Here is a 144,179-nt window from a genome sequence, read left to right as displayed (position 1 = left end):
CATAAATACGGTTGTCGCAGCTGGTGAATTGGATGCTGCAGTGTTCGACCATTGCCATCTGTAAGGAATTCTGCATGCTTTTCCTGCGTCAGGATGGATTTCCTTTGTGTAGTATGGTCTTGTTTATGTCAATGGCTACCCCAGGTGTGAGACTGATGATAAGTGAGTGATGCCCTGCTGGTGCTATGGCCAGCATGTATTCCACCTTTCCCCCATAGTTCCAAGTGTTGCTGGACCCACCATGACCCTGACCAGGATTAATTAATAAAGTATTTAAGATATACAATGTACAGCAGACAACACCTTTTTCCCACTTGCATCGTGCAATGTACTAAGCTACTTGTTATATGAGCTGTGCAGAGAGATTGACCGGGCAAGACCATAGTTGCGTTGCTTTATTGGATATCCCAGCTAACAGGGAACGTTCCCACAACTTTCACTAACGTTCTCCTAATGTTATGAGCAAACGTTATCACAATAACGTTAATAGAACGTTCTATAAATGTTATGTGACCTTGATAAATATTCTGTTCAATGTGTAATGTTATATGAACGTTCTTTTAACGTATTTGTATAAATATATAAATATATATATGGCATCAGGGAGCCGCTATGTACAGTGTATCACAAAAGTGAGTACACCCCTCACATTTCTGCAAATATTTTATTATATCTTTTCATGGGACAACACTATAGAAATAAAACTTGGATATAACTTAGAGTAGTCAGTGTACAGCCTGTATAGCAGTGTAGATTTTTGATTTGAGTTTTGATTTTGTTTTGGCTTACACCTGCCACGGTAAACAGACACAGTCTCAATGGTTTGTGACCTAAGGATTCCAGGTGACATGTCTATAGTGTTGTCCCATGAAAAGATATAATGAAATATTTGCAGAAATGTGAGGGGTGTACTCACTTTTGTGATACACTGTATATGGGGGAGACTCCCGGAACTTCTGGGAGACTTGGGATGTCTGGTGTTAGTTTTACACTTTAAGAAGTAATGTGTCATTTTTTCTACACAGCTACTGTGTCCTGCGGTCTGTAACACGCTTTGTGTCATTTCTGGCCCCTTTTTACACAGACACGTGTAAAGTAACTCCAATAGTTAGTTTACACATTTATGTGTACTGTAGAACTGTGAGAAAATACATTGTTTAAAAATATATATTTATTCAATTTTACTTAAATTTGTTGGATAAAATAATGGCATTTATGACTAAAAACATAGATTATTTCACATGTAAGATTAAAAATAAATTAATAAATAAAAATATGCGTTAACCAATCACATTTCTCCTATCAAGTATATCTCAGTGTTTCATGGTTGATTTATTATTCCAGGAAAATGGCCACATGTCAAGGATGGCTGCTGAGGTAGAGAGAGTCTCAGTGTATTTGCCTTCATTCACATCAGCACAAAAGGATGGGTTGCCCATATTCAAGTTTATAATAGTGGCAACAAGTTTGACATTTAGTACACTGCTCCACAACCAGATTCACAGAACGTCAATGTTTTTGTAGCCCATATCCAAAATCAATTAAAGTAAGTGCTAGTTGACTTTTTTATTAAAATATATTGTGTTGAAAATATATTTGTGTAAAAATATATTGTGGAACAACTCGCTTTTTTCAGTTCTGGTGCTGACAATATCTATTCATTCATCCACCTTTGTGCCCACTCGCCCACCTCTGTATACTTAAAGCCCTGACTGTTATCAAATTTTGTTGGGTGTGTTCACCTCAGCTACTTTGCAAAATAGATGTACTGCAGCATAAAATAAAGAAGTTAAAGAGAGTGAACATCTGTCTAAGGCAGTGCATCAGTGCAGGTGAAGGTAAGTCATGTTTTTCAGCAATAAATATTTTGTGCACCATAAAAATTTAACTTTAACTCCTGCTTAGGCTCAATCAATGTTGTGACCATAAAAGTATTTATTTTCTTTTTAAAGATCTTTTTTCAGTTGCTGCTACTATTAAAAAAAAACATTCATAGAGTTTAATACCATATTGCAGCCAAGAGAGTTGTACCAAGAGACGTAAGAAAAGTGCTCTTCCCAAGTGAAAGATTTAATCTGACCAGTCAAACCAGCTGCTGACTCACAATCAGAGCCATACATGAAGTTTGTAGTGCCTCACATTAGAATGTTTAAGCAATATGGCACAAGTGAGAGTGGTGATACATTCTTAATAATATGGGTGAGCAAGAACAACATCTGGTTATGTGGACTGTACTCTGCTAGATGTGAACATTTAAATGGAACAGTACAAAACAGATTTTTATTCATAACTTCAATAGCATGTAAAGTATTCAGCATATTAATAAATTCAATAGCTTTTAAAATATTCATCAAATTGCTCCAGAACAAGTTGTATTTTATCAAGTGTAACCCACATTACATACTGCAACTCTAACACTGACACTTTTACCCTGTATTACATATTAAAAAACAGATTTTTATTAATAACTTCAATAGCATGTAAAGTATTCAGCATATTAATAAATTCAATAGCTTTTAAAATATTCATCAGATTGCTCCAAATCAAGTTGTATTGTCTCAAGTGTAACCCACATTACATACTACAACCTTTTATTACATTATAAAAAACAGATTTTTATTCATAACTTCAATAGCATTTAAAGTATTCAGCATATTAATAACTTCAATAGCTTTTAAAATATTGATGAAATTGCTCCAAAACAAGTTGAATTTTATCAAGTGTAACATTACATACTACAACTCTTATACTGGCACTTTTACCCTGTATTTGTCATAATGAGCTCCTGTGTGCCACGCCCCCCTCTTCATGTGCACACTCTGTCTCCTGCCATGCCCCTTTTCTCATTGGTTCCCCTACTGATCAGCCCCAGCTGCTCCTCATTGGGGAACAGTTAAAAGGAGAGCTGGGAAACAGGCTGGTTGGAGACTATTTTCCCCGGTAATTCTGTCGGTGTGGTGGGGATTTACTCAGGTTTGACTTGAACTATCTAGTTTGTGTCTGTGTTGGTTTGTTTAGCGTTGTTTAGCGTTGTTTAGCGTTGTTTAGCGTTGTTTAGCGTTGTTTAGCGTTGTTTAGCCTTGTTTAGCCTTGTTTTTTCCTTTTCTTTGATATTAATAAACCTTAGTTTGATGCATCTCTGCGTGTGTCAGCCCCTCTTGTCTTGTCTAGCCCCTTCGTGACAGTATTACATTATAAAAAACAGATTTTTATTCATAACTTCAATAGCATGTAAAGTATTCAGCATATTAATAACTTCAATAGCTTTTAAAATATTGATGAAATTGCTCCAAAACAAGTTGTAATATCAAGTGTAACCCACATTACATACTACGACTCTTATACTGACACTTTTACCTTTTATTACATTATAAAAAACTGATTTTTATTCATAACTTCAATCGCATTTAATCAGCATATTAATAACTTCAATAGCTTTTAAAATATTGATGAAATTGCTCCAAAACAAGTTGTGTTTTATCAAGTGTAACCCACATTACATACTACTTTTATCCTGTATTTGTCATAATGAGCTCCTGTGTGCCACGCCCCCCTCTTCGTGTGCACACTCGGTCTCCTGCCATGCCCCTTTTCTCATTGGTTCCTCTACTGATCAGCCCCAGCTGCTCCTCATTGGGGAACAGTTAAAAGGAGAGCTGGGAAACAGGCTGGTTGGAGACTATTTTCCCCGGTAATTCTGTCGGTGTGGTGGGGATTTACTCAGGTTTGACTTGAACTCTCTAGCTTAGTTAGCCTTGTTAGCCTTGGTTAACCTTGTTTGCTTTGTTTTTTCCTTTTCTTTGATATTAATAAACCTTAGTTTGATGCATCTCTGTGTGTGTCAGCCCCTCTTGTCTTGTCTAGCCCCTTCGTGACAGTATTACATTATAAAAAACAGATTTTTATTCATAACTTTAATAGCATTTAAAGTATTCAGCATATTAATAACTTTAATAGCTTTTAATATATGCATCAAATTGCTCCAACACAAGTTGTATTTTATCAAGTGTAACCCACATTACATACTACAACTCTTATACTGACACTTTTACCCTGTATTACATAATAACAAAGACATTTTTATTCATAACTTTAATAGCATTTAGAGTGTTCAGCATATTAATAACTTCAATAGCTTTAAAAATATTGATGAAATTGCTCCAAAACAAGTTGTATTTTCTGAAGTGTAACCCACATTACATACTACAACTCTTATACTGACACTTTTACCCGGTGGACTATTCTCAGTGAAAAGAAGATTAATTAGAGAAAAAGTTTAACACTAAATGTTTTTTTCCTCCGTAGCTTTTTAATGTGACGCATGTCCTACATTTGTCTGAACAGTTTATAAGCCTAAACTAACGTGTATGCACAAAACAAATGCTTCAATTCACATGGTTGCAACTAATGATTATTTTCCTAATCAATCTGGTGATTATGTTTTTGATTAATTGCTTAGTTGGATTATTTAAAATACAAAAACAAACAATATTTAGAAAAAAAACAATATTTAAATAAATATTAAAACATCCCCAACACTAGTATGATTTCCTTTCTTAATTTTGTTTAATCAAGCTGGCTGTTTAATTATTTTATGGCATATTAAATACCGCCATGCTATTTCACGATTTTCACGGTAAAATCACACATACGAGTAATTCAACCATTAAAAAAGAGCCACAGGACACCTCTTGCACATTGAAGACTTAACTTAAATTAAAGACTGCAACATAACTTTAAGGAAGCTTTGTATTTTAGCTGCCCAGAATGACTTGGTTACAGTGTAAAATGTTTTACATGTACTGATAAATATGCAGAAATACGTAAAAAACCTATTTGTTTACTTTGCAGGTGGAGAATGCAGAGACGCCCTGAATTACTACCTAACTTTGTTTTTTTTCCCCATTTTCCATTTATTCATTTACATTAGAATGTATATCTATTTTTTCCATTGATTAATTTAAATTAATTGCTTGATAACAATAACATATAATAAATACAATATATTCTAACTGATTTTACTTCAGTTTATAATGGATAGAAAAATTGAGGGATTGTTCTTTTTTCATTTTTCCTTCATTCAATTGAATTTGATTGATGATAAAACATGTTTTAAAATAAATATGTTTGCATTGATTTTGCCTCCGTTTATGTCAGTATTATCACATGAATTGTTTGAATTGTCTGAGGGGGGTTCAAGACGTTAGAAGGTGGCAGTAAATACTTAATGACTATATAAGATAATGACGGTAGAATTACTAAGCAAATGCACATGTACCGGGTTGGAAGCATGAATGTGTGTATGTGTATGTTGCAAATAAATGTGCATAGTTAAACTGATTCTCTCTCTGCCTGCAATCTCCTTCATCCAATATATCACAAAGACAGGGGGATTAATATTGTCTTGGATTAACATTATCTGTAGTTATGTTAAAAGTATGTTAAAGTAACATTTAAAACATTTAAAAATGTTTTTGGGTATGTTCTTTAACTTGTATTAAATGTCTTGAGAATATTAAGAAAACTGACAAAAAAACGTTGAAGGAACGTTCTAATAAAACATTTATACAACCAAAATGGAACGTTTGGGGAACGTTCTCGGAACGTAATTTTGTTAGCTGGGATGTAGTTTGTGACGGTAATCTAGAACATGACCTGCTATGTCGTATCTTTCACAATAAAGTGCAGTATCTTAACACTTTCTATTTCAACACATATGATATAAGCTAATACATGAGCGTTCTAACCCATTAAATTAACCAGAAATGTAAATTAAACTCTTCACCCACGGGTCTTGGTTGCACGTAGACATGATGTGTCTCAAACTACGCACTATTTACTGTATAGTGCACTAGATTAGTAAGAAACCCAGCAAGTTAATAAAATCTACTCGCCAACTGTGAAATACCCAATATGCTTATGAAATCTTTCTACAGCCTGGAGTTTATACATCTCGAATAGGTTGTTTACGGCTTCACAGTACAAGTTGTACGGAGCAAGGAGTAGGCAGTAGGTCTGATTTGGGACACGACTTCTTTTTACAGGTAAGATCTGTCAATGTTTTACCTGCGTGACGTCTACACTTAGCGCTAGCAAAAGGAACAGATGAACACCAAACAGTTTTGTTAATCCTGTAAAATACATAAATATTAATGGAATTATTCTGTTTTTAGTTAATAATTAAGAAAGTTTTAGATACAATTCTGGTAAAACAGTTGTGTAGTTTTAAAAGAGTAGGTTTAACCATGTCTGCCTCAGCAGTGTTCGTACTGGATCTCAAAGGCAAGGTAAGAAACTCTAAATGTAGTACTTAGATAAACTAAAACCACTTCAAATATAGATATAAAAAATCTCTAAAATGTGTTAATCTATCTTATAGAATACTATTAACACTTTTTTATTTACTATTAAACTAACGTAGTTTATGTGAGGGTTAGCAAACATCCGGGAACTTCTGGTATCACGTCTACACTCCAGTATGGTACAAATGGAATGTGCAATTGTGTTGGGCCACACAACATTTTTTATCATAAGATTAACGTAAATAATACCGTTTACTGAACGTTATTGTACCATTCTGTAAATTCCAGAGACATAGAAATGCATAGAAATACCAGGAGCTTAGATGTTTCTTACACACTCAAACCTGCCTGTGTTGCATCAACAACCATGACATAGATAAAGTACCTGATATCCCATTTCCCCCTTATGTTTCTTCATTGACTAACGTTTTTACTGATGTCTAAGTGATTACATGGTGGCAGCTAGTAGAGTGGTTATGCCACAACAACAGTCCATCAGTCCTTGGGACCAAATAAAAAATTATTGCTCAGTTGGGTCCAGCAAACAAGTCTGCACTGGACCTGACACTTAGGGTGGCCACATTCATAGTCACAAAAAGGAGGACGTCATACCAGGAACAGGGGGACATGATACTGCAACACACAGAATGAAACCATAACTTATATAACAGAGTTTTTGACCAATTTAAGCAAGAATTCTATAACAAATTACTGTTTTACTCACCAAATGTTGTGTCCACTTTTGATATATTTGGCATTTTCACAGCTGAGCATGAGAGCTGACTAAACCAATGAAATACAAAGCATTTGTTTTGACATGTACCTGAGCCAATGACAGATAATATTGATCAAAAATGTAACCAGTTCACTCCAAAAGGAGGATTTTTAATTGTCCATCCTAGCGTTGCATGGGCGGAGGACTGGCAGCTGCATCACCTAAAGGGCCGGCACGGTGGCTAAGTGGGTAGCACTGTCGCCTCGCAGCAAGAAGGTCCTGGGTTTGATCCCCAGGTGGGGCGGTCCGGGTCCTTTCTGTGTGGAGTTTGTACGTTGTCCCCGTGTCTGCATGGGTTTACTCCGGGTGCTCCGGTTTGAAAACATGAAACATGATGTTAAAATCTTAATAAACAAACAGCATCACCTAAAGTGTCTGCTTACTAGTCCAGTACCTTAACCGCTAGGCTACAACTGCCTAGTATCTGCCACAATAACTTTGCTTTGGTTTGGTCTTTAACCATAAAGCAGTTTTGCAGTCCTGTAATCTCCCCCTTAAAATACCCCCCACCCCTATAGTCCACATACACATATACGCGTATACTGTACACAAATGCATGAAGCATGTGTCCATACCTATGTTGATCTCTACTTATTGCTAGCTCAGTTTTTATATGCCTTACTTGTTTTTAAACTACTATTAAATTATGAGAGTGTGTTTGCATCCTGAATCTTTCTGCTTTAAAACATTATTTGGAAATCTTTAGTACGTCCCCTGTTAATATCTAATCTTATAAGTGTGTAGAATGAACATTATTTTTTTACAGTTAATATTTTTTATCTCTTTAGTTGTGCAAAACTACATTGGAATGATAGCAAAGACGTAACAGGATTTTGTCTAATGCATTTTTTTCTGTGCATACATGCTTAAGCCTTCTTCTACAAGGCTGATTGAAATGGAACTACCCCTGTAAACAAATGAAATTTTGATGTGGCTCTATATTTTCTATAGTGTAACTTCTATTATTGCTGCCCTTATAAAACTGCACTGTCCAGCTACATGGCAAACTTCTGTTACTGTTTCTGGATTACTGTAGACATACTGTGTCCTTCACAAAGGTGATGACTTTTGTTTGACCTTACTTGGGAGCTGCATGTGGTTTAAGCCTGCATTGTGGTTGTATCCTGTATGTATGAAAAAGACTGGCAACATTAGCCTTATAGCTCAAGCCTGTGTTTGAGCGTCACTGAAAGCTAATCTCTGGGTTTGTAATGTGATACGACCTGGCTCTGTTTTCTTTACAATGTATGACAGTAAGTACTATTCAGTAAATACAATGACAGCAGGGAAAGAATAACTTTTATTATGAAATTACTTACAATTTATACTCACTGTTTCATTAACTTAAGGACCGGGGTGGGTGCAATGTGTGCAGTTAAAATAGCCCCGTTTTGTGGCCTGAAATGCATAAATACAACAACTTGCATACTATAAATTTGGTAATGACTTTGATTATGGCTAGGACTGGTGCGTTTTACTGTACCCATATAAATAGGTCTGCTGTTAATTAGAAGCTTTAAAACCTGGATAACACTATACACACTCAAGTAAGCTTGACATCTCAATTAGTTTAGAAGCTTCCATGCAAGAATGAAGCTGCTGCTCCAAAAGTAGTACCTTAAAGACAGAAGTCTGTTGCTTTGCCCATGGGCAAATGTAAAGCTGGAACTGGGGCTTCTTTCTTGTAGAGCAGCCTCTAAGCCCATGGTAAATATAAATCTTGCATGGCTGTGGGTAGCATCACTTGTGTCATAGTGGCTTCGATTTCATGACAGACATGTTTTTACTGGTTCTTGGATTTCATATGACTATGAGCTTGGCAAATAGATCATTGTTTCATGTACTTGGGGGCAGGGGTGGGTGCAATGTGTGCAGTTAAAATAGCCCTGTTTTTGTGGTCACAAGTCTATATCCAGAAACTAAAATTAATTCATTTTTATAAACAGATATTATTATTATTTTACAAAGAGGTGTGTTTCAGTTATTACATCAGAAAGAAAGAGCAGCAGAAATGATTCAAATCCAAAAACTGCTGTGACCCACAAGTCTCTTACAGGTGTTGAGTCCTGATAATGATCTTGTGTTGTAGGATATGGACATCGCTAATGATTTGAGTGTAAACATGTTTTTTATCTTCTTTTTCCCTCTTATGCCTCAGGTGCTGATCTTTCGCAACTACAAAGGCGATGTGGACATGTCAGAGGTTGACCACTTCATGCCTCTGCTGTTGCAACAGGAAGAAGAAGGATTAACGTGCCCTGTTATTACACATGGCACCGTCCATTTCATGTGGATCAAGCACAGCAATCTCTATTGTATCCTTGCATCAGTCGTTTTACTGGAAGACACTGACACAATTAAGTAACTGTCTAGAAGAGCTAATAATAACATGGACTAAAATATATATAATATAAACATATTAGCATTAATAATAATCATTTGTACTGGTCAGGGTGGCAGTGGGTTAAACACGTTCTGGAAACACTGGGCAAAAGGCGGAAATACATTATATGGCCAAACTTATTTAGAAACACTATTCATATGGTCGCCAGGAGACTTTACTGCACTTTAATAATAATAATAATGATAATATTAATAAAATGTAGACAGTGCACATGTGTTGGTTTCTGTACTCCAGGTTTTTTCAACTTCTCCAAACATGCTTGTAAATAAATAGTAGTACAACAGTACTGATGTGGTTTTAGTATAACAAATCTATCAACAGTTACAATAAAAGGTAATTTTATTGCCACATGTTTATCATTTATATATTTAATGTATGTATTATTGTGCAGTTTTAGGGTAATTGATCTAAATCGCTACATTTCTATTTTGCCTAAAGACCTTAACACAAGTCTATTACAGTGGTGGCCACTACCAATAAAAACTCTAATGCATCTCTGGTGTATTCATTCCTGTACAAAATGGTGGAGGTAAGCCAGTGCACATGTTCATTTACAGATTTAGCAGTGTAATAGGAGCCCAATCTTCACATTTGTGTTTAGTTTACCCACACTCACAAGGGACATGTCTTGAAAATGAATGATTTCTGCATAAGCATGATTCTCTGACTAAACAAAACTGTTTAATTCTCTTATATAATTTATTAGTTTTTTAAACGTTAATTTTAAGTTTTTGGAAAATTAGTCAAGATATTTTAGTCATCACCGTAGATTATGACATGTACATTACATATTTAGCAGATGCTTTATCCAAAGGGGCGACACGGTGGCTAAGTGAGTAGCACTGTCGCCTCACAGCAAGAAGGTCCTGGGTTCAATCCCCAGGTGGGGCGGTCCGGGTCCTTTCCGTGTGGAGTTTGCATGTTCTCCCCATGTCCGTGTGGGTTTCCTCCGGGTGCTCCGGTTTCCTCCCACAGTCCAAAGACATGCAAGTAAGATGAATTGGAGATACTAAATCATCCATGACTGTGTTTGATATAACCTTGTGAACTGATGAATCTTGTGTAATGAGTAACTACTGTTTCTGTCATGAATGTAACCAAAGCGTAAAACATGATGTTAAAATCCTAATAAATAAACAAACTTTATTGAAAGGGATTTACTATTGTTCGGACAGAATCCAAGCAGTTTTAGGGTTGGGGGCCATGCTCAGAAGCCCAACAGTGGCAACTTGCGTACTAATTATTATCAGTATTATTTATTAAATTATTCATTTGCTCAGTTTTCAGTTTTATAATGCAATGTAAACTTGGTATGCAATTTAAACAAAAATGGTATGTCCCTGACATGGCTGAAGTTGCTGATCATATAAAACAAGTGACTTATTTGACCACAGTGACCAGATTGTTAGAAATATATGTTATCCCAAAATTAATTTTTGGTCTCATAGACTAGCCCCAGTGCCAAACTGATCAGACATCAAACATGACTTTGATAATTGACTATGATCAGGGTTAGGTAGGATGTTTGGGAGACGAAGTTAGGGGAGGCAAGATGGAGATGGTTTGGACATGAGCATGGAAGGGATGAGAGTTATATTGGGGGAAGGGCGCTGAGGATGGAGTTGCCAGGCAGGGGGAGAGGAAGGGCAAAGAGGAGGTTTATGGATGTGGTGAGGGAGGACATGCAGGTGGTTGGTGTGACAGAGGAGAATGTACAGGACAGGCCAAGATAGAGACGAATAATACACTATGGCGGCCCCTAATAGAATGAGCCGAAAGAATCTCAGGTTATTTATCTTTGTTTTTCTGTGTGTGTGTGTGTGTGTGTGTTCAGGTGTTTACAGAGTACTTTAAGGAGTTGGAGGAGGAAAGCATTCAGGATAACTTTGTTGTGGTGTACGAGCTGCTGGATGAGCTCATGGACTTTGGCTTCCCACAGACTACAGATAGCAAGATCCTGCAGGAGTATGTACTGATGGCGCTTTGCCATTTCTATTCCAAAAATTTAAGGACGTTTTATTTCCTAATAATTACTTTATATTCATTTGGTAACTGAGAATTGTTTTGCAAGTTTTGCAATTGGCATTTTTGACCATTCTTGCTCACATACACATATACTTCTTGTACACAAGTGTAATCTAAAATATTGTAAAGATGTTGACTTGTTAGTACTTGTTAGTGACTTGTTACTCCAACAACTGCACATATACCTTTATTTTAAATGTATTTCCTAATACAGATTTCCAAATGTTAAATACGTATAATCTGTGTAAATCCTCTGTCATCTTGCATCAGTATATTTAAATCCTAAGTAATCCTGTGGAATGTGTGGAATGGTGTAATATAGTCACCCGTTCAAAGAGATTGCACCCTTTAAAGCAGTAAATTCACTGTGATTAATGTTAATTACTTTAATTTCTGATTGTTATATGTAGATACATAACACAAGAAGGCAACAAGCTGGAGGTTGCTAAGTGCAAAGTGCCCACGACAGTCACCAACGCTGTGTCCTGGAGATCAGAAGGCATTCGGTATAAGAAGAACGAGGTTTTTATAGACGTCATTGAGTCCATTAATGTCTTGGTGAGTGATGTGTTTTAACACGGTAATGTAAATGCTAATGGTAAGTTGCAAAAATGCAATTTGTCACTGAAATATTAGAATGTTGTTGGGATTTTATCACATTAGAAGCGGAAAAGTCCTAATCCCCAGCAACAGAATTACACTCTTATAGTGGCCTAGTCAAAGTTTGAACTTGAACCTAATATAGTTATATATATAAAATATCTGTGTCAAGACCCAAAATTATTAGATCAGTTCTGAAAATCTAGTTGTGTTTCCGTGTGAAGAGTCCTCCACAGCATTGTGAATGTTTGAAATAAATAAAAATATACCAGTTTCAGTTTCATAAAAATATATTTAGTTTCAGTGTTACTGCTTAAAGTTGTGCAACTGGATATTAAGTCGGTAGTTACTTTTTTCACAAGGTTTACTATGGTTATTTATTTTACAGATCATTTCACAGTGTCATGTTTTGTTTAATAATGTGAAACTGTACAGTGTGACAAATTTTCAATAACCATTGTATATATTGCTTTTTGGCTTGCAGGTGAATGCCAATGGCAGTGTGATGAGCAGTGATATTGTGGGCTGTATTAAACTGAAGACAATGCTGTCAGGAATGCCTGAACTCAGACTGGGACTCAACGACCGCGTTCTCTTCGCCCTCACTGGCAGTAAGCAACAATACTACCTAATTGTAGCTGATACAATAAATAGTAAAAGTGAAGCGTTTAGTTTCTAGTTCAAAACACAAGTTCTCACTCATTTATCTACTCAAATTTTACCTCTAAAAGTCTGCATCAGATTTTGTAAGAGTTGTGCATGGTCAGTTCTGATTTTACTGAGCTCATTAACTGGGCGTATGCACATTTTATCAGTTCATGTATGGGCTGTATACAGCCTGTGTAAATATAAACATAAGAGTTTATAATGACAAAAGCTTAAATTGTGGTTATATTATTAGAAGTTTTTTTTATATCACCGCTTTATCCTGGTCAGAGTCTAGGTAGGTCCGACTCCCCCACTGGGTGCAAAGCAGGAATACTCTGGACAATCCATTGTAGAGCTTTAGGCACCCTACTGAGCCAAAGGCAAATATGTCTTTGTTGACCCACAACTGGCAGATAACACTGCTGAGATTCGAATCAGGGTCTCAGGGCCGGTAAGCTAATTTTATATAACTCTGCACCACCTGAGTGCCATTTTGTAAACACATAAATTATAGATGAATAAGAAAATTCAGTTTGTGTCCTTTTTCTAAATGCCACTTCTGAGGCCATTAAAAGCGTCTTTGTTCAAACTTTTCTTAATTTGATTTCCATTCTACTATTTTGTTTTTCATATTCTTTCTGTTTACCTAGGCTGAGCATAACTAAGCCCAATACTTTACCACATCTGTGTAAATGACCTAATGCTAAATGTGGGTGTGATATGCAAACCATATTCAAATGAGAGTGGAGTGTGGAATGCACCTAAAATAATGTGTCAGTTGCATTAAATCACCACTTGTTTCATGACCTTTGTAATTTGTACGCTGTTCTGGGAGCTTTTATCTAAACTTGTCTATTTAGTTTGATAGCAGTCATAATCTGTCATAGCAGTCATAGCAGTTAGTTTGATAGCATAGTCATAGTGTGTATTTTCAAATGCACCAGAACATGTTAGTCTTTCTTTACTGGTTATTGGTTGGTAGCTTGGATGCAGCGTCTTGAACATGGCTAATTCAAAGCCTTTATGTCTGCAGGAGACAAGGGGAAGTCTGTAACAATGGAGGACGTGAAGTTCCATCAGTGTGTACGTCTCTCTCGTTTTGAAAGCGACAGAACCATCTCGTTCATCCCTCCCGATGGAGAGTCAGAGCTGATGTCGTATCGCATTAATACTCATGTAGGACTTCTCTTTAATGAATAGATTTTACCTGTTACATAATGAGCTTTAGCTAAACAACTTAATCTACACAAACACCTGAAAACATCAACCTATTGTTTTGGCAGGTGAAACCTCTGATCTGGATTGAGTCTGTTATTGAGAAGTTCTCTCACAGTCGAGTGGAAATCATGGTAAAGGTGCGTTAAAAACCAGGGTCTGAAGTGCTAAAGCTAAGCATCATCCTGCTAGTCTGATACACAACATAACATAATTTTTGTCTTTTAAAAAATTATTTAAGGGTTAAATTACTAATTTAAGTCAAGTAAAATTTATGGTCTAAAATGCTGGTTAAAATCAAGCCTGGTTATGTTCAGTTAGCTAAATTGGCTTACTATTTAAATGCATTTAATTAATTGATTGACAGTCATGGCATTGAAACTCCACTTACTGGCCGTTCGGGTGGCACAGCAGTCTAATGCGCTAGCATACCACTATGTAGTTCTTAAACTTGGAGTTCGTATCTCAGCAGGGCCAGAGACCTTGCCGCACACCCACTTACAATTGGCTGTGTTTGAGGGAGGCAAGGTCAGAAAGGGGGGAGTGTCACATGGAACCTAAAGTGACTCTCTGTACACAGCATGGCTCTGTATAGGAACCCAGCGTTGGCAGGTGATAAGAAGCGGCCACAGGTTGGACACTGGTTAAGGGGCCTGCAGTGATCCAGCTCTCTTTGAAGTTACTTTTTCACACCACTGTTTCTTGACCCTGATCTAATAGTCTGATTTATCAAAATGTCAGTACTTGATATGAGCCTGATTACATTACTTATTTTCATATTATACTTGGTCTCAAAGAGTTAGGTCATTCACTGGTCGAAGAATTTTAACATCAGCACAGTATGATTAGTTTATTTGTATATTTTGTGTTATTCTTTCCCTCTTTCTCCCTCCTCAGGCTAAAGGTCAGTTTAAGAAGCAATCTGTGGCCAATAACGTGGAGGTACGAGTCCCTGTCCCAAGTGATGCAGACTCCCCAAAGTTTAAAACCAGTACTGGTCATGCAAAGTATGTTCCTGAGAAGAACATAGTGGTGTGGACCATTAAATCATTTCCTGTAAGTAATATCTTTATCTACTTGACTTAATTACTTTGTTTACTTTAAGTAATATGACCATGTTAGAGCATGGACAGAATATTAGTGAATAACATAACCCTGAAAACATGAAATAAATTAAGTTATTTATATACAGTTGTTAAGTTGTTATATATATTTAGATAGACTTAAGACAAAAGGTCCTGGGAACATCTCTAGAATGCTAGAATTCCAAATTATTTCTGAGTCTGTGAGTTGGAAACACTCCCATGTTCCCCTGCCTTTCCATAATAACAGACCAGCTATCTAACATCTAATAATACATAATGGCTTTCATTTGTCACAGTTAAACATAAGTGGGATTTCACTGTGCGAGTTTTGATTTTAACTGTCATGCTCTTAGCAGATTGTGTCTGCTGACCCACAATAATCTTCAAAAAAAACCTTCACAAATTAAATTTTTTCCCTAACAAAGTATGCCAGTCATAGGGAAAGAATTCCCAAGACTTCAATGACATATAAGTGTCCGTAAAGTTTTGACCTTGGATTATAACCATGGGACCATGGAAGCATGGGATAGTTTTTCTTGTTTTTATGTTCAGGGAGAATTTACATCTTGATAACCATCTGTCTGAATTAGGTTATTTAACATATAGCTAAATATTGTGTGTGCATGTGAGCCTATGTTTATGTTGGTATGTTTTTGGTCATGCAGGGAGGAAAGGAGTTCTTAATGCGGGCCCACTTTGGCCTCCCAAGCGTGGAGAGAGACGAAATGGAGGGAAAACCACCCATTACTGTCAAATTCGAGATTCCCTACTTTACTGTGTCAGGAATACAGGTGTGTGTAATTCTGGTTATCTAACATTTTTCACAAGTCGTGTGACATTATCTTCTATGGTCAGCTGTCCAGGGTTGATTTGTGGCTCTAGAAATTGAACCAATTGCATGGATGTCTAAGGTAATTGCTATACATGCCGTGTGGAGTGTAAGCACGGCTTAAAACATCTAAATAACTGTAACTTTTGTTGTTTGGGTGTTTGGGTGGCGCAGTGTTAGCCCACCAGTGCTAGCCCACCAGTGCTGGCATCTGGAGCTCGTGAGTTTAAATCTCAGGTCTGCTAATGGCCGGCCGGGCACCTATACAGACAATAATTGGCTTGTCTAAGGGAGGAAGGGATGTAGGGTTCCTCATAACTGCTGCAATTACAACATCTGCAGGCTGACTGATCGGTGCGTGACTCCCCGTGCACGGTACGGATCTTCTTATGAACCTGCCTCATGCAGTTAAAAGGAAGCAGTTGGCTAGTACACACGTGTCAGGAGCTGGTGTGTGTTAGTTACTGTCTTTCGTGGTCAGAAATTGAGGTCTTAGGTACTTGGATGCGGCTAGATTGGGAGAAAATTGGGGATGGGTGGTGCATAAAAAATAATACAAAAAAACCCATTAAAAAAAGTGCCGTAATGCTTTTTCCCCCCACAGATTGTACATGTTCTAATCTATTTAACTTTGTTTTATTTCATAAGGTGCGATATATGAAGATCATCGAGAAAAGTGGCTACCAGGCATTACCCTGGGTTCGGTACATTACACAGAGTGGAGGTAAACCACCATATTTGCATGTTTGCACACAGTTGTTCAGTATCTGGGTCAAAGATTTGAATAAGATGACAATGAGGGTCAGAGAGCACATTGCTTCATTAAAATGCTTAAAGCAGTCAGGGCAGCTTTAATATGTGTTTTTTTTGTTTTTTTTCTCATGCAGATTACCAGCTCAGGACCAACTAGAGAGGCATTTGCATTTCCAGATGTTGCTGAACACCCACGCAAATCATCTAATCAGTGATAATTTGCATCAAAGGCTGTCTTAATATTCACTTCTTTTATGGAACAGAGAGGATGTAATGTTATTGAAAATTGTATTATGGCTAAAATGCTTTTACTTTTTTTAACTGACTTAGTTTATTGTCGTTGCACTAAATCATGGGTAAAATATATAATTGTTTCTTTGAAAATGTGTTTTAGATTTGTCTTTTTGGTCTTTTGCTGGGATTACCCTACCTAAAATTACATACCGCCTAGGTTAATTATAAACAGCTGTTTAAAAAAGCATAATATCCCTCTATCTGTGTAGGGTTTCATTTGTGAACAGGTTTCCCCTCCCACCTCCAAAAACTTAGATGTAAGTGAGTGTGAAATTGAAATTGCCCTTAAACCTGAGTAAATGAGTAAGAGAAAAGACGTTATGTGGTTAAATGAGTCATTGTTTACTTCATCTTAATATTTATTTAACTTTACACATTTCTGTCTGAATATATATCTGCTGCCAGCTGTTAAATACAGGGACTTGTACAATATGGACAGGCGTCTGATAAAAGATGTTTGGTGCAATGATTGCTTTACATGGTGGTAAACAACTCAACAAAGAAAAGGGATTTGTTCTGGATCAGGTGCACCTTTTAGTGCTCTCTTTCTATTGATGTTGAATACTGTAAATTGCCACTAGGTGTGAGTAAATGGGTGATTCAGTTATGCCCTGCAATAGATTGCTACCTTTTCTAGAGTGTATTCTTCTGGGTCCTGACATCCCATGGCCCAGATTAGCATAAAGTTACTACTATTTAGTTACTACTGTATTTTCTCCCATTTTTTCCCAATTTAGTGTAGTCAATTTGTCTTCTGCTGCTGGGGGACCCTGATTGCAGTCGAGGTGGGTATTTGCTGCTCACGCCTTCTCCAACCCACGTGCAGCCCTTTGCGGAACCCTTTTTTCACCTATGCACTCTGCACAGGCGTCTCTATCTGCCAATCAGGGTCCTTACACAGCTTTTGAAGACCCCACCCACATAGTCAGACCCCCACCCACACCTTTCTGTGTGGAGTTTGCATGTTCTCCCTGTGTCTGCGTTGGTTTCCTCCTGGAGCTCCGGTTTCCTCCCACAGTCCAAAGTCAGGCAAGTGAGGTGAATTGGAGATACAAAATTGTCCATGACTGTGTTTGACATTAAACTTGTGAACTGGTGAATCTTGTGTAATGAGTAACTACCATTTCTGTCATGAATGTAACCAAAGTGTAAAACATGACGTTAAAATCCTAATAAATAAATAACACTGTCCAAATTCAAGTCAGCTTTTCAGCTGCATGGACTTACAATGTGCCTTGCAAGAAAGACTTTAACTAAAGTTGTTTACATAGACCAAGCTTTATCAGAGGCTTACACAGCAGAATTAAATCCCATGGCGATGTTTATTAGGACCTTAACGTCATGCCCTACACCCTGGCAACATTCAGGACAGGAACGGCAGTTATTCACCACAGAAGGCCCATCAGTTCACAAGGTCATATCGAACACAGTCCCCTGGGGATCGAACCGAGGACCTTCTGTGAGGTGACAGTGCTACCCACTTAGCCACCGTGCCGCCCCCCATGGCGATGTAAAGCTCACTTGACTGTGGACAGTGTCAAATTTGTGGCTGTAATTACAGCAACAATGAAATAACACAAATAGCCCTTAGTTTTGCCTTCACTTGTATATAAATAATACAATTAAAAATAGAGCAGTGCACATTTGTTGCTTGTACAAATCTGACAAAAATCCGCGTTAACGCGCCTTTTTATTATTTTGATCTTTGAGGAGAAACGTGAATGAACGTACCGGCCGGCTGGAGTAGTATTACTCAAATCGCCCGCCTTCTGCGCTGTCGATTGTGATTGGCCAGTCTTGAAGTTACCATGGGGATACTGTAGCAACCGTATTCCCACTCCGCCCTTTTTACCAAATATGGTCGGATTCGAGCTTGTTTGTAGCTTGTGATTGGCGGAGGGCATTTGACGTTAGCGCTTGTGAAGTGGTGAGAGAAATTTGTCAGTGTTTTCCAAGCGCGCAAATTAAAGGTACTGCGACAGAAGAGACGCTCGCTGGTTGTTTGTTTTGATTTATTTGAATTCGGGTTGAATGTAAACATCATAAAAGAGGAGAAAAGCCGCTGTAACGGTCGCCACCAGGAGTAAAAGCTGTAGATAAGGTAAGGCGTCGCTCGCTGTGCTACCTTAAAGGTACTTTCATTTCCCTATTCTGACAAATTTGAAAGCGTACTTGGTTTATTAGAAATTGTTCACGGCTTTTATGTCATTTTATTATTATTAGTCTTTTATCTGGCTAAGAAACACAAATTGTTTATCACCCTGCTCTTCGGCTAATCCTGTTATAACCCAGCTACACCTCAATGTAAACAACTTCGCCTGTTAGCTTAGCATACAATACCCGCCGGTGTTGCATTGAATTCTGTAACTGTCGAATGTTGTGCCTCTAGTGGGTGTTGTTTCTGTGTGAAACTAGAGAGCTCAGCAAAACAGCGTCTACTTGAGTCACAAGCTTCGATGGGAACAGAATGTAGTGAAACACTGGCATTTAATTCGAGTCGCATCGGTCCCAACAAAGCGAGGTGCGTACAGGACAGTATCATTCATTTTCTTTTCTGATTATTAACATTATTGATTTGGCTGTTTTAGAATTTAAAAGGACACTGATTATAGAAGAACAATGGTGCTAAGTGAGAGCGACGCGGGGAAGAGTCTGAGTTCGGCGGCGGCTAAAGGAGACACGGCGGAGCTGCGCAGGCTGCTGGAGGAGAGCCGAGTACATCCAGATACCAGGAATGAGTTCGGAAAAACCGCACTACAGGTACAAGAACCGCAAAATCACATGTTTAAAACGACATCTATTTCATGTTTACATGTACATAAGTACACTAACACCTGAATCGTAATGTAAAGCTCAACGCCACATTCTTTTGTAAAAATGATTATTATTAATATACTTTCACATGTCTATAGAATGGCAATTAAACGTTCCAGTCTAGTCATGCCGGAATATATACATGCTTTTTAAAATAGATTTTATTAGTGATGAGAAAGCATGCAGTAGGTTCATTATTAATATTATTTTTATTATTATTATAGGTCATCCCAAAGTATCTGTAACGACAATGGTACAACAATGGTACAAGATCCAAAATACGTACATAATTACTGTACATATACGAATTTATATATTCAGACAAAAATATGAGCATTCAATTGTAATTCAAAGACAAAAAAAAATGTAACTTTGAATTACATATTTCTGTCTGAATATATACATTCGTATATGTACAGTGATAAAGCACAGTATTATGAATCTTGTACCATTTAGGGCTTTGGAATGTGATTTCATCCTGGGTGCTATATACCCAGGATGACCATCTGGCTAGCTACCCAAACCAGCAATTGAAAATGCAAAAAGTCTTCAGTGTTTCATTAAGAAAATATATTTATTTAAAGAAATAATTGTCAACTCTTACCTCAGTTGTACATATAAATGTTGTAGTACAAGAACTGACTGACAGTAACCGGTTAATTCGGTTTTACAGACTGTCAGAGATTGAAACTGGTATAAAACTTTACAAACAACATAGAAACTTGTTACTACTCACTTTAAAACATGCAGTCTACACTGACATAGCAAACACAAACATAGCAAATTCACACTATGACGTAACGTCCATTCCACAGTAATATTAGCAGAGGTATTTGTAAATTATACACTGTCCACACAAGTCAAATTTAAATTACATATAGTAATATGTATGTGTACAATTATAATGATATGTGATTGTGTGTGCAATTATAATATTTGAATCATATGTGTTAGTGAGATCTTTGTACATAAATGTATGGTGGTTGTGCGTCCTTAAGTTTTAGATTGTGTGATAGAGAATTTAAATAATTAATTTTGAATTCCTTAATAAAAATGTTTTCGTCTTAGATTGAAGTTATTTGCTCTTAATTAACTGCTGTTGTTTTGTTTTTACTGGCGTAACCCGGCAACATATCCCAAAGCAAATATTTTTCTGACATACACACAATTTGGTGTTAAGAATGGTCGCTAGGGTGTTCAAGTGGTGCAGCAATTTATTATGCTTGACCATCACCACTGAGATTCCAGTTCGAGTATCAGTTATGCCCCTGGTCTGGTCGAGTGCTCTGTTTGAATAATTCTGTTGTAGAAAAAAAAATTCTCTAGTATTTTGAGCTGTGAAAGGTGGTTACTTACATTTATCGAAATTAAAATAAATTTTGATGTAATTTTAGTTAACAATGATTCCATGATTTTTATTTCACCCCCAGTTGAGTACATGGAAACATTTAGCTGTGTAAATATCAGTAAATATTGAAAAATGTGAGTGTTACAAGGCGCTCCGGGATACTATATACAGGTCCTGGAGATCTGGTTTTAAAACTCGCCTTGGGTCATTTCCCCATGTCCCTCTTGGTTATATATGGTACTCTAGCTTTCTCCTATTTTCCTCTGTGTTAATTGAAATCCTTTCCAGGCTATATTCCTGCATCAAGCCAAGTATTTAGACAAATGATTAAGTAATGGAAATATGTACATAAGTATACAATCTTTGTATGTAGTCTTGCCTTGCTGCCAAACCCTACCTTTGTTCTTATCTAACACACCTTATCCAGTTCACCAGGACCATTGAGTTGCATCTTATTTGTACAGTCAGGTGTGTTGGAATTAAACCATGCAGGCTGGTAGATGCCTAGGAATGTGGTTGGGCATTCCTACCCTAAAGTCTTTTTATTTTCAGTTTTGAATGTTTATTATGTAACTTATTTGTTTAGCATATGCTGTATATGTGTCCTATTAGGATCCTGCTAGGCCAGTTATCCTTTGATGTGTTAGTGGCATGATGAATGCATTTCAGTGATTTTTATATCCAAAGTGTAAATGTGCATTATTGTTGAAATGTACAAATATTGTATGTTATTGACCTACATTGTATCCATTGGGGGTACAATGTATTTATTGTCTGTTTTACCACCGCTTTATCCTATTCAGGGTTGCGGTGGGTATGATTCACTAGACACACGTTCACACCTGGGGCAACTTTAGTAGCTTCAGTTACCCTGCTTGCATGTCTTTGAACTGTGAGAGTAAACCGGAGCATCCGGAGGAAACCCATACAGACACGGGGAAGGACCCAGGAATCAAACCCGTGCTAAATTGCTCACTGATTGGTAGAAAGATATTCGTCACCATACGTTTTTTATTTTCCTCAGGTTATGATGATGGGTAACACCAATGTGGCATGCTTGCTCCTGGAGAACGGTGCTGACCCAAACATTCAGGACCACTTTGGAATCACACCAGCTCATGATGCTTCCCGAACCGGCTTCCTGGACACGCTTCGCGTTTTGGTGGACTATGGTGCCTCTGTAAACATTCCCGACCTGTCCGGCGCTTTGCCCATTCATATCGCCATTCGAGAAGGCTACAAAGATGTGGTGGAGTTCCTGGCACCACGCTCGAATCTCGGGCACCAGGACACGAGAGGTGACACAGCGCTAGACATCGCAGAGGCAACATGTACACCAGACGTGGTGGACCTGCTAAAGCGCCAGTTAGAGTCCTCCCTGGCGTTTCAGTCATAGAAGCATCAATCAGACTTAATGATTCCAATCGTAAAATTGCAGAAGGGACTTGTACAGAACTAGCTTATATTACTACATTGTTCATTTTAGCTCGTTGCATTGTTCAGTTGGATCGTTAATACAAGATGAAGAATGTAGCAGCGGTTTTGCACAGAGCAAACTGCATACCAGAGTCGACAAAGAAGGATGTGTATCATCACCGCTGACTCTAACGTTTGCTATGCACATTGTAAAACAAGCTCTATTTTTCATCAGCCGAAGTTACATTTACATTTACTGCACGGGTCTTTGTAGGAAACTTGAACTGTTAACCGTTTTACAAAAAAAATCTGATATGTAATATGAAATTACTGTTGCCTGGTCTTACCTAGTGAGATTTTGCAGCGTGCACTGATGAACTTGCATGATTTTTTTGTGTTTTTGTGATAGTTTGTGTTTTTAATGTGTGTATGTATTATAATTTAGCGTTTTAATCTGTACATAACATTTTATGAGAATAATGACTTATTTATTAAGAGATTGTACATAGATTTATGTTTACTGTGGGATTTCTGATGTTATTTATAAAGGAATTCATTCGTACCTCTAAATGTCCTGACCCTGAAATTGAAACTGATCTATTGCTATTGTTATTTCATGAATTCTTGAAACACAATTAAATTTCTAAACATGTTGTAATTTATTTTCTGTTTGATTATTTAGTCTGCTTCAGAGCTCTTTCTTATTCATTTTTAAATTCTGTTTATGCATTTATTCCTTTCTCCTAATTTAGTATCCAACTGCCCAGTTGGATCTCGTGCTGCAGTCTCCCAGACCAAGGAGGGTCGTACCTAATGTGTGTAGTTGCCAAGCTTTCTCTCACCTGCACGAGGCAGGTTGACTCCTTTGACCATCCAGCAGAGGCCGCAGTCCTTTCAGTCGGCCCTCACCGGGACATAGCCAATCACGTTTGTGTAGACACATGGCTGGCTAATAGCAGAGCTTAGAATCCAGTTCTTAAGTGCCACAGGAGCACCACACTCCAAAGCCCTTTATCCTGGTCAAGTTTCCAGTGATCCAGGGCCTATCCAGAGAATGTTGGGTGCAAAGCAGAAATACACCATAGACAGTCATACCGGTCCACCATGCAAAAGCATCTCTCTCAGTTTAAATTCAGTTACACACTGACCCACACCTGGCTGGAAGTAATTTTGATTGGACTTATTTATTGCTTATCATGGTCAGGGTCGCAGTAATAATGCAGTTTGGACAGTGCAAGATCTTTGTAGGTCATCACTTAATCACTCTGACACACCTAGAGTAGACAGTTTATCTGCTGGCAAGTTTTGGGAGGTGAGAGGGAATCATGATATTTAAAGAAACTCTATGTACACAATAACTAAAATATAGGCTCAAATCTAGGGTCCTGGAGCTGTGCAGCACCAAAACTAGCTGTTTTTCATTCCCCTGACATCTCAGTGCGCCTCTTTAAGTGGTCAGGCGTATAAAAACTGGAAACTGTTGAAAAATGTTCTCTCGCCACAAGAGGGCTTCATTCACAACCTGACAACCTCACCCAAAACACTTGGGCTAAAAACCCTTTTTTTTTAAAAACCTGAAATGCATTGAGCCCACAGGGTTTTTCTTGTTAACTGTAATGCTTGAAATAGTCACATGGAGATAAGGTGTAGTTTTCCTTTTGAACTAACAGCACACAGATTATGTGCCATGTATCAAGGCAAATAGTTTTTTTAATATCTAAAAGCATCACAAAACAAATATAGATTGAGTGTAGAACAAAATGCTCTGTTCTAAAAATGTCATTTTAATGAAATAATTTTGCACGAAGAAACATTATTTAGACATTTAGAATGCCAAATGAGTGACCAAACTTCATGCCTAAATCCTCATACACTTGCCATGAACAGCATTCTTCTGTCATCTCAAATACACTTGCTTATGTGGACTCTATAAAATGGTCTTGTTTAAAAATGAGAAAGCAGTATTGTAATTGCTACTTTTTTTCTGTGACTGAATTAATTAAACACCTACCCCCTCTGGCCTGAAAAAAAAAAAACCTTCACAGATAAGCTAAACCTGCTGGGTCAAATGACACATCCAGCAGCTTAATTAATTTGGCGGTATAGAAACCTATATAATGTATTTTAACTTTGTGACCTGGCCTCCTGCTCAGGTGATGCAGAGGTCTATTACGCTAGCTCACCACAGCTGACACAATATACTGTATCTGAGGGGGTGACTGAAGCCCTGCAATGGAATGGGGCCCTGTCCAGGGTATTCCTACCTTGCACCCAGTGTTTCCAGGTGAACCGGACCCACTGCAACCCTGATCAGGATAAAAAGGTTGATAGAAATGGCTAAGTGGGTAGCACTGTCGCCTCATAGCAAGAGGGTCCTGGGTTCAGTCCCTAGATGGGGTGTTCTGGGTCCTTTCTGTGTGGAGTTTGCATGTTCTCCCCGTGTCCGTGTGGGTTTCCTCCCACAGTCCAAAGACATGCAAGTAAGATGAATTGGAGATACTAAATCGTCCATGACTGTCTTCGATATAACCTTGTCAACTGATGAATCTTGTGTAATGAGTAACTACCGTTCCTGTCATGAATGTAACCAAAGTGTAAAACATGACGTTAAAATCCTAATAAACAAACAAACAAACAAACAAACAAATGACCGTAACCTCGTAATGCCTCTTTCCTTATTATAGTTTGACTTTAGCTGGTATTTTCTCCCAAAAAAGGCTCAGTTGCGCAGGGAACAGTCGAATTTTGTCACTTTGTCACTGGTGTTGGAGCTTCTCTTGGTGCACAACTGAGAAATTTTACAATCTACAGACCATGACATTATCAAAAGATTAAAAAAAAAAGTTTGTGCCTGAAGGGCAAATCCAAAGGTGGTTTTTGAACACTCAGACAACACTGTATTAAAAAGCAACATGCTTCTGTTAGAAATATTACCACATGGGATAGAATATTAATAAAAAACCTTTGCATTTTAAAGCAACAAATGCTGGCATCTAGACCCAGTAGGTTTTAGTATATGTTTATATTCTAAAAATAAACCTAAATTAGTGAATGTTCGATTTGTATATGTCGGTATGTGTTTAAGTCCAAAAAATAAATCCCAAAACTCTCCCTTATATGTGATTGCTTACTGATTATATACTGATTTTCTTGGAGGCTAAATTCTGTGTATGGTGTCAAAATGCCAAATTTATACTGTATATTTGTAATGTATACTGATCAGCCATAACATTAAAACCACCTCCTTGTTTCTACACTCACTGTCCATTTTATCAGCTCCACTTACCATATAGAAGCACTTTGTAGTTTTACAATTACTGACTGTAGTCCATCTATTTCTCTGCATACTTTATTAGCCCCCTTTTATGCTGCTCTTCAATGGTCAGGACTCTCCCAGGACCACTACAGAGCAGGTATTATTTGGGTGGTGGATGATTCTCAGCACTGCAGTAACACTGACATAGTGGTGGTGTGTTAGTGTGTGTTGTGCTGGTATGAATAGAAAAGACACAGCAGTTCTGATGAAGTTTTTAAACACCTCACTGTCACTGCTGGACTAAGAATCGTCGACCAACCAAAAATATATCCAGCCAACAGCGCCCCGTGGACAGCGTCCTGTGACCACTGATGAAGGTCTAGAAGATGATCAACTCAAACAGCAGCAATAGATGAGCGATCGCCTCTGACTTTACATCTACAAGGTGAACCAACTAGGTAGGAGTGTCTAATAGAGTGGACAGTGAGTGGACACGGTATTTAAAACCTCCAGCAGCGCTGCTGTGTCTGATCCACTCATACCAGCACAACACACACTAACACACCACCACCATGTCAGTGTCACTGCAGTGCTGAGAATGATCCACCACCTAAATAATACCTGCTCTGTGGTGGTCCTGACCATTGAAGAACAGGGTGAAAGCAGACAAAAAAAAGCATGCAGAGAAACAGATGGACTACAGTCAGTAATTGTAGAACAACAAAGTGCTCCTCATTGGTAAGTGGAGCTGATAAAATGGGCAGTGAGTGTAGAAACAAGGAGGTGGTTTTAATGTTATGGCTGATCAGTGTATATCTACATTCATATTGTACTCCTTTACCACAGACACGGCCTCATACCACAAGAGACGTACCAATTTTTCTTCTTGAAGCACAAACTTCACTTTCCCATCTTTTATTAAATTTCCTCCTTCTGCTTCGATTTTGTCTTCTTGTACATTTTAGGATTATTTGTAAATATTTCTAGTGGCGGGATGCAGTTACTTTGCGTGTCACAAAATTGGCATGCATTGTGGGAGATGCAGTTTGTATACAATTTTACAGTGTATTTTAAGACAATCATACGTCTTTTAAGCTCTCGCGGGCCACATAAAATGACGTGGCGGGCTGGATTTGGCTCGTGGGCCTTGAGTTTGACACATGTGATGTAAACATTTTACTTTGTACATAAGACAAAATTAGGACTTTAAGAAACTCCTGCTATGTATGTAAATAATGGTCACCAAAACCTCAACCTGATTTTTCTACTGTACTCTATACTCTACTCCAAATAGTACCATGTCAACAAACTCTAAACACACTCTATATACATAATATTCATGTTTTATTATGAATATTAGGATGTTACTAGTCCAGAATGACTTATCTTCCTTCACAGGTAGCAATGGTATAGGTTTTTAGTTAAGCGTGAGGTTTGTGTGTCAGCAAGGTGACTCAGCAAGGGCGTTTATAATTACCTCTACTGGAATGTGCTTTACTGTACAGTACAGAGCTTGCCGTGCTGCCACTCAGATACACCACAAAGTAGGAATCCTGTTTGTCCGGGACTTTCTGTTTAAAGGACACCAACACAATAGACGGTTTTGTTGCCTCTTCCTGATTGAAATTCAAAAATACCAGACCGCTTTGTGTATTTTGTAACAAGATCTTTGATTATTTAAAAAATCTTTCAATCTAGGTGGACAAAAAGCTAAAGAATACATTTATACATTTTAAACCCCTATCTATGATAAATTGACTAATTTCAGCACATGTTCTTGTGTATAGAAAGGAACCGAAAACCTGTTTAATGCAAGTGAAGGACTGTTACAATGAGTTTTAAATATGGTGTATACATTGTTGTTTGGGTTGAGGTCAAGACTTAAATTTGGCCATTTTAAATTCAGTGTTGATGTGTGTTTCAGGTTACGTCCTGGTGAAACCCTCTACTGTAAACTGTGTCCAGGATGCAACACTTGAGTAATGGTTTAAGGTTGTGATTTATTTGTAATCTTCCTTTTTATTATTCTGTCCACTGGCAGTAAAACATGTCCAAAACATTTTACCACTATGCTTTTACATAGTGGTTCTGGTTATTGTGGCCAAATAACACAATGTTGTTTCATCTGACCATAAAACTTTTTTTTCTATTTTATTTATGCATTTTCTCCCAATTTAGCAATTTAGTCAGTTTGTCTTCCGCTGCTGGGGGAGTCCTGATTGCAGTCGAGGTGGATATATTGCTGCTCACGCCTCCTCCGACCCGCACACAGCCCTTAGTGGAACCCTTTTTCATCCATGCACTCTGCACAGGCACCTCTCTATCTGCTAATCAGGGTCCTTACACAGTGTTTGAAGACCCCACCCACATAGTCCGGTCATTCCCCCCTAGCAAAACGTGTCTGCTGCAGGCACTGCCAATTATGCCTGCTAGATGGCGCCCAGCTGACTGGTGGCATGCCGAGTTTCGAACCGAGGAGTTCCGAATTTGACCTTTTTTTTGCCCATGGGTTCAGCAACAAATTTTAAAAACTGTAGGATACCTATTTTGGAGCCGAGGTTACTGTCTTGCATGACAGCCTTTAAGTCCATGGCAATGTAATGCTTGCTTGGTTGTGGACAGTGCCACAGGCATTTCAGCAAAGACCTGACCTTTTGTGGTTCCATAGGAATTCCACATGAACTTTGAATTAATAGACTTATTAATTATTGCCAATTTATTTAAGATCAGAAGCACAAATGTTTCATATTAAAGGTACAACACTAGATGGTGTAAGTCAGAACGTTCTACTGCATTACTGCCTATCTGTTGCATTACTGAAACTAGTTTGAACTTGTGCTTCAGCTTCAACTTCAAATAATACTGAAATGGTAAGTAGGTGAGTCACAGTCAGTAATACCATGGCACAGTAAAAGAATAAAAGCTTATGCCACTGTTGGGAACATATACATGTGTACTTGATCTTTTTTACACTTTACTTCACATGAGGTCTCTTCATTTCTGTGATGTAAACAATGGCCTTGTATTATAGCCAGTATTTCTGACTGGTTTGAACAAAAAATGTGGGCTCAGCTTGTAGGTGTAAACGACCAGATTCTTGCATTTCATTTTCCTTTTCAAGCAGCAAGTCCATCTAGCACTTTGTACATTTCCCACAATACAATGCTGTAAAAAAGTGTTTACCCCCATCTATTTCTTTAAAGATTTTCATTTTACATTTACGGTATTTAGCAGACGCTTTTATACAAAGCGACTTACAGTACTGTGACAGTATATTGTCTAAGCAATTGAGGATTAAGGGACTTGCTCAAGGACCCAACAGTGGCAACCTGGCAGTGGTGGGGCTTGAACCAGCTTTGTAGAATTTCTTTAATTTGGCTGCATTAGAGGTTTTTGAGCATGAGTTTAAGGTCTTGCCACAGAACCAATATCTGCCAATCTACAGTTTTAACTAACAGGTGTGCAGTTTAGAACACTTACTGACTTTGGTTTGCTATGTTAGGCTGTAATTTAACTGAATTTACTAAATGGTTGCTTTACTGCATTGTATTACTCACTCAGTTTGGGTTAAATCTTTATTGAGCCCAACCCCTGCATTGAGGTGGGTCTGTTTAACAATAAGTATTTAATTGGGGTGGATTTAGAATTGTCTTAGATTTATAGATTATGATCTTCACTTAACTGGCTTTAACTGGTCTTTAACGTGTCTGGGCATGAAAAAGCATAGCCATACTTACCAGTAATCTATTGGAGTTTCAAATTAATCTTCGCAGCATCATATGTAATCTTCTCACATTATTTGCACAATATGCCTTAAGTGTTCATTTAATTTCTGATTATTTCTGTAGCAAAAGACATTTTGTTGCAGTGCATGTGTTACAATATTTACTTTGCTGAAGTAAATAGCAACTGCAACATTCACCTCACTGGCTCTGGTAAGTCTTTTCACTGATTATTTCATCAAGGTCAGCACCCGGAGTGCAAGGCAGAAGCACATGTTGGACACAAATCTATCACAGGGCATCACACAATCACTCACACAGAGAAGCAGTTTAAAATAGCCAACACAAAGTAGCCAATGTTGGAAACAAGCTGTGGATCAGCTTAGGTCCCTGAGACTTGTTACTTTCTTGCACTGACTGCACCAATGTGCTGTTGTACAAATGTATTACTTTACTTTTAATAACCACATTATTTTGCAGTTACACATATACTCAGCAGCTTTCACCAAGGTAGCAATTCAGAGTAGCCAATAAATAATATTTAGAATTTTGGGAGGTGGGAGATGTTCTAATATTCTGTCTGCTGGAGAGGGTTGGATAAATTTACAAAAAAATTAATAAAGTTTAATTTTAAAAAGCAAACAAACAGACAAACCATGGCAAAATAACCCTGTGGCTAAAGAACCACAAAATAAAGTAATTAATAAAATACAAAATGGCCAAACTATAAAACGGAGAGGTAGGGCAGGAAAGGGATACAGACAAAATAAAAATAAAAACTGGTTGTCACAAATGTGCCAGCTACTCAGTCCACCATTATGTGACACCCTGACTTTTCGAGAAAAAAATATAAACAGAGGGAACTTAGCAGCAACTGCAGCTATAAACAGGTTAGTGGAGTAGCTATTTCATCAATTGACGCAGCTTCCGTCCAGTATAGAATTATCTGCTGGGTTTGGTAATAGGGGTGCCTATTAGGCAAAATATACTGCAACACTGGCTGAATTAAGTGCTGACATACACATTTGGGGAAAACACACCAGCGCCGAAATTCTGATCCCCCCGGTTTGAATCTGAGTGCAGCAGCGGATTGGCTACGCTAAATTGGGAGAGAAAGGGGGAGAAAAGCATAAAAAAAGAGATAGTTCAAGCCAGGCAACACAGCCTCGGAGATAGAAGTGCAGGAACACAAAGAAATGACAGCAATGATTTGGTCTTGAGGGCATGATTATAAAGAGACTTCAGCTGCAAATAATGCTTAATAAGGCAGAGGCTGCCCATTTAAGCAACTAGCCCATCAGTCATCTGTGCCTCCATGCCCCACTACCAGGGCATGGCAGGTAGGCATAATAGTGTAATTCATGGCCCCATACTGATCTATATAACAGGTGGACCTGTTACACGTTACTTCTTGGTTTCTTTCTTTTTACTTTCTGGTTAAACTGCATTTTCCAGTCCACTGTTAGTCAGTTAGCTTTAAGCCCTATTAACGCACTGCATTTGTTCTGCTGGAGGCACATGAAATACAGGCTCTGATTGTACCATGGTATTAATGGTTTACACATCTGCTAGCTTTAATTTACACACATATTTTTGTGTAGAGCCAGCTGAACAAGTTTGACCGAGACAGAGATGCAACTAAGAACAAGGACAACATGAGTACTTTTTAAAATGCATGTATTATTATTTACAATGTTACATTTAAACAATCTGAAGATGTACCCCATGGTCATAACAATGTTACTGTGATTGAGAATGGTCAAACTACTGCCCTGCATCAAGCAAAGAAAATAACTAAGAAGATGCTAGAATGACTAGAATTGAAAATGACCAACGCATGATGGGAACCTGCACTGTAACGAATCTCAGCTCTGTCTTCTGACTGGGCTGGGCGGCAGCATGAACAACGATTGGCTGTTGTTCAGGGTTAGGGGTAAAAAGTCGGATCATAGGTCATCATAACTGGTGCAACTGCAGCCACTACTGGCTGACTGATGGCGCCTGCACAGGCGAATCAGTATAGAGGACGCAATCAGGGTAATTGGACACGACTAGATTAGGGGAGAAAATTAAGGGAAAAAAAGTGGAAAAAATGATAAAACTAAACACCAAACTTCAAATTTTCAAATAAAACAACATTTTAAAACTAAAATTCATATTTTAACTGTAAATATATGAAGATTATAAATTAATCTTCATTCAGTGGAAGGGGGCGGCATGATGGCTTGCACTGTCGCCTCACAGTAAGAAGGTCCTGAGTTCGATCCCCAGGTGGGGTCTGTGTCTGTGTGGGTTTCCTGCAGGAGCTCCGGTTTCCTCCCACAGTCCAAAGACATGCAAGTAAGGTGAATTGGAGATACAAACTTGTCCATGACTGTGTTTGACATTAAACCTGTGAACTGATGAATCTTGTGTAGCCAGTAACTACCTGTTCCGTCATGAATGTAATTAAAGTGTGTAAAACATGACGTTAAAATCCTAATAAATAAAAATAATAAATAAAATTAATTTGGTGGAAGGCTGGTGGAGGGGGTGCCTGGGGACATACAATCCTTGCCATCAGTCAATGTCTGAGGAGAATGTTTAAATGTTTCGGTTTCCCTCATCCTAAACATGCAGGTTGAGTGAGTGAGTGAATGGGTGAGTGTGTACGGTACCCTTGTATAACCCTGCCGTGTTCTCAGTGTTGCAGGTGGAGTCAGACTCATCAACCTGAATGAACAAAAATAAGAAATGAACAAAACCATAATAAAATCTATAAAAATGAAAAAACTGAAATCATAAGTAAAGCTAAAACGCTGATTAGGAGGCAATAAGCTGTACAATCAAAATAAACATTTTCAAACTTGTCGGTTGAAACTCAGCTCTGCCATCCGGCTGGGCTGGGCAGCTACATGACCAATGATTGGCTTGATGTTCATACAAGGTGGGAAGCAGGATAGGGACCTAATAACTGATGCAATTACGACCTCTGCTGGCTGACTGATGGCGTCTGCACAGTTGGGTAAATATGTTGTTGATCAGGGTGTGGTCCTCCGTACACAAAGCTGATCCGCATATAAACTCGCCTAGTGCAGGTGAAAAGATGCAGTCGGCTACTGCACATGTGTCGGAGGGGGCGTGTGACAGTATCGCTCTCCTCAATCAGCAGTGGAGATCAGCATCGGTAGAAAGGAAGAATAATGCAATCGGGTAATTGGATATGACTAAATTGGGAGGAAAATTGGAAAAAATGCAAAACAAATAAAAAAGAAACATTTTCATTTAAATAAGTATTTTATTTTTCAATTTTTTAAACTCTAAGGCACAAAAGGAATGCAGCAATTCAGATGATTATCATTCAAAAGTGAGATCACAACCAGGTATAATAAATAACAACATTAATGTTATTAAATAACATTAAATTAGCATGAATTAGCATCAGTAGTCTTGAGAAATGAGTTGGTTTGTATGGCAACACAACAACAAAGTGAATCCACTGATTTATTTAATAACTAGCAGTTAGCTACATCATATTTAAGGTTTTGGCTTGTTTTAAAATGCAGGGCACAACAGTGGTGCAGCAAATAGATCAAGTAGTAGGAGTTCCTGCGCCCTAATAGGGACTTGTGTTTGAACCTCACCTCTGGTCCTTCTCTGTGAAGAGTTTGGCATGTTTTTCCAGTGTCTGTGTGGGTTTTGTTAAAATGCTAGTAGATAAATAAAATACTCTAATTGCCACTTACTGTAAATGGGAGATGCCCTGTTCAAGATGTGTTCCTGCCTTGTACCTAACATTTTCTATATATATATACACATCATGTAAAGCCTTGCGTGTAAAAGAAATGTAGAGTAGCCAACCCAGCTGGCATGTTTTAAAAGCTGAGGATTAAAATTGCCACCAAACCAATACCAGAGAAAATAATAAAACCTGGGTTGCTTAGGCTGTAAGGCATCAACAATAATTGCTGATTTAACCGTATCCCTGCTGTTTTGTAATGTATAGACTTATATTAAGTAAAGTAAAATTCTACACCTTAATTCCATTAACTGTTAAAGTCATTTTAATTTTTGGTTGTGTGTCAGGCCCTTTAAAGGTTTGAATCTGGTACTCACAAGATCAATACTGATTTAAACAAACTGTACAAGTAGGACACAGGTACTAACAAAAATTTGAAGTGACTTGAACTACAGAGAATTTAAGACATTAGTGATTTTTCATCAAGTACAACACAAGTTAAACAATCATCTTTCAGTCATTCTGTCTTTAACATAAGAAGGCAGCGTATCAATTAAACTGTGCTCCACGATGAGCCCAGTCAGTTTCAGCTGGCTACAGTTAGATATCTCTATCGGCAAAGACTCCAACCGGTTACCTTTTAGTTCCAGACACACCAGATGGGCCAAGTTCCCAACCCTCTGCGACAGAAAAGTAATTCTGTTATTGCCAAGTTCCAGAGTCCTGAGCCTCTTACAGGAGAACAATTCCTCTGGCAGTGCTTCCAGATAATTATAAGCCACAGAAAGATGCCACAGACTCTGCAGGATGCCAATCTCAGGGGGCAGTGAGGTGATCTGATTGTGGGATAGGTCCAAGTGCCTGAGCTTGGTGCAGTAACAAAGGCGCAGTGGTAGCGTCTGGATTTTGTTCCAGCTCATGTCAAGCGTCTCAAGTGAGCGCAATTTGTTGATGTTCTCAGGAACATTGCAAAGGCGGTTGTGCCACAGTCTAAGTATGCTGAGACGCCGGCAGTGCTGTAGGCTCAATATCTCCTCCACAGTGGTGAGCCTGTTCTCCTTTAGGTCTAGCTGTTGCAAGTTGGTGAGACTAAAGATGGCACTCGGTAGGCGCTCCAGATCACAGCTAATTAGTTCCAAAATGGATAAATTGACAAGCTTCTTCAAGCTGCTAAAGGCATGCAGCTTACTGCCCTCATTGTAGACACACAGCCTTAGCAATTGAGCGCCCACGTCTACCACAGTGGAAGGGATCTTGGCAAGTTTGCTGCGCAGGGTCAGGACTCGTAGGTTCTTAAGCTCACGCAAGGTATCTAAAGTGTTGCCTCGAGATATATCATTTGTTAGTGGCCCACACAAGTGAAGCTCCTCTAGATTTTGTAAGGTGTACATCCACAAGGGGATCTGGTCTGGACTTTCAAAGGTAAGGCGCAAGACTTTTAGGTTGTCCCGAAGGTATGCAAGGGCATCTAGCTGAAGTCTGGCCGGACAGTGGATGAGACAGAGTTCCTGTAAAAAACCAAGTTGGGTTACTGTTCCAGAAATCGTCATGTTGCTTATTTGTTCAAGTTTCAGAGATTCCACTTCTGGAATGTCAAACACAGTATCCGGTAATCCTGGCAGCATGAACAAGTGCAGTTCTAAGCGATCACTGGAGTTCCTTGATAGACGAGTACGAAGTTTGTTGGGCGGCCATTCATGATTGAGGTTAACCTGACCCAACCTGCTCTCGCTGACTTCAGACAAGAAAACTGCAAAGCGTTTTGAGTAAAGAGGGTCATATTGGTCAGTAAGGTGCAGAAGGAAGGCAAAGTCGTTCTTGACGTCTGGGATGTCGTTGATCCCTGTCTCTAGGCGCACATGCTCAAAGGAGTATGCCTTCAGTGGTCGATGAAAAAGCCAGTACAAGGAGTAGAAGCACAGAAGTCCATAGACGCCAACAAACCCCATGTAACAGTAGGCCAGTTTTGAAAAGATGTGTGCTTTGTTGTTATTGCAGCAAAACAAACCAAAACCAGTCAGGTTTGGAGGGACTCTACAAGTTACCACAATCTGAATATTTGGGACAAGAATAATAGTGTAAACAGTGATTATGGAAAATTTAAGGACCTTGATAAGAGTCTGAAGCACGTACATGAAGTATACGAGGTCGGCCTCTTCCGCATGCGTCTGAAATTTTCTTACCTTCTCAAACAAAGCCTTGGCCTGCTCACCTTCCTTTTTATCCAGAACGGAAGTAGCATTCTCAGACTCAAAAGTATTCTTCTCCTGGTTAGATACAACAGACGTGGATCGAATAAAAACTGCAGATTTGTCATCCTCATCAGGGCTTTCTACTGCTGATGCCTTTGGCATGGCACCTTTTTTCCACTGGACCACGTCTGCTCTGTCCTCAGATACTTCACTGATTGCTCGGGTGGTCCAGGGAGAGTCGAAGCACTTTCCAAGGATGGATACGAACAGTTCAATCTTTGATGACGTTCCAGGGAACTTAAACCAAAAACTGCTGGCCATCATGAAGATCATGGTGTGTATGACCACCAGGTAAGGGAAGTACTTGCCGTACCAGTGCACTGCCCGCTCATAACAAAAACTGTTGATAAAGATGTACTGGTGAATGTCCAGGTCATTTTTTCTCCCAAATATCTCCACAACGTTTGGGGTGATTTGCTTTGTGATGGCATGTTCCCACAGACTAGCATTATCTCTGGGCTTCTGAAGGTAGCTGCAGTCCATTTCTTCATCTGGGGCTCCGATGAGGCGATCAGGGAGGCAAGCGATCTTTTCCTGGGTCAGCTATCAAATGTAAATGAGAGAGAAGATTGTCAGAAACAAAGGGTGTGTTCAAAAACCTAGGGAGCTCTCTACATAGACAGCATTTTACGTCATCCTACGCGCGCTCCAGAGAAGGAGGCTGTTCAAAATCCTAGATGCCCTAATGTCCTCACTAGTAAGGTATCTTAAAATTTCAGTGGTATTTTGACTCAAGAACGAGGGAGCATCGGATGCTGCCTTGGTGGTGGATGCAATCCCAGCATTCATTGTGGCACAACTTTTTTCACAGAAATATAAATAACATGGCTGACGGTGCGGAGAAACGAATTTTCAAATGTAAATAAATTACTATTGATTTTTAATTTGTATAAACTTGCACAAGTGTATTTATTTGTAAATTCGGGCTTGTCAGCAAATTTAACCGTTTTCGGTACACGAAGCAAGATGTTAGTTGACATGCTAGTGTGTTGTGCCACCCCATCCCATTGGTTTAAATGGCATAAGGCTAACTGTGTTAGCTTAGTTAGCGAAAACGGATGGAATCGGTGTCTAGGTAGCGCGTTCGAATAACCAGCCTTAGAAGTTATTGACTTGTTAGAATTCTCTCTACTTAGCCAGCTGCCTATGTAGGCAGTAAGACAGCAAGGCAGCTCACTAGGTTTTCGAGTTTTATTTATCACTGTGCATATTAGGGATGTCTCGATCCGATCTCAAAGATCGGGATCAGAGCTAGGGATGCACCGATCCAACTTTTTCAGTTCCGATACTGATCCGATACATATACTTTGCATATCGGCCGATACCCGATACCGATCCGATACCATTGTTGAATTAATAAACCGTATACTTTATCATGTGGGAAAGACTTAAGGCATCAGGATTGACTTAAACATTACTAAGTTTGCAAAACAAAATATAATTAACACAGATATAAATGTACTGAACTGCTATTTATTTGTCAATAAAATAATAAACAGGCATCTTAATATTTCAGTGTTATTTTCACTCAACGAGTAAGCATCCGACGCTGCCTTGGTGACAAATCAATCCCAGCATTCATTGCGGGTCGGGTGCGCTTTTCTTACAGAAAAATAAACACAGCTGATGGGGCGGAGAAACGAATGGAGTTATTATCAAACGTAAATAAAATATTACTGATTTTTAACTTGTATAAACTTATACCGAGTATTTTTATTTGCAAGTTCGAGCTTGTCAGGAAATTTAACTGTTATCGGTACATGAAGGGAAATGTTATATTGACGTTAGCGTTAGCGCTGTGCTACCTCAGTTCACTGTTTTTAATGGCAAGATGCTAAATGCTAAACCCGATGGAATCGCTGTGTAAGTAGCGCGTTCGAATAACCTGACTTATAAGTTGATGACTTATTACAATCCTCTGTACTGAGGCAGCCGCTTATGTAGACAGTAAGACAGCGAGGCAGCTCCTTAGGTTTTCGAACACACCCAAAATGTGGCTGCTGACAATGAGAAAAACAGTAGTAGCTTAAATAACTTTTCCAAATAAACTTATCCGTAAATATTTAGTGCAAACAGTAATTCAAAATAAAATATAGCAGCTAAACATGAGTAATAAACATGTTGCCATCGAACTTGTTAGCATAGCAAGCGTGAAATACCTCCATGCAGCTGACTCTTTGGCTCGCTCCATGTTGCTCTTTTCGTTTGTGTTATACGCCATACGTCAGCAGCGCGTCCTGTATGGGCTTAGCACGCATCGCAAACGAACTAAAGTGAACGTATCGGACCCATGGATCGGCCTGATTATCCGATCCATCTCATTTTGGTAATATCGGGACCGATATCCGATCTTAATATCGGATCGGTGCATCCCTAATCGGAGCCGATCAAGGCATTTTTTAATTGATCGGAATCGGCTTTACTAAACCCGATCTTAATCCCGATCTTTGTGTTATGTCAGCATGTCCGCTGTGTGGAAATACTTTAAATTGAAAAGTAAAACAAGTCCAACAGTGAAGTGTAACGTCTGCAGTGTGAGCGTTTCACGAGGCGGTGGGAGCAGAGCTGCGTTCATGTGTGAGAGTGTGTGTGAGTTAAGGATCACACCGGTTTACAAAACAACGTAGTGATGCACTCGTTTAATAAAGAAATAAATACACGGTATATTCACATATTGTCGGGAGCAGAACACTTTATTAACTTCTTCTGTTACGGTACCGAATAGCCGACAGTTGAGTCAAGCACGCTATTTCATGTTCTATGGAAGGCCTAAAGGGTCAAAACACACTCACTTTGTGTACAAACGTCCATCAAACCATTGTCACAATACAAGCACTTTACCTTCATAACAAAAGAGCCTTTCCATTTTATTTTGGTATTCAGGTTTTACTGTAATGCTTTTAAGTAACTTTTTTTCTTATATTCAAGTTAAGCTGCTACACAGATTTCTGTTCATTTTTAGTGTATCACTGCATTAAAAATTTTTTTTCTTTGAATGTAAAGTTTAAAGTAAAACTAATTATCTCACTCATTTTGATTGATTTTGTAAAAATACAAAAACATTAAGCAATAGTTTGGATGCAGCATTTTTCCCTTCAGCACTGCAGAGCTATTCAGTTATTAAACATATACATTGGATTAATTTGAATAACTGTTATGTACTTGAAGTGTGCACTGTGTGAACAGTATTATCTAGTTCTTATCTAGACAATATCTAGAAAATACAAGTATCGGTTTGAGAATCGGTATCGGATCAGGATCAAAATTAATAATCGGGATCGGTATCGGGAACAAAAAAACGTGATCGGGACATCCCTAATGCATATAGTGTTCTTGGAATCATTTGTGCATGTATGTATGTAAATCGTATCAAAAGTGTCCACATTTGTCTAAATGCTTGTGTGCACATGTACAAATGTACAACCAGAGATGATTACATGTCAGTTAACTGCTTTTGGTGCACAATGTAACTGTTGTTTCTTCTGCTTTTTTACTTCTGTTTTTGCTTTCCCCCCTATTTTCCTCCCAATCTTTTCATATCCAATTACCAGATTGTAATTTGTTTCTACTTTTGGAGACCTGTACTCATTACAGAGAAGAGTCTCAATTGTCACATGCCCCCTCTCACACATGTGCAGTACCGACCCATATTTTCACCTGCACGAGTCGAGCTCATATACAGTAGTCACGCACTGATCTCCATCATACCCCGGCTCACTGTGCATGCACCACCGATCAGCCTGTTGCAAAAAATAACTAGCAAATATTTGCTGACTGTTTTTGTTTACATTGTTTCTACTATCCCAACTGTTTTTAGAATTGGTTTTGTATCTTTACATCTCAGAACTCTATTGTCTCTATTATGTTGTGCTAGACCTACAGTATCTACACAACTGTAAGCAGCAGGCTTATAACGGCTAGTATCAGATTGTGTAAATGAAATATTAAGCCTTAGAGGGCATCTAATCCAATTTGATTTAAAACTGGGTCAGGGCAGAGCAAAAACAGGCATGGCTGTTACTCCCCTTTTCTTATTACAAGGTCATTCACACTGATAAGAACTCATAGCTAACACATTTCAATGCTGTGGGTAAAAATGAAGTGAATTTTCCCACAGATCACAAGTTATTCACTCTATAATTCTGTCATCTAATGTGGCTTGGTTTTATTTGTGTTTTCATGTAAATCTGAAAATAGCTAGAAATAAAAAGATCAAGATAAAAGAAGAGTATGAATATGTCTAAAGTAAATATAGAATAAAGTGGCAAAAACGGGCCAAGTCTTCCATATTTTTCCAAAACAAGACAATTTTTGATGACCAACATTGCCTTTTTTACTGTTGCACTTTTAATGTGTTTTAGGTATTTAATTCAAAATTTGTTTTGTTTTACAAAATTGAATCAAATTGGTCATCCAAAACATTAAAAAACCATTTCTGTGCACTTTTCAAGTTAAATACGGTTCAACAGAAAATAACAAATAACAGATTCTTATTTTTATTGCCCAAAATTTTCCCTGGGTATGGGTAAGTAGGTGAATCAGTGAGTGTGTTACAAGGTGGCATTGGGCCCCTCTATAACATTAATGGAAGTTACATTACTACGTGAAAAAAAAAACTACGCTCTCTTTCTCCTGTGGTGTCTGAAGTGGTGTAAGGCAGTGGTCCCAACCACCGGGCCGCAGACTGGTACCGAACCGTGGGTCATTTATTACCGAGCCGCACAGAAAGAATAAATAATTAGTGATTGCTACATCAGCAATAAAAACACTACTTTTTCACAGGTGTTATAGTCTCCAATCACCCCTAGATGGGAGCAGCGTCTCGTTGCAGCAAAAAAAGCTAATTTGTGAGCAGTACAGTTATTCTATTTTAAATCCCCTCACCCCTGCCGGTCCGTAAAATTATATCTTATATGAAACCGGTCTGTGGTGCAAAAAAGGTTGGGGACCGCTGGTGTAAGGCATACTATTACTGGACATTGAAGCAGCATATATGTAATCATGCTTCATCTTAATCTAAAAAAATATGAGTATTAATAGTACTAAGCAAACTCTACAGTTGGCCAACAAAATGCCTTAGGTTTGATAGTGAAGGAACCATGATCTAAGGCTGTTTTGGTGGTATGGGCTGGACCCCTTGATTCTGTTAATGGTAACATGGAACATACAGATATAGCATACAATACAACTAAGTGGATGCAACTAATACAACTAATGCACTGTGATGAGGAAACCAACTTAACATTAATAGTGTATGTACATAATGATTTTTGATAAGGAGATGATAGGGAGAGGATCTGAGTCTGATTTGTTTAGCATGTTCTCCCTGCAAGTGGGTGGGTTACCTACAGTTACTCTGTTATTTTCCCACCTAACATAAAAACATGCAAAGGAGTGCATTGGTTACTCTAAACAGGCCCAAAATGTGAGTGTGTGTTGGCCTACAATGGATTTACTGCCCCTTGTGCTTGCACCTTTCCAAGTGGCACCTGATTTATGTCACCAAATGTTGGATTTGAAAGCCTAGAAGCGTCCGTGGAAAACTAAAGAAGCAAATAAGCAAGTTAAGTACTATACACACAATATATGGCCAAAAGTATGTGGACACCTGAGCCTGAGCATGTTGGACATCTCATGTGTTTCGGGAAATGTGTGCCCATTAAGTTAAAGGAACATTTGTGATGTCAGGTGCAAGAATGAGAACGAGACAAGGACAAGAGGGCCTGGCTCACTATTGACATTCCAATTCATTCCAAGCACGTCCATTGCGGTCGAGTTCCTTCACACCAAACACATTAAGCACACATTATGTATTTACAGACCTCAGTAAATGCTGGAGCCAAAAACAAGTTGTCACAAATTTGGAAGCATTTAATTTACATAATATTTTTAATTTTGTACACCTGTTGGCAATGGGTGTGTCTAAACACCTGAACTCAATGATTATAAGTAATGCCCATATACTTTTGTCCACATAGTGTTTCTTGACTTACCAGATAAAGTTGTGGGTAACTGCGGAAACTAAACAGATTAAAATTATTTTACCAGTCACTAATGTTAAATTTGAAATGAATATCAAGTCATCTCATATTAGACGTTCTACTGATAACCAGGCATGGTGGTACCAGTCAGTTTAGAATTAAAAACAGAAGCTAATCTAAAGCTTTTGAATAAGTAAACACAGCACAGGTCACATGGTTCTCTCTTATCAGTATTAAAACAAAGGGGCAGTGTGGAGGCAGGTGACTGAAGGTGAAAGGTGGCATACCTGCATAGTGCACCCAAAGACACCAATCATCAGCATAACTATGCACAGGTACTCCGAGAAAACGTCCCACCATGGCTTCAGAACCCGGAACCGTGGGTTGTGTTCCGTGGCGATGTTCCGGAACTCATTAACCGGAATCATTCTGGAATCTAAAATCAGAAAAACAGACAGACTCTGAATGTGCCACGCAACTCAAGGTTCCTAGGAACCCTAATTTGATACTTGCATCTGATTACTGTTTGTGTAAAATTTGACTTGTTCTTATATATACACCAATCAGCCATAACATTAAAACCACCCCCTTGTTTCTACACTCACTGTCCATTTTATCATCTCCATTTACCATATACAACCCCTGGCAAAAATTATGGAATCACCACTCTTGGAAGATGTTCTGTCAATTGTTTAATTTTGTAGAAAAAAAATAAATCACAGACATGCCACAAAACTATCATTTTTCAAAATGTCAACCTTCTGGCATTAAGAAACAATAAAAAAAAGAAACAAATATAATAGTTGTGGTCAGTCACAATTGCTTTTTTTAGATCAAGTAGAGGAAAAAAAAATGGAATCACTCAAATCTGAGGAAAAAATTATGGAATCACTCTGTAATTTGCAGTTTAAAAACAAAACATCTGCAGCAGATTAGATTTGCTAATTATTCTTCAGTTTAAAAAGAGTGCTTACACCTCGGAGAGCTGTTGCACAAAGCAGATTCTCATGAATCATGGTTCCAACACAAGATATGTCAGTTGAAACAAATGAGAGGATTATAAAACTCCTTCAAGAAGATAAATCATTGTGGAATGTCGCAAAAGATGTTGGTTGTTCCCAGTAAGCTGTGTTTAAAATCTGGACCAAGTACAAACAAAATGGGAAGGTTGTAAAAGGGAAGCATACTGGTAGACCAAGTAAGACATCAAAGCATCAAGATAGAAAACTTAAAGCAATATGTCTTGAAAACAGAAAATGCACAACAAAACAAATGAGAAACAAGTGGCCGGAAAGTGGAGTCAATGTCTGTGACTGAACTGTAAGAAATCACCTAAAAGAAATGGGATTTACATACAGAAAAGCCAAACAAAAGCCATCATTAACACCTAAAAAGAAAAGAACAAGGTTAAAGTAGGCTAAAGAAAAGCAATCGTGGACTGTGGGTGACTGGATAAAAGTGATCTTCAGTGATGAATCGCGAATCTGCATTGGGCAAGGTGATGATGCTGGAACTTTTGTTTGGTGTCTTTCCAATGAAATTTATGAAGATAACTGCCTAAAGAAAACATGTTAATTTCCACAGTTGTTGATGATATGGGCCTGCATGTCGGGTAAAGGCACAGGGGAGATGGTCTTCAATAAATGCCAAAGTCCACATTGAAATTTTGGACGCTTTTCTTATTCCATCAGTTGAAAGGATGTTTGGTGATGATGACTTCATTTTTCAAGATGATAATGCATCTTGCCATAGGGCAAAGGACGTGAAAACTTTCCTTCAAGAAAACATATAATGTCAATGGCATGGCCTGCAAATAGTCCGGATCTCAATCCATTTGAAAATCTCTGGTGGAAATTGAAGAAAATGGTCAATGACAAGGTTCCAACCTGCAAAGCTGATCTGGCAACAGCAATAAGAGACAGTTGAAGGCAGATTGATGAAGAATACTGTTTGTCATTAGTTAACTCCAAGCCTCAGAGAGTTTAAACCATTATAAAAGCCAGAGGTGGTGCAACAAAGTAATAATGGTGCAGTGTTTTCTAATGATTCCATAATTTTTTCCTCAGATTTGAGTGATTCCATATTTTTTTCCTCTACTTGATCTAAAAAAAAGCAATTGTGACTGACCACAACTATTATATTTGTTTCTTTTTTTATTGTTTCTTAATGCCAGAGGGTTGACAGTTTGAGAAATGATAGTTTTGTGGCATGTCTGTGATTTTTTTTTTTTCTACAAAATTAAACAATTGAAAGAACATCTTCCAAGAGTGGTGATTCCATAATTTTTGCCAGGGGTTGTAGAAGCACTTTGAAGTTCTACAATTACTGACTGTAGTCCATCTGTTTCTCTGCATACTTTTTATTCTCCTTTTACTCTGTTCTTCAAAGGTCAGGACGCCCACAGGACCACTACAGAGTTGGTATTATTTAGGTGGTGGATAATTTGCTCTGCAGTGACACTGACATGGTGGTGGTGTGTTAGTGTGTGTTGTGCTGGTATGAGTGGATAAGACACAGCCATGCTGATGGAGTTTTAAAAACCTCACTGTCACTGCTGGACTGAGAATAGTCCACCAACCAAAAATATCCAGCCAACAGCACCCTGTGGGCAGCATCCTCTGACCACTGATGAAGGTCTAGAAGATAACCAACTCAAACAGCAGCAATAGATGAGCGACCGTCTCTGAGTTTACATCTACAAGGTGGACCAGCTAGGTAGGAGTGTCCAATAGAGTGGACAGTGAGTGGACACTGTATTTAAAAACTCCAGCAGCGCTGCTGTGTCTGATCCACTCATACCAGCACAACACACTCTAACCATACCACCACCATGTCATTGTCACTGCAGTGTAGACCCACTACATCCCAAATCAGGATAAAGCAGTTATTGAAGATGAATAAATAAAAAGCCATAATGTAGCTTTTCTAGCTGCACTAATTGAGAATAAGCACATAAATGAGTGAGTGTTAATTGATGCCCTGCTATAGACTGGCACATTCCCCAGGGTATCCCACATTGGACCTGATCAGGATAAACTGGTAGCTAAACTACTTATACTACTACAATATCTTAACTGAAAAGCTGACTTTCATTCATCTTTAGACATTGCTTTATACTGGTCAAGGTCACAGTTAATCAAAAGCATGATCTGAAAACACTGAGCCAATTTATTGCAAGCATAAAATAACTCACTCCTCCTACAGGCATCACACACTTGCCCATTTACAATCTCAATTTATCGTAGGCATTACACCTACAGATATGTTTTTGGAAGGCGGGAGGAAACCACACAAACCAAGCCCACATTTACACAGGGAAAACATTCCTATTATTCACACTGGTGATAAGTGACCAACAATAAGCAACAATGACAACAACATGGGTCACTAAGGTTATGCATTACCAATTGTACCTGTTGCACCAACCTGAAACAGTAAGTTAATTATTAATTCATGCATCTTTTATTCCTTTATTTGCATCTTTGGTAACCATTTTTCTGATCATGGTCATAGTAGATCCAAAGTATGGCTAAAAGGCAAGAAACCCCTCTTAAAGGGGTGCCAGTCTATTGCAAGGCACCACACACTCACTTTTTCACTTACACTCACTCACAAGTCATTCAACAGCACTAATTGTCTTATTTTTGTCAAGGTCACAGGATCCCAAGTCTATCACCGCATGCTGGGCAACAGGCAGAAAAAGGAATGGCTGGCAGTACATCAGGATAACACACACACATAAACTCTTACAACTTTTCAACTGGAGGCAATATAAAACAGCCAGTTTACGTACTGGCATGTTTCTGGGAGGTGGGAGCCAACTGGAGTACCTAATATATACCCACATGGGCACAGGGAGAACCAGCCAAACTCAGTAACTGTACACTTTCAGTAACTGTAGGTGAGGACCGAACTCAAATGCCTAAAGCTGTGTTTTATCAACACCTTCTATTACTTAAATATTTATACTGGTCCTATTTATTCACCTATTACTGAATTCATCCTGTCATTCATGCGTTTATTTTCACTAGTTTAACTTAATAGATTTTCAGATTTGATAGAGTCTGATAGATTCTGGGCTCCAATATTGCCATAGCTATATGCTTCAGAATGTTTCTGTATTTTGGTGCATTTATCCATCCTGTAATAATCAGTCTCCCTGTCTCTTCCACTGAAAAACACCCCCTCAGCATGATGCTACTACCGCCATGTTTCACAGTAGGTTTGGTATAAGCCAGTGATGTACAGTGTCTGTTTTTTGCCTGACATAGTGGTTGCTATTCTGCCCAAAGTATTTATATTTTCATCTAAACATGGTGGCTCAGTGGGCAGCACTGTCACCTCACAGCAAGAAGGTCCTAGGTTCGATTCCCTAGTGGAGCTGTCCGGGTCCTTTCTGTATGTCTGAGCTTGCATGTTCTTCCCGTGTCTGTGTGGGTTTCCTCCAGGAGCTCCGGTTTCCTCCCACAGTCCATGTCCAAGACATGCGAGTGAGGTGAATTGAAGATACAAAATTGTCCATGACTGTGTTTGACATTAAACTTGAACAGATGAATCTTGTGTAACCAGTAACTACCATTCCTGTCATGAATGTAAAGACAATGAGTGTGTAAGACATGACATTAAATCCTAATAAAAAAATAAAATAAATCTAAACAGATCAGAGAATCCTTTCATGTTTCCAGAGTCCACATGCCTTTTAGCAAACTCCAAGTGGGCTGTCATTGGTGTTTTAGACAACATATTCCTTTTACTCAACTCTGCCACAGGGTCTGATTTTTAGTTGGTCGTCCAACAGGTTCTCCCATGTCTGCACAATTAGTTGGAGTGACCACTGTTGTACCACTACCCACTAGGGACAGTGGTAGCCTAGTGGGTAGAGCTTTGGGCTATCAACCGGAAGATTGGCGGTTCAAATCCAGACTCTGCTTTGTTGCCACTGTTGGGTCCTTGAGCAAAGCCCTTAACCCTGTCTGCTCCAGGGGCGCCGTACGATAGCTGACCCTGCGCTCTGACCCCAGCTTCTAAAACTAGCTGGGATATTCGAAGCAAGAATTTCATTGTACTGTACATCTGTATATGTAAATATGACAAATAAAGGATATCTTCTTCTTATTCTATCTTCTTTCCTACCTTAAACTGAGATTTCAGTGTTTAATTTTAATTCATTTTCTACAACACATATTCACTTGGGTGAAAGTTGTAGATCTGGGTTTCTACTTGTAAATATACTATTATACTAAATATACAAAATCTTAATTGTAAGATGGTTGTTTTCTCTCTAAGAACCCTTTAAGCATCATGAAGGATTCAAAGAACCATCAGGAGAAAGCAGAAGAACTGTACATCTGGTCCAGAACGAGTTTATCCAAACATCTGTTGTAGAACCCGTTTTGTACCAGTGTAAAACAACTTGAATACAGTAGCTTCTGTTCATTTGTTAAATCGTATTTTTATTACGTTAATGTCTAAGTGTAAACAAGTAACTTAATAAAATAATATAAGAAACTCACCTGAGATTTCTCACGTGTTTACCATCTCTCCTCCACCCTTCATGTGGAAGTTCATGTCACTAATCCTAGCGCTCAGTCTACCGTACTGCGACCGCCAAAAGCGCCGCTGGAATCAGGGTTGCCAGATTGGGTATAATGCATGACACCTAAATGAATGCCCAAGTGACAAAGCAATAAGTAAATCAAAATGTTTCATTGCATTTTAATACATTAACTGGCCTTATTTAAAAAATGTTACTCAGTCAACCAAATATTGAACACTGTAAAGTTGCTAAAATGTCAAAAAGCACTCTATGTTGTGATTAAAAAAAATGTATATTATATTATATATTATATAACAGCAAAAACAGAAAACAAGGAATGTGGAAACTATGTTTACCTTATTAAGCTAGTTAAGAGAATGCCAAAATGCAGCAAAGCAAATTTAGGGTGAATTATATCTGTTTTAACTTATCAATACTACTACTACTACTACTACTACTAATATCAATAATAATAATAATGGGTTTGTGGGGTGCTCAGGTGGTGCAGCGGTAAAACACGCTATAGCACACCAGAGCTAACATCTCAAACTCGTCTGTTCAAAACTCAGCTCTTCCATCCGGCTGGGCTGGGCGCCTATATGAACAACGATTGGCTGTTGTTCATACAGGGTGGGAGCCGAATAGGGACCTCATAAATAATGCAATTACGACCTCTGCTGGCTGATTGATGGCGCCTGCACAGAGACGAGAAATAATTTGATCAGGTTCTAGCTCTCCATACACAAAGCTGATCCACATATTAACTCGCCCCGTGCAGGTAAAAAGATGAAGTCAGCTACTGCACACGTCTTGCTCTTCTCAATCAGAGCGGGGATCGGCATCAGTAGAAAAAGAACATAATGCAATTGGGTAATTGGATACGCTAAATGTTTGGAGAAAAGGGGAGAAAATACATTAAATGTTTGGGATAGTGGGTGCAAATTATGAAGTGCATGCATATATACTGTATGGCCAAAAGTATATGGAAACTTGACCATGAGCTTGTTTAATATCCTATTTCAATATACAGTGTATCACAAAAGTGAGTACACCCCTCACATTTCTGCAAATATTTTATTATATCTTTTCATGGGACAACACTATAGACATGAAACTTGGATATAACTTAGAGTAGTCAGTGTACAACTTGTATAGCAGTGTAGATTTACTGTCTTCTGAAAATAACTCAACACACAGCCATTAATGTCTAAATAGCTGGCAACATAAGTGAGTACACCCCACAGTGAACATGTCCAAATTGTGCCCAAAGTGTCAATATTTTGTGTGACCACCATTATTATCCAGCACTGCCTTAACCCTCCTGGGCATGGAATTCACCAGAGCTGCACAGGTTGCTACTGGAATCCTCTTCCACTCCTCCATGATGACATCACGGAGCTGGTGGATGTTAGACACCTTGAACTCCTCCACCTTCCACTTGAGGATGCGCCACAGGTGCTCAATTGGGTTTAGTCCATCACCTTTACCTTCAGCTTCCTCAGCAAGGCAGTTGTCATCTTGGAGGTTGTGTTTGGGGTCGTTATCCTGTTGGAAAACTGCCATGAGGCCCAGTTTTCGAAGGGAGGGGATCATGCTCTGTTTCAGAATGTCACAGTACATGTTGGAATTCATGTTTCCCTCAATGAACCGCAGCTCCCCAGTGCCGGCAGCACTCATGCAGCCCAAGACCATGATGCTACCACCACCATGCTTGACTGTAGGCAAGATACAGTTGTCTTGGTACTTCTCACCAGGGCGCCGCCACACATGCTGGACACCATCTGAGCCAAACAAGTTTATCTTGGTCTCGTCAGACCACAGGGCATTCCAGTAATCCATGTTCTTGGACTGCTTGTCTTCAGCAAACTGTTTGCGGGCTTTCTTGTGCGTCAGCTTCCTTCTGGGATGACGACCATGCAAACCGAGTTGATGCAGTGTGCGGCGTATGGTCTGAGCACTGACCGGCTGACCTCCCACGTCTTCAACCTCTGCAGCAATGCTGGCAGCACTCATGTGTCTATTTTTTAAAGCCAACCTCTGGATATGACGCCGAACACGTGGACTCAACTTCTTTGGTCGACCCTGGCGAAGCCTTTTCCGAGTGGAACCTGTCCTGGAAAACCGCTGTATGACCTTGGCCACCATGCTGTAGCTCAGTTTCAGGGTGTTAGCAATCTTCTTATAGCCCAGGCCATCTTTGTGGAGAGCAACAATTCTATTTCTCACATCCTTAGAGAGTTCTTTGCCATGAGGTGCCATGTTGAATATCCAGTGGCCAGTATGAGAGAATTGTACCCAAAACACCAAATTTAACAGCCCTGCTCCCCATTTACACCTGGGACCTTGACACATGACACCAGGGAGGGACAACGACACATTTGGGCACAATTTGGACATGTTCACTGTGGGGTGTACTCACTTATGTTGCCAGCTATTTAGACATTAATGGCTGTGTGTTGAGTTATTTTCAGAAGACAGTAAATCTACACTGCTATACAAGCTGTACACTGACTACTCTAAGTTATATCCAAGTTTCATGTCTATAGTGTTGTCCCATGAAAAGATATAATGAAATATTTGCAGAAATGTGAGGGGTGTACTCACTTTTGTGATACACTGTATGAGAATAAATATGGATTAATCCCAAACCCAGTGTGGCCATAAAAACCTTCAGATTTTGAAGTGTGTTCATGAGGTTAGATACATGATGTTGCATGAGAAAGTCTGACTTTCATTCAAAATTGTAGTTTATCCCAAATGTGTTCAACATATAAACGGTTTCCCAAATGGTTGCAAAGTTGAAAAGAACAAGTAATTATGTAATTGTTTTCCTACTCCTGTCAGCAACAGGTGTGTAGCTTTTGCAGAAGGTAGTATACACCAGACTTTGTTGCATGTGTTTCTGTTGGAATTTGTGAAAATTTTTAATTTCAGGCACTGATTGTTGGATAAAAATAGCAGTTCTGATTTATTTTAAAGGTGTTCAGTGGGGCCGAGGTAAGGGCTCTGGGCAGACCCCTGGAATTCATTTACACCAAACTCACCTCACAATGTACACAGAGGGCAAGGTCTAGTTGGATCAGGTAAGGGCCAAACAGTTACAGTAAAATTGTCCACATACCATACCTTTGGTTATAAAATAATTTTTTAGGGATTACAGTTTGACTGGAGAACCAAAACTCCTGTCAGCAATAGGTGTGTAGATGAGCTCAATAATAAGAAGGCGTGTCCTCATACTCATACAGGTCATGTATAATTTGTGACACGGTGCATTATCATGCTGAAAGCACTCTTTGGAAGATGCTTAATTGCTGTAAAGTAGCCATAAAGTGATGCACATTGAAAGCATCAATACTCAGATATATTGTGTTTGATTGGTAGATGATGTTTGACTGGTATAAGGTGGCCCAATGTGTGCAAGACAAAAAATGTAAAACACATTTGTTCCTTAAGAGCTTCAAGTTTTTCCAGCTACCCTCAAACCCTATACAAAAGGCCTGTTGAAAAACTGATTGATGGATTTTCCCAATCTGGCAACTTGGGCTCTAATACCTGAATAATGTTTGTCAACTAGCGTTTGAACAAAATGAACAAATGAACAAAATTTCGGACAGATTTGAACAGAAATTAAAGGTAAAACTAGCGGCATTATTCACACAAAAGGAAAAACAATACAATAATGTTAGAGACAACAGGATTTCGCCAAAACCTACGATAAACCAGATGTACGCTAAACCACAATGTTGCCAGATTCAATTTAATTCCACAACATTTTAAACCACGTCATTGTATAATAACAATAAACAAAATTCCTTAACGGTAGTTCATTTTCCCCCTCAACTGCAGTCTCACCCCCTAGCATAACATCACTTATTCCATTCCCACTGTGGGTGAAAAATAACCATAGAAGAAAGTAATACGCCCAATCTGGCAACTCTCCCGGTTCTTTTCCATAGACGCTGTTAACTTGTCGTTGCGCTGCGAAATTCTCTAAAACTTTGTGATTCATTAATCAACAGTTATACCGGAAACAGCAGGAATACATTAGGAACATTTATATCAGAATAACATATGTGTTAAATCCTAACCTGGGTTAAATTTAACCAGCATTCATAACACGATATGTGATTGGGTGAAGTTACAGGTAAAATGACGTCAAACGAGGCATGGTCAGTGGATGAGTAATGCCACCTGGTGGTCTAACAGAAGACCCAAACTTGAATGCGTTTCTGTGGGAATTTGTGCCCGTTTAGTCAAAATAATATTTGTGGTTTCGGGCACTGGTGTACAGCGAAAAATAGACATTTCGATTTATTCCAGAGGTGTTTAGTGGGGCAGAGGTAAGGGCTCTGTGTATCTGTAAGGCCTCACGATGTACACAGAGGTCAAGGTCTAGTTGGATCAGTTAAGGACCTTTACCAAACGGTTACCACAAAGCGGGAAGTATATCATTCATTCTGTGTACTTATTTTTTATACAACTTTTAACAACGGGTGTGGCTAAAATAAGTAAACTTAAAAATAAGGAGTTGTCCATATACCCTTGGTTATAAAATAAATATTAGGGATTACAGTCCGACTGGAAGACCCAGTTTGACCTTCTTGGTAAAATGAGTATGGGAATAGTTACACACTGCACACTTGGGCAGCCATTCCACCTTGTTTTTAAGATGTATTTAAGAAATACGAAAAATCTAAAGTATCCACATAAAATGCATGTCATAAAACCCATAATCAAAGATGAGCTTCAGAATTGCTGCTGTGCAGCATCAACACTACCTCCTTTCCAACCGGGTTGTGCTTTCTTGTCTGTTAAATTTAGTTTATTAGGATTTTAGCGTCATGTTTTACACTCTTTGGTTACATTCATAACAGAAACGGTAGTTACTCGTTACACAAGTCATCAGTTCACAAGTATAATGTCAAACACACAGGGAGAACATGCAAACTCCACACAGAAAGCACCCAGACCGCTCCACCTGGGGATCGAGCCCAGGACCTTCTTGCTTCTTGCATCCATGCCAAACTAACCTTTTAGAATGGATGTGAAGTAAATAAGTTTGCTAGACCACATTGATTTATACTCGGATCTATGGTTAGATGAGACAAAACCTTCAGTTTATGGTTATCATGTATAAAGAGATCCTGAATTAGGTAGTGTTTTCAGAATTCTTGCTCTGAATTCTTTGACCTTATCAAACTTTGTGAGAGGAGTAGTGCTGATTATTTTAGTCAGAAAGCACAGATAACATCCACAATAAACCTTTATATTGCTTTGATGCTACCATGTATAAATGTAGAAACAATGAGGTCTTTTTACTTGCATGTGATGTCAACAAACTTTAATTAGGCTTAAAAGTGACAAGGCATTTGTTGCTCAGCAACTATAAACCCATAGCAATGTAAAGCTTGCTTGACTGTGGACACATACTGCTTTGCAGTAGCTTCTAATTAATGGCAGACCTGTTTTTGTGTGGTTTATAGATTACTGCTAACTAAACACTTTTCCTTTTAGCATAATGTGATTTGGGTTTTCTTAAATCTAACCCTGGCAAACAGGCAACTGTTCCATGTACTTGTTTTGCAATTTTGAAGTTTTCTTGTGCACAGAATAGCTTGCAAATGCCTACCCAGACATGGGCAATGCCTCCAGCCAGCTTTACTGGCCAGTGGCTGACGGAGTGTCTACGCACTAACTAACCACCTTACTCCCCAAATATCCTTACGCTGCTTGTGCTGGCGCCTCAACCAGAGAGTTGGACATTTTTTTTTTTTGCATTGGCAAGGAGCTAAATCCTAATCTGGCCTTTACATTTGACTTTAACTGTATACTGTATATATTTCTGGTATGAGCTTAATAAAATACAGTATATGCTCATGAGCCTCATGTTTAAAATGAACAAATGTATAATCCTGCATTATACCAGCTTTAAGAAAATTGAGAAACCCATTACAAATCCTTGTCTTTAAACCAGCGTAAACTGTTTACAAATCTGAGACACAAAGAGAAATACAATAAACATGTATTTATTACCCAACTTGTACAATACATTGTTTGCTGTAAAATTTACAAAGCAGTCTTAAATCTCAACCTTAATACATATTTGAAGAAAATTGTTTGGAAATGAACAGCCTGATTTAGAGAAAGATGAGACCACACAGCATGGTCTTATCTCAAATATGTCACATGCCTAATAATTAGCAATACAAAAAGAGGTCAGTCCTCTTCTTCTAAAGTAGAACTCGGGGACAAAACAGTCCAAAATAAATAAAAGAGAAAACCTGTACAAGACTAAGCAATATCCAAACTTCTGAAAAATACATAGCTTAAAATGCTGTTACAAATACATTATTATATAAGTATTTTGACATTGTGATGTTGGCATAAGAGACTGTTGGGTAACGCCACATAGCTAGTGTAACGTTATAAAATCAGTCCCATATTCCCATCACAATAACATCAAGACGTCTCTGCCTCATGCTCCTCCTGTATTGTGCGTTTAAAATTCAGGTACTGTTTTCCTTAGGTCAGAATCAGACCCTAAACACTATTGTCATTTGATTGGCTAACATTGAAATTCAGGCTAGTAATCACAACATTGATTGCTCTGTACAACCAAACAAATTTGAACTAAAGAAATAGTTCAGAAAAAAATTCAACTTAACTCGAAGATAAATGATCCTTAATAAAACACAGATGGGTTACAAATTGAAGGATTAAACAGATTGAGTATGAGAAACATGAGTGCAGGTGCTTTTAGAGAAGTTTACTGCATGATACGTCCTAGCAGCACTAAGTTTTATCTTGGTCAGGGTTACAGTGCATCCAGTGTGTAAGGGTACAGGCCTATTTGCTAATACAGTGGAAGGGTGTATAGATTAATTTCTGGTATCATGTTGCTTCTAGGGCATCCACTGCACATGAATAGTTATCAACATGATGGAGCATTTCTTCTATTCTACTACAAGTGGGCAATGGATGAATATAAAAATAACAATAAGAATATAGATAAATCTGGACCATGTTATTGTGGGGAGATCTAATAAAAGAAAATCTTACTCTAACAGTTTATTGCACTTAAAAGGATTCTTCAAATGATTTGATTAAGATGGTGATTATGAAGCTGTATGGCACCAATGCTACCTGCTGTATCACCCCAAGCTTGTAGCTCAGATACAAGACTGACTGGCTGATCAACAGCATTGGTGTATGCCACAAAATGTGGTAAAATAGATTTTTTGCTGAACCATTTCTGTAAGAGTTACCACCCACTCTTTTCACACTGTGATACTGTTTGTTGTGAGGTATAATAATGGCACTTAGTATTGACATCTGTGATCTGAGGTGCTGTTCTGCCCCGTTACTTAAGGAGGCGTGTGTAGGTTAGTGCCTGAGCCATAAAACATTCATGTCGGCCCTAATCCAGGTTCAGTCAGTACATAATGTTTTAATTTTTTTATGCATTTTCTCCCCATTTTCCTCCCGATTTAGTGCACTCAATTTTGTCTTCCGCTGCTGAGAGATACCAGATTGCATTCGAGGAGAGCACGTTGCTGTACACGCCTCTTCTTGCCCCTGCTTTTTGCACAGGCGTCTCTTTCACCAATCAGGGTCAATATGAACGCCCACCCACCCATACATAGTCCGGCCCCCACCCTGCAGATATGGTGGCCAATCAGTATCTGCTGCAGGCACTGCCAATTATGCCCGCCAGATGGCGCCCAGCCGACCGGTGGCAACACCCAGCCTCGAACCGAGGTGGCGAGGGGAATATCCCGCTGCGCCACCTGGGCGCCAGTCAGTACTCAATTTGATTCATGTTGAGTTACCATCAGCCTTGTCCATACTGCCATCTGTAACCTGGTACAGAACCATAAACCCAATTGTAAATATAACCAGCTCTGCCAACATGCATCTGCTGACTTGATCCTGATAAATGCCTACCATAAACACTTCTTTCCATCTAGCGAGGTGTATAGAATCTTCTGCAAAAGTTGGCACTCCTGGTTTGAAGATCATGTTTCATTGATTTTATAAGAAAAATAATTCAATTAAACTCAACAATTCACTACAATGAAACTAAGAAAAACTACATGTGGCTGTGCAGGAGTTATGGCACATTTAATGAATATTCCGAATAAATAGAAATTGTGCACTAAAATAGACAGTTAACAGATAAATGATATATTAAACTGTGGTTTCTGTAAGGAAAAAAATGACCACAGTATAGAATATGACCAGGGGTGTCCAAACTTTTGTATAAGACTGTAAAGTTTCTTCTGGACTCCATATGAACCCTGTCGTTTGCTGATTTATTTTTGTTCGTTTAGCACCAGAGCTGATGTGCACTGATTAAGGGGTGGGTCTATGGAAGGATAGAAAAAGGGGAGAAGAGAGGAGGCACTAAAGTTTCTGACAATCTTTTTGGCAAGGTTCCATAGTAACTGCTACACCGACTCCACTCCGCCCAGAGGTCATCTTCGTGACTTCGGTCCACGTGTCAGTTTCTGGGTCGTAACATTCCACGCTGTCCAAAAAATTGTTTCCATCATATCCACCTAAAGAAAAGAGAGAGTGTAGAAGTCATGAACCTAGTATTGGCTGGAAGTCAGATCCTGAGGGGAATTAGTCTGCCTAGCAGCTGCCTAGAGAGAAGAGGGCCAAAGGTTTGAAACCCCTACTGAACATGTTCTATTCTGCTTTTTTATTGAATTTAACTCAATATTATTCATTACAAATTATATAAATCAGCAAAACAATTTAAATGAATGTTCCTCAATCACATTCATGAAAATTACCATTTAAGTTCCTTTACAAATGACCAGATTTTCTAACGTTCAGTCCTTTTCATTGATTCACATGCTCAAAACTTATAAATAAAAAAATTTCACTAGTGGAGAAAATGAATGAATGAATCACTTTGTCATATATACAAATACATGTGTACAGTACAATGAAATTCTTTTTTTGCATATCCCAGTTTGGCTAGAATCTGGAGTCAGAGCATAGGGTCAGCCATCGTAAGGCGCCCCTGGAGCAGAGAGGGTTAAGGGCCTTGCTCAAGGACCCAACAGTGGCTACATGGCAGAGCTGGAATTTGAACTCTCAACCTTTCAATTGATAGCCCAAAGCTCCACCCACTAGGCTACCATCCCATAATGTGAGCTAGGTATTTGTGTGGTTTTCTGGATACTGAGGTAAAAAAGCAAAAAGCTTGTTACTACACGCCCAGTTAATTTATTTCCATTCCTTAGTCAGACTGCATTGCCTTTTTGTGAACTACATTGTGGATTTGGGTTTGAATAGATATAATTACCATTTTAAAAACAATTCACAAAATGATTTAGTCTTAATTATTCACTCTAAATTGTAGTCAGGTGAATGATGGCTCTAGAACTAGACATTTGGTTGACGCAGCAGTCCGTTAACCATGCCCACCACCACCGAGTTCCAAGTTGGAATGCCAGCTGTGTTATCGGCAGGCTGGGCATCTACACAGACATAATTGGCTAGGACAGGGGCAATGGCCGAAGCCCTGCGATCGATTGGCACCCTGTCTATGGTATTCCTGCATTGCACTCTGCGTTTCCTGGTGTAACCACATTATGACCAGGATAAAGCGGTTGATGAAAATTAAATGTTTCTAGAACTTACCTGGAGTCCACCTGTTGCAATTTGAATCAACATCATATTTTAGAAGGACAGATTGGGCCAATATGTTTAAACAGTATCTAAGGCTTTGAGTGTTCCAAAGGCCACAGTGGCCTCAATAAAGTGAAGGGAGCTTGGCACAACCTTGAACCTTCCTATAGCAGGCCAGATGACTAAATTATGCATCCAAACAAGAAAAAGCATTGGTCAGAGAGGTAAGGACAAACCTGTTGGATGGACATCCATCTAAGCAGCACTCAATAATTCAGGCCTTTATGGCAGAGTTGAGTAAAAAGCTTATGTTGAGTAAAATATATCTGATGGCCCACTTGGAGATTGTTAAATGTTAACATGAGGAAAAAGATTCTCTGGTCTGATTATGTGTAAAATAAACTTTGGGTAGAAAGCCAAGCTTTATGTCTGGCAAAAACAGTACAAGCTTGTAAACTTCATAGAGATGTATTCAAAAAAGCCAAAGGGTTTCTACTCAGCATTCAATAAGGGTTATGAATACTTGTGTGAGTAAGAGATTTTTAGCTAAATCTATCCTAATCAAAACACCATGTCTTTATTATAACTGGTAATTGGGTGTAGATTAATGGGTAAAAAAATCATATAATCAAATCCACATGTGCAAAAAGATGTACAGATATACACACACATTATACACACATAAAAATGCATTGAAATGAATGTTCTTGATGTATGGAAAGGGTAGATGCCAGTATGCTGATGACAGTCAGGATCTAATGTTATGATGTGTCTAATATTACAAAACTATAAACACACTTCTTTCTCGTACTGTTCTGTAAAAGGGCTGGGCTGAATGAGCCAGTCGGAACAAAGCTGACAGGAATGTTTTTCTGGCTTGCCAGCCAGCAACTGCTGGATAAAACCCCAAACTCATAAATCAGTGAGGCATTAATGGCAAAATTATTACTCAGCCAACAGAGGGTGTATGTGATCCACTGGATTACATTTCACTAACATCATTGCTAAATAGATGGAACCCAATGGAGCTTGTCCTGTTGCTAGTTATCAGAGTTTACAAACATTATATGATGTCAGTCTTCACAAATAGTCCTTCAAATGTACTTTCTAAATAATTACTGAAGGTGAAAGAAATTTGAGTATTATAGCATTCTGTTTCCAAATTATTAGTGAGAAACCCATTCCACCCATTCAACCTCACCCACACTTTCGGCCATATTTCCCTTTTTTCTGGGTTGGATACAAAAGCTTTCTAAAAAGCAGCCCTGCCATGACTTTTAGATTAGTGAAGCTTATGATGAACAGTCTTTGCCAAGTCTGAATCCTTCGTGGTATGAATTGCACAAGGTGCTGGAACAGTTCCTTTAAAACGTGGGCCATGTTGAAATGATTACCCTACGCTGAACATTTTAGTTATGAATCATTTAAGTTTACAACATTAAGAACACTCTTACAATTGTGATTAAATACAACTTGAGCAATTGAGGGTAAAGGGCCCAGCACTGGCAACTTGGCACTTGAACTGGCATCTTTCTTTTTACTAATCCAGTACCTTAATCTTTGTGCTACCACTGCCCACCTGTCCCACCACATCCGAAAGATTGTCTAATAAATTCAGATGTAGAATAGGGAATAGTGAAGCTGTTGAAGCAGACTGAACTGATTGTCATGTTAATGGAACCACTTTAATGTTACTTCTGCTGTATGACATGATGGATTATCTTGCTTGTTTTTAGACCATCAGAACACAGGGTCAGTAACAACAGTCAGATATGGATATTTTGTTATTTTGTGGCATTTATACCATGCTTGATTGATTTTAGGGGGCCCAATGTGTCCTAAGACACCACCACCTATGGACCCAAACTGCCTATCAGTTCAGGCTAACATACCAACTTCTGACCCTGCCATCTGCATGTCACAGCAGAAATCTAAATTCCTCAGACAAGTCACGTCTCTAACTGTCCAGTTTTGGTAAGCCTGTGCCCACTGTAGCCTTAGATTTCTGAAGAACCCAATGTGATTTTCATCTGCTGTAACCAATATGCCCCAAGATTTGGTGTGCCGAGATTTGACATTTTGAAATACATATCCCTATACTACAAGTCTACGTTTTCCAGTCTCTGACTGTCCAGTTTTGGTAAGCCTGTGCCCACTTTAGCCTTAGGTTTCTAAGGAACCCAATGTGATTTTCTTCTGGTGTAGCCAATATACACAGGTTTGGTGTGCTGAGATTTGACATTCTGAGATGCATATCCCTATACTGCAGTGAGTGGTTTTTTATGTGAACAAAGCTTTCTGGTCAGCTCAAACCAGATTTGAACTCGCTGATAAAAAGGTGTTCCCAACCACAGAACTACAGCTTACTGGATGTTTTTGTCTTTTGCATCATTTTGTGTGAACTGTACAGACTGTTGTGAGGGAAGATTCAAGCTAAATCTCAAAATCGAAAGATTCAAGCAGCGTCTAAGATATCGAAGCTATCACCAGACACCAACAACCATGTGATAATTAAAGTTACTCTGATGTTTAATATATTTTAAATAATTCTTGACCTGTGGCTGTAAGACCCATTGCTGCTACATTACTGGCTAACTGGATAATCACACAATGTATATGGCCAAAAATATTTGGACACTTGACCATAAGCTTGTTGGGCATCCCATTTGAAAAACAAATGGTATTAAAATTAGTGTGACCTCTGTAATAGGCTTGGCTATAACAACATTGGGCACTGATGTTGGTCAAGAAAGCCTTAATTGATGTTCCAGTTCATTGCAAAGGTATTCAGTGGACCCGAGGTCAGGGCTCTGTGCAGGCCACTGGAGTTTCTTTAAACCAAGCTTTTCTTTATAGACATTGCTTTGTGCACAGGGACAACAGTAATGCTGGAACAGAAAAAGGTTTTCCCTTAATTGTTGCTGCAAACATGCATATTTTTTCCTATATATAATTGATTTATTAACTGTTAGCAATTATTGTGGCTAAAACACATGAATTCAAAAATTAGAAGGGGTGTCCCAATACTTTTGTTCATATAGTGTAGGTTGTGTAAAAATGCATTTGATATAAGCAATAACATGCTGATTGGTTTAGGTTTTATGACATGTTTTCAGTACCTAGTGCATAGATGCGCCCTTGGTGCGTGGTGACGCCCAGTGCACTGCGTCTGTGTTTCATGGACGATATGAAGGTCCAGCTATCCGACTCCACGTCATAGCGCTCCACTGTGTTCAGCTGGTTGGTGCCGTCATAGCCGCCCATCACATAGATTTGATTCCCCATTGTGCACACACCTGCAAAAACCAGCTGAGTGAATGAATCAGCACACATTGACTCATTTAACACACAAGTTGTTGATTGTACTAATTTAGAACAAAGTACCAATGTGAGAGAACTTCCTTTTTTGATAACTTAAATACTTCAATAAGTTTACTGGAATGATGGATGATTGCAATGTTAGGGTGATTGCAATCTAATCATGACAAGGCAGAAAAAACAGCGTTAATCATTAAACTAAGTTACGGCTTTGTAAAGTCAAACAAGGAAGGGTCATAAAGCTGCACAAAAAGTCCTGATCATTCTAAACCCAGGTCTTTACAGGAAGTCACTGCCTGGCATAATATCACAAACCAAATGTCACTCCACCTGATAAAACAAGATAAGAGCTTAGTAACTGGTTGATAAGGTAAATAAGGTGTACAACAAGGAAAACAATAAATGGTGCAGGATAGTTTGTGTACTAGGGATGGTTTGGGTCATTTTTTTTTTTTTATTAGAATAAGTTTTCTCCCCTTTTTCTCCCGATTTTAGTGCGTCCAATTTTTACCCAATTGCGTTATGCTTCCTCTCTACTGTTGCTGACCCCCGCCCCGATTGAGGAGAGCGAACTGACACACGCCCCCTCCGACACGCGAGCAGTAGCCGAGTGCATCTTTTCACCTGCACGAGGCGAGTTCATATGCGATCAGCCCTATGCACGGAGAGACACACCCTGATCAGCATTTTTCCTCTACTCTGTGCAGACGCCATCAATCAGCCAGCAGAGGTCGTAATTGCATCAATTATGAGGCCCTTATCCGGCTCCCTCCTTGGATGAACAACAGCCAAACATTGTTCATATAGCCGCCCAGCCCAGCCGGACGGCAGAGCTGAGATTCGATACGATGTGCTAGCGTATTTTACCGCTGTGCCACCTGAGCGGCCTGGTTTGGGTCATTTTGATAGATACAGAAAAGCATTCCAACCATCGTCCAGAGATTGCATGTTTACACTTTGTTGGTGCCACAAGCCATCAATGGCTGGGAACAGACTGGTCCTGCTTGCTGGGTGAAAGGAATGGCATTCCTGTTGTCTATTACTCATGAATTTACCTTAGCCAAACTGGAATATGTGAGCTCATGTATGGTCTCATTGAAGTGTGTTGAAATAGTATCTCATCTTATCAGCGACAACATGTCATTGTTGAGTTTCAGAGATATAAATAATGAGACAAAGGCAGACTACTCTTAGTAATTTATCTACATGGGGAGCATGAATGACAAGGCAGAAGTGTGTTGACTTTAATAAATCAGGCAAAGGCAATTATAACAGCTACATGCCTAAAACTGCCCATAACCACAGCTGTAACAAACCTGCCAAAAAAGTGTTTCTTGCCTACAGACATAGTGAGAGACGGTTAGACAGCCAAAAAAAACTCAACAATTCTGGAGATTGTAGATTTGGAGACCTGTCAACCCTGAAATGCTCATTAGGTGACACCTTCATGGTAACAAATTTGAAGGCGTGCCAGAAGAAAAAGATCAAAGAAACTTGGTATTAAAAGAAAGATAGTTGTACAAAACAGTATGTGCTTGGGTGCACACTAGTCCTGGGGTGTGTATAGAATAGAATAGAATGCTTTTATTTGTAATATATACACTTAAACGTGTACAGTACAATGAAATTCTTTCTTCGCATATCGCATTCTAAACAAGCTGGGGTCAGAGCGCAGGGTCTGCCATTGTAGAATGCCCCTGGAGCCGAGAGCCTTGCTCAAGGGCCCAACAGTGGCTGCATGTCACAGCTGGGATTTGAACTCTCAACCTTTCCCCACAGTGTATAGCTCAAAGCTTCCAATGCTTGGCTAACGTGCATTTGGTGACGAGGTTTAAACTCATTTAAATGCACTGCGCACTCTGGCACCGTCGTGAGTGGCAGCCTCTCCAGTAGCTTTGTTAGAGTTGTACTTCTATAGCGTTTCTATAGTGTTTATTCTTTAATTTCCTTGGGGATCAATAAAGTATCTATCAATCTTAAACCCAAACATTTACTGTGTTAACATTACTGATTGTTATTGACACTTTCAAGTACTCATGTAACAGTAACTCACTTCCCCTTTTGCCAGTTTAGGGTTTCTCACCTGCCCCACTGCGGACTGTGTTCATAGGTGCCATGCTCCTCCACTCATCTTTTTCAGGGTTGTAACACTCCACTGAGCTCAGCCGGAATGTACCGTCAAATCCACCCACCGCATACAGAAGACGGTTGATTACAGCTACACCCACTCCAATTCGCCGTGTCAGCATGGGGGCTACCAACTGCCAAGTGTCTCTATCCGGGTCATACCTGCACCACAACAAGATAGGAAATGCATTAATCTAAAAGCTTATGCATCAGTTATTCATGACACAGTGAAGTGTTCTTCTCATATCACCATTGTGGTTATTTATCACTGCTAAGGCATCAACCAAAGTATTTTTTCCTGCATATTCTATCTTTATATTTGAAGTATTTTTCATCCTTTGCATCTTTTGTAATATTCTCAGGAAGTACAATTGTCTTCATTAACACGGTCATTTTAACATAAAACATTCTAGGAATAACCAATTCTTGGTGATGCCTTTTGCTTGCAGTTTGTAAAACTCTCATACATTTAAACAATTTTGTTATTTATACACAGAAACTTAAAATCACAAGGAATATTAATTTGTAGAATTTTACTCTATGTTTAGTGGGCAACCTTGTAATATTTTAAGAAGGCAGGACATCGACATTTTTTTTATGGTTCCCTGTTTCAGTTTTTATAATTGACCAATAAAAAAGATCAGCCATAACATTAAAACCACCCTCCTTGTTTTTACACTCACTGTCCATTTTATCAGCTCCACTTACCATATAAACACTTTGTAGTTCTACAATTACTGACTGTAGTCCACCTGTTTCTCTGCATATGTTTTTAGCCTGCTTTCATCCTGTTCTTTAATGGTCAGGACCCCCACAGGACCACCACAGAGCAGGTATTATTTAGGTGGTGGATCATTCTGAACACTGCAGTGACACTGACATGGTGGTGGTGTGTTAGTGTGTGTTGTGCTGGTGTGAGTGGATAAGACACGGCAGTGCTGCTGGAGTTTTTAAACACTTCACTGTCACTGCTGGACTGAGAATAGTCCACCAACCAAATATATCCAGCCAACAGCGCCCCGTGAGCAGCGTCCTGTGACCACTGATGAAGGTCTAGAAGATGACCAACTCAAACAGTAGCAATAGATGAGCGAGAGGTGAACCAACTAGGTAGGAGTGTCTAATAGAGTGGACAGTGAGTGGACACGGTATTTAAAACCTCCAGCAGCGCTGCTGTGTCTGATCCACTCATACCAGCACAACACACACTAACACACCACCACCATGTCATTGTCACTGCAGTGCTGAGAATCATCCCCAACCTAAATAATTAGGGATGCATCGATACCATTTTTTCCCAACCGAGTACAAGTACATGTATTTTTGTACTTGCCGATACCGATACCAATACCTATTTACAATACCTTTTTTTTTTTTTAAACAAAATCACACGTGAGAAGTGACGAGAAGTTTAATGATACCACGTCCAAAAATGCACATCAACAAGTAGCGAGTGATCAAAGTGTTTGTGCGCTGATGTGATGAAATCGAGGAGGAAAATAAAAGAATCTGAGTGGATTTGGCAACACGAATAGCACGAATAGCATACAGTGTGAGGGGAACGCAGGAGAGGAGTGTGAACAGGTTGGACAGGGGCTTAATATAGTTTATATCAGAATACACCGGCACACACACGTTTTACAGTATTTCTGATTTGATCCTCTACAAAACATAACACCAACACTGCATTGCAAAAATATTTATTAACCTCCAACTTACTATAGAACAATCCATACTGTTCGTGTTGCCAAATCCACTCAGATTCATTTATTTTTCCTCCTTGATTTTACGCTGCACATCAGCGCACAAACACTTTGATCACTCGCTACTTGTTGACGTGCATTTTTGGACGTGGTATCATTAAACCCCTCGTCACTTCTCACGTGTGTTTTTGTAAAAAAAAAAAAGGAAAAAAAGGGAGACCAGAGAAGCTCGCCTGAGATTCCAGTTGGTGATAGATCGTGTAGTGTGAAACCCCCTATCGCCGATCAGTCATGTAGTGTGAAATACACACCGACCTGAAAGACTCCCGAGTGCAAAAGATTCAGTCGTTTAGTGTGAACTGTACAGCGACCCGACAAATTAGAAAATCGTGTAGTGTGAACTAGGTATAACGCAGCAACGTGCACTAGGCACACGGTATCGGATGTTTAAGATCGGAGCCTCGTTTGCGAGTACGAGTACAAGTTAATGAGCGCGGTATCGGGCAAATACCCGATACCAGTATCGGTACTCATGCATCTCTATAAATAATACCTACTCTGTGGTGGTCTTGGGAGACCATTGAGGAACAGCATGAAAGGGGGCTAACAAAGCAGATGGACTACAGTGATAAAATGGACAGTGAGTGTAAAAACAAGGAGGTGGTTTTAAACGTTATGGCTGATCAGTGTATTTTGGACTCTGTTCCTAGACATTGGCTAGCTGTAAATCCTAACAGGGCAAACTGTTTCAAATTTTTCCTGGTCACTTCCTTAAAAGTTTGGTTATAATAATGCTGCTTGTGGAGGTATTTGGAAAAAAATCCTTGATCCATTCCATGTTTTTCTTTCATTTTTGGAAGGTTTGAAATGACACTGTGATAAAAGATGCTATGTTGTAATGCTTATTAGATTTAATACCAAGGTTTTAACTCAGTCAGTGCTGTGAAAAGTCGCTATTGTAAGCGCACCACCCAAGTAGTGTCACCGATACCTGCATGCCAGTAAAAATGATTCATTTTCTTTAAATCCTCATTGTTCTCTGCATATTTAAACTAAATACTTAAAGTAACTATTATTGGCCTGCATTCACATGGACACTGTTTATATCCATCACAAACACATTGACGTGTGTTGCTGGTGTTTCTCTGGCTGAAGCTTCCCCACCACTTCCCCAAAATCATTTGGAAACTTGCATACTTGCATCTTAAACTACACACTGAATAGTATTAAAAAAAATGATGACACAAATGGCGGTGTACCAATGTCATGTACTTGGTACAGTATGATGTGTATTAGGACACTTAAATGCTGAAGTTGTGGTTCAGCAGAAACCTATTCTTTTAGGTTCTTGTTAGGAATAGGAAACATCAGAAACCACTTTATTTAAAGATTGTCGTAAAAAGAAACTGAATCCTTTACGCTTTTGTGGTAAAACAGTGGAAGTAAAACACGCACCAGAGGTTTTGATAGTAGGGGAAAAAAAGCTAACACTAAAACTAATGGTTAGTTTCTCTTCCTTATTTTTGGTTATATAAGCTTGACGCCAGTCATGTAGACTCATTTCCTCCTGTCTTAGACTAAAAAAGCCACATTAATAGAAATCAAACCATTTAGTCCTTTTTAAAGAGTTGTTGCATCATTAATAACAAACGCACTAATAATAAAGCCACTACACCATTCTCACCATATAAACAGTATGAGTTTTATAGTTTTGTAGTTTTCAATAAAACAATTATTTAAATAAACAAACGGAGTAACTAAAATCATTAGAAAACCACAACTTTCCAGCCATGAACATGTGTACATCAGTGGTCCCCAACCACCGGGCCGCGGACCGGTACCGGTCCGTGGGTCATTTATTTCCAGGTCGCACAGAAAAAATAATGTAGACCAGACCTGGGCATTGTTCGGCCCGCGTGCCAACCCCAACGGCCCGCATGAGGTCAGTGGCAATTCAAAATCAGACGTAAATAAATATATATAACACCTGCCATATAACAGGATTGTTTTTATTTTGACGGGAGTGCTATTTCTTTACATTTCGATTTACGTGTGTGTGAGACGAGCGCGACTGACAGAGACAATTTAGTTTTTAACAAGACATGAACTTCAAAACTCAGGTGTAAAGCTGTTTAAGGATCACAATTTAAATCTAGGGTTTATATCGCCATTAAGGTACTATATACAAGAACATGAACGATGCACAGCGTCACATCTGAAGCTTCGCTAACTAAACTGCAAACCAACACGGACTTTTTATAAAGAAATCTTATTAATATTGAGCAGAATGAAGTTCACCATTTTTGTCTGGTCCTACACAACAGTAACAGTTTCTTATGTGGCCCCTTGGAAAATGTAATTGCCCTCCCCTGAATTTGAGATACATCAGCAAGGAAAACACTGCTTCCATTTCCAACACACGGGTGTTTATCGTCTCATATCACCCCCAGGTGGAAGCAGCATCTCATTGCAGCAAAAAAAAGCTCGTGTGAGCAGTAGTTATTCTAACTAATAAAAATGGTGGCAATCTGGTCCCACTGTGGTTTACAAGGTGTAATGTAAAGCCTCCACATGGGTGTGTATGTGGACAAGTTTTTCTCTATGACCCATTTATTTCGGCTCATGACCCACCCTGCTCAACGCCAAACCAATCCAACCTTGTATTTATGAATCTCACTTTGCACGGGAACAGTCACTCAAAAACAGAAAAGGGCCTTCCTCAAAGTGCTGCCACAAAGTTGGGAGTATGTAATTTTATTGGGTGTGGCTGAAAGACCTGAGCTTGATAACTGCTTATGAGGAATCTGAAGGCCATGACAAAGTTAAATGACGCTATATAATTTATACTAATATATTCATTTATATCATCCACAATAAAAAAGCTCTGAACGCTCTGAATGTTTCTTACCTCTCTACGCTGTTATGATGGATGCAGCCATGTGATCCTCCCACAGCATAGATCATGTTATCAATTACCCCGATGCCAATGCGGTTACGTGGTACACTCATGGGTGCACACGGGAGCCAGCAGTTGTTCATAGGGTTATAGCAGTCGAGCGTGTTGGAGTCCATGTTGCCGTCAGGTGCGTTATTTCTCCCTCCCACTGCATAAAACAGCCCACTGATGACACAAGCTGCCAATCCGCTGCGTGGTACCTGCAAGTCTGCCAGTCGTAGCCAAGCACCGGTGCATGGATTAAACGCCTCCAAGTACGAGAGAGACTGGCGGAAGTAACCGCCCGCCGTGTAGATGAGCCGCGGCACTTTGGGCGTCCGACACCCTGCCGCCGCCTTAGTGGGTTTGTGCAGAGTCAGGTCCTGGAAGATCTGCGACAGGTAGTCCTTGCACTGCGGGTCCCACTCAAAGTGCTCAAGCTGGCGCTGCAGAAAGTGAGGCGGGAGAGAATGGCAGCGGACGGCCTGCAGCAGCGCCTGTACGTAGGGCTTTCGCTCGTCACGCTCATAATGAACCCACGCTACACAGGCATGGAAAACCTCAGACTCGCATCGCACGTTCAGTTCATCCCGGCTGATCAGTGTTACCAGCTGGCAGGGAGAAAGGTTAAAGAACTCCTCCTGCGTCGCCACCTGATGAGACAGTCAAAAGATCAAAAGATTAAACAAAGATCAAACTCGCAGTTCTGACATTTTCATTTCACACACACTCAAACACAGCAACTTAGATTAATAATTTGATGGTGTAAAACATTCTATCATTTTTCAAAGTGAATATGATTGAATACAACTGATGACTTCTCTGTGCACATATAGTACACACATACAGTTTTTAAAAAATATTTTCTTTATGCATTTTCTCCCCTTTTTCTCCCCCTTTTTTTAGCGCGTCCAATTGCCCATCATGCTTCCTCTCCACCAATGCCGATCGGCATTTAGCAGACGCCTTTATCCAAAGTGACTTACAGTACTGTGACAGTATATACAGTCTAAGCAATTGAGGGTTAAGGGCCTACCTAGCTCAAGGGTCCAACAGCAATCTGGCAGTGGTGGGGCTTGAACCAGTGACTTTCTGATTACTAGTCCTACATACGTACTTTTTGGTTAATATTTGTACGTATAAAGACATTGTGTGTAAACTTAAAATAAATATATGGACTTGAAGTATATTAAACAGAATCAGGTGGTTGATATTTTACATTTTTCAAATGGTACATTAGATCACTGTATTTGTTTTGGTGTATTTGCATATTATGCCTTTAATGTAACTGGGGATTTTTATATGTACTAATGAATTTAATTTATATGTACTAATGAATTTAATATTGACTGACAATTATAATTAGTATGTTCTACAAACCCCATTTCTGGAAAAGTTGGGGCATTGTGTAAAATGCAGTGAAATCAAGATTTTGTGATTTGTTGATTCTCTTAAACCTTTATTTAATTAACAGTACATATCAGTGTTTTGGCTGACTAACATGATTGTATTTTGTAAATATAAAGATATGGTAAACTTAATGCCTCCAACATACATTCCTGCCAGTTGAGACAGAGGAACAATAAGTATAAACATTTTAAAGGATATTCAAGCTACACAATTTGTAAATGTTTCCCTATAAGCAGGTGAATTAGTAACAAGTAAGAGAATCATGCTTTGGTATAAAGGAGGATTCACCAAAAGCTCAGTGTTCAGGGACAAATTTATCTCAGATGGACCAAAAGACAGTGGAAATGATGTCAGACACAGAGCATTACAAAAACAAGTTAAAACATGGGCTCAGCTCAGATGAAAAGGACCATCTAGGCTTGTCAGCGAAAGACCAACATCGTTCATGTTATAGGGGTTCATCCATGCATGACTTGTATATGTGTAAAGGTATCATTGATGCAGAGAAGTTCATGGTTATTTCAGCAAGACAATGCCAGGCCTCATTCTGTTTAAGCTACAAAAGCATGGCTACCTAAACACAGAGTCTGTGTGGTTGATCTGTCTCCTATTGAACATGTATGGCACATCATAAAGAGGACAATCAGACGATAATGACTGCTGAGCTGCTCAAGTCTCGTATCAAGCAACATAGGATACTAATTCTTGTAGTTTTGCTAGTGGATTTTTTCCCCTTAGTTCTCAAACACTAAGAAAAGTGTAATTAATGGTAAGAGTTTTAAACATGCATGTGTCCAAACTTTTTGTTGGTGTGTTATGGGCATCAAATGTGCCTTTTGCTTTAAGTTAATCAGTGAAAACATTGTTTAATTATTTTAACTAATTTGCATTCAATTCACAAAATGTTCTAGTTCATAAGGAAATGGGGACAATACTTTTATAATCTCTTGATGTTGAGTCACAGCTGCTGGTGTTAAGTATGTCAGGTGACTTTCTGGAAGTTGTTATACACGAGTCATTGTGTGACACACCTTTATTCTCAGGTAGCATTTACAGGAACACACACAAGCAGTAATAAGTAAACTTTTAGATTTACAGCCACACACACGACCTGACTGCATATACAGCATTCCTCAACTTTGCCTCCAAGTAACACACAGTCGTGAGAGAAGAGATACAGGTATAGCATTATAATTCCAATTGACCTAATTAAACACAGACAATCCCTATGAAATAAACATGTTTTACTAATCCTGAATTGTACCATCAAAATAAAGCACTAGTTTCTACAGAAACACTATGCCACAAACACTAGAGTCTCCAGCCAGCTTGGATTTCTTTATGGCCTCAGAGACAACTCATCCAAGAGAACAACAAAATGATACAAGGGGGGAAGCCTCTGCTAACCAAGAGTAAGATTAGATGACTTGCAGTTACTAAGAAGGAAAACATTCCATCCTTTATAAACACACTCAATACATTTAGTTAAAATAAGATAAAAAGTAAGATAATCTGTCCATCTGCTGAAGCTGAGGCATAACTATTCTATGCAGCTGGGCAGTGCCCCAAAGTACAAGTTCAAATACAGGATTGAACCCGGTAATTCATAGCTATTATGTCTAAGACAAATAAGATTTAGTGATCACTAATAATTGAGTCAGATTTGAGTCATTACGACTATCATATCTGCTTGTATGCAACATAATGCTTTACTGCTACAAACTGAAATCTAAAAATGTTCTGACATAATGTGAAATACTACAAAAAACTAAAAGCATAGATTTGAAAATTCTTTACCTGTAGAAAAAAGTACAAAAACAAGATATCCATTGTTTAACTATTGTATATTGATACAATTAAAGAGCATCCAGAAAAATCCTAATCCTTATGAGTCAGACTAGCTCAAGGCTCGTGACTTTGCCAAAATTGTCTTTGACTGTTTTACAAGCAATAGGAGGGACTGTTAGATTTTGCTCCCTAAACAAAGCATAATATTAAAAAATTAGTAGCAACTAAAGCAATTTCTGTGTGTAACGGAGCAAAGTGGAAAAGCACTACTGAATCAATCACTGCTTCAATCCATCCGATCACATCTCCACTACTGCTGCAGACCCCAACCCTGACCAAGGAGAGCCGTGTCCAACTTAGCCGTACTCTGACATGTGTTGTAGCCATCTGCTTACTTTACCTGCACTAGGCGGATTTACATTAGGATCACCATTGCGTATGAACTAGTCACACACTGCTCTCCATTATTCAACATCTCTGTGCAGGTGCCGTCGACCAGTCAGCAGAGGCCACAATTGCAGCAGTAATAGGAAATCCCTTTGACCAGCCCTTCCCCGGACATCATGTCTATGTAGGCGCCTAGCTGCCTAATAGCAGAGCTGAGATTTGAACATGAGAGCTTGAGATCTCAGCAGTGGTAGGCTAGCGGTTTTACCACTGCACCACCAGAGAACCTGGGCTTAGAAATACTTGTGTGTTGTCAATTACAAAAAAGGTGCCAAAATTGCTTTAAAATTGCTTCAGTCACCAAATGATTAAGTGGTAACAGTGGTGAACAAAGCTCTCAATGTTCTTGGATGATGGTGTATTCATTACATTAGAATAATAAACATGAAGATTTTTATATTGTGTTTACTGAAATCAGAAAGCAGTGATTTATACATTTTTTGTTGACCTGAATATAACCTGTAATTTGCACTTATATAATGTCCCAACTTTTTGGAAATTAAGGTTTGTAGATACCCTCATAATAAACACAGCACTTTGAGGACCAGAACACCTGCATATTCTCAACACTGCTGGTAAACAACTTTATCCATCAGTAAGACCTGTTCTAGTCAGTTATTATGTACAGTATATGCACTATAATCTGTTTATTCACAGCTCACATGACTGGACTGTTGTAACTTCCCTGCTACAGCTGAATGAGTCATGTGTGAGTCTAACCTGGCTGAAGTTCATGTAGATGTACTCTCTGGCTTTCTGGTGCAGCTCGGTGCAGCCAATCTGCTCAGCAAAGTTGGCGATGCCGATGGCGTTGCTCGGGTCCAGCTGTTCCACCAGGAAGTCACAGCAGGCCTTTACCACGCTGTCGATCTGATACATCACTGCACCATTCATCACGTGAATTACGCATTTTTCTCCGACCGTGATGCTTGCCGTGTAAGCGAACTCGATCAAGCGGCCCATTACCTGTGAAGCAAAGAGGCATTTATAGAACTATAATTTCTGAATCACAGAAGCCATATAATAGTCAAATAGTTATCGACTACACGTTTTAACACACAATAAAAAGCTGGTTTCCTTATATCAAGACACGGTGTAAAAAATAGGTTTTGTTTGGTATTATAATTAAATAATATGAAAAGTGTGAGCATTTAGAGATCGGATGGCGGGTAGGGGCATTGTTGGATCGGGGATGTTACGAATTGCTTTGTACATGTATACACCGATCAGCCATAACATTAAATCCAACTCCTTGTTTCTACACTCACTGTCCATTTTATCAGCTCCACTTACCATATAGAATAACTTTGTAGTTCTACAATTACTGACTGTAGTCCATCTGTTTCTCTACATACTTTTTTAGCCTGCTTTCACCCTGTTCTTCAATGGTCAGAACTCTCCCAGGACTGGCACAGTGTAGGTATTATTTGGGTGGTGGATCATTCTCAGCACTGCAGTGACACTGACATGGTGGTGGTGTCTCTTAGCATTTTTGTGTCTTATTCAAACACCTCACTGTCACTGCTGGACTGAGAATAGTCCACCAACCAAAAACATCCAGCCAACAGCACCCCGTGGGCAGTGTCCTGTGACCACTGATGAAGGTCTAGAAGATGACCAACTCAAACAGCAGCAATAGATGAGCGATCGTCTCTGACTTTACATCTACAAGGTGAGATGTAACTACTAGGTAGGAGGTAGGAGTAGGTAGGAGTGTCTAATAGAGTGGACAGTGAGTAGACACGGTAATTAAAAACTCCAGCAGCGCTGCTGTGTCTGATTCACTCATACCAACACAACACACACTAACACACCACCACAATATCATTGTCACTGCAGTGCTGAGAATGATCCACCACCTAAATAATACCTACTCTGTGGTGGTCCTGACCATTGAAGAACAGACTGAAAGCAGGCTAAAAAAGTATGTAGAGAAACAGATGGGACTACAGTCAGTAATTGTAGAACTAAAGTGCTTCTATATGGTAAGTGGAGCTGATAAAATGGACAGTGAGTATAGAAACAAGGAGGTGGTTTTAATGTTATGGCTGATTTATCCTCATCCCAAAGTGAGGGTTATTGCAACGTATTCAGAAAGCAAATCTTTTGTAAAGTGGGTTGTGTCTGAGTCAGCCAAAGCTCAGCATACACAAGTCTGAGTCAATACCATAGCAACCTGGATGCAAATGTGACTTGGGTCCAAACAAACAAACCTTATTTGGTGTAGTAATTTTCACTATTGAGAAAACAACAGATGTCTTAACCAACTTTCCAATTTATTAAGTTAAGTCATTTTTTTATGTTCATATTTTTATCATTAAAAATGAACCCAAAATCCATGAAGAAAATACAGGTCGTGACAATGTCCACGATGATGATGATCACCTGTGTAAACTTTAATGAGTACACAGTACCTGACACAAATCACGTCCCATCGATATTACTTATCAGTTTCTGTCTCTTATCAGATCTAACCTTTAGAGCGAATGATATCGACGTGACTGACATGGATTTGTGAAATTAAAGCTAAAGTGTAATCAGTAGGTGAGAGAATAAGCAGTATGACTAAACTGTGTTAACATTAACATCTTGTTTCAGGTTAATGTGGACCACTATGATTAATATTAATGGAGAAACAGGGTGCACATGAACCGCATTGTGTTAAAATTATCTCAGCCTAGTAATACGTACACTGTTTGAACAAAAGTATTGGGACACCCCTTGTAATTATTGAATTCATATGTTTCAGCCACAGCAATTGCTAACAGGTGTATTTTTTCCCCCCCTTTTTAGCGCATCCGATTTCTGCCCGTCAATCATCCTCTCACTAATGCTGGTCCCTGCTCCTGATTGGGGAGGACGAGGCTGCTCCACGCCCCCTCCGACACGTGCACAGCAATCGGACATCTTATCACCTACACTTGATGAGTGCAGTGCAGTACAGCGCTGGGTACGGAGAGCCACACTCTCTACAGCACTCCTTTCCCATCTCCGTGCAGGTGCCACCAACCAGCCAGCAGAGGTCGTAATCGCACTAGCCTGAGAGAGAGTCCCCATCCGGCTTCAATCCCGTCCCTATCTGAACAACAGGCCAATCGTTGTTCATGTGGCCGCTCAGCCTCAGCCGGCAGGCAGAGCCGAGATTCGATACAATGTATTTGAGATCTCAGCTCTGGTGAACAACGTGTGCTTCTACCGCTGCACCATCTGAGCGTAACAGGTGTATTTAATCAATTATATAAATGAAACTTCTATGCTTTGAAATTTGCCACAACAGTTTAGGGAAGGCCCTTTCCTGTTCCAGCATGACTGTGCTTACATTTTCGGCATTTAGCAGATGCTCTTATCCAGAGTGACTTACAGAAGTGCTTCCACAGTGAACATTACCTTACTCTAGTTTAAGTAGACAACAGTCCAAGAACTCAAATCTGCTAAAACCCTGTTAGAATTAAAGTGTTTTTTTTTTTTGCAAGAAATGAACAAGTGTGTTAGTAATTAAGTGAGTACAAGTCAGCTTAAGTGCTTAGTAAAGAGGTGGGTTTTTAATCGTTTTCTCAGATGTTCGGACAGACAAGGGAAGTTCGTTCCACCACTTGGATGCCAGTACAGAGAAGAGCCTTGATGCATGTCTACCTCTAGTTCTGGGTGGAGGATCAAGTCGGGCGAGACTAGTGGCTCAGAGGTTGCGTGTGCACAAAGCAAAAGCACAAAGCAAAAGCACAAAGCAAAAGCTTGGTTTAAAGAAACTCCAGTGGCTTGCACAGAGCCCTGACGTCAGCCCCGCTGAACTAAAACACTAACTGGAACATCAATTGAGGCTTTATTGACCAACATCAGTGCCCAGCCACAGAATTGATTTTTTGAATGAACAGGCACAAACTGCAAAAGACTTGTGAGTATGTATGTGGAATTTTTCGGACTTCACTCACCCGTGGATGGATCCCCTCGATGGGTACCACTTCCATGCCGCACTCCTTCAGGCCGTTGGTGAACATAGCACGGAAGACAGGGGAGGAGGACGCCAGCACAACCTTGTGAGCCACAAAGTCCACTGCGTCCAGGTCGTTGTACTTGACGCGCAGCGTGACGTCGCAGAGCTGCCGCTCGAGCCGAAGCTCGTTCATGATGGCGAACGCGGCCGCCGTGTGGCTCTCCAGCGTGTAGCTAAACACGCGGTGGCCATTACGGGCTGACGGAGTAACCTCGGCCTTGCACTCCGTCATCCCCGATGACGCGTACATACTCAGCGACGCCAGCTGCCCCGTGCCTCCATCCTTGCACGCCAGCGCAACAATGAACGGCAAGCACCGTGACTATGATCGAATATTACCCAACTGTTCCTTCTTCCTTCTGTACGCCTTTTTCTGATGCTTTGCTCAATGTAACCTTTTCTTTTTACTATCTGGCATAAGCTTTAGTTCCTGAATCACCACCACTTTATAATCCATCACGACTTCAAAGAAGACTTCCTTTATTAGATGACTCAAGTGATCAGATTACATACTGAGCATACTTTTCTTAGGTGTAAGCTCATTAACCAAGAAGAAACTTAAACTGTACACAACATCCTTAGACGAACTGACTTTAGAGGGAGGCAATTTGACTCCAGGTTGTAAAAATGAATGTCATGGAAACAGCACATTGAGTTTTGGAGAAACTGGAATGGCAGTGGGCCTGCATGCAACCCTGTGGCACACTCCTGCGTAAACAAAGTCACTGCATTTCTGAAAGATGACGAGCTTAATCAAAAAGATTAAAGCCTCATTGAAAACATTTCACTCACAAGCCTTGTATAAGCGCTCGTTAAATTATTATCGTCTCATAAAGGATTTTTGAAAGAGCTGAACCCAAGCCAGAAGAAAGAGTACAACTCTTCAGGTCACAGTGTGTGAAAGATGTGGAAGAGGATATTTGGTTCCACAGCTGATCACTCCAGAGCTGAAGGTTTTAGGAAGGAGGGTGACTGGAGATTCTTCTAATCCAAAAGTTCTTTAAAGACCTGAAAGAAAAAAAAAAAATCACATTTAAATAACTACAATAACACCACAATTAATATTAAAAAGCCTCTTGTTTGTTTGTTTATTAGGATTTTAACATCATGTTTTACACTTTGGTTACATTCAGGAACGGTACGAAGCCACTCATTACACAAGATTCAACAGTTCACAAGGTTTTATCGAACACAGTCTTGGAAAATGTTGTGTCTCCAATTCACTCACTTGCATGTCTTTGGACTGTGGGAAGAAAACCGGAGCACCCGGAGGAAACCCACGCAGACATGGGGAAACATGCAAACTCCACACAGAAAGGACCCGGACCACCCCACCTGGGGATCGAACCCAGGACCTTCTTGCTACCCACTTAGCCACTGTGCCGCCCAGCCTTTATGTTAAATACACTGATCAGCCATAACATTAAAACCACCTTCTTGTTTCTACACTCACTGTCCATTTTATCAGCTCCACTTACCATATAGAAGCACTTTGTAGTTCTACAATTACTGACTGTAGTCCATCTGTTTCTTTGCATGCTGTGTTTCCCCCCTTTCACCCTGTTCTTCAATGGTCAGGACCCCCACTTCTAGACCTTCATCCGTGGTCACAGGAAGCTGCCTACAGGGCGCTGTTGGCTGGATATTTTTGGTTGGTGGACTATTCTCAGTCCAGCGGGGACAGTGAAGTGTTTAAAAACTCTATCAGCATTGTTGTGTCTTATCCACTCATACCAGCACAACACACCACCATGTCAGTGCCACTGCAGTGCTGAGAATCATTCACCACCCAAATAATACCTGCTCTGTAGTGGTCCTGTGGGGGTCCTGACCATTGAAGAACAGGGTGAGAGGGGGCTAACAAAGCATGCAGAGAAACAGATGGACTACAGTCAGTAATTGTAGAACTACAAAGTGCTCCTATATGGTAAGTGGAGCTGATAAAATGGACAGTGAGTGTAGAAACAAGGAGGTGGTTTTAATGATTGGTGTATGTATATTTTATTTGTAGACTTAACACCTTAGTTGTCAGTCCAAAATAATGATTAACTATTTAAGAATTATAAAATTCAATACTAAATTAATAGTTTAAGTAAATGCAAAACAGAAGTGGGAGCTCATGATTTAATGCAGTAGAGTATAAAAGAGTTTAAGTACATAAATTTAAGTCACCATAACACAATCACTTGTAAGAAAGGTTAAAGACGAGTATTAATTCAAAGTCTGAGCTGTTGGAGAAGATTTGGCAAAAGTTTTTTGATGCTGTAATATGATTCACTGATTCTGTAACATACTTAAATATGTATTTATTTGAAATACAAGAGAAAAGATTCATTTGCATAAGGACAAGGAGTGCAGCATAAATACGTCACAAATGTTCTTATGATGAAAACTGACAATTCATTTATCGTTAGTTTTACATGCAGCTTCAACCAACAATGCAGACACTGAAAATTACTAGATTAAAACTGCATATATATATCAAATATAATTATCATGTCTTACTTGATATAAAAGGGAAGCAATCAAATAAAGCACAGACACCGGCTACTCAGCAGAGTGAATCAGGATGTTAAAAACCAAAAACCCATACACAACATTCTTAAAACCAAATCACATCGATATATACAGCAAGTGTAATCTCAACCTTATCAAAGCTAAACATGTCAACAAAAGTTCAAGTGTAACACTTACTCCGAGATACTGATCCACAGCTTTCTCTAAGCAGGGAACACTAGACTGTGAGTTTACTCAGTGGTGGCGCTGATATTTAAGACCTGTGTGCTACTGTCAGCATGACAGAGTGGATTCGTGCAGTCACATGACCTTTCAGATGTCAACAGAGAGAGACTACTGAAAAAACATGTGTGCTGGAAATCTTTAGGCCATTTCTAATCTGAATACAAAGTTTCTTAAACTAAAAAAAACCCCACACACACTGTAATTATCTTACCATATTATAGAGGCTTACAACACTGTCCAAAAGAAATAATACACATGTCCACATAAGTACATGACCAAATTTGAAATAATTTAAAATGAGTTTTCTTATTGCAGACTTCGTGAGCACCAAATCTTTAGCTCTATAAGCTTGGAAAATATTTCCTGAGTGGGTGAACAAAAATACACTTATTTCCTCATCAATGCAGCTTCAGCTGTTTTAGCTTTAGACTTTTAGTTACTGCATTAACAGTATCATTCCAATATTAATAAACGACTTAAAGAACAACAATCTTAACCTTATTTACTATGAATGGATGGACACATTTCAAAATGGATTGTACATTTTATATTTACATTTTCAGCATTTAGCAGACGCTTTTATTCAAAGCGACTTACAGTACTGTGACGGTATATTGTCTAAGCAATTAAGGGTTATGGGCCTTGCTCAAGGGCCCAACAGTGACAACCTGGCAGTGGTGGAGCCTGAAGTAGTAACCTTTTGATTACTAGTCCAGTTCCTTAACCGCTAGGCTATATACACCTATAAGTTTAATTAATCTAACAGTGTTCTCCCCCATTCAGGTTATACTTATACCATTTCTCCACCTAGTAACAAAACATAAATTATCTCATCACAGCATCTGTTAGTCGGTGGGATATATTAGGCAGCAAGTGAACATTTTATCCTCAAAACTGATGTTAGAAGCAGGAAAAATGGGCAAGTGTAAGGATTTGAATGAGTTTGACAAGAGCCAAATTGTGATGGCAAGACGACTGGGTCAGAGCATCTCCAAAACTGCAGCTCTTGTGGGGTGTTCCCGGTCTGCAGTGGTCAGTATCTATCAAAAGTGGTTCAAGGAAGGAACAGGGTCATGGGCGGACAAGGCTAACTGATGCACATGGGAAGCGAAGGCTGGCCCGTGTGGTCAGATCCAACAGACGAGCTACTGAAGCTCAGATTGCTGAAGAAGTTAATGCTGGTTCTGATAGAAAGGTGTCAGAATACACAGTGCATCACAGTTGATGTAGTTTACACAATACATATTATTCTCAATTAATTTACTGTGTACTGTGTACACCACCAACCACAGTCAATTTGAGATTCACCCATTTCACTCAGTGTCCATAGTGACGTGTATACAACAAAACACAACTACAATCTTTAAGCAATTCAAAGACACCTAGCTTTAGCTACAGGTATCATTTTTAATTGTGCCAGAAAGACTGACTTTATTCAGAGTCTATTTTAAATCGACACACCGACACAGGTCAGAAACCACAGAGCAAACAAAGCAAGGATCAATTTACACACAAACACCTGAGTTCAACTGAGGAGAAAGTGGGAGGGAAACATTGTGTAACCTGTTTAGGTGTTATAACCAAATGTGAGGGGAAAAAGTGATTAATAGCGAATCACTCTGATTGATATAAATGATTGATAGCGAAAAACCTAAATTCAGGAGAAGAGACATAAGCACGGATGCTTTGAGGAGCTTTTTATTGGTACTGAAAGTGCAGCAGAAGGGATATTTGCATCGCGTTCCATTATAAAGGAAAAAACTCCTAATCTTATAACAACTACACTAGTGTGGTCAGGAAAAGCTTTAAAATACTGACACATCTTAATTTAAACATCTTTAAATTACATGTTAGCTACCGACTACTGTATACTGACTACTGTATAAAATCTTCATTTCATTTTAAATGAAATGTATTAAAACTAACTGAACAGGCTAACGCAGATGAACACAGAGAAAAATGCCAGTGTTTAAAAGAGAACACCCAATAATAATTAATTTGATTCGTAATACCTTTTGGGAACAGCTGTACTTTCCAGAAGCTACACAGTCCTGTCTGATGCTTTCATTATTATGAAAAACAAGTGGTGCACATAAGGACAAAGTGGGAGGGTTAACACGTTGTGTAACTGGTTTGGACGAAAGTGAAAGTTTACTTTTTACTACTGACCACCTAATCAATATCCTAAATAAATAAGGAATAGCTCTGAAATACAAGGCCTTTATTCAACATAATGGACACCTGTATGAAAAAGATCTTATTAAACTGTCAGTTTCTTACAAACATCAAAAGTAAAAGCACAAAAACCCAGAAGACAAAGATAAAATTCAAAATTAGAGTGTAACTAGTGTAGATGAACTATTTCTATGAAAATAAAGCCCTAGTTTTTGCTTTTTTTCTTGTCCATGATAAATTTCTTGTTTAAGTGACAAACATCAGTTAAACTTAGGTGCCAATTTATTGTTTTTAGGGCTATGGTAAAACACCCACCTGTGGACGGGTAAACACGACAGCTGTTTTAACGTGGTCTTCGGATCACTTTTAACCATCCTGATAAATGTACTTTGATCCTGACCTTAAAGACAACTATTTTAGTTTTTTTTTTTTAATTGGGTGCCTGTGTACTAGCCCTGTGTATATGGGCATAAACAAAACACCAGGTATAGTCAATCATGATCATCGATAAGGTATTGGGAGGTCATGCCATAAAGTTATTTGCCAGTATAAAACTCTCCATATAACCAAATTAATCTGAAATGTTCTTTGTATATTTGTGACCCTGAACATTTTAGAAATTAGAAATAACTCAAATTTGTAACAAAAATGCATTAATCAAGAAAAAAAATAATAGTTGCAGAAATCTTTCACATACATGTCATTACAAGTGCATGTAAGCCTACCTTTAATGGAATAATAACTGTAATCAGTATCAATTACAAAGCATTTTTTTTAGATTTAATTGTGGTACACAATATACTTTTATTTCCTCTTCTTCAGGTACATTTAAACACAGTGTCCCGATGAGTCACTGCTTATGGCTGCCAGCCAAGAACCTGCTCCGTCTTACTCATAACATCAAATTTGCTCCTTCTGCTCTTATCTAATCTGAGTAGCCAAGTAAATGCAACATTCAATTTTAGCACACAGTGAGAGGAAACAAATATTTAACCACTTTATATTTAATAAACTCACAGTGCAAATACTAACTTCAAATTCACACAATGAAATTCTGTGGAATGAAAGTTACTTCATGTAAGGAAAATAAGTATTAACAAGTACAATAAAAAATAATAATATTAATAGAGAAAAAAAGGTAAGCAGACAGCACAAATAAATAACATTAGTAATCTATGGCAGTGCTGTTTTTGGCATGTACAACCTAAAGATGTCTACAGTAAAATAATAATTAGCTTTTGCAGCAACGTGGTTATTTATTTATTTACTTGGTGTACATCGTGCTTACAGCAGCAATTGGGGTAACAGTCAGTAGATTGGCGAGACCATGCAAGCACTTCAAAAGCTTAAAAAGTGTTTAAATTGCGAGTTGTTTTTGCTTTAAGTTTGAGTTTGAATCTCAGCAGTCCTGTCGACCAGCCGGACACTTGCACAGACATGACTGACTGCATACTGCTGCTATGGTGGGTTCTGCATGCTGGCTGGAGGCACCTCCACAGACATAGTGAATAATGTTCAGAAGTGCGGGATTTTTTTTTATGTGAACCTGTCTCTGCCAGGTGAAAAGCACCTGGCAACTGAACATGTTAGGTTCAGCTCTACTTGAAGTAAGGGTCTGCAGCAGTGGAGGAAATATATAACTGGGTAATTGATTACATTGAAAAATATCATTACACTGGGAAGAAAAGGGAGTGTATAAAAAGAAAAGTTTGGGGTTGTTGTATTCCAGATTTAGTTTAGTTAAAAGTTTTTTTCTTTTAGTATTTCTTTTAGTATGTATGTCTCATTTGCTTTATGTTTTCTGTAGTATAAGCAGCCCCATATCATAATACCTATACATACAGAACTTGTGACTCTGTGGTCAGTGTTATTGGGATTACATGTGTAATCAAGTCTCTACCAACATGACAAGATAAATTATGGTTTAGTAACTGAACTTTTAGTTGTGTCAGCAACTTTGTGCTTCTTATTAGCAGAATAGTTTTATAAGGGAGGTAGAAACTAAAGGCATTGCTCCTTATTGTGTAACTGTTGTTCCTGCTGCTTTTAGGTGTTCCTAAAATTCAAACTGACAATGAACCTTGCAGGTAATGATTTGTGGTTGGATAATTGACTCAATAGTAGTGATTGGGATGTTTAAGGTGTTTGCTCTGACTGGCATTTACCCATCAAGTCTTTTCTAAAAACTTCAGAAAGCTCCTTTACGGTGTGTATCAATGTTACAGCATTACTATTAAGCTTAATAGTGAAGTAAATACAATAACAAACAGTAACATACTACCAGTTGCAAAATATCTAAATAATAACGTGTTAAATTCAGATAATAAAGCATGCACCAGGGTGTAATCCTTATATAAATGGTGCAAGAAGTAGAAAGAAATGCCAGAAACATTTCAGCACTACTGCCTAATGCACCACACCTACACAAGTGCTAGATTAGTCAAATCCAGACTGCTCAAAAAGTAAAGCAACATGTAACTCTTATGTAAATAATCTCACTATATAAACGTTTAATAATCAGGTTAGTATTGTATTTAATCTCTCCTCTACTCTCACTCTTATGTCCAGTTCATAAATAAGCGGTGCTATAAATAAGACTGGATCAGAAACATTGCGTACTACTAGTTCTGAACAAACACATCCCACTCCAGCCGCCTGAATAATCCACCACCAAACACAACAACAACCAGCCCGCCGGGGAATTACTACAAAAACATACTAACATACAGAGTAAACAGCTTTACAAAAACAACATAGCACTGAAACAGAATGTACTTACAGAGAATTGATAAAGTACAGCTGTAATGTTAGAGAAATGTTCAAACTGAGCTCAGACTGAGAGGGAGAAAGCGGTACATCACCATGACTAAGCACTGCATTACTCTGCGCTCCACCATACTGAGCACCGCCAAAATAAGAGCCGGGCTGTGTTTCCAATAACAGCCTGAACCCTACCGAGGTGCCCTAGACATCTTCACGTTGTAGATTAATTCAGCCCCGCCAACATTTAGCACCAGCCTTCTAGTTAAAATATAGCAGAATATTAAACTATGATATTATATTATATTATGTTATATTATATTATATTATATTATATTATATTATATTATATTATATTATATTATAATGTATTACTATTAATACTACTACTATCACCAATAATAATTATAATTACATCACAACAATAATATAGTTTAATAGTAAATAATTATCAGTAAAGACAGGAATTAGTTTTATACTACTTTACATTGTTTTTTAATGTTTGCTATTAATAACAATATTAATCGGATTAAATCATTATAATCATCATCATCCACACTATAATTGTTCAACTTATTTTAAGTAATGTATAATTGTTTTATATGTTATTATATTATATATTATTAAAATAATAATGTACTGTATTATTAAAGGATGGCACGGTGGCTCAGTGGATAGCACCGTCGCCTGGGTTCGATCCCCAGGTGGGGCGGTCCAGGCCTTTTCTGTGTGGAGTTTGCATGTTCTCCCTGTGTCTGCGTGGGTTTCCTCCGGGAGCTCCGGTTTTCTCCCACAGTCCAAAAACATGCAGTCAAGTTAATTGGAGACACTGAATTGCCCTGTAGGTGCCCTGTAGGTGCAATGGACTGGCGCCCCGTCCAGGGTGTTACTGTGTGCCGTGCGCCCATTGAAAAACTGGGATAGGCTCCAGCAAACCCCCCTCCTTCGCGACCCTAATTGGATAAGCGGTTAAGTGATTGTACAGTATTATTAAAATACATTAAATGAATGTCAACATGAGAATGTGATGCTTCTTATACCCACCAGATGTCCCTATAGACCACATGAATCATGAGTCACACTCCACATGCAACCTTGCCAAGATACCTTGAACATTTCTCCAAGTGCCAGTTTTGTTTTGTGAAGTCGATGCATATTTTGTAAAATGCTAAAGATTTAATCACTTTTTAATTAATAAGTAATAATTATTAGGTGCACAGTGATAATGAGTGATGCAGCTCAGTGTAGCAGAGCAGAGTGGGTGTAGCTGAGCACCTCTGTTTAACACTGTCTACAGGTTTACCACAAACTCCAGGAGTAGGATTGCTGACTCTTCATTGTCCTTAGGTAAGAGAGTAAATACGTGAGTTTTGCACTGCAATGAATTCCCACACTGTCCAGTGTGTATCTGGCATTTTACCCATTGTTTCCCGGCCATATGACCCACTGCAGCTCAAATCAGGGTTAGGGTAGTTAGTGAAAATGTATGTTAAATGCTACTCACCAGTACTCACCAAAATTGTAATAGTTTATGCAGAATTTGTTTGTGATTGTAACTTGTATGATATGATTTGGACAGTTCAAAGGTATTATAGACCAAATCACATGTGGTTAAATTAGTTAATCATCAATAACTGTGACCCCACTTTATAAAGAACTTTGGGTTGGTGTTAATTTGGATTAACAAGGTGTGAAGAAGTGGTTGAATATGAGTGTGTGTGTGTGTGTGTGTGTGTGTGTGTGTGTGTGTGTGTGTTTGCCCTGTGATGGACTGGCGACCTTCCAGAGTGTTTTTTTTTTTTTAATCTATTTTCCCCCACTTTTTCCCCCAATTTTTCTCCCCTATTATAGTCGTGTCCAACTGACTGAGGATGCCTCTCAACTAACTTGCGCCCCCTCCGGTACGCAATCAGTACAGACTGCATTTTTCATCTGCACGAGTCGAGTTCATACACTAATGGACGCTGTGTACGGAGGGTCACACCCCCATCAGCATTATTCCTCAGCCCTGTACAGGCGCCATTAGTCAGCCATCAGGGGCCGCAGTTGTACCAGTTATGAGGACCTATGATCCGACTCTCTACCCTCCAACCCTGAACAACAGTCAATTGTTGTTCATGCTGCCGCCCAACCCAGTCGGAGAGGTAGAGTCGAGATTCGATGCGATGCATTCAGAACCCCAATTCTGGTGCACTAGTATACTTTACTGCTGCGCCACCTGAGCGGCTCCAGAGTGTTTCTTGTCTTTCGCCCAGTGAATTGCACCCACTGCAACCCTAAGTAGGATAAAGCAGTGGTAAAACAGACAGTGAATGTTATGGGATAAGTATGTATTTATGGACAATATGTTGTAGGTATATGTATGTACATATGTTGTTTTGAGGGTGAGGATGTGTCAAATTAAAATTATTAAACTGTACACAAACACCTCATACAATGTGGTGCCTTTTGCACTCAGTGTTTCCAGGTGGTGCTGGATTAACCACACACACTAGTTCATGAAAACAAATAATTAAATAAAGTCTCTATTTTGGGTTGAAATTGCTTGTTTAAATAGTGTAGATGTTGTTGGGATCTCTAAATTATGTTTAATGCAATGACGCCAGTGTATAAAACGTTACGATCATGCCAATTGGCAATGTGAGTGCTTAGTAAGCAGAATTTAGGTCCTATAAAGTGTAAATGCTGAGATATGTGTTAGTGTGTGTTAGGGGCTTTTATAAAAGTGTCTCCCACACCTGGGTCTCATACAGTGGTGTTTCAGTGTAGTTTGTGGTCGGGTGTGTGTATTTGCATGTACGTATATGTGTAAGTGTGTAGTTCTAAGATGTGGGCATGGCCACTGTGCTTGTGCATAAGTGCACCTCATTTACCGGTATACAAGGGGAAAAACTGAGCTAGAATGAGATTTGAATGGTAAGGTGAAATGAGGGCAGCTCATTCTGTAACCATAGTTTGGTGTTCATTATGGAAAATTGTACATAAGACAGTGCCAGTCTGACAGTGTGGTTAAATGAAATGCTTTTGACCTTAAATCACAAAAGTAGGCTGAATAGCACTTATTTATTTGACTGTTGAGTATGTGTTGGTTCTGAGCAGTTTATTCTGTATGAACACAATATGATGTGACAGCTTCATTTCAACTCCTGATTTTTAATATGTATAGAAAAAAGATTACATAGAGCCAGGGCTGGACTGGGAACAAAATTCAGCCCTGGACTTTTTTCTTGACCAGCCCACTACAAGCACATCGCGCCACACATATCACCCCCTAATCAAATGTTAGATGATTGATATTAATAGTTTTCATCTATCTTACCACTAAAGTTAATAACTCACTATAATAAAAATTAAAATAATAAAAAAATAACTACAAACAAATATATATATTTCCAACACTTTTCTTTGGGATTAATAGTTCTATCCATCTATCACACACATAAAATTTACAATTTCTTAAATGGTTCTATTGGATTTCCCCATCCTGTCTCATTAAACCGCAAGAAATAAAATTAAACCTTTCTTTCATTAAACCTTTAACACTGGTAAATATGCTTTTTTCGCACTTTTATTGACACGTGATTCACGTTTGTTCCAAATTAGTGCATTGCTCTGATGAGCAAAGAAATAAATACTTTATATGTTGACAAGGGAAATTAACCATGTGAGCTATGCACATAATCACTCTAAAAAATTTCCTGAACAACTGCATTTTTCCTTTCTGTATTATAGATGACAAGATAGTGTTTACTTTTTCTGAAGAGCAGAGACTAATGGTACCATCTCAAATTATATCCACCGCCCTATGTAGTGCACTATGTTGGACATGACATCATAGAACTTTTACAAAAATCGTCCTTAAAACGGCTTTTTCTGTTTTTTATCACGGGCTTTTTCTGCTTTTTATCACGGGCTTTTTCTGCACTTCCTTTACGCTTTTTCGACCCTTTCTCCATCTCGCACTCATTCATAGTTCTTGTACTGGTGGTTGTGATTACGGTTTATCCTGTGGGAGGGACATTTCTGTGATTGGCCAATGGACATGCAGCGAGGATACTGTGGTGGGCCAATGCACACTTCAGGATTATTATTCAGGAATATTTAAAACAGAATTTATTTTTCACTCTCTCAGCGGCCCACATACAGAGCGGCCCACCGGGAAAACTCCCGACCCTCCCGATGGCCAGTCCATCCCTGCATAGAGCTTTAATATGTATTGAATGAATGAATGAATAAATATGTATTGGCAGTCCTGGGATTAAATAATTAAATGAAATGAAATTAAATAAAATGTACTAGTATGGAAAGTTCTACAGTGGGGCCAAAAGTCTGAGACTAATAAACATGCTTCAAATTTTCTTAAATTCTATGCATTGATTTAATATAATACATTACTTTAAATATAATACAATATGATTTCACTGCATTAGCAGTGTGCTTGGGATTATGCTTTCCATAAGGAAAGGCATGATGAATTAAAACCTGTCTGAACTTTTCAGCATGCACAATCCCATCAATTCGTACCATACTGATAAATATATATGGTCATTATACCATTGCTAAAATAACAGATCTAATGGTGGCCTAAGTTTGTTTGTTTATTAGGATTTTAACATCATGTGTTACACTTTGGTTACATTCATGACAGTATCAATAGTCACTCGATACACAAGATTCATCAGTTTTAATGCCAAACAGTCATGGACAATTATGAACTGTATCTCCAATTCACCTCACTTGCATGTCTTTGAAGCTCCCAGAGGAAACCCACACAGACACGGGGAGAACATGCAAACTCCACACAGAAAGGACCCGGACCGTCCCACCTGGGGATCGAACCCAGGACCTTCTTGCTGTGAGGTGACAGTGCTACCCACTGAGCACAATACTAGTAAATCAGCTAGTTTATTTTTCATGATGCATTTAGCTGTGGTGAGTTCCATGGTATTTGTGCAAAAACTGTGTTCTAAAGAAGGACCAGTAAAGTAAGTATATGTGGTAGCACACAAGACCCTCACAAAATACTTTCTCATCAGAAATGTGCCAGCAAGCAAAGCTAATTAAAATGATTGCTGTTAAAAGCAAACCACTTTTTCCTAATTCTTATAACAACCTCGTGCTATCTGTCTTTTTACCAAGAGTAAGAGAATTAGATTTAGGATACCTAGACCCACAAAACACTTGATATCTATTGATCCAGCTATTTCTCTAATAACTAGTAATAGTATTTCTTTTAATTAGTAAAACAAAATCATCAAAACTTTTCATTTCAATGATTTCATACAGGGTGTGGCTGACACATCTGAACTCAATAATTAGTGTCCTCAAACTTTTGGCCATTTAGTGTATATTTATTAGCTTCATGAGAATATCCTGTAGCAGAAGAAAGACACAGGTATAATTCTTTTAACCTTAAAAAGTCTGACTTTGTGTGGAAAATACAGACATTTTAAGGACATGATCTGTATTGTATCAACAAGGGGTCGTGAATCACCAGCCACGCTATTAATCATGACAGACACACTCTTTTACAATCGTCTTTACTTTTTTTATTGCTTCTGAAGTGTGCAGACTCTGATGTATCTAGGGTAATGTCAATACCAGATGTGCAGACGTGGGGGCCACACTTTCCCTACATTACTTTCATTTGTTATAGCTTTTCCTGCTGTCTCGTTCAAACACACTCCTACATGTGCAGTGTCGGCCATAAATACAATACAAGCTTTTACAGTAGAATATATATATTCAATAGTATAAATAAAAAATAGTATTGGTAATGTTGTGGGAATTCAAAATAACCCTTAAAGATTGACACAGACAACCGGGATAATAATAAGAGCAAAATAATCAATTTATTACTCAGCTGAGGACCGATCTCATAATGCAATCACACACATGCCTTTACAGAAGAGAAAGGTGGATACCGTCTGCCCTATCGCAGTATTTATACCCCGCTTTACTGCCCCTTCAGGCTAACTCTTCTCAGCGACCCAGCTCAAGGCCGACTTTCCACACCAAACTTGTTTATCATTCTACAACAATAGTCAGCTTGTTAGGAACATGGCACACTTCCATAGGAATGCATAAGTATTAAAACTGTGTGTGCGGGGTGCCCACGCCAAGGTCAACATATCTCTGGACCTCAGAAACCTTCCAAAAGTCTCTTCTACCTCTGCTAATTGAACTAAGAAAGCAGAAACGTATGAGTTTAATGCAAATAACTAATAAAATATAAAATTTCCAGTCACAGTAATCAGTCTAAGATGCATTAAAACTGTATTTCATCATTTATCATTTCATTATTGGAATACATTTAGTTATTTTAAATTAAAATACTTTTTTTTCTATTTATTTATGCATTTTCTCCCTTTTTCTCCTGATTTAACATGGCCAATTAGTCTTCCGCTGCTGGGGATCCCGATTGCTTTTGAGGAGGCTATATATGCCTGCTCCATGTCCCTTCCAATGCGTGCGCAGTTCCTTAACCCTACAACACTGTGCTTTGGTGGACTAGCGCATGAGGCTCATCCGGTTCGAACCGGGGTGTTCAGAATCTTATTGCTGGTGTGCTAGTGGAATATCCCGCTGTGTGGCTGTCTGGGCATCTACACAGACATGATTGGCTACGTCTAAAGAAAAGGGAAAGTAGGATGGTCGAAGCCCTGCGATGGACTGGCACCCGGTCAAGGGTGTTTCTGTCTTGCGCTCAGTGGAACCTGGTGGGACCCTGACCAGGATAGAAATAACAAATTCACTTTCAACATTAGGTATATTGCTCGAGGGTTCCTCAAAAAGTTTACGCACTTTTTAAAAACTCTATTTATTAAGAATTTCAAAAACAAATGACATCACTTTTCTACATAATCACCTTCCAATGCATTTTTCCCAGCTTCGTACCATCAGCAAAAAATGTTTTTGGTTGAGCGTGTAGCCACTGATGCACCGCTGCTTTCACATCATCATCACATGGAAATTTTCTTCCCCTTAAAGCTTATTTGAGCGGTTCTAAAAGATGGAAGTCAGATGGTGCTAAATCCGGACTATAAGCTCTCTCTTAGTCTCTCAGTCATGACCAGTTACTACTCCTCCCTCCCTCACTGTTTCTAACCAAAATATAAAAGTGCAGAAACTTGAAGATTCCTCGTATATACTCTGGTGTGCATTGGTTAATTTATATACACATACTTAAAGCTGTTCTTTATTTATGATGATATCTCCAGTCCATTTCTGTACCTATGATAAAGAACTACTTATATACTATTAGCCAAAACACATATTTTTTAAACCTCACCTCCAAACAGCCTTTCCCATTACAAGTGCTTTAGACCACAATCTTGGTGAATATCACCACCTACATATTGTTCCTTTTTAAAAATAATTGCCATATTGACCTATTTGATGCATATTTAATGAAATAGAATAGGATGTGTTACTACGAATCTGCTTTATTCATGGGAAAAATCTGCTTAGTGCTCAACTGAAATCTGGCCCTCTCCATATGGCTTACATTGATCATGTCATCATTGCTGGAAAGTGATACTGTAATATACTTTTACATTTATCCAGCCTACACAGGGTCCAAGTTTGTTGACACAGTGGAGGTATCGCCCCAAGCCTCCTTTTGAACTGCCCTAACAATAACACCAAAGGTATGCCATATGAATGAAGTTAAAGTTCTCTTAAACTTTAAAGGGACGTGTATGACATTCGGAGTTTAAGGATTTCTGCAACCTTTCCTTTTCTGTGACTCAGTGACTAGATGACATGCATTCATTTTGTCAATAATAAAAGTGTATTGTAAATATTGGTGTAATTTGGTGTATAAAGTAATATAATGTAAGGTATCTTTGTGGCCTGACCTTCTAATTCCTTCATACTGATTTCTCAGTGTTTTTTTTTTGCTATAGACAAAGGATAATGTGTCTCCACCAATTAAAAAACAAGGCAGGGTTGCCAATTGTAAAGCTACAAAGTCTTTTAGCTCCCAATCTAGTAATTTCCAATACCTCTGCCATTCGCACCACTCCACTCTGGCAACAGGATAGCCTCAGACTGTCATGTGGCGGTTGCCTCTTATTCACCAACCAGCACAGAGCTCACACAGAGCTTCCCCACCGCACAACCAGCACCTCAGTCAGTCACAGACGCAGCAGTACACTAATCAGCCATAACATTAAAACCACCTCCTTGTTTCTACACTCACTGTCCATTTTATCAGCTCCACTTACCATATAGAAGCACTTTGTAGTTCTACAATTACTGACTGTAGTCCATCTGTTTCTCTATATACTTTTTTTAGCCTGCTTTCACCCTGTTGTTCAATGATCAGGACCCCCACAGAGCAGGTATTATTGCAGTAACACTGACATGGTGGTGGTGTGTTAGTGTGTGTTGTGCTGGTATGAGTGGATCAGACACAGCAGCGCTGCCGTGTCCACTCCCTGTCCACTCTATTAGACACTACTACCTAGTTGGTCTACCTTGTAGATGTAAAGTCAGAGACGATCGCTCATCTATTGCTGCTGTTTGAGTTGGTCATCTTCTAGACCTTCATCAGTGGTCACAGGACGCTGCCCCCCGGGCGCTGTTGGCTGGATGTTTTTGGTTGGTGGACTATTCTCAGTCCAGCAGTGACAGTGAGGCATTAAAAAAAAAAAACATTAGCAATTCTGTGTCTTATCCACTCGTACCAGCACAACACACACTAACACACCACCACCATGTCAGTGTCACTGCAGTGCTGAGAATGATCCACCACCTAAATAATACCTGCTCTGTAGTGGTCCTGTGGGGGTCCTGACCATTAAGAGGGCTAACAAAGCATGCAGAGAAACAGATGGACTACAGTCAGTAATTGTGCTTCTATATGGTAAGTGGAGCTGATAAAATGGACAGTTAGTGTAGAAACAAGGAGGTGGTTTTAATGTTATGGCTGATCGATGTATATATCAGTATATAAAACCTTTGTCCAACCTCCCCACCAATAGACACAACCAGTGTACAGCTGAGATTCAAACTCAATCTTAGCGGTGGTGTGACTGGACCAATACACCACACAAGCACCCAGAACATGAATACATTTAGAACATTGTATGTTTTATTGAACCATGAACACTCAAAGTTTTCTGCCAAATCTTACACGTTTCTGCCGTGGCAATGTAAATAAATCATAATGGTCGGAAATGTGAAAGAAGGATCAGTCTTGATCATGTAAGAATGTTTATTAATTTTATTGGCATGGTTTTTTAATGAACATAATACAAAAGACACATAACTTAAGATCAGTTCGCTTGAATATTAAAAAAATAGAATTACTCTGTACAAAGGTGAATACATTATAGACAAAGTACTTACAGATGCATTACAGGTGCAGTGGCCAAAGAAAACCCAGCAGATTGTTAACCATTTATAATGTGAGACACTGTATAATGTGGATTCAACAAACAAAGCCAATCAGTAGCAAGACAGATATGTACATACTGTATGGTGGGCATGGATTGTAAGTACGTATGTGGCACCTTTACTCTCTTCTTGTTGTTAGAAAACAATACCGGTGTCGCTGTGCGAGGTAATTTCCAAGTGCTTGCATCTACATTCAGAAATTCCCAAGAGATTATTTTGTAATCTTCTATTCTGCACTAGCTTTGTGAATCTCATGTCTGGCTATGTTACAGTAATTAACTTGTAAACCGCCTTCAGGTTTCACACACGACCTACTACGTACCTACTAGTTCTACCTACATTTAGCTAATGTGCTGGACTCTTCTGTTCAAAAGTCCTACCTACATACTCAGTTTTCCACCTACACAAACAAGTCTGACTCTCTGGTGGTGACTAGATTTAGTGTGCAGTCTTTAAAGCGTATTTAGAATAGCTTTGCCTGCCTAGAATTCTAAATTAAACTCAAATATTGCTTATTGACAGTGGAATGCACTGGACCGTCTTTTCTGAACAATTGTACAGTTCATTATACCTTCTTTATAGTTCTTTGTGTATAATAACAATCGTGATAGTTCTCTACATACAGCAATTTCTCCCACAAACTACCAGCACAAACAAAAGTAAACAAACTGCGTCATTCTTTATGAACAATGTTGCAGTTCCAGCTACAGACTTTAAGGCCAGCATTCTCTAGATTTAGTGTCTTTTAACTATACTGTATAAAATATGTCTACTCCAGAACAAGGGTACCTATAAAAAGCTCTAAGGCTGCATTCACAGGATTAAACTTTGGCCCAGTTTGCCACTGACCTTTTTAAAACGCCACCAGTGAGACAAACTGTTTATATGACCTGGTCAAAAACAAAGCACAGACTTGGCAGGGAGAAACTGATTCTCACTGTTTCACAAAATCCTGGCATTGTGGGAAAAATACGGCATGGTAATTAGTGAGCTGTGAAATAGATACACATGGTTGTATTTTAGATGGCAATCCCACATTGACTGATTCTGCAATCACTCGTTGTGGCTTTGCAGCTTTTTAAAGTTTTAATGCAGCCTTTGATTAAAGCAGTAAAGTTTCATTAACCCATTAACCTTCCTAACTTCCTACATCTCCACGATTGTTGTCACAGCATTTTGCATGTGAATACATGCAGTTTGGGCCAATATGTGCCTAATTTCACAGTGAACGAAGCACAAACCGCTTATCATGTGACAATGATAATGCAAAAATTCCACAATTATTTACTTTTCTACATACAGTAATCTTTAAAACTTGAGTAATATTAACTTTTGCAGCTGTAGATCTTAAATTTATTGCATTTGAACAATGTATCAGGAGCAGTGCCTACACAGAAACTATGAGCATTGAAAAAAATTAATAGTGACAAGGAAAAAGAGCTGTTGCCTTTCTGTACACATTATTTATAGGTTAATGCTCTAGGCCCAAGCCTTGATGCCTTTGTCCATGCTGCATTAAAGAAAAATGCTATTTGTAGGCTTTTAGACTTAGCATGTCCAGACATTTTACTTTCAGTATACTGCATGTTCAGGCTGCTATGCGAATGACCTAAATGAATGAGACCTTCTCTGGTGCTCAGTATCTAATGAAACAGTCTTTTAAGTGCTCATACTTTGACCGATTTGATGTTTGCGTTGAGGATTCTGACTGGAGATGATGTACCATTTCCAGAAGAGATTGTAGTCTCCAGACCCCGGTGGATGGCTGTCTCAGTCTTTGTGAGGCTACATTCCAAAAAGGGCACACCAATCTTCCTGACCTGACCATCTTCTGTGATCAGACAGCGGTGACAGAGGAGCTTAAGTATGGCCTTGCGCATGTCCTTGCTTGTCAGGGTGTATATGATAGGGTTAATCAGTGAGTTTATCATGGCTACCCCAAGAAAGTATTGTGCCTGGAGCAGGATGGGGCATTCTGTAGCTTTGCATACAAAGTCTAGCAGTAAGAGGAAAAAAATGGGCATCCAGCACGCAATGAAGACACCCAGGACTATGGTAACCGTCTTTAGAAGGGCCATGTATTTTTGTGATCGTCGTATTAAGCTCTTGCGCCTCAGGCTGTCCAGTCTTTTCGTATTCCTCTTAACGGTGTGGAAGATGCGTCCGTACAGAATGACTATAGACAGCAGGATGACGATAAAGACTGTTACACAGAACAAGTTGTAGCTCTTGGCGTAAAGTGGAAGAACAGTCGAACAGAGATCAAACTCGCCTACACAGTTCCAGCCCATGATGGGCAGCACACCAAGCAGCACAGAAAGTGCCCAGCTGGCGCCAATCAAGGTGAACATACGGTTGCGTTTGGTGCCATGGTAGGGCTTCATCTTCACCATTGTAATATGACGCTCAATGGCAATAGCCAAAAGGCTAATGATAGATGCAACAAGTGTGATAAAGACACCACCCTCCCTTACAAACCACAACACAGGGGTTAACTTCAGAGTGTTGGGCCCTGACATTATGATATTGACCATATATGTGAACCCTGCCAGCAGGTCTGATAGAGCCAGGTTGCCCAGTAGGTAGTACATGGGAAGGTGAAACTTCTTGTTCTTCCAGATGGCCACCAGCACAATGGCATTCTCCAGAACAATAAGTACACAGATCAGAAGAAGTGCAATGGTGTCTGGCCTGATCCCATTCTTGTATCTGTCCAGTCCTTTTTTCCCAATGTGTTCATAATGAAGCTTAAGGACCGTATTGTTATGGTAGTATTGATAAATGCCAGTCATTTCCATCTCCTCCTTTAAGTGGTTTTTTCAGAGTTGGATTGTTATCTAAAAGTCATTAGGCTGGGCATAGTGCGGAAGGCCAAGAAGGAATAAATCCCTTTAAATAACTCATCCCTTGTTTTCCGTCAATGGTTTGTGAAGTCCCAGCGCTATACTCTCCACCAGAGGGCAAAAGAAGAGGATTTCTTTCTTTATTCCAGTCTTTCCAGTTCTTCTAAATCAGAGTTCTGAAAATGCCAGAAACAAAGCATCATTTATTAAAAATTCAATAAAAATCTATATAATATTATTAAACTGAACACCTAGATTAATTTGTTAACGTTAAACATTTATGGCTTGTAACTTAAGAAGCTTTTAACCCTTTGATGCACAACCCTCAAAAGTGACCCAACTGAGTTTTTATTTTCTATATCTTTGCAATAAATTAATTTTGTCATTCAAGCTTCCATGAATTCCTCAATTAAATTGTTTTTGATCATCACAAATCCTTATTTCAGTTTTATATTTGTAACTTTTTTAATAAAAATCATGTTTGTATCACTACCCTTCTAATGCACAACATGGGTCAAAAATGACCCTTATGTATTTACTATGGAATTTGACAGGAACTACTGACATTTGTAAGTGTTTGTAGTCAAAAACATATTTACTGATCTTTTGAAAGACAACCAAAGATTAGGCCCTTGAATCTTGAATATATCCAATACTATTTGCTTGCTAGCTGTTTACATATTCTAGTATAGATAGCTTTTATTAGCTAAGACAGTAAATACATGAATAACTGACTAATGTGCATATAAAAATATTCTTGAATGGATGAATATGGGTCATTTTCCACCCATGTTGTGCATTAGAAGGGGTTTGCTTAGCTTGTGCATCAAAGGGTTAAAGAACACTTAAGGAACTGTATCTTTTATAGGTTTAGCCACAGTAACAACAAAAGGGCTCTTTTGAGGGGTAATTTTCTACAAAGAACAGTTTAGACTTTAAATCCAAGTTTAAAGTCTAATCTTCAAATACAGGTTATTTTCTAATATAGAAAAAAAAAGTTGATCAGCCTAATGTCATCATGGCAGTTTCCAAAGTAATTAATTGGCTTTTATTTTATACACAAAATACCACAACATTTTTTTTCTTTTATGTTTTCTCCTCTAAATCATTTTTCTTAAATGTAATATTAATTTGGGCTTAGTTCTTTATTTAAATAATACATTCCACTAGATGATGTTACAAAAAACGTTAAGGTATTTGTTCAGCATTCCAGGGTCTCATTTAGACACATGGTAACATTTTAGCGTCTCAAGTTACACCAGATGAAGTTCACTAGCAAGGACTGCGACAAAGGAATGCAGAGCTGTGCAATATATCATCTGCTAAGCATTACTGTAACATTAACAACGTTTGTAGTAGTGATATCTCGGAAACTGCAAAGAATCCCTTTGAAAAATCAATGAATTTCTTTTATTATAGCGTGTGATCATCCTGACTTCAGACAATCCAGATGTGAGTGGATAAGTCGTGGCATTTTCATATGCAAAATCTTACTGGAATTGTCGTGTTTGGTCTATATTTTTCAGGTAGTTTGAATGAACTACTGTACTACTATTTACTGTATTACCAGTACTAATACTGTAGTACTAATAGTTGGACACGTTCACCTTTCCTGGTGTGTAATCATACATAGAACCTTTTTTCTTAAAGAAAGAAACTAAGGAACTGAAAATGTAGACTGACTCTCAGCCTGTGTCAACACTCTCACAGGAAACAAGAAAGGGTTTCTAAAAGGGTTTCGATGGTTGCTTGTTGTGTTAAACCATTTTAGGATCATTTAAAGTGTTCCTTGCAGAACAAAAGGGTTGTTATAGGGTTCTACATAGAAACTAATACAGAAAGCATCCTTTTGGGTGCAAGCTGAAATTATTTCTTTAGCACAACAGTGTAGACTGACTCTTTACCTGGGCCTACACTCTTTTAATGAAGGGTTCCCTATGGGGTTTTGAATTCTTAAAAGTTCTACAAAGTACTAGTTCTAATATATTTAAATGTCACTATAAAGGAGGACATTTACATCTCAAAATGTGGTATTTAGTTATTAACACTGTATCATAAAATAAAATTTGGTCTAAAATGTAAAAAAATGAAACACCAAATCACAAAAGTAACTCAAATATGATAACTTGTTACCGTGATTAAACAATGAGTTGTAAAATGTTACAAACGTGACAGAATTCACACAGTTGGCATCTCTGGAATAAACATTAATAAATAAACCTTCTCTTGTATTTAACCTGTGCTATAACTGTAGAGCTTTCAATTACAATATCTTTAGATGGAAACATTGTTATAAGTTTGTTCTGAGCCTACTTGAATCATTTTCTATTAAAAAAAAAACAAATATCAAAGATGCATTTTAGTAGCAATACTGATCCCATACTGACATCTTCACAGTAACTAATCTGACTTTACTCAGACAATAAAGAAAAATGTTACAAATTTGATGGTGGTGTGTATTTTATGCTGTGTTTACATACAGGTTCTGTGCCAGCAATGTCACTGGATTTGTGTTTGTACAATCTCATCCAAGCCCGTAATCACAATATATTGAGGGAACGTGTCCCCTCCACAATATTCAGATTTGCTTAAAATGTCCCCACCTTATATAATGATGTAAAATTATAAATTAACATATTCTACTCACTGGCTTTGTGTAATGTTAGACTCTGTCAGTGTTTCCTTAAGTTGTTAATTTGGCAAAAATGTTTTAGTATGCCCCCCGATCTGATCTGTTACTAAGCCAGTATTTTATACCAATTCACCACAGTGCCAACCATCTGTATTACAGTGTTATTAAAATATCTCCAAACCTGCTAATATTGCATATAACATCTCAAATACTAGTGAAATTACAGACTGGTTGAAGGCCACTGCATATAAACATTTAGAAAAAAAAGTACCAACTTGCACCTTCAATGCCTTTCCTATTTGTTTCTCGTGGAAATTTTTTTATGTGTATTCATGCAACAAACATAATGACCCCATTAAAAAACTATCTTATATACAAATAATCTTTATGCCTTATAATACCTCAAGAATCCTAAAAATGTGTCTAACTAGAGCCATAAGGATCAGTGAAGTAATGCTGACATACAGGTGGTCAAATTCACAATAATGGCTACACAATATTGATCAAATATAAATGTCTAGATTAATTTGGATACAATACTAATTACCAGATTCTAAGCATTAATTTATACAGATACTGATTAGATACGATAACATGGACGATTACCTGATACAAAGCAATTCTGATGTACACAGAACTTTTATATTCTACAGGGTGTTATCCTCTATCCTATATCCTCTAATATACTCTGTTACATTGTTCTTATTATTTTAATGATGTGTTTCCTTTAATGATGTGTGCCCCAGCACAGTTTGCAGAGAAGCAACCCCATATTATAATGCTTCCCCTGCCTACTTAACAATGGGTATGGTGATTTTGGGATACGTGCAACCCATCTTTCTTTAAACACGACAATCTAAATTATCACCAAAGTTCTTTATTTTTGTTCCATTTGACCAAAGAAAATTGCTATTCATTTCTGATTGCTCATACAAATTTTAGATACAATCATTTGCACTTCTTTCGGCTGAGAAGTTTTATATGGGGTGTAGAAACTAAAATGACTGGAGCAGTTCATTGCTTACTGATCTCTGTGTATCTCTCTGTGTTGTTCCTATTTCATTCAGGAATCGTGAGTGACTGCTGGCTTCTTATTCCTTAGTGGTAAGGCTAGTTGTCAAATCTTGAGTAGGCACATGTCTGGGGATGATTTGTAGTTTTAAAAACGATTCACTTGTACTGACAGGTATGTTTAAGGTGTTTGCCGTTGATTTGTAGCTTGTCCATTCAAGTGGTAAATTGTTCTTGACAACATTACAAAGATCATTTACCTTAACAATGACTGCTACTTAATGCATGGAATCTCAACTAATGGCAACCAATATAAAACTCTGTATGTATTGATGAATGAGTGGACCAAACTGGGCAAGCACCAAGAAGTAGGTTTAATTCTGCATACTAGGTTATTATACTTTACAATACAATACATTAATAGTAGTAACATCAATGTTAATGCAAAATTATGCATTAATCTCTGTTTAATCCTGCATAGTATTAATCACAACCCTCAACAAAACGTTTCTTACTTTGCTATTACCTTTGTATTAAACATTTGTATCTCCTGCATTAATATTTTACAAAAGACAGTTTAAAGAGCTCACAGAAAAGTTTAGATTTACTTACCACAGTACTGCAAGCTGGAGGTGGTCAGTAAAGTGCTGCATGTAATGAACCAAACCTGTTCTGATCAGAGGCTGAAGAAAAACTGAACTACATGAGTGGGCTGAACCTGATCTCTCTCTCTCTCTTTACTCCTACTCCCTTACTTTATCACTTACTTTCCTCCCACCCACTCCTTTCTGCAGTACCTCCCCTCCTATTCAGCTCCTGAATGGAATAAACACATTCAGACACTATAATTTAATATGACGTAGTAGTTTGTGACCGAGTTTTATTAAAGTTGGCAGTTTTATTGCATAAATCACAAGTGTTGTCTAGCCAAGACATGTTTGGTGTCTGACTGTTTTTTTTAGTTTGCATTTGATAGACTATACAAATGTAAAAGTAATGAAAGTTAATAGTTGCCAGTTTGCTGATTTGCAAACTCTAAACTAATCTTAGGACAAATATTTGGATTTTAATAAGTGGGCGCATTACACATCTTTATTATACGATTCCAGTCAATGCGTACTTATAGCCATCGAATATCTTCTGCCTTATTGAGAATAATAATAAAGCATTAAAACAATCCAACCTCATTATCATATTTTTATATTACCTGCATGGTGGTGCAGATGTTAGAGTGAGTCCTTTCTGTGTGGAGTTTGCATGTTCTTTCTGTGTCTGCGTGGGTTTCCTCCCACAGTCCAGAATTGCCCATAACTGTGTTTGACATAAAAAAACCCTTAAACTGATGAATCTTGTGTAACCAGTAACCACCTGTCCTGTCATGAATGTAACCAAAGTGTGTAAATAATGAATGAATATATTCAATCGTTATGCTGGGTAGCACGGTGATTTGGTGGGTAGCACTGTCGACTCATAGCAAGAAAGTCCTGGGTTCAATCCCCAGGCGGGGCAGTCCGGGTCCTTTCTGTGCAGAGTTTGCATGTTCTCCCTGTGTCTGCATGGCTTTCCTCCGGGAGCTCTGGTTTCCTCCCACAGTCTAAAGACATGCAAGTGAGATGAATTGGAGATACAAAATTGTCCATGACTGTGTTTGACATAAAGAAACACCTTAAACTGATGAATTTTGTGAAACCGCTAACTACCGTTTCTGTCATGAATGTAACCAAAGTATGTAAATAATACATTAATATATTCAATCATTATGCTAATCGTTTGGCATTCCAGTACTGGTATGTAACAAACGCTAGCGGTTTAGGGTCTGAATATGGCAGCTGAGGGTCACTGTGTAGACTACACAAAATAGCCAGCTAAAGGTATTCATTACAACTATACAAAAAACAATGGGTCATTATAGTATCCATTTAGAAAAGCCTTCAAGGTACAAAGAACCCATATATTCCCAAATTAATCTTCAACAAGTGTTTACCTGGAACCATTGGAATTGTTTAAGTAATATTGGCATAAAAGTGTTAGTTTTTAATAATGTATACACAATATTGACCAACTATCATACTGCAATTATTGTAATATTGAAATACACTTAGGACTAACTGGCCTTTATTTCTACTAAGACCTATTAACCATTTAAAGAACCACTAGGGAACTATTGTTTATCTCTGCCAGTTCTCAGTCCTGGTTCTCTGGTACCCCTGCACTGTAATGTGTTTTTCCCAACACATGCAGTTCAACTTAGTTGTTAATTAGCTCATAAATTAAAACAGGTGTGTCTGGCACAGTAAAGTGATAAAATGTTTAGTGCCAGTTCCAGGATTAAGGAACACAAGTCCTACCAAGCAATAAAACATTCGGGACCCACAACCTACAACAGCAAAGACAGAAACTTGGACTGTACAGTGCTTTTCAATATTTATAAGGCAACATATTAAACATACTTACATGTTTTTGGGGGATGAGATCAAACATAAATACCCGGAGAAAACCCACACAGAGGCAATGATAAAACCCAGGTTCCAGAACCCTGGTGCTATGTGATACCCATCAATACTGATATCACTGCAATATACTTTGAATGGCCAAAAGTATACAGACACCCATTGTAATTGTGTTTTAGCCACACCCATTGCTAACCAGTGTATAAAATCAGTCATATAAAATACATTATGTGCTTCCAGCTTCTGGCAACAGTTTAAGAAAGGCCCGTTCCTGTCCCAGCATGACTGTGTCTCTGCACAATGCAGAGTTTATAAAAGCAAAGTTTGATGAGCTTAGTTTGGAAGAAGTCCCGTCATACGCACAAAGCCCTGATCTCAACTTCATTAAACATTGATTGCTGGCATTTATTTTTCATTTTACATCCTTACAAATATTTACACTGAAAAGCACACTGTGGAAAGCTTTCCCAGGAAGGTGGAAGCTGATATAGACATGACAAAGTGTGGGTGGGTCTCCTGCGGTTTTAAAATACGATATCGAACACATTCAGGCACCCACATATTTTTTCCATATAGAGTATTAATATATCATCTCCTTATTCTGATTTCTAAGAGTCGCAAAGTCTATCCCAAAAGAAATTGAGTGCAGGGCAGGAATACACCCGCATGTCGTCATTCATATTAAGTAACCACTTCATCCTCTTAGGGTTTCAGTAACTCTTGAAGTTAGCAGTTCACTACTAGTGATATTTTACACCGATCAGCCATAACATTAAAACCACCTCCTTGTTTGTACACTCACTGTCCATGTTATCAGCTCCACTTACCATATAGAAGCACTTTGTAGTTCTACAATTACTGACTGTAGTCCATCTATTCCTTTACATACTTTTTATACCTTCTTTCACCCTGTTCTTCAATGGTCAGGACCCACACAGGACCACCAGAGAGTGGGTATTATTTAGATGGTGGATCATTCTCAGCACTGCAGTGACACTGACATGTTGGTGGTGTGTTAGTGTGTGTTGTGCTGGTATTAGTGGGTCAGACACAGCAGCGCTGCTGGAGTTTTTAAATATCGTGTCCACTCACTGTCCACTCTATTAGACACTCCTACCTAGTTGGCTCACCTTGTAGATGTAAAGTCAGAGACGATCGCTCATCTATTGCTGCTGTTTGAGTTGGTCATCTTCTAGACCTTTATCAGTGGTCACATGACGCTGCCCACAGGGTGCTGTTTGCTGGATATTTTTGGTTGGTGGACTATTCTCAATCCAGCAGTAACACTGAGAAGTTTAAAAACTCCATCAGCATTGCTGTGTCTTATCCACTCATACCAGCACAACACACACTAACACACCACCACCATGTCAGTGTCACTGCAGTGCTGAGAATGACCCACCACCTAAATAATACCTACTCTGTTGTGGTCCTGGGAGAGTCCTGACCATTGAAGAACAGCATGAAAGGGGGCTAACAAAGCATGCAGAGAAACAGATGGACTACAGTCAGTAATTGTAGAACTACAAAGTGCTTCTATATGGTAAGTGGAGCTGATAAAATGGACAGTGAGTGTAGAAACAAGGAGGTGGTTTTAATGTTATGGCTGATCGGTGTAGATAAATCCACGTGTTTTTTGAGGTGGGATGAAAACAAAGTGCCCAGACAAAACCCCACACAGACACAGAGAGGACATGCCGAATTCTACAAAGGCGATAACTGAACGCCCTTGGGGCTGTGTGGCCTCCACTTAACCTGTTAAGCTGTTGTGAACAGTAGCAAAGCAGGTCATGTTGCAGCTGCTTAGCTCCAGACTCATTGGAACCTAAGTTCACTTTGGTTACTCTGTGTGAAGTTTGGTATCTCCAGTGCCTCCCTGATCAGGATGAAGTGACTACTGTAGATAAATACATGAATACAATGCTTTAATATGGGGCTGCATGTCTGCTGCAGAGCTCTAATTTTTGTCTGAATGGAGTCTGGCAGATTCTCATGGTGTCTGTTTGGGTTTCTTCCCAAAGGGGGACATCATGATGTAACTGTAGCTTGTTGTGAGATCCTTTCATGCGCTAGTATACAGAGTATTCCTGTCTTTTTGGTATTCCAGGCTCTAGACTTAACTACAACCCTGATTAGTATGGAGTGGTTACTAAAATGTGTGAAGGAATGAAATGTGTTAATATAGCAAGTAGTCACGTTGCTGCACAGCTCGCTTTCTTTCTTTTTTTCTATTTTATTTATGCATTTTCTCCCATTTTCTCCCAATTTAGTGTAGTCAATTTGTCTTCCACTGCTGGGGGATCCCAGATTGCAGTCGAGGTGGGTATATTGCTGCTCACGCCTCCTCCGACCCCCGAGCAGCCCTTAGCGGAACCCTTTTTCACCTATGCACTCCGCACAGGCGCCTCTCTATCTGCCAATCAGGGTCCTTACACAGTGTTTGAAGACCCCACCCACATAGTCCGGTTATCCCGCCCTAGCAGAACTGTGTCTGCTGCAGGCACTGCCAGTTATGGCCATTAGATGGCGCCTAGCCGAGGAGTTTAGAATCTCGGCACTGGTGTGCTAGCGGAATATCCCGCTGCGCCACCTGGGCGCCTACAGCTCACTTTCTGACTGTATGTAATCTTGTTTCCACTTTCTCCCCATTGGTTTCCTCTGATTTCTTTGGTTTTCACCTACTGCCCAAAATATGCCAATATGTGGATTGGCTACAACAAAATGCCCCTAAGTGGGAGTAAGTGAATTATTAAGTGTATGTGTAATGTGTAAGTCTTTTAAAAGACTAGCAGCCTTCACAGTTTCACCCTGTACCCAGTGTTACTGGTTTAGACTATTGGTGCACTGTAACTCTAATAAGACTGATTTCAGTTAATAAAGATAAATAAATCAATGTGTTTAGATGTGACAGTCAAAAGACCTTTCTGTTGTTTACATTATAATAGGATTCACTATCCGGTGTTGTTGGGACAATAATGAACTTTGCATCAGGCTTCGGTCCCCTTTTAAATTGTCTTCCATATGTGCCTCAGGGATTTTCTTTTTGCCAATATCACCCCTGGCATGCTTTTACTATTTTAAACAATGCAATACAAATGTCACTGAACAAAAGTGAACTAAAAAGGATATTACTATTTATTTAAAGCTTTGTTCCCATTGAAAAGATATGTGTATGAACTTGTCCTAGTTTTAAACCATCCCAGTTCTTTTATTTCCTCTCATTCTGCTTTTCATTGGCTTTGTGAACATTAATCTTTACTAAACAGCCATGTTCAGACTTGTCACTATGCCACCCCCCCCCTTTTCCGCACATTCTCCCCATGAGTTATGTCTGAGTACTACTAGTTTTCACATTTAAAAAAAAGTCAGAAGGTGGATTTTCTTCTTGTAATTACTCTCAGTGGAATTGGGTGAATGTACTACTATTGGGTAGTACATTGGGTGAATATTGGGTGAATGTTATGTCTGAGTACTACTAGTTTCACATTGGGTAAATGTTATGTCTGAGTACTACTAGTTTTCACATTTAAAAAAAAAAAAAGTCAGAAGGTGGATTTTCTTCTTGTAATTACTCTCAGTGGAATTGGGTGAAAAAGGTTTATTTGCAAGACTTCTAGAGTTTACAGAATAGGTTTTGATGCCACATCAACCCTAATTGGGATTAAGATAAACGAATGAATGAAATCTTTCGATCTAAGGCAGCATGGTCAAAAGTATGGTCAAAAGTATGTGGACACCTGACCATGAGACTGTATTTACAAAATGCTGGACATTAATCCACTTTTCTGGAATGTGCTTTCACAATTAAAAAAAATAAATGCATTTTATCCCCATTTTCCTCCTGATTTAGCACAGTCAATTTGTCTTCCGCTGCTGAGGGATACCCAATGGCATCCGAGGAGAGCATGTCGTTTCCCACGCCTCCGACACGTGCACAGCTCTCCTCTTCTGCACTGGCAACATAGTCCGGTCGTCCCGCCCTAGCAGATAGTGGCCAATTAGTATCTGCTGCAGGCACTGTCAATTATGCCCGTCAGATGGCACCCAGCTGACCGGTGGCAACGCCAAGTTTTGAACCAAAGAGTTTAGAATCTCGGCGCTGGTGTGCTAGCAGAATATCCCGCTGCACCACCTGGGCACACTTTCACAAATTTTTTGCTGTCGGGACGTTCCAATTCTTTCTAAAGGTGTTTTAAGTGGTGGGATCAGAACTTTGTGTGGTGTAGATCCACAACACAAAGCTTGTCAGTCATGCTGGAAGAGAAAGGGCCCTTCAGACAGCTGCCTAGAGTCGGAAACATATCATTTATTTCATATAATTTATTTTATACTCAGGGTGCTATTGCACTAGCCCACCACCACTGGGATCAGGGTTCAAATCTCACTGGTTCTGTCGGCCGACTCAGATGTGAGATGTTCTCACTGTGCCTGTGTGTGTTTCAAGTTTCAAGTTTTATTATTTGTCACATGGACAGCCAGACGCAGTATAACGTGCAGTGAATTGTTTATACGACTGTCCATTGTCAAGAAAATTACTATATACAGGCAAAAATATAACAAATATACAAGCATGCATATAATACACCGACCATGCACAAGTGCAGGAGTGTGGTATTGTGCAAACGAACAAGAATGAGGTCTTAAAGAATATTATGAATATTATAAATATGGCAGGAATGGCATGGGTTTATATATTCTACCTCTAAAAACTTGCAAGTAGTGCAGTGGCCACATAATTTTAACTCTTTGTGAGTAAATGGGGCAAGCCGTAGCCTAGTGGTTAAGGTACTGGACTAGTAATTAGAAGGTTGCTGGTTCAAGCCCTACCACTGCCAGGTTGCTGCTGTTGGGCCCTTGAGCAAGGCCCTTAACTGTCAGTTGCTCAGATTGTATACTGTAACTGTACTGTAAGTCGCTTTGGATAAAGGCATCTGCTAAATGACGAAAATGTAAATGTAAATGAGTGAATAAGTGAAGGCCTTTTAAAAGGACACAGGTCCAGACCTGTCATGACTCTGATGAGTCCCTGGGTGTAAGTAACTGCAGTAGCCTAACTTTATCCATGTATTTCCATAATGAATGAACAAATGATTGTTCAGATGTGACAAACAAAGGGGATTTTAAATCCTTAATATCAGCATCCAGTGTTGCTGAGAAGATAATGATGAGTTCCCCTTTAAGCCTGGTTCCCCTGAAAGTGACATTCTTGGGTGCCTCAGGGAGAGTGCCCTCATTTTTTGCCATGCACATACTCTAAAACAATGCTATACAAATTCCACAGAACTGAACTAAACAGCAGAACTGAACTTAAACTGTTTATTTAAAGTTTTTGTATTTATTAAGTGAAAATAACAGTTGTTGTATGAACCTGCACTCTGACCCAGTTTTTTTTATTTCTGTCTCAATCTGATTGTATTCAGCAGCGATTCCCTGTAAAACACAAGTTCAGACTTGTCGTCATGCTTTCTCTCTTTATAGCTCATCTTCATAATGCCTCGCTAACACTGCAGCATTTCCCATCAGGAAACCATATCCCTGTGAGAACCGCGAGCCAGCCGTGCTTACAGGAACTACCAGTTTACACACCTACATGTGTAACAGTGTGTTACGGACTTCTGATCTTGGCGCTGTTATTCATATTTAAATGAAGTGAGCGAGTGAATGAATGACTGAAAGTGTAGCAGTGTTTGTCCCCCATGACTTGGCACCCTGTCCAGGATGCATTTCCGCCTTACGCCGTTGGCACACATATGGTTCGGTATACCTAAGTTGGTTGATAGGATTTAAAGGTGGTAATCACAGTTGAACGGTTTGATCTGTCAGACAGTTAGGAGTAAATAAACCCCGCCTATGTGTTTAATTAGCGTATTTGCTTTGTGGGTCATGCTTGTCCTATGTCGGACTACATGCCTGCATACAAAAGCTGCAAAGAATAATTTATTCATTAATATTGACTAACTGATTCATCCTGGTTAAGGTTACAGTTTATTTGTAACCGTAGCCCTGCCAACCACCCTGGCAAGGCTACACAGTCACATCTTCATCTTATTTGCTGACACCTAGGATTAATTAGCCAGCAGCCAGTCCATCAACTAACTGGACACTCAAGAAAAAAAGATAAAAACTGGTCCTGTGCTGTACACACACTTTCTGTCTTACCACTGTCCTGCCAAGTCAAATAAAGGACTTGGAATATTTTCTGATGCACAAACAATGATCTATTATACGTTGTGGTTTAATTTCATGACTACGACATTCAGTGTTTTAAAGGTTTGACATAGTTATGGCTAATAACCAAGCCTGGGTGAGGCTTGAGATATGTACACTGAAATCTGAGATGTTTTTGGATTTGACAGTGCTCATAACAGCTTTACAGTTTGGTAGCATCCTATTTAACATATGTGGTCTTCAGAACCCTGGGGCACCTGATTATTCCAAGCAATAATAAATATTCCACTTTATAAGGTTACTAGAATATAGTAGTGTTTAGATACAGTCAAGCCGGAAAGTCTGCACACCCCTTTCACCTTCTCCACATTTTATTACTTTACTGACGTATTCTATGATACATTGAGTTAATTTTTTGTCACAAAATTCTACACAAAATAGCCCACAATGACAAAGTGAAAGCAGGTTTGTAAACATTTGTGCTAATTTATTAAAGATCAAAATGAAAAATATCATATGTACACAAGTCTGCACATCCTTTGATATGACACCCAAAAGTGAGCTGAGGTGCATTTTGTTTTTACTGATACTGCTTAAGATGTTTCTACAATTTAATTGGACATGACTGGGGATTGCCAACACCTGCCTATATAAGGTCCCACAGTTGACAGTGCATATCAGAGCAAACTCCAAGCCATGGTGTCAAAGGAATTATCTGCAGACCTCAGAAACGTGATTGTGTCAGGGCATAGATCAGGAGAAGGGTACAGAAAAACTGCTGCAGCTTTACAGGTCCCAAAGAGCACAGTGGCCACCATCATCGTAAATGGAAGAAGTTTGGAACCACCAAAAATCTTCCTAGACCTGGCTGCCCGGCCAAACTGAGTGATCGGGGAAGACGGGCCTTGGCCAGAGAGGTAGGCAGGAACCCGAGGGTCACTCTGAAAGAGCTCCAGTGTATCCTTGTGGAGATGGGAGAACCTATCAGAAGATCAACCATCCAGGCAGCAACCTGACAGGGCATGCAAGGATATGCCAAGAGGAATGGGCAAAAATGTCCAGAAACAAGTGTGTCAAGCCCGTAGCTTTTTTTTCCATGACAGCTTGAAGCTGTAATTGCTGCTAAAGGTGCAAAAACCAAGTATAAGGCTAAGGGTGTGTACAGATACCCCCTAACCCCTAAATAAACCATTTTTGTCAGTAAAATAAAATTGCCTGTTTTCACTTCACTTCATAATTACTGTTGATTGTGTGTAGATGTTTGAGGCAAAAAAAGAACTTAATCTATTATAGAATAAGTCTGTAACATAATAAAACGTGGAGAGGGTGAAAGGGGTGTGCAGACTTTCCGGCTTGAAGTCACAACATTATATTTATAATGGTTTGTTTATAATTGGTCAGTGTTACTGTAAGTCAGGTCCCTGCCACTGAAAAGCAACCCCATAGCATGATGTTGCCACCACCATAGTGCTTGCTGTTCTGCCCAACGTGCATCTCATCAGAGCATAAAATTCTCATGTTGTTTTTTTCTTTTTGTTGCCAGAGGACTTTACATGCTGTTTAGCAAACTCCAAACAGGTTGTCACATGCCTTTTACTTAACAGTGACTTCTGGCTTGCCACTTTGCCACCAAGGTCTGATGTATGGTGTGCTACAGTGATGGTTGTAAGAGCTTTTACAACTATTTAAATCATTTTTGATTTTTTATTAATTTTTGAAAATTGTAATTATTCATTTAAAATCAAATTGTCAGTCCCCTCAGTCCCATTCATTAATCATAAGGGACTGACACTGGCATGGTAATTGTGTGAGTTGTTCTGTTATGCAGCAATGTTGATATGATTGTTAATTTATGACACATACCCTCTTCACACTTATTGTAGTTGTACAGTTAAAGAATTGTCAACTTTTTACACATAATGTGAGTTTATCCTTTTTGTTCATGAACATGATGCTGGTGCATTTATATTCTGGTTAGAGCTTTATTCTTCTCCCAACATTGACACTGGGGTGTTGGGAAATCCCAGCAACACTGCTGTGTCTGCTGCACTTATATCAGTACAACTCTCTCTTCCACATCAGTACTTTGTTATTGTCATAATTACAGTACTGTGAATGGTACACTACCCAAATAATATCTGGTCATCAGGGTCCTGTGGAGTCCTTTTCATCGATGGGTGGTGTGGATGGGTGGCAGCATGTATGCGCAACAGATGGGCTAGAGTCAGTACTAGAGTATACACAGTGCATCTCATAAAATGACCAGTTAAGTTCAAGACACGCTTCCAATAAACATGTCAAATAAATCAAGGCGGTAAACTATAATGGTTTTGCTCACTTTCAATTCATGGGATTTGAGTGATATGTAAACGTAAGGTACAGGGAGGTTTAAGCTTAGTTGTGGATGATATTTGGAGACCTCTTGGCTGGTCTCTAAGTCCAGAGGTCAGAGATCTTCAGTCTGACTTTTTTCAAATGGCCCTATCCAGTGACCAGTAAGCAGATTAACTGATAGAGACATACTGATAGACTTTAATCCACAGAGGAACCAGGATTACAATTAGGTCTGGGTTCTGTCCCTCAGCTAATGCTCTGTAAGAGTGTGGTTTAAGTGCTGACTGGATCGGCTGTGGAGATTGTGGGAGTGCTTAGTACAGTTTGCAGACAGACGTGCTTACACTCACCTCACAATATAAACATCTGTAGTAGTCTTATCAGCCGTTCAAAAGAAAGCTTCCTGATGTTCAAAACATTTGGACTGTCAGAATGTGTAATCCTTGAAAGATGGTTTGTTCAATTAAAGCTAGTTAAGCTTCGATTAAGAACAGGTGTTCTAGCAGAACTCATTAACTACCTAAACTTTCAGTATCTCTGTAATTCATTTATCAATTTATATTATTTGACATTATTATCTAAATGATGTAAAATCAGCTCCTGTCCTGGGTGCCCACTAACACTGAGTTTTTTTCCTGCTAGCACAAACACAATCCAGCCAATAGAGAGCTTACAATAAGCTTGTAAGTTTAATAAACTGGGATTTATTAAACTTTAATCTCTGCAGGACAGCAAGCTTATAGAACTAGAGTTCAGAATGCCTGTCATAGACAAATGTGTTGAGCCACTTTCTTATTATATTATTATATGTTATATTATAAGCATGACATGACATGAAATGGTAAACATAAAAACAGGATAAACTGCTGCTCAGGTGGCGCAGCGGTAAAAACACACGCTGGAACCAGAGCTGGGATCTCGAATACATCGTATCGAATCTCAGCTCAGCCTGCCGGCTAGGCTGAGCGGCCACAGGAACAACGATTGACCTGTTGTTCAGATATCGGCGGGACTAAGCCGGATGGGGTCTCTCTCGCATGACTGGTCCAATACGACCTCTGCTGGCTGATTGATGGCGCCTGCACAGAGATGAGAAAAGAGTGCTCTCAGGGTGTGTCTCTCCGTACACAACGCTGAGCTGCACTGCACTCGTCAATGTATACGGCATGCTGCCCACGTGTCGGAGGGGGGCGTGGGTTAGCTTCGTTCTCCACAATCAGAGCAGAGATCGGCACTGGTGGAGAGGAAGCATGATGCAATCGGGCAATTGGACGTGCTAAAAGGGAGAAAAAGGGGAGAAAATGCATAAACAACATTACAAAAAAAAAAACAGGATAAACAAATATTAGTACCAGAATTTAGATATTATATATTAGAACTATTTGAAGCACTGTTGGCTAGTGCATTGTAAAAGCTAAATAAGCCTGATATAAGTTTCTACTGTTTATTTATAAATGAACAGTAAAGTATTTTGTGACAGGGCAGGTGGCAATGATTCTTGGGTCCACAATCGTTCTTTGGTGCATGTAGGTTTGTTCTGGAGCATTTGCAAAAACTCTAAACTGTGAACCTAATCTTGAGGTGTGAACAATGAAACACCTGTTAGCCTAGCATAGCATAAATCTTATCTAGATTTTGGCATTCAGAGACAAAGAACCAGACAAAGTACAAAGTTATTCTTTGTAAAGAGTAGCTACATGGGTATCAATACAGAACATTACAAGCCTAGGGTTTCTGGATGTCCATTGAGTGGCTTCAAAATACAATTTATACACTGTAATTTTGTCTTTTAAAAGATATTGTTCTGCAGCTTATTTCACTAAGACATCATAAAAATAGACATCCTGTATGAGAGACCCTCTCTGTGGATGAGTGATTCTGCAGAACCACTACGCCTGAACAAACCTTTCCGCTTAGTTACTCAGTGCTTTTTCCTAGTGTTTTTATTTCTTTACATACATGTTTCCAGCTCTTAGACTATTAATCAGACATTGTGAACGTGGTTGTCCCAATAGCATATGACTGTATTTCTCCCACAGGACAAAGAGGATGCCTTGGTAACACCATAACTGTCTTTACCAGCGAAAATGTCTGTTGCTGTTGATAACAAATGTATCTTGAATATGAAAAATAGAACTGAATAGAGCACTTTGTTAGTGTTGTTTGCTCAGTAAAACCAGTTGAACATGATTCATGTTGCCATTACTGAGCATTGTCTGCAAGTAAAGAAGAGAACAAATGTAATGTAAGAAAGAAACTCTTGTTTTTTATGCCCATGTGATCAACAACAAACTTAAAGCCTTAAGGCACCAGTTTTTGAACATGATGATGTGAAGCTTGCTTAACTGTGGATAGTGCCACAAATGTTCTAGTAGCTCCTAATTTATGGCACCTGCTTTCTGGTGGTTCTTGAATTACATCTGACTATGTGGGGGGAAAAGCCCTCGAGCCATTAGTTGACAGGTTAGGTTTCTTCTCGACTTCGTAATGGGTGCAGTCAAACTAGCCCTGTATACACCGATCAACCATAACATTAAAACCACCTCCTTGTTTCTACACTCACTGTCCATTTTATCAGCTCCACTTACCATATAGAAGCACTTTGCAGTTCTACAATTACTGACTGTAGTCCATCTGTTTCTCTGCATGCTTTTTTACCCTGCTTTCAACCTGTTCTTCAATGGACAGGACCCCTACAGGACCACTACAGAGCAGGTATTATTTGGGTGGTGGATCATTCTCAGCACTGCAGTGACACTGACATGGTGGTGGTGTGTTAGTGTGTGTTGTGCTGGTATGAGTGGATCAGACACATCAATGCTGCTGGAGTTTTTAAACACCTTACTGTCACTGCTGGACTGAGAATAGTCCACCAACCAAAAATACTCAGCCAACAGCGCCCCATGGGCAGCATCCTGTGACCACTGGTGAAGGTCTAGAAGATGACCAACTCAAACAGCAGCAATAGATGAGTGATTGTCTCTGACTTTACATCTACAAGGTGGACCAACTAGGTAGGAGTGTCTAATAGAGTGGACAGTGATTGGACACAGTATTTAGAAACTCCATCAGCGCTGCTGTATCTGATCCACTCATAGCAGCACAACACACACTAACATACAACCACCATGTCAGTGTCACTGCAGTGCTGAGAATGATCCACCACCTAAATAATACCTGCTCTGTGGTGGCCCTGTGGGGGTTCTGACCAGTGAAGAACAGAGTAAAAACAGGTTAGAAAAGTATGCAGAGAAACAGATGGACTACAGTCAGTAATTGTAGAACTACAATGTGCTTCTGATAAAATGGACAGTGAGTGTAGAAAGAAGGTGGTTTTAATGTTATGGCTAATTGGTGTACATTGGTGCTCTTACAAAAACTCTGTGTTCGTATGTTCATTCTTTCATTACCACCGCTTTATACAGGGATGGCACGGGGGCTCAGTGGGAAGCACTGTCGCCTCAGAGCAGGAGGGTCCTGGGTTCAATTCCCAGGCCTGGGTTTCTTCTGTGTAGAGTTTGCATGTTCTCCCTGTCTCTGTGTGAGTTTCCTCCGGGAGCTCCGGTTTCCTCCCAAAGTCCAAAGACGTACAAGTGAGGTGAATTGGAGATACTAAATTGTCCATGACTGTGTTTGACATTAAACTTGAACTGATGAAGTTAAAATCCTAATAAATAAATAAATAAAATAAATACCACTGCTTTATCCAATTCAGGGTAGCGGAGAGTAAAATTCACTAGGAGAAGTGCAGGAAACACCCCGGACAGGTCACTAGTCCCTCACAGGGCAACAGACAAAGAACAGCTGCAGAAATAATTAAAGTCCCAGGATTAACTTGTAATGGATGTTTCTCCCAAGTGTATATAAACATGAAATTCCATAAAAAACATGATTTCATTCATTTAAAAATTCTACTTTTGTATAATACATTTTGTACCTATAGTTTTCCACCACACACACTCACACACACAATGCTGATAAGTTTGGAGCACGACTAAAAGGAGTAAAGATAAACTTCACATTCCTCAGCCCACTGTTAACACTTTGGGTTTTGTGTGCGTCACTCTGGTCCCCCCCACTCGTCTGAAACAGACTGCACACATCTCGTCCGTTGTTCTGTGAACTCATGGCATGCAAGAGATACCATGTTGAATGACCTAAGAGGTTCCAATCCTTGCGATCTTTTTCGGGTTAAGCTGGCCTTTGAAGCCTAACAGAAACAACCTAATCTAATTTATTTTGTTTAGACTCTGGTTTTGGATGAATTAAGTAAGAGAAGAGGAATATAATAAGAAAAAATGAAGAAGGGGAGAGGGGAAGGGAGCGGGAAAACGATCCCCTCTGTGGGTACGTAATTGTGAGCACTGACTCATGAAAACAATCCTCATTCATCAGGAAGTTAATGGCTGATTATGTCAATTACAGAGATAACACCCTGAGGAAAGACAGATTGAGGTGGAGAGAGGACCCAGGGCATGCTAAAGGTCACAAACTTTTTGTTTAAAGAAAAACAAACAATTTTGATTTCAGATATTTATACTGAATTATACACCAATCAGCCATAACATTAAATCCACCTCATTGTTTGTACACACACTGTCCATTTTATCAGCTCCACTTACCATATAGAAGCACTTTGAAGTTCTACAATTACTGACTGTAGTCCATTTGTTTCTCTGCATGCTTTGTTAGCCCCCTTTCACCCTGTTCTTCAATGGTCAGGACTCTCCCAGGACCACTACAGAGTAGGTATTATTTAGGTGGGGGATGATTCTCAGCACTGCAGTGACAATGACATGGTGGTGGTGTGTTAGTGTGTGTTGTGCTGGTATGAGTGGATCAGACACAGCAGCGCTGCTGGAGTTTTTAAATACCGTGTCCTCTCACTGTCCAGTCTATAGACACTCCTAGTTGGTTCACCTTGTAGATGTAAAGTCAGAGACGATCGCTTATCTATTGCTGCTGTTTGAGTTGCTCATCTTTGAGATCTTCATTAGTGGTCACAGGACGCTGCCCACAGGGCGCTGTTGGCTGGATATATTTTTGGTTGGTGACAGTAAGGTGTTTAAAAACTCCAGCAGCGCTGCTGTGTCTGATCCACTCATACCAGCACAACACACACTAACACACCACCACCATGTCAGTGTCACATCACCTAAATAATACCTACTCTTTTGTGGTCCTGTGGGGGTCCTGACCATTGAAGAACAGCATGAAAGGGGGCTAACAAAGCATGCAGAGAAACAGATGGACTACAGTCAGTAATTGTAGAACTACAAAGTGCTTCTATATGGTAAGTGGAGCTGACAAAATGGACAGTGAGTGTAGAAACAAGGAGGTGGTTTTAATGTTATGGCTGATCGGTGTATAATATAATTCTTTGCTGAATTATTTTCCCATAAGTGAGTTCTTTAATAATTATTATTTAACTGTATTTATCAGCTGTAAAAAGCTCAGACAGTTAGCACTATTATATGTCAGTTTTGAAGCAGCTTGAGATGTTTAATAAAGAGGCCAAATTTTGGGTATCCAAATTGCTGGTGCATTAGTCACGATACAGGGGAAATTATTACGGGTTTCTAAGTAACAATGGTTGCAGGTGGAAGTTCAAATCAAACCACAAATCAAAGGTATTATTAAGAACTTATTATTTTATGTGGGATTGGTACTACAAAGAGCTCCAACAGAGATGCTAATGCTGAAAGAATGTTATCCTTCACTGGCAGCCATAACCCAACCCTAACCGACTGTGCTGTCTAACCATAGACAGACACCTAGACCAATTGCCTATTGATTTTATTGAGATACTAAATTGTCCAAGACTGTGTTCGATATAAACTTGTGAACTGATGAATCTTGTGTAATGAGTAACTATCGTTCCTGTCATGAATGTAACCAAAGTGTAAAACATGACGTTAAAATCCTAATAAACAAACAAACCATTACTTAGCATTTGCAACGGGCTTCAGATTACGGTATCATGACAATCAACCTTGTCGTTATTTCAGTAAGTTCCTTTAATCGACAGTCTTTGAGCTTCATTGAGCGTTAACTCGTGGCTTCCTTGCCAGACGGTTGCTGGCTTTCCTCTTTGCAACCTGTTTCCTTCTGAGCGCATGATGCTGGGCTCAGTCTGATCTTTTTTTTCTGTTGGTGCTTATGTTGGCACTATTTTTTTTTATCAGGAATCCGGCCAGTATTGCGGCATTTAGATTTATCTGACAGTAGTACTTTTTTACATCTCGGAAGACCTCAGGGTTTGATTTGGCATGGCAGGACTGTTAATAATAAATTATGTAGTAAACCAGACAGGTGTACTCATTGGTATGAGAAGTCAATTAGGGACTCGGATATAAATCCATGAACTGTTGATTGAGCACTTTAGGCTTCACCACTAATTTATTCAGGTTTTGCCTTTGATTTGTGATCAGTGTCTATATATAATGTATAAATCATAGCCATTATATCTGGATGGTAGCTAATGATAAAACATTTGACTGCAATTACTACAAAAACTGCTGTCTTGCTATAACCATGTACAGCTGAAACTTTCAGTTATTTCTGTTGTTACAGGGTGTCCCAACCTCTCCGATAAGCCATGTCGTTCTGGTTGGGGTGAGGGAGTACCACCTCTAAGCCGTGCATCAGGGCTGCAGGAGCAGCACTATAGTTGTGTATTGTGGTTGGTATAAGTGCATTTCTGTTGGTGCTGAGTCAGTGTATTTCAGAAGCACACTGTGCTAATTTGTTGCGCTTCAGAGAGAATGCAGAGCTGCTTGCATCATCAAATGGCCCTCACGCTGCCTCCTTAATTCCATTCTTCTGCTAATTAAATGTAACCAAAAGCCAGGGACATGAGCCATCTGAATGAATTCCAGATGCAGACAGTGTGTTTGAATTCCTTTCATTGAAGAGCTGATCTGTAAAGCCTACAGTGCATAACTACAGGACCTGGCTGTCTTTCCAACTCTGTGTCTCCGGTGTGAATAATGTGTTTTAAAATGTGTTTTTTAAAAATACAGGTCTAGACTGCAGGCTGGCCACCAGCCATGCTCCTGCATGAAATTCATTGTTGTTTTTTGGCATTGCCCTTTTGCGCATATACACTTCTCCAACTTCTCTGAATCTTTTAATAATATTATGAATTGTAGATGGTAAAATTCCTACATTCCTTGCAATTATGTGTTAACAGGTGTTTTTACTCATGCATCAAATCACTGCTTGTATTTATTTGCATCTGATATAAGGTTTTTACATTCATGTTGATGTTAAGGTTATAGGGTTTTAAGCAGTATGTGCAGACAGAATGAAGTGGGAACAGCTACAGTTACAATCAGAAATAATAAACCCCCTCACTTCAAAATACATTAGAGTGATGTATAGATTTAAATCAAAATATACAATGAGATTTTTTTTAAATAAAGTAAGTAGACATAATTTTGATTGTAATAAAAAAAACATCTAGTTCTCCTAGTGTTCCTATGTTGTTCTTTTAGTACATTAAGCCATGTTAAGCTTTTTTTATTCTAAGCGTTTTAGACTCTCAGTGTTTCTCAGCACCCCGAGCTATAACACAAGTTTAAAAGTAAAACAGTGAGGAAAATCCAGCTAATCATAGATACATGTGGATGCTTTTAGAGTGGATTTGACAGTTATTTCTTTGATGGTGTTTTACTGCACCACTCAAACCAAGCAGTAATTTAGTAAAAATGTTAGCGGTTTTGCTGCTTCTCATGTGAACGTGCCCTAATATGTTATTTTGATAAGTGCTAACATGCTTCTGACACCTCAGCTGTGGAATCTTTGACCATTCTTCTCCATTCATCCTTCTTCCAGCTCATTGAGGCTTGATAGTATTCAGGCGGCAACTGCTTTATTTTAATCCCACCAAACATCTTCTACTTGATTTAAATCTGGAGACTGAGAAGATCAATCCATGATATTCCAGGACTGATTTCTTAACTAAGTATTGGTTGACTTGGAAGTGTGCTTGGCATCACTGTCTTGCTAAAAAGTAACATTTAAAAATCACCACAGAAGGCAGAACATTCCTCTTCAACATATATCTTGGTATTTCGATGAACCTATGATGTCAGCCACATGGTCAAGATTGCCAGTTCCTTCAGCAGAAAAATGTCACTACTTTACTCACCACCTCCATGCATGACAGTGGGGAAAGTATTCTTCTGGTCATAAATGATGTTTAAAGATCAACTCGTTAAGCAGAAACAGATAAATGATAATGTGTTGCTGGTCTGTTTCTGCTATTGTGGCTGAGCGAGCATATGCATGTGACGTGACTAAGACTGAGAGGGCATCTGGCTGTGTGTGCTGTGAGTGCATGTCTGCAGCCAGACTCTATTGAATCCATATGGCCAAACTGTTTCAGTTTTGATTCTTCACTCCATATAGCCATAACTCTGCAGGCCTGTCCAAATTCTTATACTTCTTGGTCAATTCTGGCTATGACGCACTTGGCTGTTAAGTAATCTTTTTTTTATTTGTTGTTCTGATGAGATTGCTAAGACCTCTGAACACACTTTTGTGCTTTCTCCCACGGCCTGGCAGGTTTGCCGCTGTGCTATAAGTCTGCAACTTTTGGACAGTACTCCTAATGGTGTCTCTAGTAGGGTTCAAGATTTTGAAAATCTTCTTAAACATATTGCCTTTTTGGTGCAAGGAAGTGATCTCCTCTATCAGCGTTTGTGACAGCTCCTTAGTTTTCACCACGGCTGCACTACATCACAGCTGAAACCAATTAAGGGTGTTTGCGTCCCCAGTTGTTTAATCATACTGTAACCAAACAGTATGTTTGAAGATAAGCAATACTATTTAGGGGTTGAAAAACTACCATGGCAATATAAGCAAAATATTATAGTGACTACAGTACTCAGAGGAGTTGAACTGTGTGACAGCCAAGTACTGCAGTACGCTATACTAACATCAGTACCTGCACTGTATTTCAGTACTGTAGTTCATGGGAATTTATTGGTGTGAGTGTTCAGTTAGTTACAGTGTGAGTGGGTTGGGGGTAGTTTATGTACCATCTGGGGTTTTCTTGTGTGTTTAGATTGGGGGGATGTGTTTTACAGTCAGTAAGACTCTGGTGGGGATATTGTATGCCTCACACTTGCATTTCTTTTCTCTGGAAGGGGAAAACCTTCCTCTGCTCAGTTCAGTCTTCTGTGGAAGTCTGTTATTACTCTTGTTACAATCCTTCTATTCATGCTAAATACTACATCATCCGTGTTCTTTGTTTATTTGTGGTATCAGTTAATTGTTAAAGAATAAATGTAAAGGTTGAATATTATATAACTTCAATTTATATAGCACTTTTACATAGTCAAGGACGGTTTACAAAGTAAACATTAAGAAAAGAACACAACAAAGCTATGAAGAATAATGTGCAGGACAGAGGAAAGTTTTTAGTTGAACTTTGAAGGATAACTTGGAGGAACAGTCGTGAAGGGACTATGGAACTAAAAGACCTGCCGCCCACAGACGCAAGTCTAAAACAGCTGGAAGTCTCATGCAAGAGAATGTAAGGGAGCGGTTGGGACAGTAAGGGTGAAGAAGTGCACTGTGGTAGGTAGGGGCGAGGCCATGAAGGGCTTTAAAAGTAATGTCAAGTTTACACTACACAACTGGATCTCTTGCACTCGGGAGTTTTTTAAGTCGTTGTGGTCACACACTACACGACTGATCGGAGATAGGGATCTCACACTACACGATCTATCACCAGAATGAGTCAGGCTGGTCTCCCAAACTACGTTTTGTCACGATAACAAATGCGAGAAGTGACGAGGGGTTTAATGATACCATGTTCAAAAATACACGTCAACAATAAGCAATCAATCAAAGTTGTTTGTGTCCTGATGTGCAGCGTAAAAGCAAAGAGGAAAAATAAATTAATCCGAGTGGATTTGGCAACATGACCAGCAGGGATTGTCTGTTCTGTAGTATGGTTTGGCGTGGGCGATAAGGTTATGAATACTATAAAGCTTTTGTGTGCCAATGTATTCTGATAGAAACTATATTATGACCCTGTCCCACATTTTTACACCCCGTATCCCCGCATTCTCATTGGTTGTAGTTCGACATTGCACTCACTGCCAGTCGGCCGACTGACCCAGATATTTAGCATGCTAGATATTTTACTTTAGTCTTTGAGCACTCTGCAAACCGCTCAAATCCAGTCGTTGAACAGTTCACACATAGCGATCGAGAGCCGAGTTTCGAGCCCCGAGCGAACGCCAAGTTGCCTCCGAGCTGGCACATCTAGCGGCGACCAGTCGGCAAGCGAAAATCAGGGCAAAAATAGTGTAGTGTAAACTAGGCATAAGTAGAATTATTTTGTATTTTATACAGGCGGCTACAGTTTCATCAGGGTTGAGTTGTGAGTGATCGTTACTCAACCAGTGTTTGCAGGAATGAATCCAAACTATTGTGGTTTGTTGATGGGAAACTTTATCTCATCTGATAATCTGATTTACTGTTGGCTGTTCTTATGAGGAATGGTTTGGGCGCTCATCTGCAACAGTCCAAACAATGCAAATCAAAGCTCAGTGATCTAACTGTAGTACAATTAGCATGATACCAAAACAATGAAGCATTCACTAATAACCTAGTAACAGAAACCAGCAAGCTAAACCTCACCATTATACACTTATTGGTTGCTTTTTAGAAATACCGTAGTTTTACTAGAGAAGCTCCTATTGCTTGAAGAACAGCCTCATTTTTTGTAGCACTGATTCAACAAGGTTTTGCAAATATACACCAATCAGCCATAACATTAAAACTACCTCCTAGTTTCTACACTCACTGTCTATTTTATCAGCACCACTTACCATATAGGAGCACTTTGTAGTTCTACAATTACTGACTGTAGTCCATCTGTTACTCTGCATGTTTTGTTAGCCCCCTTTTATGCTGTTATTTAATGGTCAGGACCCCAACAGGACCACTACAGAGCAGGTATTATTTAGGTGGTGGATCATTCTCAGCACTGCAGTGACAATGACATGGTGGTGGTGTGTTAGTGTGTGTTGTGCTGGTATGAGTGGATCAGACACAGCAGCGCTGCTGGAGTTTTTAAATACCGTGTCCACTCACTGTCCACTCTATTAGACACTCCTACCTAGTTGGTCCACCTTGTAGATGTAAAGTCAGAGACGATCGCTCATCTATTGCTGCTGTTTGAGTTGGTCATCTTCTAGACCTTCATTAATAGTCACAGGACGCTGCCTACGGGGCGCTGTTGGCTGGATATTTTTGGTTGGTGGACTATTCTCAGTCCAGCAGTGACAGTGAGGTGTTTAAAAACTTCATACCAGCACAACACACACTAACACACCACCACCATGTCAGTGTCACTGCAGTGCTGAGAATGATCCACCACCCAAATAATACCTGCTCTGTAGTGGTCCTGGGAGAGTCCTGACCATTGAAGAACAGCATGAAAGGGGGCTAACAAAGCATGCAGAGAAACAGATGGACTACAGTCAGTAATTGTAGAACTGCAAAGTGCTTCTATATGGTAAGTGGAGCTGATAAAATGGACAATGTGTGTAAAAACAAGCAGGTGGTTTTAATGTTATGGCTGATCGGTGTATGTACAGTGCTTTGAAAAAGTATTTGTACCTGATTTCTTCTACGTTTGCTAATTTGTCACATTTAAATGTTTTAGATCTTTTAAACAATTTTAATGTAAGATAAAGACAACATGAATGAACACAAACTGCAGCTTTTAAGTAATTATTATTATTTTAAAAACCTATATCACCCTTGTGAAAAAGTAAACTGATGGGCCAACATTCTTCTTTAGGTGTTTCTGATCGAGAGCAGAATTCATGGTTCCATTAGTTATGACAAATCGTCCAGGTCCTGCGGAAGCAAAGCAGCCCCAGACCATCAAACCACCACCTTGTTTGACAGTTGGTATGATGTTCTTATGGTGGAATACAGTGTAAGCTTTATGCCAGATCTAACAGGACCCATGTCTTCCAACAAGTCTTGGCTTCTTCTAGATGTGTTTTTAAATGTGAGATGAGCTTTTGTATTCTTTTTGGTCAGCAGTGGTTTGCACCTGGCAACTCTCTAATAGATGTCAAAATTACCATGAAAACCACGGTGAAAAATTAAAATTGCAGGATGATCTAATTGAGAATGACTCAATAGTGTGTGTGTGGCCCCCACACGTGCTTGTATACACTCCAGACGACTGTCTGGGCATGCTACTGATAAGACGGTGAATGGCGGACTGGGGAATCTCCTCCTAAACTTGGATCATGACATCATTGAGGTCCTTGACAGTCTGTGGTGCTTCTAGGCAGTGTTGGAGGCACTGATACATACATCTGTTATGCAGCTATGTCGGCCTACCATTTATTGACCTATGTCACTAATGTGTCAGACAAACAGAAGTCAGAACTTTCTAGATCTTATGTTGAAGGGGTAGTTTTGTGACAGAATGAAAGAGCCAGCTCGAATCAGCTAAGCACAAAACATGTGTTAGGTGGATTTATTGCTTGACACTACCACTAGAAATGGTGGAAAGTCTGAAGTTCCTTGGAGTCTGTGTGTCTAACCAGCTGACATGGATCTTTAACACCTCACATCTGAGAACCTCACAAAGGCTCAGCAAAGACTCTTCTTTCTCATGAAGTTAAAAAAGGCCAAACTGCCTCAGAAACTCACTGGTGAACTTTGACAGGAGCATCATAGAAAACATCCTGACCAACCATGTCAGAGTGTGGTATGCGAGCTGCACCGCCGCCGAGCGCAAAGATCTGCATCGGGTGGTGAGAAAATCTCAGCGCATTATTGGCACAGTGCTCTCGGACTTGAATGAGTTGTATGCTAGCCGACTGAGGAAGAAGGCTAGCAGCATAATCAAAGACACCACAAACCCCGGACACACACTATTTCAATTGCTACCTTCAGGCAAACAATTCTGGACAATAAGAGCCCGCACAGAATTAAAAAAAATTATTTATTTAATTTCAAATTAACAATAAACAGTCACTTTGTTTAGCACTTGGCTTGAGCGGTGCAGTAAGTCATCAAAGTGTGAATATGAGACGAAACTGCATTTGTGTGGAATAACCGTCAGATTCACTCTGAAAGCTCCACATGTATCTGTGTTCAGCTGTATTTTCCTCACTGTTTCACTTTTAAACTTGTGTTACAGCTCAGGGTTCTGAGAAATTGTAAGAATCAGCTTTGTTTTAGTGTTTTTATATTATATTTGTGTTATTTTTAGTGTATAAGTGTTTAAAGCAACCCCATTATTTTATATAAGCCTAAAATATATGCAAGTCAATGGGACCATGGAACACATTAACAGGTTTCCCATACATCCTTATGGGAAACAATACCTTGAAACTCAACGCCAGTCCCAGAACCAATTGATGTTGAGTATCAAGGTACCACTGTACCAGTGGCGGCTGCTGGTCTTTCAAAGAGGGGAAGCTCATTGTCATTTGTCAATTTATTTATACATAAATTCTGCCCTCCGTTCCTTTTCAAGAAAATGGCCTGTGATCCTATCGTACCAAGTAGGCGTCTTTTCCAGGGACTAGACCAGTGTCCTCTCAATGGCCAGCAAATAGCTGTCAATCAAAACAGGATTCAGCCTTTCGACTGATCCTCCAATCATCTTGCAGAAGCTCCGCGTCCAGACCCGCCCACAGCTCCATTCACCCCCAGAGACGCTCAGCGTCCGGGGGCGGGACAAAATCGTGGCATTTATCCAATGACCGGCGAGTTTCAAAGCAATGAAAAAAAACGTTCCATGCAGTCCCGTTGAAGTGAATAAATGCATTGACGCTATGGGAATGTATGAGAAGTTAACAAAATCGAGTCAGTCGATTTGTGATAAGTAGCTGATTCTGAACGAACTCGTCTTCGAGATGAACGTGTTCTAACGCATTTGTAGTCAATGAAATGTTAACACAACTGTACATATTTGACCATTTAATTTTTGACATTTTAGGGGAAGCTGAGCTTCCATTGCAGTCTTAGAGATATCGCCACTGCACTGTACATGTTTTGGCCCTCAATTCTCTTTACTTATCACTTCTTGACATTCACATCACATTGGTTCTGTTATTTTAGAATCTGAATGACACTAGATGGTTTATGTGCACACTGAATGTTTGCCTTCTACCTATCAGTCAAACACAATTGTGTCTAATTATGTGTTTAGGAGTGTAACAGTTTGGTTCTTTGACCCGGCACACACCGGAGCCTTCATGCTTCTGAGTGTTTGCATCTGTCAGTTTGGGAGAAATGGCTGTAAATGAGATTGTGTTAGCCAGGCTGGAGACAGTGGGGTAGCAGTACAAACGGCACTAATTGTATTTTGTTTTTTGAGCCGAGGAGACGGAAGTCAGCATTTCTACTCCTAACTGATTTATGATCCTCATTGTTTATGGAAGCAACATGTTGGCAGCTTGACAAATTTTTACTGCAATTCCCCGAGGGAGGTTATCTAGGGCTATCAAAATATAATGATAGCTTTTTTTCGTGTTGTTTTTATATCTGTCATGCTTTCAAATGCTCTCGTGTTGTGCATTATGGCATTGCTATTGTTTAAAAATGTAACAATATATTCAATAGTTACTCCATAATGTTATGATACAGGATATTTTATGGTCGACAAAGCTTGCATTTATTTATTTGAATGGGTTGAGAAGTGTATGCTCTAGAAATGTACAACCCCAAATCAGAAAAAGTTGGGACAGCATATGTTGCTCTAAGATCTCAATGTACTTATCTGCATTAATGCTGCCATCACAGAAGTGTAAATGACCTTTGCCAAGGGCACTGACACAGCCCCATACCATGACAGACCCTGGCTTTTGGACTTGTTGCTGATAACAATCTGGATTGTCCTTTCCGTCTTTGGCCCGGAGAACATGGTGACTATTTTTTCTAAAAAGAATGCTGATTCATCTGACCACAATACATGTTTCCACTGTGCGATGGTCCATCCTAGATGACTCTGAGCCCAGAGAAGTCGACGCCGCTTCTGGACATGGTTAACATAAGGCTTCTTTTTTGCACAGTAAAGTTTTAAGTGGCATTTGTGCCACTGTATTGTAGTGCTTGACAAAGGTTTGCCAAAGTAATCCCTCACCCATGTGGTTATATCATCTACTGTTGAGTGGGGGTTCTTGATGCAGTGCCATCTGAGGGATCGAAGATCACAGGCGTACAGCTTAAGCTTGCACCCTTGGCCTTTACACACTGAAATTCCTCTCAATTCCTTAATTCGTTTAATGATATTATGCACTGTAGAGGAAGAAATATGCAAATCCCTTCCAATCTTTTTTTGAGGTACATTGTTTTTAAACATTTCAATCATTTTCTCACACATTTGTTGACAAACTGGAGATCCTCTGATCATCTTTGCTCATCAAAGACTCAGCCTTTCCTGGATGCTGCTTTTGTATCAAACCATGATTACAATCACCTGTTGACATCACCTGTTCTGAATCACATCATTATTTAGTTTTTCACCTCATTACTAGCCCCGAATTGCCCCCGTTTCAACTTTTTTTGGAATGTGTTGCAGGCCTGAAATGCAGGAATGGATGTTTATTAATAAATGAAATTAAGTTGAGCAGATAAAACATGAAATATCTTGGGTTCAAACTGTCTGCAATCAAATAAAAGTCAAAGTTAATGTAAGGAACACTGTTTTTTATTTATTTATTTGTATTTTCCATACTGTCCCAACTTTATCTGACTGGGGTTGGATTACATTTTTAAATGTATGTATTAAATGTGATTGGGTGATTGGATCGACTAGATTGGGAGGAAAATTGGGGGGCGGGAGAGAAAGAGGTCTCAGTGATAATGGTAAGAACAATAGAAATATTAATCATGCACATTTAACTGAATCTGCCTCATTTAGATATGATTTATTGGTCATCTGCTGCATGTTCTCTGTTTTTTCACCACAGAATCACGTTCTCCAGCTTACCAAATAAAGCCATTCTGAAGAATGTTTGCTTTTGCGAGGGAGCTCTGAGAAATGTATAAAATCACCCCAGCATTATGTTCTGCTTGTAATTTAAGAAGGAAAGTCGGCAGTGAGATTCTGTGCCAGGGAAAATCCAGTCTCATCAGCAACACATGCCTGCTGTTTAATGAATCGGCTTTATGAACCTTACAAAGAAAATTTGTTTTAGAAATGTTTATGAATGCTTCAAAGCAAATCTTTGCTCAGATCCAAGTTGCAATTTTCCACTACCCCATTTGAGCTGAAACGAAACTGAGCTAGGTGTGTTATGGGATTTATAATGCTCTTATGAGCTTAGGAACAGTATATTTCATTAAAAAGGAGCCGTTAAATGTTTCATCACTGAGTTTATTAAACAGACTGGAGAGATAGAGTACATGAGCGAGAATAAAGCTTGTGAGAATCATATCCTGTATATAAAAATAAAAGTAAAGATTATAGATGCACCCGTAAGGAATATGTATCATGGCAGTTTTGGGATTTTAATGCATTCTGCAGATGTTGTTTTCTGGGAATTAATCATTTGATTACGTACTTTTTTGTCCAAACCAACAAAAGCCTTGAATTTTTAATGGATTATTGTTGATTTTCTTAAATTATGACAACACATGCTAGGTCAAATATATACATACAACAACTTAATTGATTAATTTTGGGGTGTAGAAAGTTCTATAATGCTATTTAGCTTGTGGCCTTTGAATTCCCCAGTAATAATTATGATTGACTACAGCTGCTGTTTTTCTTTTACTTATATAAATATGGCTTCTTGACAAGTTTGATTACCCAAGGTGTCACTTTACAACAGGTCAACAAGGTGGCAGTTTTAAAGGAGAGGCTTCTTTCTTGCTTGACGTTCTCTAAGCTCATGATAATGTAATGCTTGCATGACTGAGGACAGTGACTATTATTATTATGTCTATTATGATTATTTTTATGTCTATTATGATTATTATTATTTCTATTATTATTATTTCTAATATTATTATATTATTTCTATTATTATTATTTCTATTATTATTATTTCTATTTCTATTATTATTATAATTTCTATTATTATTATTATGATTATTATTTCTATTATGATTATTATTTCTTTTATTATTATTTCTAATATTTTTATTATTTCTATTATGATTGTTATTATTTCTGTTATTATTTCTATTATTTTTATTATTTCTATTATTATTTCTATTATTATTATTTCTATTATGATTATTATTATTTCTATTATTAATTTTATTATTATTATTATTATTATTATTATTATTATTATTTCTATTATTATTATTATTATTATTATTGTTATTTTCTGAGTTGGTAGGGCTTGGCATTTTTTTGCGTTTTTCCTCCCAATCTAGTCGTATCCAATTACCCAATTGCATTATGTTTCCTTTCTACTGATGCTGATCCATGCCTTGATTAAGGAGAGCGAGACTGACACAAGCCCCCTCCGACGCGTGTGCAGTAGCCGACTGCATCTTTTCACCTGCATGAGAGGCGAGATCATATGCGGTTCAGCTTTGTGTACGGAGAGCCACACCCTGATCAGCATTATTCCTTGACTCTGTGCATCAGTTATGAGGTCCCTATCCGGCTTCCCACCCTGTATGAACAACAGCCAATCATTGTTCATATAGGTGCCCAGCCAGGTGGCAGAACCGAGTTTCGAACCGATGAGTTCGAAATGTCAGCTCTGGTGTGCTAGTGTGTTTTACCGCTGCACCACCTAAGTGGCAGGGCTAGACATTTTATTATACTTTTTATTTGTTATGTATTTATTTTCATCAAACTTTAAGCAGTATTTTTTGTATTGTAATGTAGTTATTTTGACATTTTAATAAAATGTAATTATTTGCTAATACAGCAAGGTAAATAGTCATTTTATAAAGAAGTTTACATAAAAAACATGCAGTATTAATAGGAAATGATAAATATTTTAAATATATCTTAATGTAGAATATTAATATATAATAAACATGTTTATATTAATAATTAAAACACGGTTCTTTTATAGATAATCTGTTTTTGCTTTAGAAACCTTTAGGAATCTTTAAATAACCATTTTAAAATGCTTTGATACGAACACCAAACACCAAAAGTGGTTCTTTATTTACTACCATGCTACATGTGTACCATGAACTTGAATTATACTGGAAAATGTACCACTGTATGCAGCTGTTTGGAATGCTTTATTATAATATGTTAACATGCTGTATGAGCATATTAACAGTAAAAAGGTGTAACAGGGCTTAATAACATGCAAAATATTAACAGTGAAAGCAATTTAGTAACCATGTGTACATGTAAACTATCCCTTTTACCACTGTACATCTTACTGTAAAATCTAGCTTTAGTAGACCAGTGCCTAAAATGTTTACATTCAAATACATAATTTTCCTGTTTGCTGCAGATTTTTAGTATAAATTCTTATATAAATCTTATAAAACATAGTTTATAATATAAAACGGTAGTTTCCATGATGAATCAAGATGGTATCAATCACACTGACTTTCTTTAGCATAACTGAGTGGCCAAAAAAGTAGTCACATTTCTGATTAAATTCGTCCAGGCTGCCCCTGGCTTAGCTCACGCACATCTGTGGTGGTTCCGCCAGCGCCTGCTCTAGCTCTCACATCTGTACAGCAGTGATAATTAGATCCAACTGCAGTGATCTGGATCCTGTTACCCCTTTTACCTACTTGAAGCTGAATTCTCTGGTATGCACGCTAGTCCCTGGTGGACTTCTACATATCATGGAAATCTGAAGTGACTGCAGCCTTGTTGGACACGTCCAGAAATCCACCACTAACAAACAACTGACTCTTATTATCCTGAAGTCTTTCTTTATTGAAGTCTATCTTTAACTGATGAATGCTTATATTTACATTTGCATCATTTAGCAGACGCTTTTTTCCAAAGCGACATACAATTATTACTGAACACAATTTAAGCAATTGAGGATTTTAAGGGCCTTGCTCAGGGGCCAAATGGTGGCAACTTGATGGTGGTGGACCTTCAACCAATAATTTTCTGATTACTAGTCCGGTAGGGCGGCACGGTGACTAGCACTTTCGCCGAAGCGAGAAGTTCCTGGGTTCGATCCCCAGGTGGGGCGGCCCGGGTCCTTTCTGTGTGGAGTTTTCATGTTCTCCCCGTGTCTGCATGGGTTTACTCCGAGTGCTCCGGTTTCCTCCCACAGTCCAAAGACTGTGTCCATGACTCTGCTCGATATAACCTTGTGAAATGATGAATCTTGTGTAATGAGTAACAACCGTTCCTGTCATGAATGTAACCAAAGTGTAAAACATGACGTTAAAAATCCTAATAAGTGGCCGCTTAGGTGGCGCAGCGGTAAAAACACACGCTGGAACCAGAGCTGGGATCTCGAATACATCGTATCGAATCTCAGCTCTGCCTGCCTGCTAAGCCTGAGCGGCCACATGAACAACGACTGGCCTGTTGTTCAGATATGGACGGGACTAGGCCGGGGTCTCTCTCCCATGACTGGTGCAATTACGACCTCTGCTGGCTGATTGATGGCGCCTGCACAGAGATGAGAAAAGAGTGTTCTCAGGGTGTGTCTCTCCGTACACAACGTTGAGCTGCACTGCACTCGTCAAAGTGTAGGGGATAAGATGCATACGGCTGCTGTCCATGTGTCGGAGGGGGCGTGGGTTAGCTTCGTTCTCCTCAATCAGAGCACAGATCGGCACTGGTGGAGAGGAAGCATGATGCAATTGGGCAATTGGACGCGCTAAAAGGGAGAAAAAGGGGAGAAAATGCATTAAAAAAAAAATACCAAATGGTATGGCTGATATTTGTGTTGGCTCTCCTAAGGGTTTTTCCTTATAATGTTGCTGCTTCTTGATTCCTTCAGTAAAGCTGCTTTGAGACAATGTACTGTTGTAAAAAAGTGCTATACAAATAACCTGACGTGACTTGACTTGTCTCAGGACTGAAATGTTCAACTGTTTAAGATTGGCTTCCGCTAACTAAAACAATCTGATTATGTGAAGCTTATACAGGATTGGTTTCCTAAAAGCATGCAGCTGGGGTTTGTAGGAAGGTTGCAGGCAGATTGCAGAGCGGTTGACTCTACGTGATTAGAGATAAACATCGCTTTTATATCACAGAACTCACTCCAGCTTCACGTTGCAGAAGGAGCGTGGGCTGTGCATTATCCCCAGCTGTGCGTGTATCATTATGCTCTGTTAGGTTAGATAAGGCATGGCTCGTCTGAAACGATGAATGAGTAAATGTCCACATTCTTGAATTATTATAAACACATGAACGAATGTCTCATTATCACTCACTACTAATTTAAAATGAGAACAGAAATGGAGAAGTGTGTTCACTGCTAATGTAGAAATGATGACTTCCATCTGCTGAAAGAACGCAGCCTGTAGGAGTGTAGGTATACGTGAGAGAGGGGATTTGAAGTGAACATACACACTACATGGCCAGTAATATGTGGAACCACTTGCAGTTACCTTATGCTAGATTCAAACAACACAACATTCAAAGTGTTGAGATCGTCGTACAATTCACACTGTACAACTTGATCTCTTGATTGTCTGTTCTGCAGAGAATTCGAGGTTAATAAATATTTTTGCAATGCAACATTGGTATTATGGTTTGGCTTGGATAATAAGTCACAAATACTGTAAAGCTTGTGTGTATGCCGATGTATTCTACTAGAAAATACACCGATCAGCCATAGCATTAAAACCACCTCCTTGTTTCTACACTCACTGTCCATTTTATCGGCTTCACTTACCATATAGAAGCACTTTGTAGTTCTACAATTACTGACCGTTCCTCTGCATTCTTTGTTAGCCCCCTTTCATGCTGTTCTTCAATGGTCAGGACCCCCACAGGACCACTACAGAGCAGGTATTATTTGGGTGGTGGATGATTCTCAGCACTGCAGTGACACGGACATGGTGGTGGTGTGTTAGTGTGTGTTGTGCTGGTATGAGTGGATAAGACACAGCAGCGCTGCTGGAGTTTTTAACCACCTCACTGTCACTGCTGGACTGAGAATAGTTCACCAACCAAAAATATCTAGCTAACAGTGCCCTGTCCAGCGTCCTGTGACCACTGATGAAGGTCTAGAAGATGACCAACTCAAACAGCAGCAATAGATGAGTGATCGTCTCTGACTTTACATCTAAGATGGACTAACTAGGTAGGAGGGTCCAACAGAGTGGACAGTGAGTGGACACGGTATTTAAAAACTCCAGCAGGGCTGCTGTGTTTGATCTACTCATACCAGCACAACACACACTAACACACCACCACCATGTCATTGTCACTGCAGGGCTGAGAATGATCCAACACCCAAATAGTATCTGCTCTGTGGTGGTCCTGTGGGGGTCCTGACCATTGAAGAACAGGGTAAAAGCAGGTTAAAAAGGTATGTAGAGAAACAGATGGACTACAGTCAGTAAAAGTGATTCTATATGGTAAGTGGAGCTGATAAATGGACAGTGAGTATAGAAACAAAGAGGTGGTTTTAATGTTATGGCTGATCAGTGTATATTATGTCCCTGTCTCACACATTTTCAGCACCTCCCCCAGTTTCCCATGTGAACATCTCTCTTAATTATTGAGTTCACATGTTTCAGTCATATCAATTACAAGCATATTTATAAATTCAATAATATAAAATTAATTATATATGGAAAGGCTTTGTCCTGTACCAGTATGGGTGTACATTAAGTAAAAAACAGTTCAAGTTTGATGACTTTGGTGAGGAGGAACTCCAGTGCCTTGCGTAGATCTTTTAAGTCATTTATTCAGTTTGAGTTTAACTCTATATTAATGTCCATACTCTTTAAATTGAATTTCCAACAATCGTATGGTAAGGTGTCCACTTTCTTATAGCCATGAAGTGTATGGTACCACCTTTCGGACAAGTAGTTTGTGTTTAAATTGTTGCTAGTAAATCCTCTGTGGCCATCTACAAAGTACTGGTTTGACTGAACCCATGCAAAGTACATGGAACTAATAATGCCAAGACAACACGTGACCTTTTACATAGACGTGGGCTAAGAGTCAACACAAAATGACATTCCAGTTGTCAGCTCCAAAAAGTCACACCTGTTTTTCTGTTGTTTTGGATTATATCAGGTCCAGATAAATGTCCTCTCAGTGATTGTTTTTTATGGTATTATTCAAACCAACCCTTTTTATTTTTTAGTGTAGAGTGTAGATGAATAGGTCAGGATGACCAAATCACTGACCAGAGACCTGACCAGAGCAGTGTTAGAATGTCCTGTGCTTCCATTAATTGCCGTCTCTGTTGGATTTTGAATGTAACTGAAGACTCAAGCATCGACCACAGAAACCAACATTCCCATTTATTAAAAAACTGGGTTCAACCCAAAACCCTTACAGAACCCCCTAACTCTCTTTCTTTTGTGCCTCACCCCTATTACTTCTTTCTTCCCGTTTATTGTGGGCTTGTGGCTTGGACAGAAAGGCATCATTAATATGAACAATCACACACACACATACACACACACACTGGCAGGCTTTTAGTGTAGAGCAGTCATGCAGGAGCCTGGTTCTAATCCCATGCCAAAGCAAGTATTGCCCACTGTGTTGTCAAGAAACAATGAGGAAAATATCCTTTTATATTTTGTATTTCAGTGCAGGAAGTAAGGGTGGATTGAGTGTGGGTTTTCCTGTGCCAAAACCACTAAAGGGATTAAGTGGGGTATGGTTCATATGAATGCTCGCTCAACCTCAGGAGAAGTTGTTTTTTCTGCCTCGGACCGTTAGTGTGCTGTTATTTTGAATCTGTATTTTACTGTATGCTCAATTCTGACCATTTTACTAAAGCTCTGGTGTTTGTACACATTTCAGAAGCTGTTTTCATCACAAGAAGATGTGATGTGAGAACATAGATTCACTGTTTTATTGGTCTCATTATGCTAAGTTAATACCCAGAGTTAAAGTCAATAGTTTGCAGACTTGCAAGAGACATGTACTTTATGGCCTTTGGGATTTTAATGACTTTTCCAACTGTACAAACCCCATTTCCAGAAAAATAGGACTTTTCTCCAATGTTTTCCCCCAATTTTCTCCTCTAATCTAGTCATACTCTGATTGCGTTACGCTTTACCTCTACCGATACAACCCTCCACTGCTGAATGAGGAGCATCGCAACTGACACATGCCCCCTCAGACATATGTGCAGTACCAACTGCATCTTTTCACCTGCACGAGACAAGTTCATATGTGGATCAGCCTTGTGCATGGAGAGCCACACCCTGATCGCATTATTATTACATCAAGCCAGCAGAGGTCGTAATTGCACCAGTTATGAGGAACCTGGTCCGGCTTTTCCCACCCTGTGAACAACAGCCAATTGTTGTTCATGTATCCGCCCAGCCCAGCCAGATGGCAGAGCTGAGAGTCAATATCATGTATTTAAAATCCCAGGTCTGGTGTGCTAGCATATTTTACCGCTGCGACACCTGAGTGCCCTAAGATAGGATGTTTTGAAAAAATGAAGTAAAAAGTAGAATGGATGATTTTTATGAATTTTTTTAATGTGTTCGAAATCCCAGCTCTGGTGTGCTAGTGTATTTTACCGCTGCGACACTTTAGTGCCCTAAGATAGAACTTTTTGAAAAAATAAAGTAAAATGTAGAATGGATGATTTGTTCTCTTGAATCTTTATTAAGATGACAAAAGTATAAAGTTTTCCAATGGTTTCACTGATTAACTTTATTGTATTTAGAATTTAATGCCTGCATCACTCAAAAAAGTTGGGACAGAGGCGTGTTAACCCCTTCGTTCCATCACCTTTCCTATTAATGAGACTTAATGGTTTGGGAACTGAGGACAGTGGAAGTTTTCTCCATTCTTGCTTGATATGAAATGTCAGCTGCTCAACATTCTGTTGTCACTGTTGTCTGATTCTCCACTTCATGATGCACAATACATTTTTAATAGGAGTCAGATCTGATCTGCTGGCAGAACAGTCAAGCACACACACACTCTGCATCTATAAAACCACACTGTTGTAGCACATGCAGAATGAGGTCTATCATTGTCTTGTTGAAACAACCACTCAATTCCCAGAAAAAGGTGTTGCCTTGATAGCAGCACATCTTTATAAAATCTCTCTAAAATTAAAATTACACTTTTACATTAATGGTGCCTTCACACATATGCAAGTCACCCATGTCGTGGGCACTGATCCACCCCATACCATGACAGTGTACTGGTGTCATGTTCAAGTTTTACTCTGATGCCCATATTATAGAAATTGTTTGGTATAAAGACGTGAAATTTGTATTAAATGCATTTGCAACCATGCATTTTGGTCTGATCAGAATTATTCCCTTAATCAGAATTATTCCTCAACTCTGCACAGGCGCCATCAATCAGCCAGTAGAGCTGATACATTTTGGACAGTATGTCTGGATAAAACATAAAAATAAACATTTAAACTGGTAGGGTATCATTTAAATTTAAACTGTGAATTTACATACTCTACACAGACAGAACTGTCTTGTGCCGCCACTGAGTTAAAGTCAAATAGACCTTTCCACAATGAACGAATTCTAGATTTCTTCTTTCTATTGAAAGCATATGCTTAACCTTACATGTGTTCATTTAGCATTTTCCGTACACATGTTCTGTTTTTCTAACATGGCTTTTGATTATTGGGCTTGGCTTAAATCAAATCTGGCATCTGTTGCTGATAGGGGTAGTAAAAAGGGTCAAGGAAATGGCAGGGGTATTTTGTTTGGCATTGTAGCAGTATAAGTTTATTTTTTTCCCTCTTCCATTTCTTTGTACTCAAATTTTGACAGATTTCCAAGCCCTTGGTTGCACGTAAAGTGCTCAGAGCAGGCTTTCTCAGTTACTCGTGATATTTTATATAGGTAATTTTGTCATTATTAACTTCTAAAGTTCACATACACTCTCTGTTCACCTTAAACAACCACCCACCCAACCACCACATGCATGCAGTACAAACCTGTATAAATATTAACACCCCTGGAAAACAAGCTGTGAAACATTATTTACTGCTTAATCTATTACTCTGTCTTCTAAAATACAAAAAAACTACCTTTCATTAGAAGAATTGTATTCTTTCCAGAGGTGTTTTCCAGGGGTGCCACTATTTGTTAAGGATAGTGTTTATATATAAAGTGCTCACTCCAGAACATAGGTGTGGAATAATTTACTGAGGTAAGGATTTGTGCTAGGCTTGTCATTACGTTCACTATAGGATTTTCTTCCTTCTTGTTTTTGCATGTGTAAGAGTAAGTATAGCCACAGGCTTATGATGTGATTACAGATGTTGCAACTCACTGGAATGCTAAACTTTCCCATTTCATTTTTCAACAGTGCAAATTCAGCCCTCAGTATTTAATCCACTTATGAAGTACAGACATTTACATTTTTTCTCTTTCTGTAACTGAATGATTAAAAAACGTGATTGAGGAACAAAGCTTTTTGCTACATGTGATCAGCAACAAAGTTATTGAACTACCAAATGAATATTTCAAATTGCTATGTGTATCATTGCAAGACAGTTTAGTTTAAAAAAACCAACAATAAACTCATAAAAGTGCTAAAATTCATGTTATTTTTTTCCCAACTGGTAAAAAATGTGTACATAAACATAAAAAGGCCAAGTGTGAGACCAGTAGTAAAAATGCTTCTTGTTTGCATTTTAAATTTACATTGTCATAAAATTAGTATAATAATGTGAGTGAAAAGAACATTAATTAATCTCTGAAGCTTTATGTATTGTTATAATAGGTCAACAATGGTTGCAAATGTAATTTTAATTTCTTCATTTTTATGTTCTACCACTGATTTATCCCTGCCACAGTTGCAGCAGCTGTTTTTTCCTGGTAACCTCTGGGTGGATGCATTAACACCCCCCTGACAGGGTGCCGATCCATTGCAAGGCCTCAGCCCCCCCCCCCCCCCCCCCCCCCCTTCCCCTCCTAGACATAGACAACCATGTCTGTATGAGTGACCATATTCCATATTATATACAGACACACACACATACTTGTCCACACATACATATGCACACATTATTTTTGTTGTTCTGGTTTGTTTGTGTGATGTTATTTTGCTAAATGTTATTGTGTAGGGGCAGTGGTAGCTAAGTGGTTAAGGTTGCTGGTTCAAGCCCTATCACTGCCAAGTTGCCACTGTTGGGCCCTGAGCAAGACTCCTAACCCTCAGTTGCTTGAATTGCATTCAGTGATAATTGTAAGTCGCTTTGGATAAAAGCATCTGCTAAATGCCATTTAAATTGTTATTGACTCTAATGTTAAATCAATGTAAACCTTTTTTATGCAATTATTTTCTGATTTATTATTTAGTCTGTAAAGAAGCTTTGGCAATACAAATGTGAATATTTGTCATGTTAATAAAGCACATTGCATTTAATTGAATGTAATTGAATTGAGAGAGACAGACAGAGAGAGAGTCACCTGCTCTCTGAATGTTTTGATGTACAGACAGACAAGGTGGAGTTCATGATATAAGCAGACATTTATTACAGGTTTGTGTTAGTAATGCGACTGTGACATAGAGATATATAAATAAACTAGTTTCAGTGCCAAAGGCTGAATTTAATAGGGTTTACCTGTCTCTTACCTGTTACTCTCTCTCTCTCTGGCACACACTCACTCATGAACACCTGTTGTGTGACACCACTTGTATTTTATGACTGAGTTAGTCACTGAGTCTGAACTAAACTGCATCTGTTTCTGTTTACATCTGTTTCTTTACAGGAGTGATCGCTCGAATGAAACAGCATGTTTTACACACGTTACCTCGGCAATGCTAATGCTGAAAATCAAAACCACATGTAAATATGAAGATTAATGTGGGAGCATTCTCACTGCAGTGTTGGTGTGATGATGATGGTGTGGTTTTAGTGGGAAACATTGACTGCAAATCTGAAAGTGCTGTAATAGCCACAGATAAGACAAGCCCTGGTCTGAGAAAAACATACATGTTTAAAACACACACACACACACACACACACACAAACACACACACACACACACACACACATGCACTGTCTAATTAGGTTAGAGGTCAAGACCATTTTTGCCAAGTCCAAGACCATGAATAGCTAAGAAAAGACAGAGACCAGATCTTAACTAGAATTTAATTAACTCCTGTCAGCGTGTTGGGTAGAGATATAAATTCATGGGTTATTATATTTTATTATTCATTTATCCTTAATAAGTGCTTCATCCTGGTCAGGGTTGCTCTGGTCCTAAGCCAACCTGGAAACAAAACATGGGTGCATAGGGCATAACACACTCACACCTACAACCCCAAATCAGAAAAAGTTGGGACAGCATGGAAAATGCAAATAATAAAAAACACAGACTTTCTTACATTTACTTTGACTTTTATTTGATTGCAGACAGGATGAACCTGAGATATTTCATGTTTTATCTGCTCAACTTCATTTAATTTATTAATAAACATCCATTCCTGCATTTTAGGCCTGCAACACATTCCAAAAAAGTTGGGATGGTAAAGCATTTACCACTTTGTAATGTTGCCATTCCTTTTCACCACACTTAAAAGATGTTTTGGCACCGAGGAGACCAAGTGATTTAATGTTTCAGGTTTTGTTTTGCCCCATTCTTCCTGCAAACACATCTTAAGATGTGCAACAGTTTGTCACATTTTTCATTTCAAAATTCTCCACACATTCTCTATTGGGAACAGGTCAGGACTGCAGGCAGGCCAGTCCAGTATCTGTACCCTGTTCTTCCGCAGCCATGCCTTTGTAATGTGTGCAGCATATGGTTTTGCATTGTCTTGTTGAAAAATGCATGGACGTCCCTGGAAAAGATGACTTCTTGAAGGCAGCATTTGTTGCTTTAAGATCTCAATGTACTTTTCTGCATTAATGCTGCCATCACAGAAGTGTAAATTACCTTTGCCAAGGACACTGACACAGCCCCATACCATGACAGACCCTGGCTTTTGGTCTTGTTGCTGATGACATTCTGGATGGTCCTTTTCCTCTTTGGTCCGGAGCACACCACGTCCATCATGCTGTTTCCACTGTGTGATGGTCCATCCTAGATGCCCCAGAGCCCAGAGAAGTTGACACTGCTTCTGGGCATAATTGACATAAGGCTTCTTTTATACACAGTACAGTTTAAAGTGCCATTTGGGCATGTAACTCCATATTGTAGTGCTTGACAAAGGTTTGCCAAAGTAATCCCTCACCCATGTGGTTATATCAGCTATTGTTGAGTGGCGGTTCTTGATGCAGGCCTGAAATGCAGGAATGGAAGTATATTAACAAATGAAATGAAGTTGAGCAGATAAAACATGAAATGTCTTGGGTTCAAACTGTCTGCAATCAAATAAAAGTCAAAGTAAATGTAAGGAACACTGCACTTTTATTTTATTTGCATTTTCCGTACTGTCCCAACTTTTTTGATTTGGGGTTGTAAATTGAAGGCAGGGTTCAAACCCAAATCCCCAGGACCCTTAAACTGCAGGCCACTATGCAGCAGTGTTTTACAAAAGTTGCTGTTTGAATGATTGTTTTAATTATTTAGAGATTTAAATGATTATTTTAAAGTCTGAGTTAGAAATAGAGGTATTTTAGACCAGGTGTACAACCGGGTGTCTACTCAGACAGGCACAATTGGTTATGTCTGACGGGTACATTGATGGTCGAAGCCCTACAATGTATTGGAACCCTGTCCGAGGTGTTCCTGCCTTGCGCTCAGTGAACTGGACCCACCGTGACCCTGACCAGAATAAAGCCATTGATGACAGACTATTTATTAAAACCATAAAAGTCTGCATAAAATGCTAAAGAGTTCAAGTCAAGTCTAAAAGAACAGAAACGTTTTTTGAAACCTGACTTGAATACTCCAGTCCTGCTTCTGATACACACACACACACACACACACACACACACACACACACACACGCACACACACACGCACACACACACGCTCAGACAGTTTAACCGGCAGCTTATCTGTAGGTCTTGTCTCGAGTGTGCTTATGCAGACGCCAGGGCAGATAGAGCTGTGGTTTCTGCTTTCTCTTCCGCAACATCAATCACCTAAAGCTATGTTACAAAATGAGCAAGACTAAAAACAACATTCGTTCAGGGCGGCCATGGTCAAAGTCCTTCCTCTGGGCCAAATGCGGCTTACATACGGATTTCATCTGGCACTTGGCTTTACTTATAGTATACATTTCATGTGACCCAAAGTACTTCTGCACCACTATATTACTGAATAATACATTCCAAGATATGTTCACCTTATTCAGTTTAACATTTATCTGTAAAGGACCGAAATTAACAAACCACCATTTTACATTTCACACCATCATTCAAAGAATTATTACATTATTATATCAGCAAACTAATATGATATAAACTTATCTTGATAATGATGGTGTATAAATTAGGTACATTTGTATAAATAAATGGGTGCCAGGATGGCGCAGCAGGTAGTGCAGTGGCCTTACAGCAAGAAGGGCCTGGGTTTAGTTTCCCAGTCAGACAGCCAGGGTCCTTTCTGTGTGCAGCTGGCATGTTCTAACCGGTGTCTGTTTCCTCCAACAAGTCCAAAGACATGCAGTCAGGCCTATTGGAGCTACTAGACTTTCTCTAAGTGTGAGTGAATGTTTGTATGTGTGTGTGTTTGCCCTGTGATGGACTGGTAACCTGTCCAGAGTGTTTTTTGCCTTTTATCCAATGAATCAGACCCATCGTGACCCTGAACAGAATAAAGTGATGGTAAAACAATGAATGTATAAATTATACATTTTAATTACTCACTTTCTTAACTGCTTATCCAATCAGGGTCGCGTGGGGGGAGGGGTGTTGTGCTGGAGCCTATCGCAGCTTTATCGCAACATATTGCAGATGTTTGTGAGAGGGTAAGAATATTCCCCACCAGTGAAAGCAAGAGCAGTTGTTGGTACTAGTTGATGGGGGTCAGTTGCTGACTGACCTCTGGGACCGACAAAGGTCTCACATCCTTCTCAGTTTAATGTTTCTAAGAAGCATGAAGGTCCCTAGTCTGCTCACCTCTGCCCCAACTGTCCCAGAATTCCGTGAAGGCCAAAACAGATTAGTCAGGAGGAGGTATGTGTTTACCTTGTATAGCTTGGTGAAGGAAAATGAGATGCAAAAAGTACATAAACTCTGCATATTATTACAATTTTACATATGTAAACTTTTTACTTGATCTAAATGTACGTAGATACTTATCCGTGGTATGTTCTCTGTCTGAGGCTTGGAGTTTGGTGACTGCATGGATTTCTTTCTCCAAACATGATGTGCATTTCTAACAAAACACACTTTTTTCTTTTCTGTCCAACAACATTTTCTGTTAAGCACTGTGGTCCTATGGTTAAAAGCAGTCCTAATCCCTGATGGTCTTTTCACCACATTATTTCACATCTTTTTCTTTTTTTCTTTCCTTTTCCCTTTTCTAGTCATGGCTGGCTTCCTAAAATATAATCTTTGTTTATTGTATTATAAGTGGAAACATAAAGAAAAAGTTCTAGTTGATTTTGATGGTCTTTTGCTGTTAATCATATTCGCTCTTAGTATGATCTTTGCAGGACGTCCACTTATTTTGCACTTATTTTATTTATTTATAATAATGGATTAATGGCCACTGGAATCTTCAGATTCTTTTTGTGATTTTTATGAATCTTGGAGGAATACCTTGGACAGGGCATCAATCCATCACAGTGCAAATCTGCAAATCTGGAATTAGTTTTGATCAGGGGTGTGGTTCACACAAACAGATATTTTTTGAGAGGTGCAAACTTTGTGTGCATTCAATTCAGACTTGCAATAAAATTAGTACAGAGTTGTTTAAAGAACCCAAAGATAGACAGACAGACAGACAGATAGATAGATAGATAGATAGATAGATAGACAGACAGACAGACAGACAGACAGACAGACAGACAGACAGACAGACAGACAGACAGACAGACAGATAGATAGATAGATAGATACTTGAAGGAATCCTGAATGAAATTAAGGCCTCAGTAGCTTGTTACATACATTAAAAGTAAAAGTAAAAGTACAAAGATTCCCGGTATGCAAATAGTACCTGCATAATAACACACTACAACACCAGGGCCTGTGGGTACAAATGGAAGTGTAATTTGGTATAATGTGTATAAAGTATGAGTAAAAGAGGTGCATATGTGCACACACAAATATTGAATTTGAGTTGAAGAGCCTAATGGTTCTAGGGACAAAGGATTTTCTGAGTGTTTGTTTCAGTAAAGCAGTGCAGTGCAGTGGGTGATTTTCACTGTCAACAGTAAAAACCTATAGAGTTTCAACAGTGAAAAGCAGAGAACCTGCTATGTTAGAGGTAAATAGGTGTTCTTTTATAAAAAGGGTGATCTTTTAAAGTCAGAACAGTGTCTGTTATGAATTAAAAGCTAATTAAAATTATTAGCAAGCTTAACTCTGCTGTAGTCTTGGAACCTGCACGCCAAAATCATCACCTTCAAGCTTGACTGAAGACTGTTGCTTATTACGTAGACAATAAATAGCAAGAACCTCTTTTTGTATAACACCTTTAAAGCCTATGAGGATACTCCTGCTCGCTTGACTGAAAAACCACCTGTGTTAAGATAAGATAAGATAAGATAATCCTTTATTAGTCCCACAGTGGGGAAATTCACAGTGTTGCAGCAGCGAAGGGACAGTAAAGCACTCAGTACAAAAAATAGACAATAAAAAGTACAGTGTATAACAATAATAATAATAAAAAGTCAAAAACTCTGAAAAAACTAAATATTTACAAATAATTACAAACAATAATTGCACATGGGAAAAAATATTGCACATATTGCACATTGCACATTGTAATAATTACATGGGGAAGAAGTTGCACATTGTTATGAATAATGAATGATTTAGAGTGTGTGCGTGATCTGTCTGGAGCAGTGCTGGTTATACAGTCTAACAGCAGCAGGAAGGAAGGACCTGCGATACCGCTCCTTCACACATTTGGGGTGAAGCAGCCTGTCACTGAAGGAGCTGCCCAGTGCTGCCAGAGTCTCATGCATGGGGTGGGAGTCGTTCTCCAGCATGGATGCCAGCTTGGCTAACATCCTTCTGTCTCCCACCACCTGCACTGGGTCTAAGGGGCTCCCCAGGACAGAGCCAGCCCTCTTAATAAGTTTGTCTAGTCTCTTCCTGTCCGCTGTAGATATGCTGCTGCCTATGTGTTCTGGCAGCTACTAATTTATAGTATAATATTTTTGGAAGTTGTTTCATCTACCCATGTACACAGATTTACCTTGGCAGAAGAGTGTCCTTTATTTGGTTCAGTCAAACTAGATTCACTGATTTGGGCACAAATAAGCCACCAGTTGTAGTCACTAACAAGGAGTTTAGCAGATGCTTTTATCCAAAGCGACTTACAATTATCATTAAATACAACTTGAGCAATTGAGAGTTGAGAGCCTTGCTTGGGGAACCAACAGTGACAACTGGGCAGTGGTGGGGCTTGAACTGGCAACCTTCTGATTGCCCCCAAAGAGACTACAGAGTTAACTAAATTAACAATCTTAGTTGCTGTATCTATCTTTTTAACCTAGCAGCAATCCCCACTGTAAACTGTAAATCAAATTTATGGTGTTACTGACAGAGGTACTGTATGTGTTGCATTCATCTGTAAATGATATGTGCCTTACAAATGTATGTATAAAACCATTTTAACTTTATATACACCTCTTCTCTAGTGTTTGGAAAGTGAGAGACAGTTAAGTTGAAGTAATACAGTACTTGAAATGTGACCATTTTTCATCTTTATAGCAGGATCCTGGTTTATTAGTTTGGAATAAAAAGGCTAGTGTGAAATCAACTTACCAAAACATAAAACATTAATGATGACATTAAACCAAGCCAAAAGCAGTAGCCATGCTTCACAGAGGCACATTGTGAAAGCCACATAATAACCTGTAAAATAACTCATAATCCACTCCTGAGGTGCTTAAATAGTACTCAATATTTCAATGCTCTACTATTTACTGCAGTACAGAAACCATGTCAGCACAGTCTGCATGATAACGACCAAAACGACAATCATTCATTCATTCTTAGTAAGCCCATTATTCTGGTTAGGGCTACATGGGCTAAAAAACCTATACCAGAAACTGTGTGCACAAGGCAGGGATATAATCTGCATGAACATGCTAAACTTACAGACATTCTAAGGAAAGATTAAATCAAGGACTTTCTGTGGTGCTATCATTATATGCTGCATCACTGTGTCACTCACTAACACCATAATCATGATTATTTTGCTTTTATTTGACTTTCTTAGTGTGGCTCAGTAGGTCGCCTCACAGCAAGATGGTCCTGGGTTCGATCCCCAGGTGGGGTGGTCCAGGTCCTTTCTGTGTGGAGTTTGCATGTTCTCCCACAGTCCAAAGGCATACAGTCAGGTGAATTGGAGATACAAAATTGTCCATGACTGTGTTTGACATTAAACTTGTCAACTGATGAATCTTGTGTAATGAGTATCTACCGTTTCTGTCATGAATGTAACCAAAGAGTGTAAACATGACGTTAACATCCTAATAAATAAAATAAATAAATGTAACTTTCTCTAACTGCTTAATCATGGTTGCGCTGGTTTTGATGCACAAAGCACAACTATACTGAGCACAAGGCAGAAACACAGTCTGGACAGGGTTCTAATCCATAATTCACTCACACTATAGGGCAATTTTTGTACAGAATGAATATGTGTTTATATAATTGAAGATAATAATTGTGGGGCTGTGTGTTTTCTAGCATGATATAGAGCATTGATGCTGGATGATAGGACCTGGCTTAAGGTCTGCACTCCAATATTTACATTTTATAGATCAGTGGTTCCCAAACATTTTTCTGCAGTGCCCACCTGATATTTTTGACCCTCCTCACTCTGACACACAAGTACACGTCTTTTGCTTCCATCGCCACTGGAATTTATTTTAAACACTGTAATCCATACTAAACTGCAATCTCTTATTGATAAAACATAATAAAGTGACAAATCAACACTGGAATTACAAGTGACATACACCAATTAGCCATGACATTAAAACCACCTCCTTGTTTCTACACTGTTTCTACTCTGTCCATTTTATCAGCTCCACTTACTGTGTAGAAGCACTTTGTAGTTTTACAATTACTGACTGTAGTCCATCTATTTCTCTACATACTTTTTTAGCCTGCTTTCACCTTGTTCTTCAATGGTCAGGACCCCCACAGAGCAGGTATTATTTAGGTGGTGGAGGATTCTCAGCACTGCAGTGACACTGACATGGTGGTGGTGTGTTAGTGTGTGTTGTGCTGATATGAGTGAATCAGACACAGCAGCGCTGCTGGAGTTTTTAAATACCGTGTCCACTCTATTAGACACTCCTACCTAGTTGGTCCACCTTGTAGATGTAAAGTCAGAGACGATCACTCATCTATTGCTCCTAGACCTCCATCAGTGGTCACAGGACGCTGCCCACGGGGCACTGTTGGCTGGATATTTTTGGTTGGTGGACTATTCTCAGTCCAGCAGTGACAGTGAGGTGTTTAAAAACTCCAGCAGCGCTGCTGTGTCTGATCCACTCATACCAGCACAACACACACTAACACACCACCACCATGTCAGTGTCACTGCAGTGCTGAGAATGATCCACCACCCAAATAATACCTACTCTGTAGTGTTCCTGTGAGAGTCCTGACCATTGAAGAACAGCATGAAAGGGGGCTAACAAAGCATGCAGAGAAACAGATGGACTACAGTCAGTAACTGTAGAACTACAAAGTGCTTCTATATGGTAAGTGGAGCTGATAAAACGGACAATGTGTGTAGAAACAAGGAGGTGGTTTTAATGTTATGGCTGATCGGTGTGGAACTATCACAGACTTGCCCAGCTTATCCTAGCATTCTAGCAGTGCTCAAACATGCCACATTCATTTACCTTTCTCCACCCACACACACACACAATAGCCCCACACTTGGAAAACCACTGATACAGATGTTAGATGCCGTTAACTTGTTCTTTGCAGGTCAGGTTTTTTCACAGTAAAGCTGGCAAAGCATTTCTTTATTAATCTGGCTTTGTGGAAAGAGCAATTGTAGACTGTGCCAGTGTTAGATGCATTCTCGTTCTGTACAACTTCCTTCTATATGTAAGAGTTAACATTTTCATTTACTAGAACTAATGAGCTTAAACCATTAACGACAACCAATATTCCTCTTGCATATTTATTTATATTT

The 144,179-nt window shown here is 39.1% G+C and overlaps 5 protein-coding genes across 6 annotated transcripts; 2 read left to right on the top strand and 3 right to left on the bottom strand.

The window, feature by feature from the left end:
• Positions 1 to 6,057: 6,057 nt before the first annotated feature.
• Positions 6,058 to 17,244, top strand: ap1m2 (adaptor related protein complex 1 subunit mu 2). Its single transcript, XM_062996934.1, has 12 exons — positions 6,058 to 6,287; positions 9,236 to 9,392; positions 9,943 to 10,010; positions 11,316 to 11,446; positions 11,917 to 12,064; positions 12,591 to 12,717; positions 13,788 to 13,930; positions 14,038 to 14,109; positions 14,867 to 15,025; positions 15,720 to 15,845; positions 16,532 to 16,607; positions 16,771 to 17,244. Exons 1-12 carry the CDS (start codon positions 6,246 to 6,248, stop codon positions 16,791 to 16,793), a joined length of 1,272 nt encoding a protein of 423 aa, XP_062853004.1. The 5' UTR covers positions 6,058 to 6,245; the 3' UTR covers positions 16,794 to 17,244.
• A 1,635-nt stretch (positions 17,245 to 18,879) lies between these two features.
• cdkn2d (cyclin-dependent kinase inhibitor 2D (p19, inhibits CDK4)) lies at positions 18,880 to 23,166 on the top strand. Its single transcript, XM_062996933.1, has 3 exons — positions 18,880 to 19,031; positions 19,519 to 19,690; positions 22,117 to 23,166. The coding sequence occupies exons 2-3, from the start codon at positions 19,550 to 19,552 to the stop codon at positions 22,486 to 22,488; spliced, it is 513 nt and encodes a 170-aa protein (XP_062853003.1). The 5' UTR covers positions 18,880 to 19,031; positions 19,519 to 19,549; the 3' UTR covers positions 22,489 to 23,166.
• A 9,675-nt stretch (positions 23,167 to 32,841) lies between these two features.
• Positions 32,842 to 47,037, bottom strand: si:zfos-323e3.4 (volume-regulated anion channel subunit LRRC8E). Its single transcript, XM_062996932.1, has 3 exons — positions 46,951 to 47,037; positions 41,725 to 41,873; positions 32,842 to 35,999 (listed from the first exon to the last, which is right to left on the bottom strand). Exons 2-3 carry the CDS (start codon positions 41,863 to 41,865, stop codon positions 33,711 to 33,713), a joined length of 2,430 nt encoding a protein of 809 aa, XP_062853002.1. The 5' UTR covers positions 41,866 to 41,873; positions 46,951 to 47,037; the 3' UTR covers positions 32,842 to 33,710.
• Positions 47,038 to 53,007: 5,970 nt separating this feature from the next.
• Positions 53,008 to 82,128, bottom strand: keap1b (kelch-like ECH-associated protein 1b). Of its 2 annotated transcripts, none has more exons than XM_062997803.1 (7): positions 82,031 to 82,128; positions 74,273 to 75,342; positions 71,064 to 71,309; positions 66,672 to 67,351; positions 62,017 to 62,222; positions 59,735 to 59,911; positions 53,008 to 55,531 (listed from the first exon to the last, which is right to left on the bottom strand). In XM_062997803.1, the coding sequence occupies exons 2-7, from the start codon at positions 74,582 to 74,584 to the stop codon at positions 55,377 to 55,379; spliced, it is 1,776 nt and encodes a 591-aa protein (XP_062853873.1). In that variant the 5' UTR covers positions 74,585 to 75,342; positions 82,031 to 82,128; the 3' UTR covers positions 53,008 to 55,376. The 2 variants fall into 2 exon arrangements, with proteins under 2 accessions (XP_062853873.1, XP_062853874.1); XM_062997804.1 differs by lacking the exon at positions 82,031 to 82,128 and adding an exon at positions 79,089 to 79,133.
• A 10,952-nt stretch (positions 82,129 to 93,080) lies between these two features.
• s1pr5b (sphingosine-1-phosphate receptor 5b) lies at positions 93,081 to 94,205 on the bottom strand. The gene has a single exon (XM_062996931.1). It carries the CDS (start codon positions 94,203 to 94,205, stop codon positions 93,081 to 93,083), a length of 1,125 nt encoding a protein of 374 aa, XP_062853001.1.
• Between the last annotated feature and the right edge of the window lie 49,974 nt (positions 94,206 to 144,179).

Source organism: Trichomycterus rosablanca, chromosome 6 (genome assembly GCF_030014385.1).
Source record: "Trichomycterus rosablanca isolate fTriRos1 chromosome 6, fTriRos1.hap1, whole genome shotgun sequence".
NCBI lineage: Eukaryota > Metazoa > Chordata > Actinopteri > Siluriformes > Trichomycteridae > Trichomycterus > Trichomycterus rosablanca.
This window is presented reverse-complemented; position numbering and strand designations above follow the sequence as displayed.

Coding starts and splice junctions, on each gene's coding strand:
- keap1b (XM_062997803.1), bottom strand. CDS start 74,584: ATGTACGCGTCATCGGGGATGACGGAGTGCAAGGCCGAGGTTACTCCG. Junction 62,223..66,671: donor CATCATAACAGCGTAGAGAG/GTAAGAAACATT, acceptor GTTGTGGTGCAG/GTATGACCCGGATAGAGACA. Junction 59,912..62,016: donor CACAGTCCGCAGTGGGGCAG/GTGAGAAACCCT, acceptor TGGTTTTTGCAG/GTGTGTGCACAATGGGGAAT.
- ap1m2 (XM_062996934.1), top strand. CDS start 6,246: ATGTCTGCCTCAGCAGTGTTCGTACTGGATCTCAAAGGCAAG. Junction 9,393..9,942: donor CAAGCACAGCAATCTCTATT/GTATCCTTGCAT, acceptor AGTCTATTACAG/TGGTGGCCACTACCAATAAA. Junction 13,931..14,037: donor CGTATCGCATTAATACTCAT/GTAGGACTTCTC, acceptor TTGTTTTGGCAG/GTGAAACCTCTGATCTGGAT.
- si:zfos-323e3.4 (XM_062996932.1), bottom strand. CDS start 41,865: ATGATTCCGGTTAATGAGTTCCGGAACATCGCCACGGAACACAACCCA. Junction 36,000..41,724: donor TCTTTGGGTGCACTATGCAG/GTATGCCACCTT, acceptor TACATTTGATAG/CTGACCCAGGAAAAGATCGC.
- cdkn2d (XM_062996933.1), top strand. CDS start 19,550: ATGGTGCTAAGTGAGAGCGACGCGGGGAAGAGTCTGAGTTCGGCGGCG. Junction 19,691..22,116: donor TCGGAAAAACCGCACTACAG/GTACAAGAACCG, acceptor TATTTTCCTCAG/GTTATGATGATGGGTAACAC.
- s1pr5b (XM_062996931.1), bottom strand. CDS start 94,205: ATGACTGGCATTTATCAATACTACCATAACAATACGGTCCTTAAGCTT.